This window comes from Pholcus phalangioides, unplaced genomic scaffold (genome assembly GCF_987345545.1).
Source record: "Pholcus phalangioides strain wild (caught in Gottingen) unplaced genomic scaffold, Ppha-v1.0 ptg000007l_1, whole genome shotgun sequence".
In the NCBI taxonomy this organism is placed as follows: Eukaryota; Metazoa; Arthropoda; class Arachnida; order Araneae; family Pholcidae; genus Pholcus; species Pholcus phalangioides.
The window spans coordinates 10,415,494-10,559,672 of NW_028301600.1; the positions used below are offsets into that span (position 1 = coordinate 10,415,494).

At 35.6% G+C, this 144,179-nt stretch overlaps 2 protein-coding genes across 4 annotated transcripts; one reads left to right on the forward strand and one right to left on the reverse strand.

The window, feature by feature from the left end:
• Nucleotides 1-3,545: 3,545 nt before the first annotated feature.
• Nucleotides 3,546-80,611, reverse strand: jhamt (juvenile hormone acid methyltransferase). 3 transcript variants are annotated; one of them, XM_089232638.1, is made up of 5 exons: nt 80,496-80,611; nt 46,687-46,786; nt 13,641-14,152; nt 9,475-9,622; nt 3,546-6,033 (listed from the first exon to the last, which is right to left on the reverse strand). In XM_089232638.1, the coding sequence occupies exons 3-5, from the start codon at nt 14,142-14,144 to the stop codon at nt 5,840-5,842; spliced, it is 846 nt and encodes a 281-aa protein (XP_089088764.1). In that variant the 5' UTR covers nt 14,145-14,152; nt 46,687-46,786; nt 80,496-80,611; the 3' UTR covers nt 3,546-5,839. The 3 variants fall into 3 exon arrangements, with proteins under 3 accessions (XP_089088764.1, XP_089088763.1, XP_089088765.1); XM_089232637.1 differs by lacking the exons at nt 46,687-46,786; nt 80,496-80,611 and adding an exon at nt 15,702-15,808; XM_089232639.1 differs by lacking the exons at nt 46,687-46,786; nt 80,496-80,611 and adding an exon at nt 15,042-15,103.
• Nucleotides 48,080-61,861, forward strand: LOC149084906 (homeobox protein XHOX-7.1-like). Its single transcript, XM_089233864.1, has 2 exons — nt 48,080-48,723; nt 61,389-61,861. Exons 1-2 carry the CDS (start codon nt 48,363-48,365, stop codon nt 61,826-61,828), a joined length of 801 nt encoding a protein of 266 aa, XP_089089990.1. The 5' UTR covers nt 48,080-48,362; the 3' UTR covers nt 61,829-61,861.
• Nucleotides 80,612-144,179: the final 63,568 nt, after the last annotated feature.

Genomic DNA, 144,179 nt, shown 5'->3' on the forward strand with positions numbered 1-144,179 from the left:
CTGGGGTAGGCCAATCAAACTCGCGGCACCTCTGAATATACTTTGATACAGATTATATAAATTGCATTTTAATACTCAGTACATTCAACATGGTATTTTGTACAAGAACTTGGATAATCGAAATTGAACAATAAGAAAATATATATAGGGTGCAAAGTAGAAAAGTTATACATTATTTAACTTTTAAAAACCGATGGTCATAAAAATATACTTCCGAACAGAAAAAATTATCCCAAGGCCGGGATACACTATAAAAGTTTGATAAAAGTTCTTTTATAAAACTTGAAAAATGCAACCAATAAACGTTCGGTTACATTCGAGCAAACGTAACCAACAGTTGTTTTTTTCAAGTTTGTAAAAGATCTGTTATCAAACTTTTATAGTGTAATCCCGGCCTTTGGCCGAGAATAACAAAATTAATGACGTATGTAAAATTTGTGGATTTGTTTAATTGCTACAATTTGTTTGAATACCTCTTCTAATTTAAAGAAAGTAAAGAGTGTACAAGAACTTTATTTTGCATCCTGTAAGCAGGGCTGCAACCAGGGCCGAATTAACCATTAAGCAAAATGAGCACGTGCTTAGGGCATCATCCGAAAAGGTAAAAATTTTTAATGTACATTCTTTCAGGTTTAACCATAGGAGAAGATCCTAAAATTTTGACAACACTTGATTGTACACTTGAAGTTTCAAAGTTTTAAATTTCCTAATGTGCTCATCCTTCGGGAACGCTTCGATATTTCCCCGAGATGTGAAACGGAGGGTGTGCCCGGTCCTTCAATGTTCAATGTGTAGTTGATTATTATCAGATCATTATAATAAGGATGACACAAAAGAAGAGAAACTAATAATATTGCCAACTGCACTTCACATTATTGCTGAGTTTTTCGATTAGATTTTGCACGATTTTCATAAAGCACGGCTAGGACTGTCTTAACATTATCATAGGCCCCACAGACAAAGTGATTTTTCTGAGGCACACTAAAAACACCTACTTACGAATTTGCATACTTACTCTTGAAAATCGGTACCAGATCTAATTGTCATGAGGTTGAAATGTCGGCACACTTGATTTCCCGGAGGAGATGTCTGGATTGGGCCCATGCATAAAACGACAGTGAGTAAACCAAGTTCTACAGAATAAGGACATGATTTTTTGTGAGTCATTAGCGGAGCAACTGTGTAGTTTGATCCATAGAAGTAAAAAATAAATGATACCCCAGGTGTAAATTAAAATCAAACTCGGAAAAGAAAGGGTACCCAATAACCGTGATTCATCAGAAATAAGGTACCTATTGGCAATATTATGGCCATTCTAAGATTCAATGGTTTCTCATAAATCTGTTTAGTAGAAATTTAGTTTCAGAAATTCTTAAAAGCAGTCAATGGGAGAAAAAACCTTGAAATGTTGTTAAAGGATTTAAAAATACATATACATGGTGTTCTGTTAATGGAACGACAAACTCATAGGGTTGTTAGTAGGCATCAAGAGGAACAAAAACTGCAATGGAACATGGTGTCGCAAACCACGTTGAGAGGGTGAAAATAGCGAAAAACGCAAGCAGGCTCTGAGTTCAGAGGAAACGAAAGGTGGTGGTCTCAATCCGTGTGACTTTTTCCTATGGGGTCACCCTAAATCACTCGTTTATGCGACGCCTGTGGACACACCGGACGATCTCATAGCGCGGATTTTCGTCGCTGCGGCAGACATCAAAAGCATACATTGTATCTTCGAGCGTATCCGGAAATCGTTTTTACGTCGTTGTAGACTGTGCAATGACGTCAGCGGGCACCACTTCCAACAACTCTTGTAATAATTAATCAAATAAATCTTTTTGTAGTTATTATTGTACTTTTAGTCGTTCCAGCGTGACGTCGAAAACTGCATGCGTTTTTCGCGATTTTCAACCTCGTAACGTGGTTTGCGACACCATGTTTCATTGCAATTTTTGTTCCTCTTGATGTCTACTAATAACCCTCTGAGTTTGTCGGTCCATTAACAGAACACCTTGTATAATAATCTATGATGTGTCTAAAAGGAAAATATGGAAAAATTATAAATAGTACAATTTGTGGCAACTCAAAAAAAAGTGATGATAAAACTGACATGCTCTGGCTTGCATAATTTTAAACCTTGAAATGTTTTAATATTAAAACCTGTATCTTTTAATAAATTTTTCATAAGAATTTTAAGAAAAATATAGTATCAAGCAGAATTTGGGGGCGGAAAAACAACCAAAATTTAACATTTCAATTTTAAAACACTGAAACAAAAGTTTAAGATGCAAAGATAAGAAGCAAATACGGAGGAAAAAACATTTTTAACTGTGCGTCCATTTTCTCGATTTACTAGGACCTTCAAACGTCTTAATCCAGCCCTTGCCGCAACTACTTTGTCAACCGGGACAAGCACTCATTTTGGTGCTCCCGTGCAATGTAGAATGAGCAGTTAAAGGGTGATTTCAGCGCCCCTTCTAGTCCAGCACCTGGGGAACCAGACCCACCTATAAGGTACACCGGGGTAAGTGGATCCCAAAATGATTTGAAAATTCTCTTAGCTTCTGGGAATGATTCCCTCGAGGGATTTTTCTCTTTCGTATTTACTCTATTTTTAATAAAAATGTACTTGCTACGCTATCTGCTCAAGGAAGGTTACAAGATTTCATTTGGCAAGGTTAGGTGTGTGATCATGTTGCTACCTGTTGTGCTGTTTCCTGAGAGTGTGAGTCGACTTAATATTGCTTTTTCAGAAGGCATGTCCATTTTTTCATTTTTAATTATTTCATTATAATATGATATGATATTTCTGAAGGGAAAGTGGGAATGAAGTGGGTTCCACTTTTTCTACGCACATTTCTTGACTTGAACTGAAGCAAAGTAAGTGGGACTCAATTAATTAACACCAACTCCGTACCTACTTACATTGACTTTATAAACTGTGGTACGCAACTGAACTGAAGAAAGATATAAAGCTTCCGCGTCAGCACTAGCCGCTTCAATAGAATTAAAATATGAGTATCGAGAAAGAGAGGAAGAGGGAATTTCATAGATACTAGTATAGTGTGAAATTTTTTTTTAGAAGCAAAGGTTTATAACTGAGTTCTCGTGAAGCTCTCAAATAAAAAGCCAGTATGTTCATTTGGTAAACAGCTAAAGTTAAGACTTGTGTGGAAGTAAAATTTGGAAGAAGAATTGCTATTCTCTTCCAAATATCTACCTTTCAATGGCTCAACATTGAAAACAAAAGTATCATTACGGGTGATGAAATTTTGACATTTTTATCACCTCTCAAGTTGAACAAAATACAAAAATTCCCATTTTCCTTATATAATGTCGGCTAATATTTAGGGGGGGGGGGGAGGATCATTACATCGAGAGTTTCTACATAATAAGGTTGTTAATTTTAGCTTTGTACTTTACAATAACGAAAAGTTTGAGCTTTCTATGGGGTTCAGATAAATGTTTCTCTTTGTTTATACTTCCTTCATATATGAATCTCATTCATGATCCTCATTTTATTAATAATTTTAAAGCACGAACAGTCATAGGTTCCACTTGCTCTACTCATCAAAGCAAGTTTAATGCATGGTCAACAAAAATAAAAACTAACCTTGAAAATGGGGACATCGAAAAAATAAGTTCAAAACATTAGCCCTAAAAAAAGAGCATGATTTAACAAACCCACTCCCATATTTTCAAAAAGTTTGTTTAATTTTCCAATGTAGACGCTAAGAGTTGAAGTTGCAGCAATGAAATTAGCGTTTCCACTTACCCCGGTGTACCTTATATATTATACAAATACAAGGCCACATCAGGCAAAATGGCCAACGAGGTGGCTGAGAAAAAGATGCCAACAAATATGGATGTCATATATTTCTAAAGCACAGCAACCCAATTAAAAATGCAATTATAAAAACTAAAGACTACATATACAATGCTCATAAAAATATTTATGGCTGTCTTAAAAAAATACCTGTTGCGGTGAATGCGATAAATCAGGTTATTATATATAATAACCCATTATTATGCATAATCGCCGAGCATTTCTGTAAGTTTCATAAGTTTCCATAAATTTATCACTTTTACCGGCGATTATGCATAGTACCCAAGCATCATTGGTAAATTTGATAAATTTCCCTGAATTAATCACTTTTACCGGCGATAACGCACAGTACCCAATCGTCGCGTCGTTGGTAAACATGATGAATCGTACTATATGATATACTATGATAATTCATACATATATTGTATCATTATATTGGGGTACGATCGTAAAATTTGTTATCATTATATTGGGGTACGATCGTAAAATTTGTTATCATTATATTGGGGTACGATCGTAAAATTTGTTATCATTATATCGAAGTACAATTATAAAATTTGCTGTCATTGTATCGGGGTCCGACTATATTCATCGCACATACTAGATTCATTTGGAATTTTTTTTTCATATTTATAAAATTCACCAATTACCCTAGGGAATTATGTATAATCACAGGTAAAGGCGATAAATTTCAAATATTTATCAAATTTACCAACGACGCTTGGGTATTAGACATATTCGCCAGTAAAAGTGCTAAATTTATCAAACTTACCAAGACGATTGGTAAGTATGCATAATAACCGATTTATCTCATTTACCGTAACGTATATACTGTGTGTGAGTGTGTGTATATATATGTAGAATTAATCTTGCCGAAAAACTTAAAATAAATCATACGTAGCTATTTTTTCTATACATGTATTTCATTACACTACATTACATTGTCCAGTCTCTAAGCAAAATAAACTAATTTAAAAATTGTTATTGAAAAAATGAAAGAAAATTAGCAATAAGCTTTCCAAATACTCAAAAGCATAACGGTAATTTTTGCCTCTAAAAATATCCAGTGGTTAAGGATTTAAAGTTCAAATTCTCGTTTGATGCAATTGAATTTAAAGCTTTTTACTGCATTCATTTTGTTGTACTTCACTACGGCAATTCTGTGCCCACGAAGGCAAATTAAACTGGCACTTAGAGATTAGAACAGATTCTGGCAGTGAGTGTATAAGGTCTATTTTTTGCTATTATACGTACATCGATGACAGATTTTCAATTTTCCATTATGGGGCTTGATTCCTGTCGTAACAGAAAATTATTTTGCCTGGACTGTTTTCCCGGATATGATGAACCTGACGACATTCACGCAATGTTTTCTTGCTAACTTTGTACAAATACTTTCGTAATTATGAACCTGTTCAAGGGGTGTTGCACTTTGAATTTGAAATATCTCATATCGTCAACGAAAGACAAATTCTTGTGCGTGCAAATTAATCTATTTTTTACTACTTATTCCAGAAAATCATTTCTTGAGCGTGAAAAGTAATTTCACCAATTCATTGTCCTAATCACAACTACAGATCAAATTGCTATGAACTTATTTAAATCAAAAGAATTCAAAAATTTATACTGAAAATTTCGTCAGAAAATACAGTCAAACCTCGTTAGTGCGTCACCAGGTTAACACGTCACTCCACTTACCGGGTCACTTTTTGGAAGTCACAATTGTCCTCGGGTAGGAATTGGCACAGCTATGGCTTACTCCGTTTAACGAGTCACTCCGCTTACTAAGTCATATATTCCCAAGAGTGACTCATTAACGAGGTTTGACTGTAGTTTTGATTGAAGCATCTGGTAAACAATATACAAAATCTATAAGTCTTTACTCTAGATGTTATACAATGTTAATGGTTCAGTGTAAAAAAATGTATGATTTGCATTTACGTATTACACTTGTAGAAAAATATTGATACACCAAATCTACAAAATAACTACAGAATATGAAAACTTGTAAAGTTCTCAGATTTTTCGGCCATGCGCAACAAGAAGCTTGTAAGTGAAGGAATGGCCAGAATTTTCATTGCTGTTCATGTTGTGGTTGCTTTCGCTCGAGGCTTTCAAGCTGGCTAGAGTTTTAAGGCAATCCATTACGTAGTTGTTTCTCTTTTCTTCGGGGAGGCGTTGTAAAAATGGATTCACAGCACACATGCAATCTGAAATATGTCACAGTAAAAATATATTGAATGGCCGAATGATAAAAAAATGAAAGTTATAACATGAAAACGTACTATATTCAAAAAGTTCTGAATGAAATTGTAAGGTTTTCGCAGATATTATTCATAAGATATCAGAGTTTTTCGAGCTGTCATAACTTCTGAAGATGCTTGGCACTAATACGAGCGAAATGGTGAGTAAAATCTTAATCCTAGGCGGCATTACAGTCTGAAATAGAGTCGCCATTAGGGGTGTGCGACAGGTGTGGTCGCACCGGACCCCGCACTCATGGTAATGGAAATGAAAAAAATATGTATCAATTAAATTTTTTTAGTAAGTAAAACAAGGTGTCTGAGCTTCAACTGAGAAAATAAAAAATATATACATATTTTACGGAAAGTATTCATCTCGTGAAGGGGACACTATCACCCGTGGTCAATAAATGGATTTTCGTTTCTCGTTGTCAACTTCAAAGGGTCCTAAAGCCCCGGATCAAACAGGGAGGGACCAAAGTCAATTTTTCATCAATTCTTAAATTATTTTTATGAATCCTGAATTTCTATCAATTCTTGAATTATTTTTTTCATTAATTCTGGAATTATTCTTTCATTAATTCTGGAATTATTCTTTCATTAATTCTGGAATTATTCTTTCATTAATTCTGGAATTATTCTTTCATTAATTCTAGAATTATTTCTTTCATTAATTCTGGAATTATTCTTTCATTAATTCTAGAATTATTTCTTTCATTAATTATGAAAAGATTTCTGTCATTAATTATGAAAAGATTTCTGTCATTAATTATGAAAAGATTTCTGTCATTAATTATGAAAAGATTTCTTTCATTAGTTATGAAAAGATTTCTTTCAGTAATTATGAAAAGATTTCTTTCATTATTTCTGAAAATATTTCTCTCATTATTTCTGAAAATATTTCTCTCATTATTTCTGAAAATATTTCTCTCATTATTTCGGAAAATATTTCTTTAATTCTGGAAATATTTCTTTCATTCTGGAAATATTTCTTACATATTTTTACATTCATACATTTTTTTTATTTTGAATTCATGAATCCTAATTTTCATTAGCTGAGATTATTTTTCTTTCATTAGTTTATTTTCTTCTGTTCTGAATTTTCATTAATTTTTGTGTTAATTCATATTCAGATTGTGTGTTTATATTATTTGGTACTGATATTTTCAGCATTTCTATGTATTCAGAATTTTTGTATGGCCTGTTCTTCCCCCCGCCGAAACTGTCAAGACGTCCCTGATCCCGCAATTATTTTCACACCTACCCCTGCGACTGATAAGGGCAGCGATGGTCCGAAAAACCTGTGGTAACGTTCTGAATGAAATATTGCCAATTTTGCATACCAATACTGATTTTTCCGAGGACGATGTCACTCTCCGCCATCGATACAAAGGTTTTTAGCAACTGGCTGTGAGAAGATATATTTTGGAAAGAGAGAAAATTCAACTGTTAAAACCTGCGTATGGATATCGGAGAGTGACATCATCTTCGGATAAGTAGTCATCTGGTGGCATTGTCAGCAATTGTGAGCTTTGGCCCGAGTTAGGTCCGACCGTCCATGTACGGTCCCGTTGAGTGCACACGAGCTCCAAGGAAAGATTGAGATATTCGTTGTTTCTGTATTCTAGTGCGTTCACCTGTCAAGTGAAAGACGTGGGCCCGATTCCCCGCAGGTGCAGTTGAATTTTCTCTCTTTCCAAAATATGTCTTCGCATCAGCCAGCTGTTAAAAACCCTGATTTATTTCACAATTCCAATTGATTTTATTAAACTTAAATTTTTAATATCTGTTGTTTAATGAATTTAAAAAAAAAGGGATTATGTTTTAGTACAGGCAATATCTTTATTCAGAAGGCATTTTAAAGTGTTTTTGAATATTTTTTTCTCTTGAAATAATGCATTTCGTACTTCTGTATTATTTTGAATAGAAATAGAAAAAAAAAATCATTGAAATACGCATGAATCTTGTTTTTCTATATGTTCACTATGTGCAGCAAAATTCGAAAAAAACGAAAATGAATCAATGCTAAAAAAATTCTGGCATGTCGGGGAGAAAGTCATTGATATTTCACTTATTTTGAATGTTGTTGAAATGTTTCCGTTATTAAAGAAATAGTACTAGTTAACGTACTTGACTACTACTAACTACGGAATGTTCATAGTTTTCTACGGATTTCTACCATAAAATACGGAACTACGGCGAATCGTGAAAAACTACGGAATTCTGTTTTTTTTAGAATTTTTTTTTTTTCAAGGATTTTTTTGAATTTCATTATCCTATCGAGTACAAAATGCCGTCACGGAAAGACTGCATCTCCAAATAATAAATATCAAATTAATCACAAATCAACAAATTGACGTAAAAAGATGCGGTTTGCACTAAGATAACTTATCATGGCCTAGAGTTCTTTTTGATAAATAAAAGAAAGTTCAAATTTCGTTCAAAGATATCACCGTGAAACGTAAAACTCGACATCTATATTTAGGGTTACCAGGTTCGAAAACTGAGAAAGGAGGACGCCTGCGCACGCACCCTTAGTGACGTCCCTTATCCCAATTTCCCCAATAGGTGGCGCCACTATTCCGACCAATAAAACCGACCCACAACTCTAAACATAATCACTAAAAAAAGAAGAAACAGAAAAAATTCTGGAAATTTCGACGGCTATTGGTGGATGTGTGTGTGGGAAAAGAAATCACAAAAACACTCATATCAATGAAGAAATATGTTTCAAAATGCTTAAAAAATTTTCCACAGAAAAAGAAAGAAAAAGAATTCCGGAAACTTCCAAAAGGAGGACAAAAGGGCGAATTTTCCGAAACGTAGGAGGACGCCTGAAATGATATCAAAAAGAGGACATATCCTCTTAAAGAGGACGGTTGATAACCCTATCTATATACATGTATATAAAAATAATTTTCTGTGTGTGTGCATGTTCTCTGTACAAATTTATAATTTCATACCAATCATTGTCAAATTTTGTATGTGTACTAAAAAGGCAACTTTAAAAGGTAGTTAGAGTTGGGCAAATGCCCGATAGGGTCTAAAAACTACATCACAATGACTTTTGGAATATCTATTTTTATTACCTTGGTTCCCAAACAAAGGTTTGTCACTTTTTATTACTCCCAGTATATGAAAAGGCATTACTGCTGATGTAGAATGTCAGATTCACAGTTTTTTTATACAGCTTAAAAAATTGATTTGAATTTTAAAAAAAGTAATGGGGAAAAAAAGTTCGGGATACTCCCCCCTTCCCCCCTATTCCGGCGATTAGCACTGTCACTACGGAGAGACTTGATTCCAAGGTTGCATGTATGTCTATTAATTACTTTTCTGTACCTCGCCATTTCGGAGAAATGAAGTGAAGCAAAAAAAAAAAAAAAATATCCATGTTTTTCAACTTACCTTTGAGAACAGCAATTGAAGGGAATGTGAATTCTTTGTCAAGCAACTCGCATTTTTCGACATGTAGACCTTCTTCAATCATTATTTCTGAAAACATGAATGCCGGTTGACAAGAATGGTGAGTGATTGGGATAAAGTCGTCCGCATCCTGGAACAAATCAAGAAAATAATATTATACATTTGACTGTATATAAATTATACAGGGTATCCTGTAAGTCTTAAAGTAGCCTTTATCTCGTCAACCGTTAGTCATAAAGGTATGGTTCCAATTTAAAAAATGCTCAGAACGTGCTCAAAAATAACCCTGTACCACTTTTGAGAGTGAAAGTACAGTGTATCACCAAAAAAAAACCCCTAAATTTTCATATGGAGCCCTGCCCTCTAACTTCCAATTAGAAAATTGTTGCACTGTCTCTTCTGAGCCCAACAAAAAAATTTCATGTTTTTAACTTCAGTGCTCACTGAGATATTTGTTCGATTGCGTTGTCAATCAATAAATGCATCGCGTTGAACTTTTATCATGAAGTATTCCAGCTTTTTTAATGTGCATCATGTATTTGATCTTATTTAAATGCCCGAGATAAATCTTTAAAACATGAAATTGAAAAACTGTCAGAGGCTAGAATAGACTAAATGTTTTATTTTAAAGTCAGCCAATTATTTACATGAGTAAACACGTAAAATTTCGTTTAATAATGTTCAATCGATCGCTTACAGTGGGTTACTTTACAACCATTTAAAATACATGTAGTAGAATTCACAATAGTATGTAAATGTTTGCATAGTAAATGTCTCTGTGTTGCACTGGTAAGTAGTTTAAATATTTCAAAAATCGGGATAGACTAGCAGCAGGGTACCCGGGTGATTTGAATACATTTAAAGGAATGACTTAAATTTTTTGGTGTGTGTGAATTTCATTTCCGAAATATCCATAAAAAGCATTTTGTTTGAAGCAGGAAATCAAAAAAAAAAAAAATTCTATTTCAGAACAAGTATGCATACGGTGGAGAAAAAATATAATTTTTTTTTCGCTTTCGTGAATCTCTCAATATATTTTCCCATGAAGTTTTGGGCGCGGCAAATTTTGACTAGCAAGTCTAGACAGATGCGTGATATAGGGTCGTGACGGTGGAGTTCGAACTATTATGAATATAAGTATTATATTTCGGGGCCTTTTTTGAGGGTTCGAGTACTATGGGGGGAAAATATCCTTACTCGTACATATATGTATAGTTTATCATTGTTAGGTACACATCAATCCTTTTATATGCAAAGTGCAAAATCTTTCTCAGTGTTATAAAAGTAGGCCATACACACACAACACATATGTACCGTACACGGTTTGAAACCTAAATTTTGTGATTTTTTTTGTACGGAAATTTTCAAAAGATGTGATCAAAGAGTAACCTCGCATTCTAGGTCAAGGTATTATTTCATTGTTGAGGTTTTGTAAGGCTCGTGGTGACATAAGTTACATTGGGAGTTCTTGAGTTGTAATTTTACGTAACATTAACATGATTTCATTACTGCTTTATATATTTTTTAATCAATCATAATTTTGCGGGGAAACTCTGACTTAAACAGATATTCAACTTATCGCGAAATGACAGTAAACGCATGTATTTATTTCTCGTGCTTGACGTACAAGTGGGAAGGCAAAAAACAATGAAAACATCCCTTCTGATTAGAACGTGGCCCTTCATAGAGGTAAGCGGAATGTAAGAAAGTCAGTTTAATGGGGTAAATATTAAAATTCAATCTTTATAGAAGAAAAATTCCAAATCAGAAAACAATTGTTTCAAAGCAAACTGGTTCCGTCTTAAAAAGTGACCGTTCAGTGACGATTTATACAGTGTGATTTCATAATTTTCCCTTGCCGCATTGTACTGGCCAACCGTTGATCCTAGAGGAATACTTTCGATTAGAAAAATTATCCAAATAACGCGTATATAGAACTCCGATACGTCATTCATGTTGCAAGGGGTTATATAGTATAGTTATTAAAATAATAAAAAATGTAACTTTTTTCACGGGCGCCCTGTCCTAAAAACCTAATTAAAAAATTGTCGTCCTGTCTCTTCTGAGCACGTTTTACACGTTTCTAAGTGGAATATTCACTGAGATATTCGAATTCAAAAAACGGAACAAGATTGGGGGAAAAACAGCATAAACTAACGAAAAACGCTTCTTTCCTTCTCTTTGCTGTTCTATTCCCAACTTTTCTCCAATTTTCATATTCAAATATCTCAGCGAATATTACACTTAAAAACATGAAACTTTTTTGTTGGCCTCAGAAGAGACAGGGCAAAAATTTTCTAATTAGGTTTTTGAGAACAGGTGTCCGTATAAAAGTTACTTTTTATCTTAATAACTATACAAATTTAACTGTACTTTTAATAACTATAACCCTTGTAACATGAATGACGTATCTGAGGTCCACACGTTTTTTGGATACTTTTTGTAATTGGAAGTATCCCTCTAGGATCAACTAGTAAAATGCCGCAAAGGGAATTATGGAATCACCCTGTATGTAATTATGCAATAGTCAACAATTAGATTGACATAACTGAAAAATTTAAACCGAATAAGGAATGTTACGAATGTCAGAATAAAAAGGTTTATATTTTTCCCCAACGGCTTATAATTCCTCTGGCATTAGTTGATTGATAAACCTGCAATATTTTGCATCACAACATGGCTTCAAAAGCTGAGATTATATACGTCTGTGATTCTAATGTGAGATACATCAATCGGTAGTGGATATGAAGCCTCATATTCCAATCATTATAAGTTAACCATCACTTTTATTCGAATACGTGTTAAATAGATTTTTCATTTCTTCATTTTCAGAATTAATTAAATTTTAATGACAAGTTAAGTTTTCATCGCGAAAATTAAAAAAAGAAATAAGTATCTATTATTTATTATTGTATAACCGTATGTACACGACAAAAATTTCTACTATGCACAAAATATTTAATTCCTCTTCAAATTATATTGTGCGAACAGTTATACATGATCATTAATCGTCTCGGTAAGTTTGATACATTTTTTCACATTTATTAATTTTACCGGTGATGATGCGTAATTTCCGAATACAGTTCGTAAGTATGAAAAATAAGGAACAAATCATGTTGAAAAATACCACTTAAATTTCAAACACTTGTCAGTATCTCCAGTACGTGATGGATGCATTACATGTTTTTTGCCGTAAAAATGAAATGAAATGAAAATGAGTGTTATAAGGGTAAAAACGTATAAATTGTTATCAATCTTTGTGTAATGTTAGCTTTCTTTTTATATTTTTATCAACATTTTTTAAAATTAACATCACCGATCAAATCTACTATTCTGGACTGAAGGTTTGCTACTGATGAAGGAACTTTCTATAGTTCCACGCGTATAGCCGTCGTTCTTTTTTGCAATTTTGGGTTCAAATACGTCGTTCATTCAATTGTCTGATCCAACCCAAAAGGTAATTCATTTTCTATCCCTGTAAAGTAGTTTACTGCATTACACTTACATGTACTACACAGAAGTAGCTTCACTGCAAGTTCATTAACACTTATGGAGGGTACATAATGCAAAATTACCGATGTTATTAAACACCCTCGAAACAACACCTCCTGGCAACAGTTGTAAAACATATTGTAATTTTTTGAAATATATGACATTTATATTTTTATGGGCATCTTTTTCTCAGCCACCTCGTTGGGCATTTTGCCTGTTGTGGCGTTGTATTTGTATTTGTATATAGAAGGTGGTTTTGTGGTGAAATTATAAATAATATCGTTGAGGCAGTTTTAAATATTCTCAAAAATATCGTAATAGAGGGGTTTATCGTAGTAAATGATATCGTTGTATCGAGAGTTTAACTAAAGAAAATTCCAAACTAGATTCAAAAGAATATAGTTTTACAAGGGTTTATCGTTATATCGAGTATCTTTGTAGCGAAGTTCCACTGTAATTCACTAACGATTTATCATATTTACAAATACAAGCTGGGGCACCGGTATATGTGATGAATTCGCAGCATTTATCAAACTCACCAAAATGGTCGGTGATTATGCATAATTACTAGATTTATCGCATTTAGCGTCACATATGTATTTTTTAGATGTAAAAAAAAACCATTTTATATAATATTTTATAAAGACAGAACGAACCTGCATGTATTCTTCCCAGTTTGAGTTGTCTGCCAGTTTTTCATACATGTCAAACACCGGGCATTGCGCTACGAATACCAGAAGACATTCTCCTCCTATTATCATTAGGCTGGCGATGTTGCCGATGGCCTTTGGCAAATCTTTTACCCAGTGAAGGCAATAGAACGAGAAAACTTTTGAGAATCCCCCCCAAAAGCTACGGAAGTTGCGAACATCCCCAGCGATGTCAAGTACTTCGTAAAAGATATTGTTATCGGATTCTTGTTGTTGTTGGCGAGCAAACTCTATCATGAACTCCGAGATATCGACGGCGACAAACTTGCGGTAACGACGACAGAACGGTGCAAGGATATTGCGAGTGACGTTACCAGAACCACAACCGATATCCAGAACGTTGTCTGTATCGGCATCATGCAACAGATGGCCACGGTATTCTTTTAAGACGTGGTCGGCGTCCCGATATTGGAATGGATTCGCCTTGGTGTACAGAATTGGATCATTCATCTTTGCTCCTAAGTTAATGAATAAATAGAAATCAGCGAGAAAAATATACTAGTAGAATTGACATTAAAAAAATTAATTAGAAACATTTAGAAACTAAAAATTCGATACACTGAATAGACAATTTTATGGAAAAACGAACTCAAACTTTCCTCCTACCTCGTTTCTTAAATCGTATTTATACGAATGAAATTCATAATTTGTTTAATTTTCTCAAGAATCAAGCTCATTTTCATTTGGGCATACTAAGATGCAAGAGTTTAAATCCAACTCTAAAAAGTTAGAAAATTCTATGAACTGAAATTTGACAATATTTGTGTGTTAATTACCCAGAGATTATGATTCATAGTGAACTACAAGAAAAATTGAATAATTTCGAGTCAAATTTCAGCAAATCTGTTTTATGTGAAATTGGAGAGTCTTTTAGAATATTCACTATTTAATTTCTTGGAAGAATTTATATATATAATCTTCCAATGTCTCATTAGTTTGTTCAATTTCCGATATTATTCATTTATTTTTGTTATATCAGACTGGAGTTTTTTTCATGTTAAGCATGCTGCATCTTCATCATTATTTTTTATATAAATTTCTAAATTTTCATTATTTGATGTTTGAAAATACATTATATCACTGTTTTTTTGGACAATGTCACCAGAATGGACAATTGGACCAAACCGAAAATTCATACTCTAAGCGACTATGACCAAGTTAAAGAATTGGTCACATGTTTTTGAAGTGTCTTAAGAAACCGTCATTATCGATAACATGTCCTCAACTTATTACGCAAAATTTAATTTTGTCTTATTAGTATTTAATTTTTCTGTGGAGAAAAATCTTAATTTTTTTGGTGATAGAATATTGATGAAAACCTTGGAGGTTTAATTTATTATAAATTACCTTATGTGTCGAACAGTATGGTGACGTTAGAATTCAACTCCATCTTAGGGTTTTGCTATCTATGAACGATCTGCAAAAGCAATGCACGGAATAGATATACACACAATACAAGGAGCTGCTCGTGTTTGGAGGCAAGAAAAAAAACTCTCAGCCATGAGTTGAAATTAATTGGAAGTTACAAACCATGTGCATTGTCATCAATGAGTCATTATCATCATATTATTACGTCACATTATTTTTAAAACTGGCATTGACCTTCAGGTATGAAAACTGTGACCTTCTTTGTAAAAATAACACATACCAAAAATAGTCTTAGAATTCCGTTTCTAAATCACGCAAATTTTACATATTTGTATACTGTAGCCTCTCAAAAATCAGCGCAGTTCTATCAAATACCACGTTCTGACCGAATAAAGCAATTCTTTACTTGAGATTATCGCTTAACATGCATTAATCTCTACTATCTCAGCAATAATCCCGTGATTATGATTAAATTTCAGAAGAAATGTGCATTTTTCACCGAAAATTGCGTAACTCCGAAATCACGCAAATCGGGGTAGCGTAAGTCGGACTATTACTATAATTGTTTCACTTTTTGTTGTATGGCACAATGGAATGACAAAAGTTATTCGATAGCAATATTCAATATTTGGAGCTTACCTTATAACTTCACATAAGAAGCTGAATACGATGGATGATGGCTTTTGGAAAAGAGAAGATCTGGAAGAGCCCAAACTCTATTTTATATGACCTGCTTCTGTGGTAAGAGGAGGAGCTACGCTATGTTCTTGATTTCTACTCCTTGTAAACGTGGGGATATCGAAGCGGGGTGTGTTTTCTTTTCTTTAGTTTTCTTAAAAAAAACACACACACATTTCTCTCCTCACCCCCATTCAGGCTTGAAGCCCCATTTGCATTTTGCACACCACCTTTATTCTATTTATAAAAACGACACAGGACATCGGTTTCGCCAAGGATATCAATATTTCATTAATTTCTGGAATGCTTGATTTTGCAACAGGAATTTTTTTCTTATCTTATCTCAACGTGATTAGATCATTATAACGTTCAATTTCATGATATAGGAATGTTTTCTTGGAAAATTTCTCTAAAAATGAAAATTAATATGGAGAGAAGAAAAGGTTTCTACTATAGACTACTGTAGTTTGTCATTTTCTGATGGTTTGATTTCATGGAAATAAAGTAATTAAATGAGATTATCAATTAAGAGAAATAAATATACTTTTATTTCGTGGGTACTCGCGCGAAAATTACGCGATAAATATCCTTCGTGCATTCAAATGTTGCCAAACTTTTTGGAACCATCGGAAAATTCAGTTAAACACCGCAGGGATCGCTATCCAAGAAATGTTTATTCCGTGAAGATATAAAATAGCATCACACTCAGTCGGTGAATTAAATAACAATTTTCACATCTCCAAGTAACAATAAATAATTCATAACTTTATTTGAATAAAAGTGCTCAGTTATATTGGTTTAGAAGAGAGATTGCACAGAAGTACGTTGATAGTACAGTGATCAGTGTAAATATACAGGGTGTCCTATAATCCTAATTTGGCCATTATCTCATCAACCGTTCGTAGCAGAGGTATGGCCCTGTATCAAGTCACCCTATATCAGTTTTAACAATGAAAGTACAGTGTGTCACAAAATAAAAAAAAATCTAAATTTTTATATTTAGTCCCAGTCCTCTACCTTCCAATTAAAAAGTTGTTGCCCTGTCTCCCGTGAGCCCGACAAAAATTTTCACGTTTCTAAGTGCAGTATTCGCTCATATAGTTGAATTCAAAAATCCGAGAAAATGTGGGAAAGAATAATATAAACTAACGGGCAAGTTCATTATGCTATTTTTTTTCCAAATTTTCTCCGATATTTCAATTCATATATCTCAGCGAATCACCTGGAAACGTAAATTTTTTTACTGGCCACAGGAGAGACAAGGCAACAACTTTTTATTGGGTTTTTTTGGACAGGGTTTTTTTTTATTCTGTGACACACTGTATTTTCACTCTCAAAACTGGTACAGGGTTATTTCTGAACGCATTTCGAGCATTTTTTAAATTGGAACCATACCTTTACGACGAACGATTGATGATATAAAACCCGAATTAGGATTTACAGGACACCCTGTATAATCTTAAGTATAGCTAATTTTGTTAGTTCATTACGTTCATCGTTCTTGAAAAAATGCAGCACTTTCTACACGATATTTGTCTTGCATTTTGTGTTTTGCCATCTCTCATAATCGTTCTTACAATATTTGCCACATTATTTTTCCACTGTACAAAAGTGTTTCTCTCTCTTTCTTTCTTTCAGACCTGTTTCTATATCTCACTCTATCATGTCAAGAAATAAAATTTTGAACACAGTAAGGTTCTTTCGCGTGCCAATGGTAGATGCAACGACAAGATCGTACACGAGGTCTATGTTCAATTCAAAACATGAATTAGATGGAAAATTCTGATTTGAGGTCAACAAAGATGGTATATAGTGGCGCGCAAATTTTGTAGAAAGAGAAAAAAAATTAAAATGCGTAATATGGAGGTGTCTAACAACATTCCATCTCTATCACGTTTCCAATATAAAGATGATATCAAAAGCAGGATGCAATCTGATGAAAAGTAGCATCACATGTAAACAACGACATCACGTTGACCTAGCACTTTTCAAGTTTGTTTGGTTTTTTTTTGTCGTGAATACGTCTTTCGAGTCTCATTTGAGACGATACTGGGTATATTCGCAAAAAGTTGCGTGACGAAATAATTTAAACGATCATATATCTCAGGAAATACTCCGAAAATACCAGTGTTTTTAATGTCTGCGGGTAGATCTTGTTCAGTCAAATTGAATGATATCACTGGTTTTACGTACCTCTTCCAATCTGGGCACCAATCTCACGGCCCGCTTTCGTAACAAAATTGTTTTACGCTATATCTCAAGAGGTTCACAACGTAAAAAGACAACATTGGTATCGTTTTTTAGCTGTTCCAAAGACAGATTTTATTATGTCAGTACCTACCACAAAAAAGTGGGAGCAAAGAATGTATTTCCGTCAAAACTTGCGGCGTGTGTGTTTGTGACACATTCCTACCCCAATTTATTTTTCTAAATTTCGTATTTTCATATTGAAATCAGTGACACAGTAGTTTATTGAGTACTGAATACAGACAAACTCGGGTATAACGACATCGAAGATTCCACGAAACTTTGTCATTATAACCGAGGTTGACGTTGTCAAGACTTCTGTTTAACGAAAAATATATAATCAGAGAGAGAGGCAATCGAAACCATGTATGATGTTTTCATTTCTTTACGATTAGGGCAGTGTTTCTCAAAGTGTGCGTCACGGCTCCTAGGGGCGTCGCCAATATTTCTTGAAGGCGTAGTGAAGAGCTGGCGACAGTAATGTGTGCCTGTTCAGTGTTTCGAAAATGCCTTCTCCCTAGACCGCTCTGGAGAGTCTCGGATGAACGATGACTTTGTGAAGAAGCCAAGGGTCGAAAAATTTCAGAGCCGCTGGATTAGTAGTGACTAATTGGATCGAAAAAAATACGGGAAATTGAGATAATTATAATACGGAAACTCGTCGATTCTCACCAAACATGTTGCGAAACATCGGCGAAATTGCCAAATATTGCTTATAAATAATCCTGGTAAGAAATACAATGCAGCAAGAAGTCTGCTAAAATGTATTTCATGGGAAAAAAATTAACTTGGGAGATAAGTGAAATGAATATTTATGGTCATATTCATTGTAACACAATTTATTAATTATGTAAATCACCTTTATTCCTGATTCTAGTAAGAATTATGAATTGAAGCAAGATTGATTGAAAAAAAATGGGACATATTTTAACAAAAGAAAGTCGGGAAGAGCAAAATACGGAAATGTTTCCTATAGTGGTCATTTCAATGAGCAAGTCAGAGAACGTAAAACATGCAATAAATCTTTCTTTCAACATTAAGTATAAATAAAACAACAGACGGCCAATCCTTGGATGTGATCAGTTCTATCTTAGGAATTTCTTGAGAAAATGTCATTGAAACAAAAACAAAAGTGACGAAAAATTTGCCGTTATATCCGAGGTGGTCTCTTTTCGTCGACGTTCTAAAAGCTTATAACGAAAACGACTCTCTTTCAATTTATTAATGATTCTTATACTGATTTGGTTTGTTTTTCTAGCTACGATAACTTTATTTTTCAATATGTTGAATGATGAAGTCAAACTTTTTAGTCACAATCTTTAAAAATTCCATTTTTACGGAAAAGAAGTAAAATTTTATTTGTAACAAAAATAGTTTCACGTGTGTCGTTGGTTATCACTTCTAATGATTAGTTGACATTGGGATGTTTAAAAAATCACTCTAGATCACATAATTTACCTGCGATTAATGTGTGTACTCATTATATATTTTTTTAAAGCAAGAGATTAATTATACTCAATAAAAAAAAATTCTTTCTGGAAGGACCGTAGTAAAAAACCTGATTCAAATTAGTCTTGAAACAAAACATATTTATTGTAATATATACATGGTGATTACTTAACACCATTTGCCTCATTTTACTGGCGAACCGTTGATCCTAGAGAGAGAGGCACGCTTCCAGTTTGAAAAACTATTCAAATAACAAGCGTCAATCATGTTGCAAGGAGTCGGAAAATTATTGAAATAAAAATAAAATAACTTTTTATACCGACACCCTGTCCTGAAGACCCAATTACAAAGTAGTTGCCCAGTCCAGTCTATCCTTAGGCCAACAAAAAAACTTTCTCGTTTCTAAATGCAATATTCGGAGAGATATTAGAATTCAAAAATCGGAAGAAAGTTGGGGGAAAACAGCATAAGAAAAAACCTAACTGACAACGCTTCTTTCCCTGATTTATGCTGTTCTTCTCCAACTTTCCTCCAATTTTTAAATTCAAATATCTCTGCGAATATTGCACTTAGAAACGTAGAATTTTTTTTACCTCAGGAAAGACAGGGCAGAAACTTTCTAATTGGGTCTTTGAGGACAGGGCGTCCGTATAAATGTTTTCATTTTATTTTAATAACATATAACTATAGATTCCCTTGCAACATGAATGACGTATCTGAGGTCCACACGTTATTTGAATACTTTTTCTAATTAGAAGTATGTCTCTAGAGAATCAACGTTTCTAAAAAAATTCAAATGTCTAGTGTGCAAAACACTGAAATGAAAAACTTCCCTTATAAAACAGTGCAGATAAATGCGACGTGAATCGATCCAAACGGCATGTATTTTTCGGTGCGTAGTAGGATAAGGATATTTTCTTCGATGAAAAGCAATTTGGACGGACTCGATGGTTTTAAATAATACTGACCTATGCAATGATAGAGCCATATCTTGGGAATGTAGGCATATAGAGACAGTTTTGGCAGAATTTCTATTTTCTTAGGTACCTCTCATAACCTTAAGACAGTTTTTGTTTCAAGAGCATAATGCTCCTGTACATGTTTTAAAGTCTTAAAGGTATTGGTTTGGAGCCAATTTAGTGGAATTCCTCGAGTGGTAATTGTGTGTGTGTGTGAGAGAGAGAGATAGAAGTCCTTTTCTTAGCCCTATAGAGCACTCTAGCGTGGCATTTTGAATCACGAAGCGTATAGAAATGGTACGCAGTACGAAAACAGACATGATGTTATTGCTTTGATCAAACCAAGCTTGTGGAAGACGATTACGCAACTAGTTATTAATGACCTGTATCTATCAATGGCATCTCGGAAGATAAAGCTTATAAAGAAAAAAAAAAGGTGTCTCTTCTGACTGAAACAAAATTTTTGCGCATAATTTTTAATTATAGTGTGTGTCCTTATACTTTTATTCAGGTTTTGACCTTTGCTATAATTTCAACAATTTTTTTCTGAAAAAGCGTAGCACTCATCAAAATTATTTTTAGTTTCTAATGTTTATTTCTACGTGTAGGTGTCGCTCTAAAATTTCCATGCACTCACAAGCACAAGTTTTCAAGACAGCAATTTTTCGGTTGCCCTTAAACTTTTTTCCAGTGCCTTATTTGAGTGTGATAGGTGGATAAAATATATACTTTCTACACATAGTTTGAAAAATTCTAACCCATTTGAGAAAAAAAAAATCATAAAAAAGGCCCCATATTTTTGGGGGCAAAAATACTGTTATTACAGTAATTGTACAGTTTTGTTTTGATTTTCCAAACTATTAAGATAAACATCAAGATTTTATAACGATAACAGAATTGTCATTGTCAATTAAGAGCTGGTATTTTTCTAAACGAAACTTAATTTTGATGAAATGAAAATTTGAATGAATACAGGAATAATGTGTAAATAATTCGCGTGAGATTTCGTTCGTTGTACGACAGAAACGTTTCATAAATTCCGCATGTAACAGAATTTTTAGTAATTCAAAAAACTATAAATCGTGAATAAAACGTCATAAAAATATTGAAATAATCTGCTCTACAAGAGATATATAATATCAATTAAATGCATTTATACGCGTTTCAAATATTTTTTTTACTATACCTTAAGCTTCTCCGGATTGACTTTTTGAACAGTTATTACAAAAATCACATCATTCAACGTAAAACAGTGGTAAATGAACATAAATTATGTAATTCACTTCACGTTTTTTGTACGGATTAGAAAAACCAAAAATAGTTCCATGTTAAAGACACCAAAAAAAAATGACTGTCTGCTCAAAGACTGCTCCAGAATTTGGGTCTTTTAACGGACTAGATTTCCATAAGAGATTTTTGTATACAATCATTTTTCGGCTTCATTTTTTTTTTGTGCGTATGTGCTCGTGTAGCAGCTGGTGAATCATGACCTCTCTCTTGAACTTCCCGGGAATGCTATAGGTGATTACCTGAGGGCAGAACCAAGAAATGTCTCTTCCCCTTAAAGATCCCCTTTGTGATCCTCCGCAATATTCACAGACTTTTTCCCAAAGTGTACCATTTTCCACCCCTCTTACTATATTATCCAGCCACCAGGGCACTATAAGATTTTTTTTTTTACATTTCTTTGCCTGGTAGTTGTAATAATGCTCATTGAAAACCTTTTGATCTATGATACATCTGCGCGTCAAAACTTGACCCGAGACCAGTTCTAACCTTGCGGTACTCTTAACGGTTTTTAAGTATAGTCTAGGTGCTTATACAATCGGTGTACTATAGGTATATCACACGTTTTTTTGTGTGCTCTGTACCAGGAAGAAGTGAAAGGCGGGGTGCGTCGACGTCGATTAATGCGGAAATAAAATCACTTGCTTTTTTTTATTATTATTATTGAGATCAAACATTCCTGATTTCTTTTTTTCGGAATGCATGGTTAAGAGATCTATTGGAATTGTTTTTCTGTTCTTAATTATTAATTAAAAACAGATTAAAAAGTTTAATTTTAAGCGGTATGAAAGAATTATTACTTTCTACTGCTAAATTTATGATGATTGTCACAAAGCGAGTATAAAAAACTTCAATTACGAATACAGAGTGTCCATAAATTCGTAAATAGATTAAAAATTCATGAAAATTGTAGGAATTGGTATATTTGAATGCGGTTTGCGAAAAAGTTATTCTCACAAAAGGGGATTTTTTTTAGTGCAGAAAAAAAGTTTATTTCAGATTTGAATGTCGATGGAAGAGAAAACTGAATGAAAGTTAATCAGAGAATTTCAGACCTGAGGCTTTCTTTAATCTCTGTGTCCGAAACGTTCGTAAAGCTTCAGCCGCCGATTCGTGGCTCAGGTAAAACAACTTCACCAATAGTGCTTTAGACACCAATGCTTTTCATAATGAAAACGTTATGCAGGCGTCAGTGACGGGAAAATTCAGAAATGAACTGTTAATCCGTACCCTGCATTTTACAGGACTATTATCAGTATATTTGCAGTTATTTTCTTTCGCGCAGCGTCCTCTATCGACAAAAATTTGAACTCACCTTTTTTCTGTGCCAAATATGAATTCCCCTTCGTGAGAATAACTTTTTTGCAAAACGGCATTCAAATATACCAATTCGTTCAGTTTTATGAATTTTCAAACAACTTACGAATTTATGGGAAACCCTGTATAAAGGCAACAACAGACAAAATTCCCAATGAGGTGGCTGTAAAAAAGATTTCCATAAAAAATATGGATATCAAATATATCTGGAATACAATAGCCTAAAAAAAAGAATTTACCGCGAAAAAAACTAATTAACAATGACAAAATATAAAATACACTGCCCATAAAACAATTATGGTTGTCTTATCAAAGTACGGATAGCTTCTCGATTTATCCGAACATGATTATCGTATTTGTTTTTGAACATGTCTATTATGGTGTAATTCACGAGACCTGTGGGTAAGTGATTCCATTTATTCATAACCCTTAGTTGCAGAAAAATTCCCTCCGACACCACAACACAGAGTTGTCTCTTAGTAATTGATACTAGCGTGTCCTTGTCGAACCACTCGATTGACGGTTTATTAATAACTCATGATTCACCATATTCATACTATTCAAAATTTTATATAAACACCTCGATTATATCCCCCAAACACCTGCGTTCTTTCAATGTAAACTCATTCAGAAAAAAATCAAGTCTCTCTCTTGATTTTATAGAGCTTCACTATAAAATACAGCATAGCTTCACTTAAGCCTCGTGTGCCAACAAGAGCACGCGTAGCTCTTCTCTACACCCCTTCTACCAATTTTATGTCTGGTTTCGATAAGCGTACACTATACTACAAGCCACGACGAAATAACCCCCAAAAAATAGCTGTATTCACTAATACAAAGTTGTCCAAATACAATTAAATTCCAAGAGTCTCTTGTGAATTAGCTTTCATTCGCGGCTTCAGCCGCTTTAAAATAATTCTTTTTGTTATCCTTTCTCAAACATTTCTTATTCTTATTGAATGATATGAGTGAGTGATGATTTATATGAATGAATGATATGAATGTCTTATACTGAATAGTGGCAAGAACTGAAGAATGTCATCAGGCGAGAGATGTTACTTTTTCAAACAATAGCTAAGCTTTGACATAATTGTTTGACATAATTGACATAAGCTTTGACTCAGTATTGAAACCTATCTCCATGTTTTGTCTACATCTTCCATCACATGCATGTTGTAGCACGTCTTGTCAGTAGAAAAATTGTAGTGATAGATTTGATAGTTCGGTCGATAAATGACAATCTATCCGTGAGTTTTTTATGAGGAATTTCAACTATCCGACTGTTGATGAAATCGTGTTGGAAGGTTTTGCATTTAGTCACAGAGGTATTTTGTGGTATTTCGTCGTCTGATGCACTGGTCTCTATTTTTTGTTTCAACAGCTGAAGACTTTGTTTGAAGATGGAAAATACAGTTTCGATCAAGAATTCGGCCATGCTCATCGATACTCCTGTGGTTTTGTGACATCTGATGATGGTATCTGATGCTATCTGGTGATGCTATCTGATGCTATGATGGTATCTGACAATATCTTTATAGGATTATCCTATAAAGATATTGTAGCACACGAAATAAAATAAGCAATCCAAATGCAAGCTATTTAAAGTAGAACTTGGCTAATTGGAACTTTTACGAATTCCCTTGTGTTTTCTATCTAATTTAATGTTGTTCTTGTTTAATTTGAACTTTTTGGAATTTTTTTGGATAACTCGAAGTTAAAAACTCGGAAAAAATCGTGATTTTTTTGTATGAACAAATTTAGTTTACAAAAATTCTACAGGAGGACAGACAGCTTTTCTCGATCAAGTTGTTGAACAACAAACTTTTGACGACTGATAAATTTGAAAAATCAGTTTTTCTCTACATTTTTTTTTGATAATTTAATGGCCATTTCAACGTTGTACAGCTGGAGTGCATCGCAACTGTGTGGTGTATACCACTTAGTTTCAATTATGTTTTTAACCCTATAGATCAAGATTTAACATTCAAAATCTTAATCTTTTTGTCGTCATTAAGAGTATTTAAAGTATCGGAAAGTTTAGATTTTTTTGTTGTAATACGTTAATGGAAGTATATTTCCATTATAGCATAAAAATGATAAGCAAAATTTGGAAACAGTTTCATAATGAATGATCATGAACTGTTTCCGTAAATCAAGCTTTGAACATGGTCAAGAAGCAGTGTAATAATGTAGCAGATAACACACATCAGCCGTTTTACCCACATTTTAACGCTGCTTTTCCCCAACTTTCCTCCGTTTTTCAAAAATTCAAATATCTCAGCAAATACTGTACTTAGAAACGTGGATATTTTTTTTGGCACCAGGAAAGACAGGGCAACAGTTTTTTAATTGGGTTCTTGAGCACAGGGTGTCCGTATAAAAAGTTTACTTTTGTATTTTAATAACTATACAACCCCTTGCAACGTGAATGAGATATCTGAGTACTACACGTTATTTGGATACTTTTTCTAATTGGAAGTATGCCTTTAAGTCAACGGATCGCCAGTTAAATACTATACGCCCTGTTACCATGCACCCTGTTTATTTTAATTATAAAATATTAAAATTTGAGAGGCAGTTTCGAACTGATGATGAAATTTTAATAATTGATAATTTATTAACCTATGTAAATGTTGATGATTAAGTTGCAATTTGTGTGTAGTTATTTTACAGATCCACGATAGATTAATTAGATAATTCTAACTTTTTCCCAGTGTGAAGAGATGGTATTTTTTCGGCCTGAAATATACTGAGAAATTGAATTTTCTGGATGTTAAGCCGAAACTGATATTTGGAAAGAAAAGTGATTTGTCTCCTCCGGGAATCGAACCCGGGTCCCCTTGCATACCGGGCACGTGCGCTAACCAATACACCGTGTGTTATAAGGAATTGCGAAGTGTGTCTCTGGTGTATTGATTAGCGCGCTTGCCCGGTATGCAAGGGGACAAATCACTTTCCTTCCCAAATATCAGTTTCGGCATAACATCCAGAAAATTCAATTTCTCAGTATTTTTCCCAGTGATTTTGGATTTCGAATTAACCAAGTTCGACTGTATTATCCCTTGACAAAAAGACCATTGGATCCATGGTTAAGATCCAATCCAGATCTTTGCCGGAGACATATCGATTCAATGTGTCGATGCATAAATTCCAAAGTGAAAGATGGCTAGAGTACAATGTATTCTTACGATATCAGCACGCATGTTATATTGTCCAAGAAAATGCACACATAATTTTGCCGTTTGTAGAAATGTCCTCTTTTTGCATCTGTAGGCTTGAAGGGTTTTAGTTTTGCATACCTAACCAAGAAAGTCAATGTCGATTTTTGAGTGAATATGTTCGTGTTTTAAACAGTTTTTACTCAGATGTCCTAATTTAAAAAAAAAGTTTCAGGGCATTCGAATTTTTGAAACAAAGAAGAAAAAATAGTTAGTTATTTTGAGAGACATTCAATCAACTTTATGCAATTTTTTTTTTTTACCGCCGATATGTCAACGTCTTAGAAGATGAGAATACAAATCATTATAAAACTGTAAATTTGGGCTTTCCAACTTGAGCATTTCATGAACTACGGTCGCAAGTTTCAGGGATGTTCTAACTTTTTGAAAGAAACGTGTATTAGGGAGTGGAGAAAAGAGCTTCAAGGACCAAGTCTCCCCTGTCTTCATTTGCGAAATTATACATGGCTATTACATTACGGTGTTTCCCCTAAAACGGTTATCTCTTTGATAAATCTTCTGTCTACAACTTACTCATTAAAAACTTCAGTACTTCGATCTATTAACAGTTTTCAAATACATATATACAGAGTGATTCAAAACTGAACGTACAAACTTTTAGGGGAGGTAGAAAACACAAAACAGAATCACATAGGAATGTCTGACCGGAAACCCCAACCTGATCAGCTGGAGAATAAACGAAGATGCAGAAATGACAAGCCAATAATGGGTGGAAAAAATCTTTATTTAGCGATACTTTACACGAGGACAATACGTGTACACACACAGTTGAATTTTCTCTCTTTCCTAAATATGCCTTCGTATCAGCCAGTTGTTAAAACTTCGTATGAATATCGGAGAGGGACATCATCCTCGGATAAGTCGCCATTTTGGTGGCATTGTCAGCAATTGTCAGTTTTGGCCTGAGTTAGGTCCGACCGTTCGTGTACGGTCCCGTTTAGTGTACACGAGCTCCAAGGGAAGATCGAGATATTCGTTGCCTCTGTAGTCTAGGGCAGCGGTTCTCAACCGGTGCTCCGAGGAGCCCTTGGGGCTCCATGTGTACTTCCCAGGGGCTCCGCGGCCACTCGAGGATAATAAAATAAATCAATAAATTTGATAAACATAAAAAAAAGAGGCCTAAAGGGGTACCGCCATATAAATAATACACTAAAAAGGGCTCCTCGAGTTAAACAGGGCTCCGCCGTAGAAATTATACACTGAAAAGGGTTCCGCGAGTCAGAAAAGGTTGAGAACCGCTGGTCTAGGGCATTAACCCGGAAAATGAAAGGACATGAGTACGATTCTTCCCGTTGAATTTTCTCTCTTTTCTAAATATATCTTCGCCGTTAAAAACCTTCGTAAGTTAAGTTTCACAACAAGTGCTCAAAGTTCTTACCATCCACGTCGCAAGAATCTCCATCGCAGCTGCAAACGTCCGCGAAATGCCGGGTATTTTTGAAAGGGTTCGACATTGAATGCGTCGCCGTTGTGAAGCGTGCATAACTGTGGATGGTAAGAACTTTGAGCACTTGTTGTGGAACTCGACGTGTGCACATACTGTCTTCGTGGAAAAGCGACAGTACCCAGTTGTCCGAGGAAAAGATGTATGTTATATATATATATATATATTTTTTTTTTTTTTGACACAAAATAAAGTATTCCAGACTGCCACGAAGCTGGGCTAGAAGAGATCTCTGCAACCGGATAAGTCCAGTGGCAAAGTTCTGGCGTTCATGTCCTCGCGTAAAGTATCGCTAAATAAAGAGTTTTTTCACTCATTATTGTTTTATCATTTCTGCATCCTCCAGTTGATCAGGTTGGGATTTTCAGTCATACATTCCTGTGTGATTCTGTTTTGTTTTTATGTTTTCTACTTCAACTAAAAGTTTGTACGTTGAGTTTTGAGTCACCCTGTATATATAAGGAGCTTATTTTCAAAAGGGAACATTTCCATTTTTTTCCGAAATGCACTGTTTTAACTGTTTATGAATCTTTTTGTTAAGCTCTATCAGATTATGCAACCGGGTTTATCCAAACTGAAATATCTTTGGTAGAAATGACAATGTTTTAAAAAATACAAAATAAACATATCTACCTGTTTCATACACTTCGGTATTTTTCATCTCTCGGTAACGGACACCCATGGGACAAAAAATTTTGTCTGTTAACGAGGAGTGTTCATTAATGGATAGTAAGGTACATTCAATCCCGTCTATGTAATTCAAAATTGTGTCCATCAGTGGAGGTATCCGTTACAGGGGGTTCCACGGTAGAATGATCGTGTTTCTTAATGAAGAGAGGGCAGTAAGGGTACCTTCACGAGCTGGTTAAAACCTTCTGGAATCAAAAGGTGACGCAGAAATTTCTAATTTTTCAGACTCGACTAGCACAAATTTTAATCAAAAGGTAACATTTTTCGACTAATTTTCTTTTAAAACGAAACATTTCCAAAATTAAAATGTGGATAACTCTCTTGAATGTTGATCAAGAAACATGATATTTAAATATGTTTCTATCATTCCTATTGCTAACTCTTGGGCTATTTTCTACTTTTGTAAAGCAAACTTATTCCGGAGGAACACGTTATTTACTTCTACTGTAAATTTAGAAAAAGTGGAAATATTCCCTTTTGAAAATAAGCTCTTCATTGTGCATACTTTAAATTCGTATTAACCTTGCCCTTGAATTTTTTCGCTATTATATAAAGTTGATCTGCTTCATACTACCTTATGCATCACAGATCATACATCAGCAATTATTGGTGCTTTCCCTTCAGTCATAATCAAATAACGTGGTCGTCTTGAAAGATATATTTATTCTGAATTGTCGTTTCCCGCTGACTGGTTCGAGTACACCATGGGATTCCAAGCTCGTTTATTCAGCCTCCCCATAGAGCCTGTGCGTGAATTTTTCCTCTTTTTAGCCATTCTATCAAAGGGCCAGTACGTGTACACGTGACAAAGATGTTATATTTAGAATCAAGGTCACGGCCACTTTCCGAAACTTTATATATTGCTTTGAAAAATGAATATAAATGAGCTACAATATCATTGGTAATACTGCATCTGAAAAGTGTATTTTTGATTCTTGGATATAATCCATCCCTTTCCCATATTTAGCAGTGGAGCGTATTACATTTTAGACTATCTTATAATAATTAACATGATTTTAATGAAGATACGGTATTTCGAGACTCGCCGGCCGAGAAGAACGTTGGGCGCCTAAAAAGTTCAAAAAAACGATTTCAATGCCAAGTCTCGAAAATTTATGACTTTCTTATCCCATTAGTAATATTTAATGAATAGAGCCCGGTGGTTTAAGCACTAAAATTGGCCGAAATAGGCAGGCAAAAAGGTACTAAAAATTCTTAAAATAGGCACTAATAAAAGGCAGGCATTTATAATTTATGGAAGGAAGGAAATATATGGTGTGGAGCTCCTCAAAGTTTAAAATGACCCGTTAATCCATGGGATAGAAAACAGGAGTCATATTTGGGGGTGGGAGCTTTACTCTTATGAAATTTGATTATTCAACCAACTCTTCTGTCAAATAAAAAGAAACGACATGTTACTACATTCTTCTAAAACATGCTTTTTCGGGATTTTTGTATGTTGCATGTTTGTAAAGCTTACTTTTCACTGGTTTGTGTATTCGTAAACCAAATCATTCCATGTTGTTCGTTAACCAAATTATTCGCAAACATAGCCGTTCGTAAACTTAGGGTTGACTGTACATTGCAACAACTGCCGTGTTCCATAAATGCAAACGTTCTGTAATGATGAGTTTAAGTCCAGTCTGTGCGCTACTGGCAACCTACACGTGTCACAGCAAGCAACTAATTCCTTTCCCAAATTTTACTGGAAGTACTAGAACATAGTTTCCCAAACTTTTCATTCCATCGCCCCCTTCTTCAGAAATATTTTTCTCTCATCGCCCCCCAACTCAAGTGAACCCATAGGATCCTATGTTAAATCCGTAGCTTCTATCGCCCCCCCCTGGAACATTCCATCGCCCATCAGGGGGCGATATTGCCCACTTTGGGAAACACTGTACTAGAACATCATCTCCCCCCCCCCCCCCTCCACAAGTGCGGATCCAAGACGATGTGTCGTTAGGAGCCAATTGTAAGTTCGTTTGACCGTCGCGTATTTTACGGGCAGGCGAATTTTCCCATATTATTCGGCTCTTAGAAGGGGGTGGTAGTTCCTATTCTCCCCCCCCCCCCCGAATCCACACCTGAAGCCGAGTCCGGCATCTTCAGCTATGAATGAAGCCGAGGCAGACATCTTCAGCTGCGAATGGAGAGGAGGCAAGCGCATCCACACAGGGCGATGCGTCGGGGAAGCGACTTATTGTGTAAGTGCATCGGATAATTCCGTATTTCACGGGACAGATAAATTTTCACCATATTATTCGGCTCTTAGGAGGGGTGATCGCCTCCATCGCCCTTCCCCCTGATCCCCGTTCCCTACAATCCGGACATGCCAATCGACGACTTTCATTTGTTTATAAATGTTTCGTCACAGTATTTTGTAGCACAGGGTCGAGCAGCTATAGAATTAATTCAGAATTCAGTCTCTTCCCTAAAGCTCAAGTCAAGCACCCAATCTGCCTAAAACACTTCAGACACGACCCGGATTATCACATACTATTTCATAAATTCCGATGTTATATTTAATTTAAACCGAATGAGTAAATAAGTTTCATTTTAAAATAAAAGGCATGCTTTCACGGTCGGAATTTATAACAGTATACACACTTCTCGGCCTGTTATGCTGTGTTCGAAGCTTTTTATTAGCAGATGATTTCGCGGATTTAGCAGCGGATTTCGTCCACGTGATGTCCACCGCAGTAGTGGACAAAAAATTTGCTGATAAAAGGCATCGCTCGAACACGCGATACTCATATAAGTTTCTATTTCGATCAAATGCTAGTTAACAGCGGTCGATTTTGTTCTGTTTTACCAAGACCATTTTGCATGAGAGGTTGACTTATTAAGGTGCAAGATAACTTGATTGACCATAATAACTCGTATTTTGTTTTAATATTTCGGACTTATAATAGTTGTGTAAAAGTTAAATTGAAATATTGAATTGTTTAAGATGACTCGCACTATCAAAAACAAAAGCAAACTTTTTGATTATTTTAAGTCTTATTACTATGGAATGAGGGTTGGAAAGCTTTTATTTCGATATTGTTGGTTCACATTTTGCAATACAGTCGAATTCTGTTATAACGAACTCCAAGAGACCAGAGAAATCACTTCGTTATAACAAAATTTCGTTACAAATGAATTCCAGGTTTTTGCATTATTCCTATGTTAACTTATCTGAGAGATTAGAAAAGTGTTCGTTAAAACGAGATTTTTGCTATAACGGTATTTTCGTTAGAACGGGATTCGGCTGTATTTGCGATATAACTATAACTTTTTTTTTTATTTACGGCTAATGTGTATGTTACGTATTTGTCTCGATGAGATATGGTCACTATATCATCTCCGAATTCTTCCAAATGATACTGAAAATGAGACCACATTTGTTTTTTATCCTCATATTGTTTTTAATTCTAATTTTTTTCTAATAATGAGTTTGGTTATCTTCTTAATAAAAACAGAAATTTCTCACCGCATTCTTAAATCCCATTTTCATATCATTGATTGTTTTTGTGCACCGAGAAAAAACTTGCGGTATTTCTTGATATTCAATAGGCTTTTGAATCTTAATCATAAAATATTTCCCTACAAATTTGAAGCTTGTGGTTTGGGAAACACAATACGTTTGACCATTTTTAAATTTTATCTGCGCTATAGAATATCAACTGCTAGGTGTGCTTCGTCTATTATTAATTCCACACAAAAAGTGTTCCCCGAAGCCAGAGCCACCCTTACTAGACGTCTGGACCGGGAAAAAATAGTGAGGTCGGGGCAGGGCCGTCTTAAGAGCATCATGGGCCCTCGGGCCAAGTGGTTTTTCTGAGGCTCTACCTGGTAAATCCTAGAAAATTTCAACCAATCTCATTTTTGTGAGGCCCCTGTTCTCTTGAGACTCCCGGGCCGTGCCCGGGTGGACCCATGCGTTAAGACGGCACTGGGTCGAGGGCGTCTCTTAGCAACTTCGGTGCCTCAAAAATGTTTAGAATCCTTTTTGTCCGGATTTTATACGTTTTACGAGGGTGGAAAATCGGCATCCAAAGATTGCATAATATTATTAAAAAATATACAGGAATGGGGAAAATACCCATGCAAAATAAATTTAAACAAACAATTAGGCATAATTTAATGCAAAAATTAATGAGGATTTCGAATTGATGAAAATTCAGAACTGAAGATAACTTTATATTATAACCTAAGAAAGTTTTTTAAAAATAAAAAAAAATTAGAATTGGTGAATTAAAAATAAGAAAAAGTAATTGAAAAATAATTCTAGAGCAATATGAAAATTTAGATTTAATCGCAGAATTAATTTAAGAATTGGTGAAAGCCTTCTATAATTTGGGGCGTCCTGTTTGGTTTGGAGGACTGGGTTTCTGGCCCACAACGAGAAACAAGAACGCTTTTAATGATGCTCTTCCGAAAATTCAAAAGATGGGTTTTATGCAAATAACGTCTAAACTAACGCACATATTTACACTAAAACCAAGCTCATGGATCTTCTCTGTCACCGAAAATTCAATCTAACATGAATCCAATTTTTATCATGGGGGAGGGGGGCGTTGTCAATTTATGGGCCCTCCCCAGTGATTTTGAACGGAAAAAGAGTAAACTCAGAACCCCTCTTGGTCTAGCACCCGGGGCATGGCCCCCACATAATGGAGCAGGGCCATTCCGACTTTTCACGGGCCCTTCTATAGTTGATTTATAGCGTGAAAAAGCAAAAAAGTGACGAGAATTGTCCCGGGCCTGTCAGCCCCGCCCTTGTGAGGGCCATGATCCGGGGTACCAAACTCCCTGCCCTTCCCTAGTTACGGCCGGCCCTGGGACCCATGATAATATATCTTCGAATGCCATACAGAATAGAGAAAATATGATTATACAGTTTCGTTATTTTTGAGATAGATGGCAGCAGTTCGAGTGGCAATTCATATTCGATAGTTGAATATCTGGTTTGCTATGCGTCCCGTATATAGTTAATATGTCAAGTGTTTCAGGAAAATCGTAGTGATCCAAAAAAAATTTTTTTTTCTTGGCACTTGTTAGTCATTAATTTAATTTTTTAGTAATCGAAATGAAATTTTGAATCACACCGGCAATTAAAAGTATATTATCTTTCATGTAATAGTTGAATAATTACTTTAGATTTGATACCATGTGAAATCTGCGAAACATTTCGTTTGCCTGAAGAAAATTTTATTTTGCCACCCTTAAATGTTATATAACGCAATGTTTCTCAACCGGGGTTCCGCATAATCCCAAGAATACCCCGAGATATCAATATGGCAAACAATTTTGGTCAATAGTCTACAAAGTAATTTTAGTGTAGTTCAGAGGCATAGGCGGAGATAGACTTGGAAGTCTGGGGGGGGGGCCACGGTCATTATTACTTGGGGGGGGGGCACGATGATGATGATGCCAATTCATCTATACATATATGCATTAGATAAGTCGACTTCACCTTTGATGCTGTCAAAGGGGGCCCCCCCCGTTCTCCCCGTATCTCCGCCCATGTTCAGAGGGTTTCCAACAATTATCGCGGAACCCTTGTTGGCAACGGGACTGTGTTCCACGGAACCCATAGCTTTCACACCGATGCTTACGTTGCCAACGGTATTCAGACAGAACTTATATTTATACAAAAATTGCCACGTTTTTAAGACAAATTTGTCTTCAAAACGTGGCAATTTTTGTATAAATTAAAACCAGGCAAAGTTTCTCATTTTTGTGATAAAGAACTTATATTATTGATTTAAATTTTTATGTTATAAATTTATTGACTAAGGGCTGATAAAAAATGATGTCTCAAGACCAGGCCCGCCCTCAACAGACGCGGGGCCTGGTACGAAAACGATATCGGTGCCAGGTTCATCTTAACAATTTCAGGGCACCAAAAAATGTTAAGCATCCCCTTTGCCTCAATTTTCTATATTTTACGGGGTGGGGGTGAAAGGCATTCATTATTTCAGAATATGCAGGAATGCTGAGAAATATCCGTACAAAAAATTTTAAACGCACCGTTAAATATAAATTAACATAAAAACTAATGAAAATTTAGCACTGAAGGTAATTTTTAACTAATGAGAAAAAAATTTCCGAAACTAATGAAAATTTTAAACTTTATGAATTATAAATAGTTGAAGAAAAATAATCCCAGCACCAATAGAAATTCAGAATTAATGAAAGAAATAATTTCCGAATTGATTCAAATTCAAATTTAACGGAAGAAAAAATTCCAGTTTTTTTTTATCAACATTCAAATTTTTTGATGAAGATACAAAATTGACTAGAGAAAAAATTCCAGATTGGATGGAAAAATCCAGAATTGATAAAAATACATAATGAACGCGGGAGAAATAATTCCAGAATTGATGAAAGTCTCCAATAATTTACCGTGACTGCGGGCCCAACAAAGCGCGGAGCCCGGTGCAACCGCATCTGTCGCACATCCCTAAGGGAGGCTCTGCTCACGACCCATTCCAGGATTTAGAGGTGAATACGGAACCCCCTTTGTGGTGACGAAACTGTTCCAAATACCCTGAACAAACACACATATCATAAATATTAAAATAATAACATCATTTAAATGACACTCAGTAGATCAGAACAAAAAAAAATTAATTGAAAACTATTGCTATTATATATATTTTTTGGCAAAATAATCCAACTATGCGTCTTTGTAATCAATTTTATAAGCAATGACATATTTTCTAGATGAAATGTTAAGTTTGGCAATTGCTCCTGACTCGACTGTAGAAATGTTTAATAATTTTCATTTTTATAGGAATTGTCATTGTATTTCAGCAGGTAAGAATAACTCTTAAACATATATGATAATATTGCAATTGAACTGCCATATTTTAACGTGTATAAAGAACCACTTTTTGCCAAAAATTGCGTCCCAAAAATAGGAGTTTCTTATACATGGATAGTATCACAGGTATATCTTTTCAACTTTTTTACAAATTTTAAGCCCAAAAAATCAGAGGGTTTCTTATACACATTAAAATACGGCATTTTGTTAAATATTAATTAAAAAGCCGTTCTATATTTCAATGTGATTTGTCTGCTATACACCCCAATCAATATAAATACAAAGTATCTAAAAATTATCCATTTAACTACATTAATTTTACAATTTTTCGAATAATTTTACTTGCTCCGTATCATTGTTGTGTGTTGAAAAATTTCTTCTAAATTATTGTAAATTAAACGAGATCGAACTTATCTAAAGAGTTCTTCAATTCGGAGAAATTAGATCTTGTGGAGACTAATTCAGTGGTACCTTACTGCTACCGATATGACTTCCAGTTTGAGTAGCAGGTAATCGAAATTATTTTACACTATATATGAGGAAGAATGAAGAGATGAAGATAGATAGGCTGACCATATTTCATCGATAAAAATGCGGGAAATCGAATCCTCAAAACAAGAAAATACGAGATAACGCCAATAATAATCACTAAAAAAAGCGATAACGCATGGGAAAAATTGCTGAAAACTTGCCATGAGCGAGAAATGGAGCACTAATGCAAATCGCAAAGAATTAAAATGCTTTTCACAGAAAAAAAAGAAGAATAAAAACGTTGAGCATGACAAATATTCGAGAATATATATATTGACAGTCATAACTATCGTAATGTAATTTATGATTAACAAAAATTATCTTCGTTCATGATTTCCATATCAAGTTCATATAAATTATGAAATTTTTTTTTCATTGATTCTGAATTTTCATTAAATGTTAAATTATTTTTTCCATTGATTCTTAACTTTCATTGTGAATATGAAAGTATTTCTTTCAATTACGTAATTTTTTAAATCAATTCCGAATTTTCATTAGTTCTCAGATTATTTCGTTCATTAACTCAAAAATTTCTTTGGTTCTAAATTTTCAACAATTCGAAATTTCCCTTAGATTTTGTGTTTTAATATCTTAGGTTTAATTTAATTGCATGTTTGTATTTTTGTATGGATTTATCAGCATTCCTCTATATTCCGTAATAGTGCGGGATTTTCAAGATGCCAATTCTCCATCCCATACAACATATAAAATCATGGCTAAAGGGTGTCCCCCAAAGTATTTTTGACGCTCATGGCCCCGTTTCTGGTAAAGTCGTTGCTGTAGAGAACACGAAAATTCTTTTTTACGCGTAATGAAAATAAATACATCTCAAATATACAATGGATGAAAAGGTCGTTTCATGAAGTTATTTATCTCATTCTATTGGACCAGTAGATAGACAGGTAAAGGCTTTGTTTGGAGACACACTTATGTCGTCCGAAGAGGATGTCACTCTCCGCTATTACTAAGAAGGTTTCGACAGATGGTTGATGCGAAGACCAGAAAAGGAAACTCAACTGGCCTTGCGGGGAATCGAACCCACGTCCCCTCACTTGCCGGGTGAGCGCACTAGACTACAAAGCCAACGAATCCTCTTTCCTTAGAGCTCGTGTGCGCTGAACGGGGCCGTACATGGACAGTCAGACTTAACTCGGGCCAAAGCTCACAATTTCCGACACTGCCACCAGATACACTTATGTTGTCCCACTTTGTTTTCTTTGTTTTACGTGAATACGTCTATTTCGTATTCACTCTGTCTCCAATCAGGTCTTGAGAAATTTTCCGCAATTTAACCAGCCAGTTGCGGAAGTTTATAATTTCGATAATAGCAGAAGACTTCTCCAATATTATGATTTTTTGCATCACGCGTGTGATCGATAGTTCTTTGTCTATTACAGCGTATGGATTACCGGTGGACTTGTCTCTACAAGAGCTATTTGCCGAATCACATTTAGATAGATGGTGAAATACTTGAATGTTTTTGGCTATCCGTTGGCACTTTTGCTTATTTCTGTTTGCTGTTGTCAGTGAAATGCTCCGATATGGATGAGATATGGTGGATTTCATTTTTTGCAGTAAAAAATAAATCTGAAAAATCCTGCGTACGCTACTGTTTGGGAAACCTTGGTCTAGACAAGACTCGCCTGTCTTCATGTCACTCGGTTTTCTGTTTCCTACGTCATCTTGGTTGAAAAATTTGAACGAACTGAATTATTTCTTCACAAAAAAATTGAAAATTAAAAGGAAATAAAGATTTGCTGACATTTATGTTTTTAATGAATTTTTTGAGTAACAAAAATGCACACTCAAAAACCTTTTGAAAATTCCAAAAAATGAATGATCGGGTTTAAAAAGGCAAAAAGGAGCTTCGTTATAGAAATTTATACCTTTTTTTTTTAGATGCATGTATATACAGTCCCGTAATAAACTCCAAGGGATTTACATTTACCAAATTCTCTCATATTTATGTGCATGTCTTACTCCCTGAAACTGAAGAACTGACATAACTTAAGCCTTTCCGCTGTCAACGTAGAAATCACAAAATCTTTTTAAAATGATATGTATTTTTTGATGAGGTAGATTTTCTTCCGATTTTCAGCAAGTGAAAACTATGGGGTATAGAAAAAGTGTTCCATTGAGAAATAAACTTTACAAAATATCTGGGTTCGTCAATTCTAATTGAAATAACAGGCTTTTGAGGAGGCGAGATACCTTATCATTGTCGTTTAAACTGTTAAGAGCTACTCTTGTTGGCACACAAGTCTTGAGCTATGCAAACACCAAACATGGGCCCCCGCTTTGTCGCTTTGTCCCTTGTGGGATATAAGCAGGTTACCTTGCGGCTGGGCCATGCTAGAAAGAAAGAAAAAGTCCCGCCAGCCACCAAGACCACGTGCCGAACGCCGGCCGGCATAGCGCCACCGGACCTCCGACCCACGTAAAGGACTACAAACACTAACACCAAACATGGCTCCCGCTCCGCTCTGAAGCAGATTACCTAGCGGCTGGGCCATGCTGGAAAAACTCTCTTGATGTCCGGGCCCGGCAGGCATCCCCGGCCCTTAAGCCACAAGACCCAACCCCGCCGGGGCCCCCATCGTCTCCGATTCGTGACAATCACACCCCCAAAGTCCCCTGAAACCCTCGCCGGCCGCCAAGGAGTCCGGGCGGATTGCCCGCAAGAGACCAACGAAAACATCCCGAGCCATCCGCTTTCATCAACTCTGTCCCCGACCATCAGCCGATCTGCAACATCAACTCCTCTCATCTTGTCCGCTGTTGGAAGGGTTTTTTCATAGGCCCGAATCTGAAAATATAACATGAAAAAAAAAACAGGATACGTGTAAAAATTCAGGTTCAATGAATTATAAAGGTGTAAGTGGAAATTATCCATATTGGCCAATTGCTGGTATATAAGCCCCGTTCACATGTACAATAAAACATCCCGGGAAGTTCCCGGTAACGGGGATTTTCGCTACAAACCGTTCACATGACGTTAAGTTTATGCCGGTAATCCCACCTCTTCTTTCCGGAAGTCGTCACTGGTTACGTAGGTTGAACGGAAGTGATTGATTCAAGATGGTTGACGAAGGAGCTTATAGCAGTTTTCGCGGCGCAAAGGATTATGGGAGAGAAGGTCGGTGTCGACCTCCAATCCACCCCAAGAAAGATGGGCTTTTTTTGATGAGCTTCTCTCCCACCTTTTTCTTCCCTACGAGGGGAAAAAGTTGTCATGCCGGTAATTATCACCAAAGCGACCCCCAAACTTGCACATGTGAACGGGGCTTAAGTCTTGAGCTATGAAGAAAGACTTGATTTCCTGAATATGTATACTCTGGAGGAACGCAGGTGTCAAAGGGATATGATCCAAGTGTTCAAAATTTTCAACGGGATGGATAAGATGGACCATGAGATATTAATACATCGTCAATCAACTGCTTCGACAAGGACACACCAGTATCGTTTAGTAAGGGACAACTCCAGGTTGTGGTGTGGCAGCAAATTTTTCTCTAATAGGGTTGTTAATAAATAGAATAGCTTACCTCCGGGGGTCATGAATTCTATCACAATCAACACGTTTAAAAAACAAGTACGATAAACATAGTGGGATAAATCGATTAGCTATCTATACTTAAAATAAGGCAACCATAATCTTTTTATGAGCAGTGCATTATATGGTATTAATTATAAGTTTTTCTTTCGTGATATATGCTTCTCATATTGGATTGTTTCTATATTTTGGCAAAATTTGACATCCATTTTCTTATTTGTACTTTTTTTCAGCCACTTCTTTGAGCAATTTGCCTGTTGTGGCCTTTGTATTTGTATTTTATTTCTATTTAAAACTCCAGTTTATTTATGTACGCATGAAATACTTTGTTTCAAGGTCATGCCGATAGAATGTTGAATAATATGTTGAGCTGTTTTGATCGGAAACTTTGTTATGTAATACACCTACAATTCAATGGTTCTTTAGCGGGACAAGACTTGTTTTCAAATACATTTCCTAGAAAAGAAATCACAGACAAGCATCCGAGATTACAAGAACGAGATGGTAGGAAAAAAAGAAACGGTGGTATTGTTGGCGTTGTTGGTGCCATTAAAAAAGTATGTTAGCCAGTAAGTGGATGTTTCGACGATTTCATATCGTCTCTTTCATGGTATTTCTCTATCGCTCGGAACATGATGGGGAAATAAAAACGAGCCAAAAAAAGAAGCAGGGTGGAGAAATAAGAAAGGATCACACATTTCTGTTCGAATGACCGTCTCTGGATTGGCAGAAATCAACGACCTGCTTCGCTTTTTCCTTATACATTCACTCCCTATACTGTATACTTATATCCAGAGTAAGCAACATTTTTATTTGATTTTTTTTTTCTCTTCTCCCCTTGCCATCACGCTCTCGTTTATTTCTGAGATTTTCCGAGTTTTCACCAAAAAGACTCGACTTTCCAAGCATTATCTCGGTCATTAGGGGCTCAGGAAGTGATTCGACGACCGGTACCGACTAAAGCGGGGCGCGGACTAACTTCAGTGGCGATAGCCACTAGTAAACTGATAACCGCAGCTTTGGCGCTCTCCAGAAAACCACGGTTTTTCCTAACGTGTCGAAGTTACTCGTGGCCGGGGGCGAATCCCAGGTCACGCTCATAACGCTAGACTATTGATCGGCCTAATCAGCCGGAAGCCTTCACTCCGTCAGAGCCTCTGTTGGAGACGAGAAAAAAGCCAAAGAAAACATGACGCCGAAATCTCTAAACTGCCTTCCAGATGCTTTCCGGTTAAGGCGCTCCTGAAACGTTTTACCTTGGGCAAACACTACGATTGCGGTTACGGCTTACCTACTACCTGCAGTAGTAGTGCATTTCATTTCTGCTTTTAACGTTCTTCTCCTTGTTATAACTCCAACAGGAGCGAAATGGATCTTTTCTAAACGCATTCTTAGCCAATCTTTGTATTCTTATTGGACACATAGTCGTATTTATTACTTCGAATGTTTTGTTTTTTGTTGTCTTATATGTACAGTAAGAGTCTGTTATAACGAGAATCTCGCTATAGCGAGTGATCTGCAAATGGTTGTCAAATAGTTAATGTTAAAGATACAAACCTATTCAGTTATAGCGAGTTGAAAATTATGAAGATTTCGCTATAACGTGAAAAGAATGGTCCAAAATGTCTCTAGTTTTTACCTTCTCTCTCTCTTAAAGAATTGAACACAGGGCTAGAACTAAAGGGGGGAGGGCGGGGGGACAACTTCCCCGGTCGGCAAAATTTAGGGGACGGAAATTTTAGGTGGAAACAAAGAAAACCATCATCAAATTGTCGAATTTTGAAGTTGCGGAGGGGGGGGGGGGTGCAAAACGTGACCGGGATATCCCAGAGATAAACTTTATAATTTTTCTAACACTATAAATTTACTTCAATATAAATTTAATAAGCAGAAAAATCCACACTTCTAGATGGTGGAATGGGGCTGGTTAAGACAGAGAGTGGAGGCATAAGAAGATAATGTGGTCAAGTGCCGCGGGAAAAAAAGTTATGATAAATAGGTCTGGAGGAGGGGTACGCAACATTTTTCAGACTGCGGCCAGATATGCCCGATGGCTACCGTGTGCAAGCTATATACTGGTGTGCTTATTGTGCTGTGGGAATAGATGCTTTTTACAAGCATCATTTGCAAGCCTATCAACGTACTAGAAAACCCTTAAAGTAATATCAATGCTTTCTGCACATTACTACAGTTATGTGCACTATTATTCAACTCGCCATTCATATAGAAATACCCATTATATTTCAGACAATAGTTTCACAACACATCGCAAGCGGGGAATTGAGATCTCAGTCCAACCTCATCTAACTGGAATCGAAAGCTCTTTCTTCAGCTATCCCGGTACTGGGCCGCGAGAATATATTAATTACCTTTTCATTCCTCAAAGCATTTCCAGACGAATAACTAATTGGTTTATTTCACAACTACGGAAAATATTATTCGAATTTTTCAGTCTAAAAATCATACAAGTATAAAGATGAAAAGCCTAAGTCTCATTTTTGTGAGGCCCCTTTTTTCTTGACGCCCCTGCCCGGGTGGGAGCATGCCTTAAGACGGCACTGGTAAAAACCTCTAGCAGTCCTACTATAACGATGGAGTATGTATTCACCTGTTGTCAGAAATGTATTTTACATATGCGTGGCAATTGTCAGTGACTAGTCAGTGAAGCATCTGCATGTATACCGAAAATATTGTGTTTTGAATCGTTTATCAAGGTGCACATAACTAGGGGTGTTGATATACAAATAAATGCTACTACAAATACAAGGACACAACAGGCAAAATGCCCAACGAGGTGGCTGAGAAAAAGATGCCCATAACAAGTATGGATGTCATATATTACTTATATCATATATACTACTCAACATATATATGATAAAGAATACTGTTTTATTTGCAAAAACACAGTGAATTACGTTAAGAAAGTATTCGTTTCGACTTTTTTCCAGTGTCATATTTTTCATTTTTGTTCAAATGATAGGTTCACAAATCTAAATTTTTGTTAAAAAATAGAGAAAATTTTTTAAATTTTGGAGTAGAAAAATCGCGTGCTCAAGGTTTCGACATTTATTAAGTTACACAATTTAACATAAGCCTCTATCGTGGATATACCGAAACGAGTGTTTCGGCCAAAATTGAACAATTTTCTGCTTTTTAGCTGACTTTTATGGTCAGTTACAATATACACAATTTTTTTTATATCATTACCTTCTTTCTAAGATTAAATACAAAATTTGATTGTAAAATATATTTTACACTTAATAATTAAAAAATTGTTAATCAATAAGTGTTGCGTCGACGTCAGCAAAAATAAATTTAATTGCCCACTGTGAATGAAAACTTCGTATTTCGAAAGCTTCGTATTACGAAAACTGAAATTATTTTATAAAATTGAATATTAAAACGTTTCGATTGATTTGCGATCAATTGCATTTTCTAATGAGGCAGAGGCGCCGAAATGAGAAAACATTGGGGGGGGGGGGCTGGAAGTTTCCATTTGTCCCGTATATACGGGCTCAAGCCCTTATGCAGGAGAGGTAGTGGTGCGTTGCATTGTATATTCATTAATTATTGGGGCTCAGCCCCCTTGTAAAATTTATTGGGACGCTCAAACAGCCTCAGTACCCAGGTTCCGGCACCTATGCAATGAGGATGTTCACTGCAGTTGCTGATGAAACGCTTCGTTTATGTTTTTACTTCTGCACTTTATTAATACCGTACCAAAAAGGAAAAAAATTGTTACATCAGAGTCCGTAAGATAATAATGAATTTAATTCATTAAAATAATTTTAATTAATTAAAATGGTTCAAATTAGTTATCAATTAATTAATAAACTTAATAGCTTAAATTAATAAATTAATTAAAAGTGTTTAATTAATTAACCAAATAAAGGGGTTTTAAATAATTAATCAAATAATTAGATCATAATTAAAAGGTAATTGGTTGTTTATCAATTATTATCTTATGAATGAGTAAACTATTCCAGACTGGGCCGTAGACTCGTAGAAATTTGTAGTTTTATACAGGGTGTCCTGTAAGTGCTAGCAGGCTTTTATCTCATCAATCATTCGTCGTAGAGGTGTGGTTTCAGTTTAAGAAATGCGCAACAGGAATTCAAAAGTTAACCTGTACCAAGAAGGATAACTTTCCACTTTTTTCCGAAACACACTTTTCAATGGTTTATGAATCCTTGGGATAAGCTCTCTCAGATTATGCAACCGGGATTATTCAAACGGGAATATTTTAGGTAGATACTACAATGTGAAGTTAGTCGTTTCTATCAAAAAGGAACATATCACCTTTTTCATACACTTCGGTATTTTTCATCCTCTTGATAATGGACATCCATGGGACCGAAATTTTTGTCCGCTAACGAAGAGTGTCGGTTAATGGACAGTAAGCTATATTGAGTTCCGTCGATGTAATTCAAAATTGTGTCTGTCAGTGGAGATGTCCGTTAATGGGAGTGTCCGTTATGGGAGGTTCCACTGTAGAATGATCGTGTTTCTTATGTTAATGACGAGAAGGCATTAAGGGTACCTTCCTGGGCTAGTGGCTAGTTAAAACCTTCAGGTGGCGAAGAAATTTCCACTTTTTCAGACTTGACCAGCTCAAATTTTAATCGAAGGGTAACATTTCAACTAATTTTCTTTCAAAACGGAACACTTCGAAAACTCAAATATTGATAGCAATTGCGTATAATTGATGTTGATCCCTTGAATGTTGATCAAGAAACATAGAATTTAGATATTCATCTACATTCTCCTATATGCTACCCCTGTTGGGCTATTTTATACTTTTGTAAAGCAAATGTTTTTACTTCTGCTGTAAATTTAACGAAACAAGGAAATGTTCCCTTTTGAAAATAAGCTCCTCATATATCATTAGTTAGAGAAAAAAAATTATATCTTCTATCTAAAATCTCTGCATTTAAGGCGTTATATCCATAAATAAGAAATGAATGGCGCATTTGTTTACAACTCCGTAATATGTTATCAAGCTGCAATACTAAAAATCGAACTTAATGCACGTAATCGCTTATTTATACAAAATATTAGGCTCTTTAAGGGAAAGTAACATAGACTACATAGACATCCGTCAAAATTGGGGTGAAAAACGGAAAAAGGAAACGGAAGCTACAAAAAAAAAAAAAAAAAAAAAGAAACCTCATACACTCAAGAGTTTATTCGGAAATTTATTTTATAATTACTAAAAAACAGAGTGATTTTTTTGTACCATTTTTTTTACACGAAAAAAATTAATCAATTTAGTATAAAAAAATATGCTTTGAGGTAACAGTTATAGGAAGTTTTTTAGGGCTATTCGAGCAATTTGAAAAAAAAAAATTGATAGTTTTTTTTTTTGTCTCCGGTGAAAAAAAAAAAATTCAAATTTTTTCTAAGTTGGTGTTGGAAGTGTACGTCCGGTGTCGGAGAAACTCAAAAAATAACGGATGTTCTGCTGGGTAATGGCTTATATGGAAAAACAACGCTAAGAGTTTTTTTCAGTCTTATCGTTTTTTTTTTAGAATGGGAGAAAATTTTTCCATAATATTGAATAACCATGGCCGGTTATTGAACTGTCCATCAATTTATTTGATCACGTAGCCTTCGTTGAAATATTTAAAAAAATAATTAAATTTATTGCTGTGTGTGAATATACAGGGTGATTCCGAATCCACCGCCCAGGATATGTCGCATTCTCTATTCTAGGCTTTTTTGAGATTTTACTATTTTTTTGATGTATTATGTGGATTGCGGCACTAAGCTCTATAACATACATGATCAACCCATGACCCACGGGGCAACTATGGTTCGGGTCATCTTATGTGTCCCGCGAACTAAAAATTAATCTTGTAAAAATGAACTAAGTGGCACATAAACAAATCTTAAGAAACCTGTGGCACATTTTCAGATCACTGAAGTGACCTGCGACGCTGTTCCAGATCACTCAAGCGACCCACGATATATTTATGGATCACTTGAATGACCCGTAGCATATTGTATTTACCTGCGATCAGGTTCCAGAGCATTTAAGTGGTCAGAGACACAGTTTCAGATAACTGAAGTAGACCATGGCACATTTCCAGATCACTTAAGTGACCTGCGGCACTGTCCCAGGTCAATTAATTAAATGTCCCGCGACCCGTTTTCAAAACTGTGTAGGACAGAAGTGGTCTACACTCTCTTAAGGCTACTACACACTACGGTTCGGCGGCTGCGGTTGATCTTATCAACAACAACGAAATTTTGTGTCGAACACACCCTACTGTTAGCAACCGGGGTTTTTTTTTAATGTCACGTGACATAGCGGGATTGGTTGGCTAAATTATTTTTCGCCAAGCAGAAATTGGCTACGATTAGCTTGCGTATTCGTGCTTATAAATTGCATTACAGTAAAACGCCTCTTAACGGACCCTCCGATGCGGTCCCCCCTCCCTCTTTTACTGCCAAATAATAATTTCCAGTTGTATAATAAAAGTATGTATTTCAAACCCGTGATTAACGATCACCCCTCTTTTACGGATGAATTTTTTTCGTCCCGTCGGTGTCCGCAGAGATTTTACTGTATATAATAATCAAAATGTTCAGGTAATGAGATTATTTAATTTTTTGATACAATATATGGCGTTTGAAATTATTTCGGAGTTGAAGAAAGACTTAGCATATAAGTTAACCCATTTTTGACCGTTCTTACAATTCGTGACCAAATCACACAATTTGTTTATATATGTTGACTGGCTATTCAAATAACATGTTTTTGAAGTTTCAAGTTCAGCTACTGTTTCAGATTGGCGTACTAATAACAAAACCTGTCTGAAGTTGGACACTTACGGTTCCATTGCAATTAAGACGTTCGGTATTGTCGACATTCTGTGTTGTAGGATTATGACGGTACCTTTCAAAGTTGTCCCATATAGGAGATGTCCGAGTTGACAGGTTCCACGGAATTTGTTTTAGATTTCACAAAGTACTTTTTTTTAACGCCCATAGGCCCCCAAGGACGTACATAGAAGGCTAGGTTGATTGTCCTCAAATGGAAGTACAGTATTTGAATTTTAAATGTATTTTCCCAACAGATCAATTGCCCTTAAGATAGATTTTTTTTTCTTATAATTCTTAGAAATCCGGATAAGAGCAAACGAATAGAGAAACGGTTACCGTCCTACACCCGTTTAAAACACCTAGGCAGGGCTTCTTGAAACTTTCGCCACTCACGGCTTTTTTGGCCTTGTCATCTTTAGGTTGAGCACCCTTGCTCTATCACAAAATTTATTATCTTGACATGTAGTATCACAGCTCTTGAGGCCGCTTCATTAACATCATGAGCCCCCCTTTACTTTTCCGAAAGTACCTACAACTTACATACTTACTCTTAAATATCATGGAATTGGATCTCATTACTTAAAGCCCCATACGTACCTGATGCCGTGGCCCGGTGGGATCATGCATCAAGACTTCTCTGCTCTTCTTATTTTTTCGGTAGAGTTCAGGAACAATCTTTGTATAAATGAAATTTACCCTACAAGAAAATCCAAAATTTATCAATTGATTAATTAATTTTATTCATAGCATGAGAAAATAATTGTAGTTTCTATTAATAAAACTTTATATCTTTTTTGCACTTACTTTTTTTAATTTCTAATTTCTGTGTAATGAGAGAACATACCTTCATCTCAATTTTAATTCTTGATATTTAGGGAAATCACTTCAATCGATACACAAGAAAATTATTTTAATTGCCATTTAAAAAAATGTTGTCATGATATTTCCCAATGAATAATTGGCTTTTCTCGTTTAATTCAGGCTCTCACTTGTTTCAAATACATCGTGACAGCCGTATAAATATGGTCATAATTTTCGAATAGCCAAAAAGTAGAAATTTTAGATCAATGGTTTTCTCTCTCTCTTAACCAAACTTCTCCAAGATCCCCCCCCCAAGGGGTCTTTGGAGAAGTTTCACAGAATCCGTAAAGTTGGAGGAAACAATTAATTTATTGTCTTTACATTATGTGCTCGATATTATTCTGCAAAAGGTACCGTGACCCTCAACCTATCTGGTACCTGGTCTTCATCCTATCGGCAGAGGAGGTCTCCGGCCTTCATCTTATTGGCAGAAAGAGTCCGTGAAACACAAAAGATTAAGAACCCCTACTCTAGACGCAAAAAACATATTGTGGGAAATTACGAAGTATTTTCTATAAATCACGAATGAATCATTGAATGAACATTATCAGTTTTATGTTAATTTAATATAGCTAATATTTTTTTAAAAATAATTTTCGTTAAAGTGTTTTAGAAAAACATTGTTTTCTTCTGTTATCTTGATAAAATTAATAAAGTAATTAAGTAATTTGTAATCAATAAATTCATCTTTTTTTAATTTCAGTATTCAAAAATTCAATATTCAATATTTCATAAAAAATGTCCATAGCAATATTTGTGCCTTTAGTGAGTGAAGAAAATGAGGGTAAAATTGAAAATCGGTTTTTGACGTAATATTCCATAAAAGTCTCAAAATCTATGTTTTGTCCAAAGATATGGGCATCATCTGATTTTGTTCGAATTCGATAAATTTCGTAACTTTTAATGTACTCCAACGTTCGTGATCCAGATGTTTGGTAAGGGATTGGTTGTTTCCGGATCATCGAGAGTATTAGATTTCCTAGAGATTGATCCAGAATCAAATGAACTCTTCATCCTGAAAAAAAAATATCTCTCCACGGAGAAATCTATCTCTAGAAAAGCCAAAACAAATTCTCCGCCCTCGAATTGGGCACCGCCCAGATCAGAGCGCGCGCCTAGACACCGCCCAAATGAGCTCGCTTCCAGTAGGAAGACATGTCTCTCGTGGACCTTCTCTCCTCGTGGCTAAGAAAAGTTGTGCTAAGAAGGGGGCCGAGGAGGTGGAAATCAAAGTTTAGATGGCAAACTTTCTTCAAGTCAACCTCTGCTCCACCATGTGCTGACAAATCACCGACAAATATTTTGGGATTCATCCACACCGTCTGGTTTGAGTGCGGATTCTACCCGAAGAATTACTACTACAGTTTTTACACAGTTCATTCAAAGTGTTGCCGGCATATGCAGATGGGATAATGAATCGGAGCGGAGATTTATCTCCCGCAACCTCAGAAACTGATTGTTCAAATCACTGTAGAGATCAACCTCCACTCGTGAAGGAGCGGATGCCATTTTCTGTCGATGCACTGCTGGGGTCTGATAATTTTTCTAAGAACTCTGTCCGCGATGTCACTAGGTTTACGGTTGATGACATCTTGGATGTGAAAGCTGAAGAACAAGCTGTAGAAGACGATGACGAAGATTATGGAAATATTCCTTTCCCTCCATCGGCAACAGAAGGAGAGCAGCTATTACCAATAGCATGGACACATCAGCATATACCTGGCTCTACAACGCAGTGGCCACAAGTTACCTGCCCAGGATCACCGAGCGCTAGTAAGTTGCTTTCATTGCATTTATCAATTACGTCAAGTAAAAAAGCAGAACCTTTTCCATCAAAAATTGTTTTTCACCTAATCTTTAATTTGCCCTTAAATGCTCATTTTTTTTTCGAGCTGATAAATTTTTTTATAGACACGTATTGGAAGGCGGAAAAATCATTTAAAAAATATATATTTCGAATTGTGCTGCTAAAACAGGGCCTTATTGAAGACGTTCAGAGCCTCAAAAATCGCACATAAAATAAATTTTATCGAAGTAATATTACTTTCCAAATATATAACTACCTTTGTGATTCAGACTAGAAACAAATTCGTATTGCAATTTGTGTGTAGGCGGGATAAAGAAGCTGTGCATATAGAAATGTCTTCTCTACTTGTCAATACAAGATTCATTGAAGATGCATCTTCATCTCCACAAATAACCAGTCTCTCAATGAATATTGTAAAGAAGCTGTGTTTAAAAAATTCAAGGAGATTCGAAAACACGATCCGGACAATCTCGGCAACATACGCGTGTCTGAGGACTTTGGACTCAATACCAGGAAGGTAAGATCTTTCCTTTACCCGTTTATGAAGGAGGCTTACGAATCCGGAAAACAAACTAAACTTGTTCGAGGCATTTTATACATTGATGGAATTTCTCATGTTTATGATGAAAGAGTGAAAAATGTCGTGAAATAAAATCTCAGACCCGGTAATCATTCGAACTCTACAAACGCGCTTCAAAACGATCAAGTTTTAATATAGATGGCCTCTGCCTGTCTAAATCAGATGAGAACATTGCATTAAACATTTTTATTACAAATGATCACACCAGCCTGTTTTTAATCATGATAGCTCTTAATTCTTGTCTAACATTCTCATTTCCAGTTCTTAATAATAATGTGATCTTCACATATTCCCAAGGGATCAGCATGATCCGTCCAGGGAATTTTTTAGTGTTAGTATACATCCATGTCCGAACCGGGATTCGAACCCAGACCTGCACAGTGAGAAGCTAGTTCCCTAACCACTCGACTGCCAGGCGACAAATAATCTTATAATACCGATTTGAATAACTGTCCCCCTAGTGCTGACCAGATCAATAATTTTTTGGAAAATTCAATCTTAATTTATAACTTATCCGGTTTGTCTAATAAATTTGTTTCCCCACTTCTCCAGATTATTGCTTGAACATATACTTATTTTGTTAGAAACGTCGTCTAAATAATTTTGTGTTCCCAGACACTCTTCGGGAGTATTCTATTATACAAATCGAGTCTCATAAACAGTTTTTTGTAGGTAGATCGAGTGGAGGCATTAGGTTATCGTAAAAAATGTTTTGGAGTGTTCATGTAATTGTGAAATCTAGATTTTACCTTGCCATTGAAGCCGATTTTCAAAACATCAAAACATGTTTAATTGTTGCCAATTATTTTCCATCAGATACAAATACAAATACAACGCCACAACAGGCAAAATGCCCAACGAGGTGGCTGAGAAACCATCTCGTAAGATATATGATGAATTCAATAAATTCCTTTTAAATTTTTCAGAATTATCAGCCGCATACAGATTTATAATTCTGGCGGGTGATATGAACACTCGTGTTGGGAAAAAACAGAATATTTTGAATTTGACCGACTATAACATTCTAGAATCTCCCGATTTGAGAAAATCGGTAGACAAAAATATCAACTCAAGAGGAAATGCCCTTTTCGATCGTGCTTAATATATGCAAATTTATTTTCTGCAATGAAATTAAGAACTTTGTGAATAACTCCTAACTGTAATTGATTTCTCATATGTTTTGTTTATATTTTTATCCCCATGTAATGTTTAAACTATTTTTTAGTTCTTTTGCCTCTTTTCTCCATCCTTTTCCCCCCTTAGTTATTCTTTTGTTTTATATATAATTTTGTGTTATGTAATATCTTTTTTTTGCCACCAATTGTTAAAGGCCAGCGGCCAAAACAATAAACTTGATTGATTGAAATTCGGATTGCAAACATAAAGGTAAAAAAGAAATGCGAACAAAACATTTTCACAAATTAGCGAAATCACAACCATACATGATCGAAAACAAAGAGTTGTCGTTGACTAAGAATTTACCAGTCAATTCAAAATATGAAATGGAAGAAATGACCTCACCTTATGTGCAAAGGCGATTCTGAATTTTTATCTTCAAACCGGCTGAAGTAATGAATGTTTAAAGAACCCTTTTTGCACATATAAAAAGCTACACATTTAAGGGTTAAGTCTTGAATAATGGCTCTGTAAAATAATCTCCTAATTTTCAATTTCAAATTATCAACCTAATCTTTAAATCTCATTCGTGTTGTGCGATACTTCATTATGAGCTAAACAGAATCAATATGCAATACATATGTGAGAGAATTTAGTGATTTCAATTTCGTTTAATCCGATTTTTTGTAATTCAGCTGATCCTCGGTCCCAATTAGGCCAGTTAAGGAAGATTCTTTCGTATTTTTGAATTGAAATCAAGACAGCAGAGTAATTAATTCAGACTCATTCATATCGAGCATTTGAATCTTATCGATACTTTATAACTTCGTCTCATCTGAAACTCGTTCTTGTGGATAGCATTTTACTGATATTAAAGATTTAAAAATAAATTTATACATAAAAATCAATTGATTTCACTAACATAACATACAAGAAAATACATTGCATGAGTTTTTCCTAAATATTCAACAGAAGAAAATGGTCCCCCTGTTATCTACACCCTATGATTAAGTTTTCTTAATTGAAATCAATCAAATGTAAACTCAAGCAAATATACTGATAGAATAGCAGCCTCCAGAATAGCAGGCAATTTTTATATGCATTAGGTCAAATGTTGATGTCTCGAAGATACTGAAATAGGAGAAAATTATTAGTTGAAATATGTTTAGTGTGTGTAGGTTACCAAAGAATAATTGAAATCAAGGGAACATCTGTGTAAATAAAAAAAATCAAAATTCATATGACAATATAGTTTTTGGACAGTGAAGAAATTATTCGCCTACCTTATTTTCAAGTTCGTAAGTTTTGATAATTCCCTAAATGTGTAAAAAAAGAATCTTCGAAGAAAAATAATTATCAATAAGATATAAGATAAGATATCAATAACATCAAGAAGAATTTATTAAAAACAGATTTATTAAATGTTTCAACAGATATTTCAACAATTAAAACATTTGATATTTTTGAATCAATATAACAATGGTTAAAACAACGCCAATCGAAACGATATTGGTTTTCTTTTATTCCCAAAACAGCATCAATAAAGGATTGTTGTTTTCATCGCAAGTACACTAATCATTCTAAAAAACCAACACTACATACTGCTTTATAAAAATTCAAAAAGTTAAAAATAATCGGAAGAATGTGTTCATTTCAACACATAAAAATAATTAAATGATAATCCTCAGCATTTTATGGACATAAGATTCTAGTTGAATCAAGTTCCAAATTATCCTTTTAGTGCATGAATTTTATTATTCAAAATTTACTATTTTAAACAATATTTTACCATGGTACAGTAATTTACCATAATTTTTTTAACCATATTTGTAATAAATTTGAAATTTAATTTGAAATTTCCAATAATTTTTTATAGATTGGAACAGAAGAAAACTATTCAATTTTTTTCTTTGGTGTTAAATAAATGGCATAATTTATTATCAATTGATTGCAGTTTATCAACTACACAATATATAGGAAGGAACACAATATATATTGAAGGGTTATGGAATAATTAGAGCCCGGAAGTTTAGGCACTAAAAATTGGTCAAAAAGGCATTTATAATTAATGGTAGAAATGAAAAATAACTAAAAGCTAAGATAAAAAATATATATATTGAGTCCGAAAACTGGCTAAGAAAATGATTGCACTTAACTCCATCTACTGTTTCAAATTGTAGCTTAAGTTGGATAAATATGCAGTTATTGTAAATTGATTTCATGCCGAAAACAGTGTTCGTGGTCCCTCAAGATCAGGTCGATTTCAGAACTACCGTTATCAGAACCCGTAGAAAAAATAATCGCGGGCATTTTCGTGTTACGAATAATTTTCGTTTATTTGTTGTGTATTAGTTTGGAATTTTCATCATAATTTCTTTTATATATAGTTGAAACACAGATGCTACACCTAGTTTACTTTTGTAAAAAAATTGTTAATTTTTTTTAAAATTTATATTACCACATATGCGGGACTCCTTCAAGCCCGGTGTAGCCGTACCTGTCACACATCTCTGAGGGCGGCTGTTAATTTAATCGAATACAGAATATGTATCTAAAATAAATAGTCATGGTTGTTTGCAGTGCAGTTAAGCTGTAAAAAAACCATCAAAACAACATGGGCTCCAGGGCCAGAGCCCAGCCCTGTGAGCTCCTACCCCGCCCTGTGGGAGTCCTGACTACTGATGACCTCTTGGGGCACTCATTGGTCAGTTATACATACACGACGCAGTTCAATGCGTGAACAAGACGTATTATGTGAAGCGTGGAAGAAACAAAGTTCTAACTTTTCTCTTACATAGGCTGCGTTCATCTGAAACAAAAATATCCATGTCTAACACTATCCAGCCAAAGCATAGCAACACCAAGTTATATCTCTGAGGTACTCACACCTATTCGCGTTTAAATGGGACTGGAATGAAAGGTGGGATCTTTCTGATAAATTAAGTTGGAGATTTTAAAAAAGAGCAATTCTCTCTCTCTTGTATGAAGTTTTCATTGCTCAAAGTATCCAAGTTCTACAGAATACGACCTCTGAAATTCAGAATAAACTTAAAACAATGTTAAAATAGGCATTTATGTCAAGAAAAATTCAAAAAAAGACATTTTTACAAAACAAATGGAAAATATTCAAAAAGGCATTTATGGCACTTTCCCTGAACTTCCTTGCTCAAGAAATAATAAATGGCCCATTGGTAGATTCTACAAATATTCTATCAAAATATGTAGTTTAAAATCAAGAATTAACTTCCAATTGAAGGTTTTATCCATAGATATTTTATAATTTGATTAATATATATATATATAGGATTTAATTTTTTGCATTGAGATATGAATGTACTATACGTAACTTGTTATTGCCGAGTCCTTACGATAAATTCCATCGAAATTCCGTACGATATGTCATACTATGAACTTAATCATTTAGATATGAACTAATCTACCCACTTTTTGTGCCCGAGGATCAATTTGATACTTATGGTTTTAACCCGCAAATGCTCTTTTTTATTAGAGCTGACAATTTTTTTCTTAGTTAATGGCACGTATTGAAGGCCGGAAAAATCGTTAAAAAGTCTATTGGAAATTATACTGCTTATACGGAACTTGACTGAAGACGTACAAATCCTCAAAAATTGCACATAAAATAAACGTATTGAAGTAATATTAATTTCTATATAACTACAAGGTCGAGTACACTTATAATATACCCTGGTTATACATACACTGTGGATATGACATACGGTTTTGCAATCCCCCGATTTTTGGCCCATTCACTTCCATATATTTTTACCTCTGTTATTATTATCCCGCTTAAAACATACACTGTGAATTTAACATACCAAAAACACTCTCGTAACCTACAAAATAATTCGGATATAGCATTCTCCTAATAAAAAAACTGGAAAAATGAAGCACAAAACTGAGGTATTTTGGAATTGGTTATATTTATTATAGTTTGTCATGCTCCCACACGGTGGGATAGGAGCTCACAGGGCTGGGCTCTGGGGCCCCATTTTGTTTTGAAGTTTTGTTACAGCGTAAATGCACTGCAAACAAAAATGGTTATTTATTTTAGATAAATATTCTGTATTCGATTAAATTAACAGCCGCCCTCAGAGATGTGTGACAGGTACGGCTACACCGGGCCCTGCGCTTGAAGGAGTCCCGCATATGTGGTAATATAAATTTTAAAAAAAATTAACAATTTTTTTACAAAAGTAAACTAGGTGTAGCACCTGTGTTTCAACTATACATAAAAGAAATTATGATGAATATTCCAAACTAATACAACAAATAAACGAGAATTATTCGTAACTCGAAAATGCCCGCGATTATTTTTTCTACGGCTTCTGATAACGGTAGTTCTGAAATCGACTTTATCTTGAGGGACCACGAACACTGTTTTCGGCATGAAATCAATTTACAATAACTGCATATTTATTCAACTTAAGCTACAATTTGAAACAGTAGACGGAGTGAGTGCAACCATTTTCTTAGCCAGTTTTCGGACTCAATATCTTAGTTTTTATTTGTCATTTCTACCATTAATTATAAATGCCTTTTTTAGTGCCTTTTTGTCTGTCTGTTTTGTCCAATTTTAGTGCATAAACTTCCGGCTCTAATTATTTCATAACCCTTCAATATATATTGTGTAGTTAATAAACTGCAATCAATTGATAATAAATGATTCCACGTATTTAACACCAGAGAAAAAATTGAATAGTTTTCTTTTGTTCCAATCTATAAAAAATTATTGGAAATTTCAAATTAAATTTTAAAAGTGAGCCAGTAGCAACATGCAGATGATATCTTGATGTTTTTTTCCACAAGAAGGCCGTATGGAATTTTTATTATAACGAAAAATTCATTATCGAAATAATTGCATTTAACTAAAAATAATTAAATTTGCACTGTGATGGTGTACAGCTAAAAGTGCCATCTGTTTGTAAAAAAATTAACTATTCTTACAATAATATTATGCATTATTTAAAGAGAGTTTACATCTTTCTGTATTTTTCTGTGAGACATTCATGGAATATACTCTTCAAATTATTGAATGTTTATTTTTCTGTAACTTTTGGACCACTTGGCAGTGATAAACGAATTTTGTGATAGGTGAAAGCAGAAAAATCCGTGCTGTTAATAGCATCAAAAATCTCTACCTATTGAGACTTTGCAAAAGCATGTTGATTGGTCACAAGTAGGATACATGAATATTAGTTGTTGTTTTTTTTATTTATTGTATTACTGCTGAATAAAAACCACTATCATAAACTCGAATAATATCAGTGAAACCAATTAAATTACAAAAGAAATAGATGAATGTTCTATCCTGTATGTACTGCAGGTATGTATGCCTTGTATGTACTTCACAGCTCGAATAAATTTTCGAAATTCCTCTGGAGATATCGACCAAAAACTATATTCATTCTATATTAAATTTAATTACGTGCTGCATAAGCTTATTTTGTTCGAGGCAATCTCAATAATGCACTTTATGCATGCATATAAGAATGACCTTACCTTATGTGCAAATGCAATTCTGAATTTCTATCTTCAAATTGGCTACAGTAATGGACGTTCGAAGAACCCTTTGCACATATGCAAAGCTACGTATTTAAGGGTTAAGAAGTACTAAACATTAGTAATTGCACTTAATGCGTACAGGCAAACGTTCAAAAAGTGGAAACACTAATTTCATGGATTTGTTTTTAATACCAGTTATTTAAAATCACGGATAAGTTAAGAAAAAGTAATGAATCAGGAAAAATATTTTTAATATCTTTAAGGTATAGTCAGTGTTTTTATACAGGGTAATTACTTAATGCCTTAATTAAATAATCATTTTTTTTCTATCATTGGGTTATTTCGTTCAGTTTATTTATTTTGACATCACATACACGTGTGTTTTGTTCAAGCGTTTCTCTTATATATAGCATCAGTCACATGTCTTCGCTCATTTGCATAAAGCTGTGGGCGTGTTTGTGAAATAATCAAATAACATAAAATAATCAAAACACCAATTTTTGGAAAATCCCTTATCCAGGTACCCTCAGTCAGTAACTTAAATTACAGCTCACAATATCACGTATATCTTTCTGAATTTTCACAACATTCAGCTGGAATTTTCATATAAGTTGCACTATATATCTGGCAACCAAATTATGAGAAAATAAAATAGATATTTTCTGTTCATGCGCGATTAAAAATCATTTACTAAAAATGTTCATATCTCACTAATGAATTGTCACATTCTAAATTCCTACGCAAGGTGTCTCATGCGTAGTGCTAAATTTTTGTAAATTTGTTAAAAATTGGTTGAAAACTCCGCATGTTATAAGCGAAACACATGCCATGAAAATTGGAATTTTTATAGAAACAATTGTCTTCGTGAATATATGTGTTATTCTTACGAAAATGCACACAAGTATTGCACAAAGTAATTACAATATTTTGTGAACGTTACAAATCATTTGCAGTTTTTTATCGGACAGGATCGATCAAAAACCGTTTTTTCTTATTTAATTTTTTTTGTCGGTCCCTTGAATACACTCGTGACTAAATTTTCACTGGAAATTGTGAGTACAAGCATAGAGTTCACGTGACCAAAATTTCAGAACGATTTTCCCAGCATTTTTCTAAAAATTCGAGAAAATGTCTAAACTCTAAAAAGGACATACTTTGGAAACATAGTGTATAACAAAACTTTTTTTAACAATAACAACACTTTCCGAGTAACTTATTTATTTTCAAACGAAATTCAGACATGACAATGAAAATCTCATACAAACATTTGTTAAAACCACAATTTAAATGTTAAACATTCAAAAATAAAGTCCAAAATAGATTAGGCGGTGTAAAAATACATTTTACAAAATGGTACGAAATTAGCATAATGTATGCAAGTTGCTTACATTACAAAGTTACATTACTTTTCTAAAGCATTACAAAGTAATGTAATGCTTTAGAAAAGTTCAATTTTATTTACTGTCTATCACCCACACAAATCTGCAGTCTATGTTGATAAGCATGATAAATCCCTTACAGGAGATTATCGTACTCGTATAACCTTATAAGGTCATATAGTCAAATTAAGACCTGTTTTTCAGAAATATATGCTAGATATTTTACAAGGTTTCCTAAATTTGATAAAGTACAAATAATTTATGTATTTAGTAGCTGTTACCCGTGGCTTTGCTCATGTGGATTTGGTAATCTGAAAATTACTCGGCGATGATTCCCCAAACATAACATTTGAAGGATTAATAACCCCCCCCCCCTAATTTGGTAATGTTACGTCTAATTCAAGACGTAAATATAACCAAAGTTGATTTCACACTGTAACAAGTTGTAACAAAAACTATTTTTGAAAATTTAAAGCGTAAATGAAGAGAGCAAAGTAACTGCGTCACTGCAAGTAGTCAACTGAATGGTTCTGAAGAGTTTCCTGGCACTTTCGCAAGATAGCAGTTTTGTACATGCAAATTAGAGAGAAGGGCGAATTTAGGGTAGGGCACGGGTTTCGGGCACTTTCCTCTAAGTATTTCATGCCAGATTAATTTTTTATAAGTAGTAAATTTGCAACGGCATTAAGTCAATTTGTGACACACCACAAAAATTTAGTCTTTTATGGAGTACTGTAGATATTTACCTATTACCATATCATTATGAAGGAGGTGACCGACTACCTTCAAGTGACAAATTTTGTGGAAGTTATCAAAGTATTTTTATTAGCTTATTTGACAGAGTTTTTTTTTTTGCAAATTAATGCCTTTAAAACAAGAAATTATTTTAGAAAGCATTTTCTGAAGATTTGTATTTTTTTGATATTTCATTGTATGTAAAACTTAATTTCTCAAATATTATGAAAGCTATGTACATGCGAAATGTATTTTTATTAAATTATCTCATAGATGAAATATATTATATTTAAAGATGAAGTATTGAAATCTTTTGTCAAAGTTCACGTGCTGTTTAAAAAAAATGAGAGATATTTAAAAAACCGCGTATACTGTGCAAGTTCCAGCTTATTGCACAGATATTTGTCACAGCAGCAGCAGTAGTTTCCAATGTGCAATATCTGGCGTAAATAATGGAAATAGACTAATTTCAAGGGCAAAATCACAATGAGATAAATAATTTACAATAGTCTGAAAATGTTACTGAAATATTGCCACAATTTACTGAATCTTTTCATTTTATACCATATTATAATTGAAAAAATGTTTTGTAAAAACTATTTTTACTATTTAAAAAACTTTGAAGGTAGTTATGTGCTTCAAGGGAAGTTATTTTTTGTATACGCAAAGTACCATGCATAACAATCCTGGACTTTTTTGTGGGATCATTTCCTGCGCTATCTATTGAGCATCGATTTTATTTATTTATATCAACAAAATGCTGGTTGCACTTAAATTGCGAAGAAAGAAAGAAAACCCCCCCCCCCAAGATAAAAATCAAAAGAAAAGGACTAAATAATGGCAAACTGCACACACATACATGGGGGGCGCGGTAGCCCGGTCGATAAGATACTCGCCTAAAGTACCGAAGGATGTGTAGAGGTGTCGCGAGTTCGATACCCGGTTCGTCCTTGTCAGGAAACTTTCCTGACACAGGGGTACAACAAAAAACGGCGACTTGACCGCAGAAAAAAATTGCTACCGCAGGGAGTTCCCCCATCGAGGGGTTAGCGCACCAACTTCTCGATGAGTATAAAAAAAAAAACAAGCCTGCCGTTCGGAATCGGTAATAAATTGTAGGTCCCGGTCTAATTAGCCCTTGTGTGCAGAAAATGACCGTGGTGCGACAAAAATGATCAAATGATCATACATGGGGGGCATTAAATTAAAATGGGTATCTGATCAAGAAACTCGAAAGGTCAAAGCTTGATAGTCTTTTGCAAAATAACGCGTACGTCGGTGTACAGACGAGTTCGGATGGAAGTAATTGATGGGACTAGATACTTATAAAATGTCTTCCAAGTCCCCCCCCAAAATTTTCATTGTCTTATTTGTGTTCCGTTTTAAGTTATTGCCGTTACTCCCCCTTGAAATTTTTTGCCTCGTCACATTTTTGATACGAGAAGAGATAGAAGTCCATTAAATTTTGTTTCGAAATGAGATGCCGGATTTTTAGGTGGTGAAGGTAACCTATGAGGAATCTGCCATAGACTCAATTATTCTGTACAAAGGTTTTTAACAACTGGCTGTTGTGAAGATGAATTTTTGGAAAGAGAAAATTCAACTGCCTTCGTGGAGAATCGAACCCACGTTCTTTCACTTTCCGGGTGAACGCACTAGACTACAAAGGCAACGAATCTCTCGATCTTTCCTTGGAGCCCGTGTACACTGAAAAGGACCGTACATGGACGGCCGGACCTGACTCAGGCCAAGCACGCAACTACTGACGATGCCACCAGATGGCGACTTATGAAAGGATGACGTCATCCTTTCATGAATTATTCTGGTCTTCACGTTTTCGATCCGGATGTGGAATGAAATTTGATGGCACTTCCTTTATCGCTGCTCATATCAAAAAAAGTGACCAAACAAAAAACTCAAGAGGTACGTCCTGTAACTTTTTTGTGCAGACAGCATATGCATGTAAATGACACATCTCTGGGACAGTTAAACTCCAATTGTCACACGAAAAATGAGTAGCACTTTATTCCTTCTTTCAAAGGGAATAAAAGCTCAACGGTTGATTTCAAAATTAAAATGAAATACGAAAAAACTTCAGGAAATAGTGATAAATTCATTTTTGATAGTGGCACTTCATGTCATAATTTAAAGAAATTTAAAAACTAAAATTTTCATAAAGCTTCATAAAACTATAATGTCTGTTAAAATAAAATTTGTGTCTCTCTCACCTACCTTGAACTACATTTGAATGAAAATTTGAAAAAATATTGGTGATTAAAATTCTTGATTTGTGCTTGTTTTTCTTGAAAAAATAACTGTCAAAGTTTAAAAAATTTAAAGACCTCAAAAAGGGAAAATAATCGAAAAATTTAATCACCGATGTTTCTTCAAATTTTCATCCAAAAGTTACGGGATGGAAATTTTTCCCGTAACAGTTAGCGGTGCCAATTTTATCATTTGACATTTTTTCGATAGTAAAATTTTTTTAAAATCAATAATTATAATAAAACCACTATCTCAGATGAATTTCCTTCCTTTTTTTTGCTCATGTTTCTCTATCTATATTTTACTTTAATATTAGTGGAATTTTACGGTTAAAATTTCATACCGAGTTATTCCATAATTCTCCTTTACTGGCTAACCGTTGATCCTAGAAGCGTACTGCCAATGCAAATTATCCAAATAACGCATAGTACTCAGATAGGTCATTCATGTTGCAAGGGGTTGTATAGTTATTAAAATAAATTTACTTTTCATACCGACACCCTGTCCTGAAAAACCCAATTAGAAAGTTGTTGCCCAGTCTATCCTTAGGCCAACAGAAAACCTTCTTCGTTTCTAAGTGATATATTCGCTGATATATTTAAATTCAAAATTGGAGAAAAGTTGGCATAAACTAACGAACAACGCTTCTTTACATCATTTATGCTACTTTTTCCCCCACTTTTCTCCGATTTTTGAATTCAAATATCTTAGCGAATAAATCACTTAGAAACGTGAATTTTTTTTGGACCTCAGAATAGACAGCGCTGCAACTTTCTAACTGGATTTTTGAGGACAGTGTCAGTATAAAAAAATTTTATATTTTGATAACGGTACAAACTCTTACAACATGAATGACGTATCTGAGATTTACATGTTATTTGGATACTTTTTCCTAATTCCTCTAGGATCAACAGTTCGACGGTAAAATTCGGCAAACCACCACATGTGATTGAATTAACAGATTTTTTGCTCATATATAATTTAAAATGACCTTAAGAATTCGCATTTATGACTTGATATGTTCTTGTTTCAGAATCTGTTGATAGTTCAAAACTCCAAGCCATGAAGTGCCAGCTGCGGAAACACAAAAGCAATAGAAAACCAAGAACACCTTTTACAACACAACAATTACTGTCTCTAGAAAGAAAGTTTCGATCTAAGCAGTATCTGTCAATAGCCGAAAGAGCCGAATTCTCCTCTTCACTGAATCTTACCGAAACTCAAGTCAAAATTTGGTTCCAGAACCGCAGAGCGAAAGAGAAACGACTGAAAGAAGCCGAACTGGAAAAACTTCGTATGGCATCAAGACCTCATTTATTGCCTCCAGCTTTTGGATTTGAATTTGGAGCTTCACCTTTCCTTCAGGGACTTCCAGCAGCACAGTTTGGTTCCATACCAAGGCCGATATTGGGGCCCTTTGTGGCTACTCCTTACCCGATTTATTCACTGTCGTCAACACCGTGTCCTCAGTAATGAAGTAGATTCCTATAGTGAATAAAAAAAAGATTAACGAGTTTTAAAAAATATGATCGTCATTTCATCGAGAAAAGCATACTGTTCAAATGAATCATTATTATAGAAAATAAAATGAATGCACATAATAATCATTGAGTTTGCGAGTTATCTTTATTATACGTATATGACAAACTTTTGGCATTCGTAATAGAATATACAGTCAAGTGCCCATACTTAAGTCAATTTTAAAATGTGCACTGAAAAATTGATCTTTCAATGAAACGTTAAAATTAAAAAAAATACCCACATTCTGAAGGATGTCAAAGTCCTTTGTACTGATAATTTGAAATTTTAGGTTTACATTTAGTGCCTAAAAATATAAAATGGCATTTGTACCATGTTATTCGCGGTTACCCTAAATTGAGACAGTATGGTTTTTGTGTGTCGTCTCATGTTTAAGTACCTTAATTTTAACTTGACACCATTTAAATCTTTTTAGAAAGTAGTCCTGAGCAAATACCAGTTCAGAAATAATTTTATTCATCAAAAATAACGTCTTTGTGACAAAATCACAGTAAGTTCTCTGATAAGAAAATATCACACAGCACACATTCGAAAGGAACAAATGAAATTAGGAAGTAGAAAAACTTAAAAAAAAACAAGAAAAACTTGAACTAGAACCACTTGAAGTAGAAAAACTTGAACAACATTAATGTGTGTAATGACTGGCTGGCACGAACGAACAAAGAACAAAACATTGAAATGTTTGAAAAGCTAGAGGACAAAAATGCAACAATCTCAACGGACGCTGAGGTTTCACGATTCCCTTTATCTTATTGAAACTTCATCAATGTCATCAACATCAAGGAGTGAGAACACATCAAATCTGTTTTACCCATGTAAGTTTTCATAAAACTGAACAGCTGCCCATCTGAACTAGTGTCTATGTCTATTTCTAAGTAATTAATTTGTAATTCCATGTAATGTGCCTAACATGGGGACAGTCCCAACTATAGACAAACTTGACTTTTTCCTACTCAAGCCGGGCTGTAGCTAACAATAGTGGTTATAAAAAAAAATAGAACCGACATTTTATATAGGGAATACATTACCTAATATTACCCTAAATCAGAAATCCCAGTGTCTATAAACGTAACTGTGTTGCACAAACCTTAGTAGTTCACTATAAAAATTTCGATTTTCGCGAAAACACATGAAAAACTTTTTCTCGACCGAAACACGTTCTATACACTACTGAAACTATCGTGAAATGGTAACACAACAAATATGATGACCTGTTTTAAACCTAAGCTGCGACAACCGTCAGGACTACCAACATATTAGAACAAAAAGCCCCAAATCGTCCCAAGTTAAGCCGTTGTCCCAAGTGTCCCTGTATATTTTTTATAGACTGCATTAAGTATTAAGTTTGGTTTAATTTTCGATAATTAATTGATTTTGACAACAATAATCAATGTGCAAAATTAATTTTAGATTGGTATCTGAAAAGCGAAATTATATCATGTAAGAGAATATTTCCTTTTGCAAAACTTAAGGGAATCAAGAATGCCTCTTGTTACATTCTAGCAAAATTCTAGCCAAAATTGCTGAATCAGCTAAAACTCATGTGCAAAACAATTTCAAAATCATCAAAGTCAATTTAAAATTAACGGCTATTTATGATAACAGTGTCTTAGGCCGGGATTACACTAAAAAAGTTTCATAAAAGTTCATTTATAAAACTTGAAAAATGCAACCAATAAGCTAATCGGTTGCATTTTCTCGAATGTAACCGGTAACGTTCTTGGTTGAATTTTTCAAGTTTCATAAAAGAACTTTTATGAAACTTTTATAGTGTAATTCCCGGCCTAAAATTTATTATATTCTGAACAATTTAGTCTGCAAAGACTCTTTAGAGGTAGTATCGACTCATGTAAAGAAATACTCGCATGTAACAACATTGTTATCATGTTGCGTTTAAGTTAATATAGCCATGTCAATGGAAAAACAAAGCGTAAGAATCTTGATGATACTTACCCAAAACGACTAAAAGTACTCGTGCTTCTGGATTATGTTCGAGTTATAGATGTAATTAAAATAACCGTATTTCATCGAAACAAATACGGCACATCACCAAAATATGTGCCAATTGTTTCTAAAACTGCTGAAATTAGATGGTCGTCTAAAAAAGCGTGAAACAATGTAAAATAAAGGGCTAAATTTCATCTGATCTCGGACATATTACTACAAAATCACGAATCAAATATGCCGTGATAAAATATTAACATTTTTTAACTAAGCTTTTTGTTGATAAGCGGAGAATTTTTATGTTTTGAGGACAAAAGAATTCGAAAGATTCAAGTTACATGAAATGAGAGTTATATGGTTGCCTTAAGTAGGCCTGCCATCCAAAGGTATTTATTACAATTTTTGTTATTCTGCAACCCGATAGATTTTCATTGCAACTGCTTACATTATGCGATATATATAAGAATAATATAATTTTCAATTCCAACCAAATATGGAATTTTCTTAAGAGGCTAATTTTTATTCAAACTTTCGATACATTTGCGTCATTTTCCGTCGAACGATGAAGGTCGTTATAACGAGCATCAACTTTATTCAGCTTTTAAACATAACGCACATAACTTTTTTGGCAAAGAAATATGCAAATTAAAAAATTAAAACAACCATTGCGTAATAGCTAGCAAACACCTCTAAACACAATAAAATTATTCCCCACTGTTAAGTCACATCCATTTTTAATTCTGATAAAGAAACGAAAATAAATGTGCGGTTTGTTTTGCACACTAATTTTCCAATGGAGTAGAAAAAGAATCAGTTGGTTCAAGCATATATATATAGAACATTTTTTTTATATTTGCATACTCATATATGACACTTAATCTATTATTTTCGTTGAATTCCTATCGTAGTAAAAGAATAAAAATCTGCCGAAATTTCACCGTGATTTCCAACAATGTGCTCATGCAGCAACTTTGGCCAGCCACATACCAGTATTTACCAATTAGAAAACTCTATTCTTACTCTCGTGCGACCATCTGAAACGCTCATTTAAACGTTTAACAAGCCTATTATTTTTTACGGTTTTCTGACGATGTCCAAGGGTATTTGATATTATGCCAGATAGTAACAAATATATCATGGACGTCGAAACAGCTTGTCTCTCACCACACACACACCGCATGAGCTTTTTGCTTCTCCACCATCGAAAAGTGTGCGTTTTTTTTCTTCTATATCTCCTTGCCTTCATTTCTATTTCTCTTCCTACATTGGCTTATGACGATATAAACGAACTAAGTGCTCTCCATCAAGAAAAAAAAAAATTGAAAATATAAAATTTAATAAAAAAAACCTTTTTTTTTTTCTCGTGGAAGACTAACGTTTTTGGTGGGACTTTTATCTGTAGGTGGTGAGGTTTTAACGGCTTCTTGGACGGCCGTTGACGACCTGAATAATAATTATAGCCTCCAGTTCGGAAAAGGAGCGGTAGGAAGAACAGCAGAGAGACGAACCTACTGCAAGGCGAACAAGGCGCAGAAAAAGCGCCTAGTAGCGCTGCTTATCTCAATGTACTTATCGTTGGTATCCATTAAGGGCTCGTTTGATAATGTTCCATCTCCCATTTCCAGTTAATTACCGCGACAAACGGTTTTCTAAAGTTCTTAATGACTTATTTCTCTAAGTATTTTAAGTCAATAATTTGTCGCTGTTTTTGCGATCGGTTGCCTCCCGTTTTTGGAACAAAAAGGACGTTTCCCTCCTCTCGCTTAGGCTCTGGCGGTATTCATCAAATCGGTGATAACATATACCCCATCGCAAAATGAAAAAAAAAAGAAAAAGAATACCACAAGGTAAGGGGTGGAAAAAATGGTATTTGATCGCGATTCGTAATAATTACGTTTTTACCGGTAGATCCTCTTCCACCCTCTTCCTTTTACAGTCTGTGTAGGTGCTAATGGCCGAGGAGGATAGGCTAGGCTACATCAGTTTCGTTCACTCGAGGGTATGTATGGGTATCGTATGCGAGAAAAGTTGAGCGTGTGTAGGATCGCAGTCAACAAAAAGCTCTTTAGTCCTTCATTGGAGAAGTCTATTGTGTGTGTGTCTCTCTCTCAGTTCCAAATTTCGAAGATAATGTTTGTTCAGAACCAGAATAAGGCTAAGGATGAATAAAAAATTAAATACATTAGTGTTTATATATATATAAAGAGAGAATAAAGAAAAACTTTTTCAAATTTTTCTACAAAAATACCACTTAAATTTGAATAAAATTTAGTATGGATATACACGCAATTCGTATCATAAAACAGTGAAAGTACCCACTCATATTATGAGTAATGCTCATGGGGCAAGAGTATCTTGAACTGATGTCGTAAGATGGCACCTGAAATGAGGACAATAAATTTATGATCATCTCTGACAGACGCTTATTTCCATTATATAATAGAAATATGTTCCAATGGAAATAAGGGACCATATACTCTTGGTCCCTTATTTCCATTGGAAACATCCGTCAACGCCATCGCCTACCTACACATCGTTGCTGACCACGTGCACCCGTTTACGGCCATAATTTTTCCTGATGATGATGATGGCTATATATATTTCCAGAAGGACAATATACACTCATTGCCATAAAAATTTGCGCACCAAGAAATAACTGTGGGATCAAAACGAAAGTTGGCCTGAAGGTGCATGTCGGGCAGATATGCAAATGATTAGAAATGCAGCGTGATTGCGCATTGCGTAATGCCACTAGAGGGCGTTGAACTTCGTTCTCCTTGGGGTATAAAACAGGTAAGCAGAGCTTGCTGGAGTGTATTTAATCGTTTGCAAAGGAAATGCTGAGGTAGGCATGCCGTTACGCCGCCGTCGAAGACCATATGAGCAGTTGTCAGAGTTCGATAGGGGAAGAATCATCGGGATGATGGAAGCTGGGTGGTCAGCTCGGCGAGTAGCTCGTCAACTAGGCCGTTTTGATTTTACTGTGAGGAGGTGTTGGGACCAGTGGACAGAAGAGACGTCATTTACACGGTGACCAGGTTCAGGACGCCCTCAACAGACCAGTCGTCGAGAAGACCGTCACATCATCCGAAACGCACGCGTAGAGCCAACTGCCTCATTCGCCGCTATCCAGACACAGGCAGCAGCTTCACTACGGGCCTCTGTGTCTTCCCGAACCATCGCAAGGCGCCTGGCTGAAGGACATCTGGTATCGCGGCGCCCATTACGTGTGCTGCCAATGACACCCACCCACCAACGCCTCCGTTTGGAATGGTGTCGAGCACGACGGGATTGGACTGCAACGGAATGGAACCAGGCCGTCTTCAGCGACGAATCATCAGTGATGACAACAGTGATGACAATCGTGTTCGTGTGTGGAGGCCCCGTGGTGAACGCTTCAATCCTGCCTTCGCTTTACAGCGACACACCGCTCCCACAGCTGGTGTCATGGTATGGTGTGCCATTGCTTACGATACACGGTCACCCCTAATATTGATCCATGGCACAATGACAGCCCAGCGGTACGTCCATAACATCCTTCAGCCACATGTGTTGCCACTCATGGCAGGGCTCCCAGGAGCCATTTTGCAACAAGACAATGCTAGGCCACAAACAGCAAGGATTTGCACCCCAGATTTGTCACCAATCGAGCATATCTGGGATCATTTGGGACGGCAAGTTGGACACCCTACGAGGTTGGTCGAACTAGAGGCGCATTTACAGCAACTGTGGAACGAGATGTGTCGGGACATCATACGGAACTTGTATGCCTCAATGCCCGCTCGTATCGCATCGTGCATTCGCGCTAGAGGGGGTCCAACAGAGTACTAAAACTTCTGTTCATCTGTACTTTTTTCTGCAATAAATGATCCTTTTTCTTGGATTTTCTAATTACTTACTTATTTTAATTCATGACCTACACCAGAATCGGGGATGAAGATAATTTGCATAATTCATAAAATATACAAATACAAATACAAATACAAATGCAACGCCACAACAGGCAAATTGCCCAACGAGGTGGCTGACTTAAGAACATCATGGATCCCCGAGCCCCTACCTACTACTGCTACACCACACATGCACCTCCCCCCCCCCCGCGGAACCCCCCAACGAATCGGTACATGCGGGAATGTGCGTGTACGTGGAGTGCAACCTGACGTAAAGTTTGTTTCTGTGTAATGCTTGTTATGTGTAGTGCTGTCATCTGCCCCCAGTTTTACTAACTATAAGTGAAGTGTTATGGTTGAATGATTTACCGTTGTAGGACTGTTGCTCTCTGTGGCGAGACTTTTTAACGGGGAGATCGGCTCGCATTTGCGCCTTGAAGGTGGGAACCACAGAAAACCAACTTCAGCCGACCACCACTGTGGGGTTCGAACCCGGATCCTCGCATCACGAGTCCGGCACTATAGTCCGGCATTGACAATTATATTGTTTTTTGTGAAATACATTTTAAATCGCTACAGACTTGCTGAAGCACCGTTTCTCTCCAACGGTTACTTTATAAGCAGGGTACGGATGTTGATAACATTTGCATTTTTTTTGCAGTTTTTGCATTTTTTTCCTTTTGTCGCTGTTAGGGCATTTTTTGAGTTATGGGACATTTTTTGGCATTTTCCGAATATTTTTTCACTTTTTAAATTTTTTGTCAATGGAAAGGATTCAAAAAATTTTATGAATACTGATTACATTCAGCACTTATGAAAAAATGTTTGAATTTGTTTGGAAATAAAATAAAAGATGCTTTTTGGCTTCCTAACCATAGACATACACAGGATTTTCTGAGGGGGAGCGGTTGATTTTCCGTTTTTTACTGCAAAAAACCCTACCGCCCCACCCCCAGTATGCCAGTCATGGCGCCCACATCTAGTAACAGGGCCCCCGGTCAGATATTTCACTGGCCTTTAATAGTGAATTTCTCGTGAAAAAACGAAAAATGATAAGAGTCGTCTCCGAGCCGGAGTCCTGTCAGCCCCACCCTTGGGGGGGGGGGCTAACCAATGTGTTCTTAACCGATTCATGAATATCACTCGTTTATTAGAAATGTTATTTTTGATGAAATCTATATAAACGAGAGAAACGAAAAAAACTTGAGGAAAAAAAATTTAGGTATGATTTTGATTCTATCAAAATTTTTTTCCTTCGACTTATACATATTTACACATTATTACACATTACAAATTATATTACATATTTTTCAAAAGAACTTTTTTTTATTATTTGATGGCATTTTTTCACAATTTTCAGGGTATTTTCTTCAAGTTTTTAGGGCATTTTTTTTTCAAGCTTTTAGGGCATTTTTTTTCAAGCTTTTAGGGCATTTTTTTTCAAGCTTTTAGGACATTTTAAAGTGATTTTTCAAGATTTTTTATTGACGACAACATCCGGGTGTGGCATATAAGCAATATTTTGTGATTTCGTCTACAACTCCCGACATTGTTGGCGATGATTGGTGATGTCCCGTTGGCGATGATTGGTGATGTCCCGTATGCATGATGAAATTATCCCACATTTTTATCGATCAGTTATTGCAACCCCTAATCATAATATAATAAAAACTTCATGCACATTACTTTAGTTGAATTCCCAGTATTTGAGCTGATCACATGCGGGGTTTGTTTTTACGGGTCATATCAATGAGCAAGTTTTTGCGTCAAACATGTAATAAATCTGTTTTGCATCGCGGAGCATCAATAAAATAAAAGACGAACAAACCCCGCATGTGATCGGCTCAAATACTGGGAATTCAACTAAAGTAATGTGCATGAAGTTTTTATTATATTATGACGGTTATGATATTATTTTTTATTACGGGCCATATCAATCCTGCATTTTTCTCTAATTTTTTCCTAATATACTTATGTCCAATTTCTTTCTTTTTTTCCAGTGAAACTTATTTTAATTTATAATCTTGACTAAAATCAAGATAAGCATAATTCGAATGATTTAGGAATTATATTATTATGCATATAACTATGTAAAAATATGAAAATACGGTATTCATCATATTCCATGTGCAACTTTTTTTGAATACATTTTATATCTCTGCAGAATTGTTGTAGTACTTTTACTTCTCGTCAAGGTTCTGTTTATAAGCAATAATAATTGGCTATTTCGCGCTGACGATAAGCAACATTTATTTGGTGAGAATTGGCAACAGCCTGTGCTTATCCCAATTTCCCTCAATAAAATATGGTCATCCTGATCGTTATGAAAATTCAACTTCATGCATAATACTTTTTATTGCACCTGATTATATTTTTCATACAGGGTGGGCAAAAAGTCTGTAGAAACTTTAAAAATGAATAAAAACCGGAAAATAACCGAAATAAAAAACGGTTCGCGGGGTTAGCATCGTTAGATCACGGGAATTTTTTTAAGACAGGAAAAAAACCCCTCAAAAAACAGCCGACAGATGGCACTGACGTTCACAAGTCAAAGAAAAGATATGCAAATAACGAACAGAATGCCTCCAAATCGTTTATTACAGCAGTATATATTCCACGGGACCACCACCACAGGGGATAGATAACACATTGTAGGCGAGTCACAAATCCAGCAACGGCAGAGTGCAGCAGGTCCACATACACGGTTTACAACTGTGAACTGGCTGTGGATTAGGAGCACAAATACAAATACCACGCCACAACAGGCAAATTGCCCAACGAGGTGGCTGACTTAAGAACATCATGGATCCCCGAACCATTTTTTGGAGGCCCTACCTACTACTGCTACACCACACATGCAACCCCCCCCCCCCGCGGACCCAAGTAACCCCCCCAACGAACCCCCAACGAATCGGTCCATGCGGGAATGTGCGTGTACGCGTAGTGCAACCTAACGTAAAGTTTGTTTCTGTGTAATGCTTGTTATATGTAGTGCTGTCATCTGCCCCCAGTTTTTCTAACTATGAGTGAAGTGTTATGGTTGAATGATTTACCGTTGTAGGACTGTTGCTCTCTGTGGCGAGACTTTTTAACGGGGAGATCGGCTCGCATTTGCGCCTTGAAGTTGGGAACCACAGAAAACCAACTTCAGCCGACCACCACTGTGGGGTTCGAACCCGGATCCTCGCATCACGAGTCCGGCACTATAACCACTCGACCACCACAGCGGCAACAAGTTCTTATAACCGTCTTATTTGCATATTTCCACCGAAGTCGATCGACAAGTGCTATCTATAGGCTGTTATTTCCTGTCTTAAAAAAATCCCCTTGACCTAGCGATGCTAACCCTGCAAACCGTTTTTATTTCGGTTTTTATTCATTTTTAAAGTTTCTACGGACTTTTTGTCCACCCTGTATTTAAAAGGTTCCTTAAAACATCAACCCGGTTGTAACGACACCTCGGTTTAACGACAATTTTTCTCGAATCTTCGAGGTCAATGTAACGAAGTTTCGCTGAACAGTCAACCTCGGTTGCAATGACATTTCGGTTATAAAGTCAGTAATTGGCGGTCTGGGCTGAGCTCCATAGAAAATAATATTAATGAACCTTGCATATAAAATGCCATGAACTCGGTTTTTTACACCACATTTTTTGTCGTTTTATGGTGTTTTTGATATCCAACGATGAAAAAAAGTATGTTTGCGAAGTTTGGTGCTCCGACGTGCTCCTAATTAACACGAGACATAATTTCGCTGTTTCCAACTTTTTTTGTTACAAAAATGTTCCGTTTTCTCCGGTATTCAGACGAAATTTACTATAATCATTTATCTATATTAGAATTAGACCTGAAGGTATTTTGCATAACTTACAAATTGTGTAAAAATGAATATGACTAAATATTCATCTCACTTATTTGCTATGTTGAATATTTTCACGTGAAATAAATTTTAAATCACTGCATATATTTCCTAGTACTGTATTTATACAAATGCAATGGCCACAACAGCTAAAATGCCCAACGAGGTGGTGGAAAAAGATGCCCTTGAAAAATATAGATGTGAAATTATGTATCAAAACTATAATAAAAAATGAAGCAACCTTATGAGAGCAATAAAAAACCAATAATTATGATAAAATACAGGGTGTCCCATCACGACCGCCAAAACTCTGCACAACCAGATTCGTCGCTTGGAATACATATAAAATGCCCATAGAACTGTTATCTGCACGACCCATAGTTTTCGAGAAAAATGCGAAAGAAAAGTATGACGTCATATCCGGTGCTATATCAAACGACGGCTTGACGTCATTCCACGACGCGCATGCATGCCTCGATATGCGAGGTGGACATTTTGAACATCTTCCTATGTAAACATATGCAAATACCGATGTTCATGTTTCCAATAAAGTTTTTTCCCACCGGATATGACGTCATACTTTTCTTTCGCATTTTTCTCGAAAACTGGGTCGTAAAGGTACAGTTCTTTGGGCATTTTTTATGTATTCTAAGCGAGGAATCTGGCTGTGCAGAGTTTAAGTGGTCTTGATGGGACACCCTGTATAATACACTGCCCATAAAAAAAATTATGGTTGTCTTATCTATATGTGGATAGCTTCTTGATTTATCCCAACATGTTTATCATATTTCTTTTTAAATGTGTCGATTGTGTCAGAATTCACGCGACCCCCGAGAATAAGCTATTGTATTTATTCACAACCTTATTAGAGAAAAATTCCCTGCGACACCACAATCTGGAATTGTTCCTTACCAATCGAGAGAGAGATATTGGGGTCCCCTTTTGTGTCGAAGCAGTTGATTGATGGTGTATTAATAACTCATGGTCCATCCCATCCATCCCGTTGAAAATTTTAAATACTTCGATCATGTCCCCCTTACACCTGCGTCCATCCAAAAAAATAAACATATTAAAAAAAATGGTCTCTCTTCATAACACAAGCCGCGTGTGCCATCGAGGGCACGCGTAGCTTTTCTCTGCACCCCTTCAATCAAGTTTATGTCCCTCCGTAGGTATGGTCTCCAAAACCTTAAGGCATACTCCAATCCAGAACGAACTAAGTCCCGAAAATGTGGAAGGATCACTTTATGAGAATGCGTAGAGATATTTTTGAGAATTAAACCAAGTATTCTGTACGCGTTAACAACAAACCATCGACAAAGATACCAGTGAGGTAATTCATTAGCCATATTAGGCAATTTTTCTGACAGTAATATTTTTTGGCAAAAAATGATTGATATCTTGTATTTATGACTTCCCAATTTACCGTTTTGTCTGGATCAAATATGGTCACCCTAATTATAATGTAACAACAGCTTTTTTGCATAGCATTTGATTGCATCTGCTTACATTTTTCGTCAAAAAAAGTTCTCAAAAACGGCAACAACACCCGTGTCGTTACAACTTGCTCGGTTATAACAACAAATTTTCACGATATTTTCAATGCCGTTATAACCGAATTTTACTACGTTTGATTCCCTCTGATTATATTTTTCATCAAATAATGTCTTTAAAACGTCAACCCCGTTTATAACGACAAATTTTCATGAAATCTTCGATATCGTTATAACCGAGTTTGACTGAACTTGGTATAATAATGTAGAAGATTATAAGTGACTTTTGAGATTTGTTGCGGAAATAAAAAGGAATCGAAGGCCACCTGCCGATTCGGTTTTTAATGGTTGTTTGGGGCTTTTGAGGAAAAGGCAACGACAGTTCACTTCATCCAACTTCATTAGTGAAAGGAAATTGCCGTGTAAAGGCTTATCATTGCAAGCCTCCGCTCTTTTCATTGCCTTCTCCTTTTTTTTGCCATCGGGCTCCGTTACTTATCTGTTCTCCGGCAAAAAAAAAAAACCAATCCGGAGGGAAAAAGAGGAAAGAATGACTCATACTGGATCCAGAATTGCTCTGTGAGAGCCAGAACGGTCTCAACACTGTCAACAATAGCTTTTCTAATGGCGACACCAAAGTATTAGTATCCGTACAAAATAGTACTTGGAATCAAATCTTGAAAAATGGTTCGTAACGCTACCGATCGATTATATATAAGTTATTTTTTTATTTTATTTTTTGGTTATCATTGTCCTCCTAATAAAATCGATCGCCTAATATGCACACTACAGTACAACGGAACGTTCTATTGTGCATCTACCGGGTGAGGGGAATCATAAAATGCTTTTTTTCCTGATAAGGGTGATTTATTTATTATGAATTAATTAGACTAGTAGATGTTTTTATTATTATGTCGAATTTCTTTTACTTAGACTGACTATTATTTTATCGGGACGAAAATGGGATGTTAAAATGGGATCTTATGAGACACCGCCAATGGTCATCCAATTTATGTCAAATAAATGCCAATATTGCCGGAAAATATAGGGTTTTACTTCATTTAGACTCAAGCCCCTACTACAAAGTTGTCACTACATCAAATAAAGGAATGAATATGCAGTGAATCAGAACTTAAATTAAAGAATAATGTATAATTTCCCTTTTTATTTCATGGAAAAAGTTTAAAACGAAAAATAAGTATATGAGCTAGATACGTATTTATAATTTTTGTTACGAAAATTATCCATGTCCACGAATTCAGTAAAAATAAGTAATTTACTTCATTGGAAATAAACAAAATTACACAAAATTTCATATTTTTTCAAAAAAAAGTAAAAATACGAGTAGTATATATATATATATATATATATATATATATATACTACTCGTATACTACTCGTACTCACTGATTATATAATCAGTGATATTTATATATATATATATATATATACGAGTAGTTATATATATATATATATATATATATATATATATATATACTACTCGTATACTACTCGTACTCACTGATTATATAATCAGTGATATTTATATATATATATATATATATATATCACTGATTATATAACATATATATCACTGATTTACTAACGTTGAATTAAAAACACATCATGTTTACTATTTATAATCAACGTTACTTTATAATTCATCGCATTTCCAACAAAATAAATATTTTTATAACTATTTCATATGCTCATTTAAGTTTTTAAATGGAAGGATATGTTGGATATACTTGAAAGTGGCTATCAAGACTTTTATTATTTACAGATAGTGAAAAAGAAACCATATAGTCGTATAAATAGTCATATCAAATACAAACCATAGGAGACATAAACCAAATAGAAGCGACAGGTATATCTCAAATAAGCACAAATCTTATACATGCAACTAACAAAGCACATACTTAAACCAAATAAAAACACAAGCACACGAATTTAATACAAACCACCGTCATAAATTAAATACAAACCTCAGAAAAAAATCAGTAAGCCTCTATTTGAATGTAGATAAAAAGTGATGTTCACTCTATACCAAGTCACTCATCCACATACTTATTACATTGATGTGAATGAAGTAACGAGGCATAAGTGCACATCCTCACACATAAATAGAAAACAGCGATTTCTCCCAAGAAATTAACACGCATCACGGCTCTTCATTAAACATATGTTTGAAGGAAAAAATGGTATATTATAACACAAAATATACACAAATATAATAACATAATATATATATATGTTGCTGCCAAATCCCGAATCGTGGCCAATTCGCGAAATGGACGGCCACTTCACGAATTGACCGAGAATTTTGTTCGATTTTCAGAAATGATTCGGGCTTTGGAAGGCCAATACGCGGAGTGGCTGGAGATTCCTGGCTAAAGTTAGATGTGCTGATGCAAGATCGGTCCGGTAGGTGCCAAATGCAGTTTTTCCTTCGCCATAGGGAGATACATGGCTATACATAGTAGCTGTAATGGATTAACTCCATGTGACGAGAGAAAAAACTATAAAATTAATAATATAGACATATAGTTTTTTCTGTCAAGTTTTGAAAAAAACAAACGATAACCGCATTGTGACTGCGGTTTGATGGGTTGCCAACGCAAATTTTGACATAGTTATCACGAAAAACTACACCAACTTGTCGCTGATCTCGAATCATGCCTTTTGTTATTGGACTTTGGCCAGGGAACCAAGGTCATGTTAGTCTACGGGCCCATGCGAGCATGAACGGCGGGGGGGGGGGCGGCTTTCATATGCATTGGGGGGACTTACAGAATGAGATCTGGTGCTATAATTTTCAAATATAAGCATGTAAGCTTTTTCTTCCAGGTAATTATGAGATCCCAGGACATCGATTTGAACGGGGTCCCCGATGTTGAAACGGTCATGGACGGAGTCGAGAGGTTCGATTTATTAGTGTAGGTTCATTGTATCGTTCCGTACTTTACGCACAACTATTTTTTCTATATAATTCGGCTCTTGAGAGGGATGATCACCCACTTTCTGGATTCGCGCCTGTCCCAGGGTTCCAGAAATAAATCTTATTTATTAATTTTTCATTACAAATTTAGTTATAATTATATTCAGTTTGGTAAGTATAAAGGGCCTGGCTCTAAAATGGGGGGGGGGGGGGCTGGATAACACGGAGGAGCCACGAGAAGAAAATATGGTCCAAAGTGGGCCATGGACTGAAAAAGGTTTACAAACACTTTTAAATCACACAGACTTGCTCTAGCACTATATTTCTCGCCAAGGGTCACTTATAGGCAGGGCCCTGATGTTGATGATATTTGCATTTTTTTGCATCTTTTGCATTTTTCTGCTTTTTCCCAGTTAGGGTATTTTTGAGTTTTGGTGCATTTTCTTTTGGCATTTTCAAGATATTTTTCCCCTTTTTAAATTTTTTGACAATATAGAAAGGATTCAAAAAATTATATAAATACTGATTGCGTTCAGCACTTATGAAAAAATTAGGCCTGAGAGAATCGATTAAAATTTGTAACTGGTTAAGCAAATAAATTTTAATCGATTAATTTTAACACTAGCAAACGTAGTGTTGGTAACTATATTGTTACGAAAATTATGTAAATAGTCATTACATATCATTTATTATGTCATCTTTCACCTGCAAATAGTCATTAACGCATTTCTCGGTAAATCTTCGGAAATAAACAAAATGTGGTATACAAAATTTCACATTTTTTTCAAAAAAATGTAAAAGTACGAGTAGTATTGCCGCTTTACTTATATCACTAATTTATTATCGTTGAATTAAAAGCACGCCATTTTTATTATTTATCAACATATACATGTCATTTATTTTACATGCTTATTTAACAGTTTTTGATGAAATGATATGTTTTAACACGCACTTGAAAGTGGCTATCAGGACTTTTATTATGTACAGATAGTGATAAAGAAACCAGGATATATATATGTATATAAATAGTCATATCAATACAAACCGTAGGGGACATAAACCAAATAGAAACGACAGGTATATCTTTCTCAAACAAGCACAAATCCCATACAAGTACTAACAAAGCACATTGTTAAACAAAATAAAAATACAAGCACACAAATTTAATATAAACCACTGTTATAAAAAATACAAACCTCAGAAAAAAAATCAGTAAGCCTCTATTTGAATGTAGATATAAAGTGATATTCACTCTATACCAAGTCACTCATCCACATACATATTACATTGATGTGGATGAAGTAACGAGGCATAAGTGCACATCCTCACACAATAGAATCCTCACAAATAGAAAACAGCGACCTTAATTAACACACATCATAGCTGTTCATTAAACATGTCTGAAGGAAAAAATTGTATATAACACAAAAATACACAAAAATATTACAACATAAAATATATGTTACTGCTAAAATCCGAAGAGTGGCCAATCCGCGAAATGGCCGGCCACTTCACGTTCGAGTGTTTTGTCAAAGTCCGATTTTCAGAAATGATTCGGGCTTTGGAAGGCCAGGAGTGGCTGGAGGTCCCTGGCTAAAGTTAGATGTGCTGATGCAAGACCGGTCCGGTAGGTGCCAAATGCATTTTATAGTTTTTTCTCTGTTAAATTAAAAAAAAAAAAAGATTACCGCATTGTGACTGTTGTTTGATTGGTTGCCATAGATAATTTGGGCATAATTATCACGAAAAACTACGCCAACTTTGCATTGATCCCGAATCATTCCTTTTGTTATCGGACTTTGGCTAGGGATCTCTAGCCACTTCGCGAGCTGGTTGGGTGAAGGCTGAAACTCGGGCATTGGTCGAGTCAATTTACAAAGAAGTTGGCCAATTCGCAAAGTGGCCATTTTCAGGCTTTGGCATTAATATACGGGGTGTTCCGTTAATGGACCGACAAACTCAGAGGGTTGTTAGTAGACATCAAGAGGAACAAAAATTGCAATGGAACATGCTGTCGTAAACCACGCTGAGAGGGTGAAAATCGCGAAAAACGCCAGCAAAAAGTACAATAATAACTACAAAAAGATTTATTTGGTTAATTATTACAAAAGTTGTTGGAGTGGTGGCCGCTGACATCATCGCGCCGTCTACAACGACGTAAAAACGATTCCCGGACGCGCTCGAAGATACCCCAGGTATGATTTGATGTCTGCCGCAGTGACGACAATCTGCGCTATGAGATCCTCCGGTGTGTCCACTGGCGTCGCATAAATGAGTGATTTAAGGTGACTCCGTAGGAAAAAGTTGCACGGATTGAGATCCGGCGAACGTGGAGGCCAAGCAAATGGTCCCGCGCGTCCAATCTAATTGCTACACGTGCTTAATATCGCAATAGCGCTAATTTACGCTGTCCGCAGCGCGTGATTCCACCCCAGCGCATGCGTTTCGCGACGCTTATGGTGAGTGAACCCACGAACGCGTTCAGCGATCAACGGACATCCACCTTTCGTCTCCTCTGGACTCTTGATGTCTACTAACAACCCTCTGAGTTTGTCGGCCCATTAACAGAACACCCTGTTTACACTGATATTAAACTACTATAAAAATGTACTTAGAAAGACGTTGGACTATTGGGTCTGAAGTGGATCACTTAAGGTTACTTTTACGAGATGAAGTGTTAGGAATAATTTAAAACTATTAAATTTCGAGTGATCAATTTGGGTTTTTCGATTTCTGCCTTAATATCTCATCACAGACTGCAGTAGGTCACATATTCCGATGCTGATTTTCTAGACTGAAATTGTCGGGTTTGAAACTTTACTAATCTGTCGATTTACGTCAAGAATAATCCCAACAAACTTCATAAATATTAATAAAAACATTACCTTAATTTCTAAGAAATAACGAAGAAGTATCCAACGTAGGAAAGCTCAAAATACATGTATAGCCCTTTCTTTAGTGGAAGGAGCTTTATTGTTTCGAGGCTAATATAGCCGTTTCTTCAGTAAAGAAGAGCATCATAACATGATTAAGAGACTATATTAGCCTCGAAGGGAGGTGTATGGTGTTTTTATTTGTGTATTTTGAACTTCGCAATCAGTAATCAAGAATTTGTATACTTTGAGCTCCCAAATCAAAACACAATACGGTTGTTTCGAGGCTTATATAGTCCCTACTTGAGTGGAAAGGCCTTCATACTACTGAAGAAGTGGTGTGAAGGATATAGTACCATCAAAGCAGCTGTATGGTGGTTTCATATGTATATTTTAAGAATTCCTATACTTTAGATATTTCTTCTTCTATCTCCAAAAAAATGTGTTTTCTTTTAAATGATAAAGCGCTTAAGTGGTGTCACGACCCTTGAAGTCGAATTTTCAAAAATGACTTCAAAAATATCTCATTCAATTGCACATAAAATACCAAATATTTCGTGCGAAAACAGTTAACTTGTTCTTTCAAAATAATAGAAAGAACTAATGAATTATAGTGTAAATGCATACTAAAAAAGAACACTTTGTGAACGTGCTTTTCTCAGATTGCAGTTTTTAAGTTCATCCATAAGATTAAAGCAAGACTACTGCACCAAAAATTCTGATTTTTTTTTTCCACAGTCACTAACTTTATTCAATCAAATTCATTCAAAAACACAATAGGCTACAATATAATGTATAATGCGATATATCTAAACATATGCAAGTGTATTGATATATATGAGTGTCAAGGGTTTTGCAGAAATGTTTATATTTGACATGTGTTACTAAAATAGATCTTGAACTTGGATATCTGACCATTCATTAGAATTTTACGAATTTTTAAAATTTGAAGAAAAACCCCATAAATTTCAAAACTCTAAATTCAACATTTTTTGTAAATACTTCCCATTAGTCCATTGCTAAATCCGAGGTCCATTTTACTAATACGTATCGAATAAACATTTCTACAAAATTCTCAGAATATTTGTTGCTGTAGCTGTTTTTCAATCTTAAGGATGAACTTAAAAACAGAAATCTGAGAAAACCACGTTCAAAGTGTTTTTTCTTGTATACATTTACTTTTTTCATTTATTTTGAAAGAACAAATTAACCGATTCACACGAAATACTTAGTATTTTATTTGAAATCGAATGAAATATTTTTTGAAGTCATTTTTGAAATTTTGACTTCACGGGTCGTGACACCCCTCAAGTTCGACTTTTAATCGGCCATATGGTACACCCTGTAAAAAAATATACAAAATACATCGATTCCGATATAAAAGTCAGAGAATAGCCATTTTTTTGTATACCTACTTTGAACTTTCCGTGGTTACCACAAAATGTTTGTTTTAGCATATAAAAATTTCATAAGAACAGTCTATAACATATGCCAACCAAAAACGCTGAAAACTTTCTGGCAGATGTTTTACAATAGATATTGCACAGTACATGAATATTTTATATAATATATAAGTATGAGGAATACTGTTATATATGTACTCACGTCAAGTTGTTAAAACATTAGTTTCCAGGGCAATGATTTTCAGGCAAATCGAGACACAAGCTGTTTTTTTCCATACAATTCAGAAGTTGTTGAACACACACACTAGCAAATGGCACATGTTTTGGTATTTCACGTAAAACAAATCACACAAATCACAGAAATGGTCGCGTCAGAACCGCAGGAGGATATTTATAGGAATTTCTATTGTGTAATGGAATGTTTGTGCGTATAAATTCTGTGAAAATCTCTTTTAACGTGTATTGTTTCATCATGGCTGCAATTAAATAATTCCCACGGCCTTGTAAACCCCGTTTGTTTTTAAAAACTTCCTATTCCTTTTTCTTTCATAATCATCACTTTCTATTTGGAAAAATCGGATAATTAAATTCTTATGATAAGAATAATGGACAGGTGTGTCTTGCAACTTTTCTGGGAAACAAATTTGAATCGATTGTTAACCCTTCAAATTTCAAACTCCGGTGTAATATTATAAACCCAGTTTTAATTATATAATAATCATAGCCGCCTATAGAGGTATGAAACAGGTGCGATCGCACCGGGCCCCGTGCTCTGAGGGGGGCCTCGTACTCATGGTAATAGAAGTGAAGAAAATACATACAAGGTGTCCTGCAAGTCCTAATGCGGCCTTTATCTCATCAACCATCAGTAGTAAAGGTATGGTTCTAATTTTAAAAATGTGCAAAAATGTGTTCAAAAATCACCCTGCTCCAGCTTTGAGAGTGAAAATACAGTGTGTTACAAAATAAAAAAGTCTAAATTTTTATATCGATACCAGTGCCGTCTTAAGACATGGGCCCACCCGGGCGCGGCCTGGGGGCCCCAAGAGAAAAGGGGCCTCACAAAAATGAGATCTGGTTGAAATTTCCGAGAATTTGCCTGGTAGGGCCTCAAAAAGATCACTTGGCCCGGGGGCCCATGATGCTCTTAAGACGGCCCTGATCGATACCCTGTCCTAAAAAGCCTAATTAGAGAGGAAACTGTTGCCCTATTTCTTCTGAAGCTAACAAAAAAATCCTGTTTCTAAGTACAATATTCACTGAGATATTTGAATTAAAAAAACAGAGAAAAGCTGAAAAAATGGCATAAATGAAATAAGCGTTCAGTTTATGTTGTTCTTTCCCACATTTCCTCCGATTTTTGAATTCAAATATATAAGCGAATATTGCACTTAGAATCATGAATTTTTTTTGTTGGCCACAAAAGAGGCAGCCAACAACTTTATAACTGAGTTTTTCAAGACCGGGTGTCCATATTTAAAAATTTAGATTTTTTTTCATTTTGTGACATACTGCATTTTAACTCTCGAAACTACTTCACGGCACACCAACTCGGGGGTCATATATCACCATACGGTAATTTCCAACCAGTGGGGTGAAGGCGCCATCTATCGGTGGTCACCCCAGGCTCGGCAGGCAAAGAACTTGTTCCTGATGTTCTTGCCAGGATTCGAGACCGTGGACCTTTTGACGGTAACCTTCGTCGTGGAAGACGAGCATCATACCACGGCATCACTCGGGCACTAACTCTCGAAACGGGTACAGAGTGATTCCTGAACATATTTTGAGCATTTTTTGAATTGGGAACCATACCTCTACGTCGTAGAGTCTACGACGCAAAGACCACATTTGAACTTACAGGCTCCCTGTATATATAAATTAAATTTTTTTGCAGTTTATTACTTGTTAAACAAGGTGTATTTGAGCATCAACTAAGAAAAGAAAAAAATAATATATAATGTCATGGAAACCTATTCTTCTCATGAAGGGACTCCACCACCTTGTGTGATAAAATTCATTTCTAGTTGTAGACCAAAGGGACCCAAAGCCCCGAATCAAACAGGGGCCCCTAAATTATTGAAGGTTTATTAGGCTAAATTATTAAATAAAGTCCCTAAATTTTTATATTTTTTCTATAGCGTCAGAAGTTCGATTTTGACCATTCTCTCTCTCCCCATAAAATCCCATAATGTATTGTTTTTTTATAATTTGCATTACATTAAAAATTGAATAAATTGCAATTTCACAGCACAAAATAAGAAATTTCTGCAATTTAGTAGTAAATGAAACGGACCCCTACTAAGTACAGTAAAAGTCTGTTATAACGACAGTTCACAATCACGAGAAAGAATGACGTTATAACGGACTCCTCGTTATAAGTGAATTTACAGTTTTTTTCTTTTGCTCTGTTAGGTTATGAAATTGTAGAAAATTACAGCTTTTACCTGCATTAAAACACCGAAAAATAGGGAACATTTCTTGAAACAATTTGACTTTTCGGTGTCCATTCTTTGTTAGAAGCACCACAGAGTCATTTTTACGAGGAGCATGCGCCACGATACATGTTAAATTCTTGAAAAAAAGAGAATAAAAATCTGGCATTTTTTTGAGAATTTTTCCTACGTTATAGCGGATACTTCCTAATTTTCAATTCGCTATAACCGAATATTTTTTTTTGTATATAGGTATTTGAAAATCATTTGCAAATCAATCGTTATATCGGGATTCTCGTTATAAGTCATACTTGTTATAACGGAGCTTTACTGTACTCACGGACCCCCGAGGGTCTACGGACCACAGGTTGAAAAATACTGTGATATAGCCTACAATTAATACAATATTTTTTAAGCTATGCTTTGTGTGCTAAGCAGTTTAAAGATGCCAAAATGAAGTATGAAATCATTGTATTTTGGATCCCGTCCTGTTTTTGCGGTTCTTAATTTTTTAAGGCCTAAGTTCATGGCCTTCCACAAGGGCGGGGCTGGCAGTGCTCTAGCCTGAGGGCCCGGGACAATTTACTATTTTTAGTTTTTCGCGTTATAAATAAATTCTCAAATACGGTCAGTTTACCGTGTGAATATGCATGATCCGAAATTTCGAATGTATTGTAGGCCCTCAGGCAGAGTGGTTTTCTGAGCACCCCCCCCCCTTCCCGGGGGAGACATCTATTTCGAAAATTTTAACTGGATCTCATTTCTGTGCCCGGGTGGACCAATGCGTTAAGACAGCACTGCGCAGGCCCCCACATCAGAGTTCTTTAACTTTTTCCAGTTGTGAGCACAGCCCGTACCTATAATCAAAAGAAGAGCACCCATACGGCAAGTAACATACGTATGGACCCGGGGCGTAGCGTGCTTTTTCGGACCCCCTCTAACTGCTCCTTCTACATTACACAAGAGCACCAAAATATATGCTTGCCCCTGATGACGAAGTACGGCCCTGGCCGGGCCCCTAGATTCCGCCTCCATCTTGGAACCGGGTCCATAAGGCGTTGATCTTTGACGTGCCCCCTGAGCTAAGGTCTTTGGGGAGCCCCTCCATAGTAAATTTATAGTGTAAAAATACAAAAATAATAAGATCTGTGTCGGGACACCGGGGTGGAGTCCTGCCAGCCCCAGGGCATAGATGGGGATAGACTTGGAAGTCTGGTGGGGGCGGTCATAGCCCCCCCCGTATCTCCGCCCATGCCCCAGGGCCGTGTTAACGTCATCATGGGCCCCTGGCCAAGTGATTATTCTGAGGCCCTACCTGACCAATTCTCGAAAAAAATTCAACTATTTCTCGTTTTTCTGAGCCCACTCTTATCTTGTGGCCCCGGGCCGTGCCCGGGTGGACCCATTCGTTAAGACGGCACTGGCCAGCAACACCCTTGTAGAGGCCATGTAAATACAGCAGGTATTTGTATTAATAACCAATATTAAATAGAGGCCGAAAATTTTCCCGATAAATATATTTTCTAGTGCTGCCATCTGTAATCATTCTTAAGAAACTAGAAAGCATTAGCTTTTATCGTAAAAAGTTTCACGTCTAGAACCATCTATTGGCTGAAATTGTAACTATGATAGCCCCAGCTGTGATGTGGGCTTAGCGGGCTATATCCGGGGGGGGGGGGGGGGTGGCTGCAAATCATAGGAGGCCAGGGGCGGCTTGAGAAAAAATATTTACCTGTGTTGGACCTAATTCTGGCGTCCCCTGATCAGAGAGATTAACATTACCCAAGGGGGCACAAGGTAGGCGCATTAGCCAAAACGGTTGGAGAGAAATGAGTAAGTCGGGCCGGAAGGCTCGGATGTCGAACCCCCTGGTCCAGCGCACCCAGCCCTCGATCCTTATGATTGGGGCTCCAGGCGTGAGGCTCGGGCACCCTAACCGCCATCGTCCAGAGGAACTTGTGGCCCCCTTATCTCGGGGCAAGCCCAGGAGCCCACGAGTTGTATGCATACAGATCAAAATTTCTGTTCGTTGCTTCTTGCGGGGCGCGACAATTGCCTCTACGGGTCGCGGCTTTCGAATTGTTGTGACTACATTGCGACATTTGCCATTTCTGGGTATACATTTACAATTTGCTATTTTATTTTTATTGTCTTTGTTGCGGCCAGCCCAGGTGCTGGGCCACTGCTGTTGCGACTGGATGACTCGGGTGAGCCCTCGGAGTCGGTGTGGTGGCCAGCCCAGGTGCTAGGCCATTGCCTTTGGGGCTGGATGGCTCTGGTGAGCCCTCGGTGCCTCTATGGTGACCAGTCCAGGTGCTGGACCACTACTGTTGCAGCTGATTGGCTCTGATGAGCCCTCGGAGTACGAAATATACTGACATTAATTTTTCGTTTGGCATGAGAAATTTACTTTAATGCATCTCAATGACTGAAAAACACTAAATGCGTAATGGAGATAAACAAGATCTGCTTCCCTCCGAAATGTGACATCCTGGTTTTTCAGTCAATTTTTTTTTGAGTATAGGCAAAATTTGTGAATTTTATTTTTCATTCATTCATCTTTAGGACGTTCATTCATCATGGTTCATTCATTGATCCTTTTTTCATTCGTTTATCACTTCTCAAGCACAATACGGCAGAACCTCAATCATAAATCCGATGTAATTTGAAAACTGTACGTCAGAAAATCAAATATCATTTTAATTCAACGCAAAGCATAATTGATGCCAGTATTTCTTACCCCCCCTCCCCACCCTCCCCCGTAACCCTATTCGGACGATGTTTCCTTCTCACCTCTTTCTTTCTTGGCCATACGACTTTGCCTGGGCACCCAACCTCATCCATCAGAGAAACCGTTTCTAAATATTCAAAAATTGTTTTGTTTTTGAATAAATTTATAGTGAACGCGAAAATTTCATAAACAAAGATTGTCACACCCCTGAAGTCCAGTGAGCTTCCCTCTTGTGAAGGTTAGCCTATGCAGGGTCGTGTCAAAATCACTCCCACCCCCCCCCCCCCCGGGGGCAAACTGATATTCTGCGGCCCAGTACTTGGATGGACGCCCGAGTAGCGTGGTGGTAAGATGCTCTCACGATACTCGGTTCGAACCCGAGAGACGATATATATAAGATATTTTCCCTAATGAGCTTAAGGCGACCACTGATAGACAACACCTTCATTTCCAACCCATCTCATTAATAGCAGTAAATTGCAATATAGCGATATGGCCGGAGTTGGCGCTTGGTGCAGTAGTACTTGGATGGAAGTAACAGCTTACATATTTTCATACTTTTGAAACTCATAGTGTGCCAGAAGTTTATCATGTAGTCCCCATAAAGACATGAGGTCCCCGGACTCTTCCCGGATCAGCCCATACTTGTGAACAGAGTCTGGTGAGCGTACACATACAGAGAGCATACGACCACGTACGCGCATAAACAATTTTTAGCTGAAGTTCAGAATTCTGGCTGTTTTTGCAGTGCAATGCACTTGAACACGTTCATAGCAACTGATTTTGCATTGAATAGGTAATGAACAGGCAATAATGGAAGAAAAAACAAAAAAACGGTTATTTAACAATGCAATTTTCTAATTGGTTATTTAAAAAAATGCCCCACATAGCTGGAATAATCACACCTAGTCCATGGGATTGCAGATAAAACTTGAAATTTTAACCACCACTTTTGTTGGAACAAGCCATTTTCTCACAGCAGTTTTCATTTCTTCCTCCGCCAATTCTTTAATGAGATCCTCCATTTGGCTGAGAAATTATATGAACTGCAATTCCTTTGACAAGGTTTGACTCCTCCAACGAATTTCCGTCTCGTCCAAACATACTTACTCCACCTTGTCCCGACATTTCACCGGAAGCGAATTCATTGGCCATTCCTTCGAACACATTTCCACCGTGGCCTGTCATTTCTCTGAAAACATTTCCACCTCGTTCCATCATTCATCTGAGAGCATTTCCACCTAGATCAGTCATTCCTCCGAACTCACTATTGCTTCATTCGGCCATTCCTCCAAGAGTACTTGAGCCTTCTGTGATCATTCTCTTTAGAGCACTTTTGTGCCTTCTTTGGTCATTCTCTTTAGAGCACTTTTTTGTGCCTTCTTTGGTCATTCTCTTTAGAGCACTTTTTTGTGTCTTCTTTGGTCATTCTCTTTAGAGCACTTTTTTGTGCCTTCTTTGGTCATTCTTTCTAAAGCACTTTTTTGTGCCTTCTTTGGTCATTCTTTCTAAAGCACTTTTTTGTGCTTTCTTTGGTCATTCTTTCTAAAACACTTTTTTGTGCCTTCTTCGGTCATTCTTTCTAAAGCACTTTTTTGTGCCTTCTTTAGTCATTCTTTCTAAAACACTTTTTTGTGCCTTCTTTGGTCATTCTCTTTAGAGCACTTTTTTGTGCCTTCTTTGGTCATTCTCTTTAGAGCACTTTTTTGTGCCTTCTTTGGTCATTCTTTCTAAAGCACTTTTTTGTGCCTTCTTTGGTCATTCTCTTTAGAGCACTTTTGTGCCTTCTTTGGTCATTCTCTTTAGAGCACTTTTTTGTGCCTTCTTTGGTCATTCTTTCTTTCTTTGGTCATTCTTTCTAAAACACTTTTTTGTGCCTTCTTTGGTCATTCTTTCTAAAGCACTTTTTTGTGCTTTCTTTGGTCATTCTTTTTAAAGCACTTTTTTGTGCTTTCTTTGGTCATTCTTTTTAAAGCACTTTTTTGTGCCTTCTTTGGTCATTCTTTCTAAAGCACTTTTTTGTGCTTTCTTTGGTCATTCTTTTTAAAGCACTTTTTTGTGCCTTCTTTGGTCATTCTTTCTAAAGCACTTTTTTGTGTCTTCTTTGGTCATTCTCTTTAGAGCACTTTTTTGTGCCTTCTTTGGTCATTCTCTTTAGAGCACTTTTTTGTGCCTTCTTTGGTCATTCTTTCTAAAGCACTTTTTTGTGCCTTCTTTGGTCATTCTTTCTAAAGCACTTTTTTGTGCTTTCTTTGGTCATTCTTTTTAAAGCACTTTTTTGTGCCTTCTTTGGTCATTCTTTTTAAAGCACTTTTTTGTGCCTTCTTCGGTCATTCTTTCTAAAGCACTTTTTTGTGCCTTCTTTGGTCATTCTTTCTAAAGCACTTTTTTGTGCTTTCTTTGGTCATTCTTTTTAAAGCACTTTTGTGCCTTCTTTGGTCATTCTCTTTAGAGCACTTTTTTGTGCCTTCTTTGGTCATTCTTTCTAAAGCACTTTTTTGTGCTTTCTTTGGTCATTCTTTTTAAAGCACTTTTTTGTGCCTTCTTTGGTCATTCTTTCTAAAGCACTTTTTTGTGCTTTCTTTGGTCATTCTTTTTAAAGCACTTTTTTGTGCCTTCTTTGGTCATTCTTTCTAAAGCACTTTTTTGTGCCTTCTTTGGTCATTCTCTTTAGAGCACTTTTTTGTGCCTTCTTTGGTCATTCTCTTTAGAGCACTTTTTTGTGCCTTCTTTGGTCATTCTTTCTAAAGCACTTTTTTGTGCCTTCTTTGGTCATTCTCTTTAGAGCACTTTTGTGCCTTCTTTGGTCATTCTCTTTAGAGCACTTTTTTGTGCCTTCTTTGGTCATTCTTTCTAAAGCACTTTTTTGTGCCTTCTTTGGTCATTCTTTCTAAAGCACTTTTTTGTGCTTTCTTTGGTCATTCTTTCTAAAACACTTTTTTGTGCCTTCTTTGGTCATTCTTTTTAAAGCACTTTTTTGTGCCTTCTTCGGTCATTCTTTCTAAAGCACTTTTTTGTGCCTTCTTTAGTCATTCTTTCTAAAACACTTTTTTGTGCCTTCTTTGGTCATTCTTTCTAAAGCACTTTTTTGTGCTTTCTTTGGTCATTCTTTTTAAAGCACTTTTTTGTGCCTTCTTTGGTCATTCTTTCTAAAGCACTTGCACTTTGTTCAGCCACTCCTTCTAGAGTACTTGCGGCTTGTTTGGCCATTCCTCCAGACAACTTTGCACCTTCTTCGTTCTTCGCTCATTCCTTTGAACGCCTTTGCACCTTTCCCGGGTAGTTCTGTAAGTGCAGAGGCAGGCACATTGTTGAGGCAAGCAATCATCGTAACGGACAGAGCTGAAGTTGAGAACACACTTTTCCCTGCCATAATTCTCGTCTTTCAAATCTCGATCACTATAACGGCAACCAGACTATGATGATGATCATACTTACAAACGACGCTTTCTTTTTCTTTCTTTTGTTGTAAGTTAAGTTGTGATGGTTGTAACTTACTTATATAATTTGTAGAGGTGTTTTTTTAGAAATGGCACAGATGTTTTCGCGGATACGAGAATTTTCGAAACAAAAGAATTGGCACATAATCACAGGAATTCGTCGGAAATACTATTTTGTCAATTATATTACTTTCAGCAGGTGGAGATGTATCTCGCTATGGGTTTTTGCTTTCAGATTTTTTTAATTGCATTTTCGTAATACTGCTATTGTCGCATGGTTTGACTCAATCCTTTTACCTCATAGATGTGGAAAGACCAAGGCTCAGGAGAAAGTTCTCGAAAACAAAATAATACTGCGTTGATTACTGATATGAAGTGATGATGACCGTGACTTCGGATCCAGCAAAGAGGGTCAAATCATTTACCCTTGATACGGTACACACACGCGCGCCCACACATTTTTTTCTAATACAGTCAAACAGTCAAACTCGGTTATAACGATTTCGGTTGAAAGACACCTCGTCTATAATTGGTGGTACCAGCTGATTCCTATAAAAAATATTGTTGAAGAACCTCGCTTTTAACGTCAATGAAAATGTAATATCCTTAGATACAACTACAAGTTCTCTCTCTCTCTCTCTCGTTTATTTTGTATTATTTTTATTTATTATAATTAGGGTGATCGCATGACCTGTGTGTGTGTGTAACATTTTTGTATTTTGCCCTCCTCGACTTATGAGTGAGAGAAAGCGTCCTGTTTTCAAAAGAACTATTCGAAAGAAACTATGAGTAAACTAAGACTGCATTTGACATCACAAATCTAATACTTAGGAAGAAAGGCATCTTGCATGGTTAAGCGCAATATGCTTCATATCATACTTATCAGAACTGTTAAACGGAAATATAACCTTCCTTGGAGTTCAGCTGTTTTCGACCATGTTTCCGTTCACTGATTTGGAGACCAGTGACTAAGATTTGTGTATGTAAAGACGAACTTGATTTTGCCTACCTTTTTCACAGTAAAATTCCATAGTTCTATAATAAAGATTTTTTTTAATTGCATTAAGCGTAGGCCTGTGTTTGTAAATTTTTTTTTCAATTCCCCTCCCCCCTTAAACTTTTAGCACCAACAAGGCTGCTACCACTTGTAGCAGTTTCCGTCCCCCGTTTAGCCATGCTGCTTTTCATACGGTGTTTCAGAATGAACTTCCTAAGTTTGAAATGACATTAATTGGAAACAGCGACAGATAGGAAGATGAAACAAATAGTTCGTTTAAATGGACCAGCCTTGAATTTCAAATACAGTCGGCCCCGCTTGATCGTATAACGGATAAAGTGGATACTCCGCTTAAACGGATAAATCCTCTTGCACCAAAATTTCTCCCATTGATACAATGATTAATATGATCCTCGATTAATATGATAATTTCAACTATTTTTCCCCGCTTAATTAAATATTGCGCTTTACACGTCAACTGCTAATGCACATCAACCACTATACACATAATGTTTTTATTGAATAAAACATTTTTGAAATCGGCGTAAATATGTTACACACACTAGGTTAAGATAAATGAATTTGAGAGTAGGTACTGGCCCCTACAAATCTTCAATATATACATTTAATTATTTTATTTTTGTTCTCTGTTGAGCCAATAGAGAGCGCTATCTTCCCTAATGAAAAGTTAAAAAAATCTTAGGTATTGAGATCATTTTTATTAAATATAATTTTCATTTCATTTTTGGTGTCTGATTCATTCGAGAAGCACCAGTCGAGTGGTTAGGGAACTAGCTTCTCACTGTGCAGGTCTGGGTTCGAATCCCAGTTCGGGCATGGATGTGTACTAACATAACACTAACAAATTCCCTGGACGGATTACGCTGATCCCTTTACGTGAAGATCGTGTTGTTAAAAAAAAAAGACTTCTAATGCTAATCCTTCATCAGTTTTCAAGTACAAAACTATACTAACGCTGTAAAATGTCAATTGAATTGTTCCCCACATAATGGGATATTGTTAATGTCCGATATAAAGCGAGGCCGACCGTACTCCGATTCATGAAATTAGTTGCAATTTTGGCTTATGGATGGCACCACAATTCTTTGAACTGTGGGTGATATTTTCCTTCGCGAATATGAGTCAAATCACATTAAGAAGGATTCGAAATGGTTGCCTTGAGTAGCCAGGGCATGACGAAAGTGAAAATTTTTGTAGTCACTTTCCTGCAATGCCTCTATTGCAATGGATGCGGATACCTCACAGATGTCAACTAAAACAACGTTTGAAGACTCTTTAAACAATGACCTTCAAATGACCCCACAGACAAGGGTTACCATTCGTCCTTCTTTTTGTTGTCATTTCAAGCGTCCTCCGACGTTTTAGAAAATTCTCTCTTTCGTCCTCCTTTTTTTTCAGGTTTTTCCGCGCGGAATCACTTTTTTTTTTTAAGATGAATTTTTTTTTTCACTCAATATATTTTTTCATTGGCATGAATGTTTGCACGTTTTGTTTCCCACTCATTTTTACACGCTTTGAGCAACGCACCGAGATTCCCAGACGAATTCAAGCAGTATAGATGGCAGTCTAACCATAGCCCATAGAATGAGAAAAATTGGAATTGGCATTATTGTTATTTTTTCTGGATATAGGTGTCATGGAAACTAGTTTAAATGGGTTATAATTATTATTATATTCACATATCACATTAAATTTCCCCAGTCAACATTTGTGCCCCACACTCATACCAGTCATTAATATAATTTCCAAATACTGTTTCTTGCGGGTATAAAGGGGGTTTAAACTTGCATGTATAATAGTAATATACACCATCGTATATGGTGTTTTTCTCTCGCCTTCCGCTAAGTCATGCTAGACCTTCGTGGCCAGTGTACTCTTACAAAGGTTTTTAACAGCTGGCGGATGCGAAGACACATTTTGGAAAATTCAACTGCCTTTGTGGGGAATCGAACCCACGTCCTTTCACTTTTCATGTGAATGCCCTAGACCACTGGACTACAAAGGCAACGAATATCTCGATCTTTCCTTAGAGCTCGTGTGCACTGAACAGGACCGTACATGGACGGTTGAATTTAACTCGGAGAAAAGTTTACAATTGCTGACACCGCTACCAAAAGGCGGCTTTTGGATCAGTGTAATGCAATGGGAAATTAATATTTGGCCGTAAAAAAAGGGGCGACCGCATTTGAGGGGTGTCTTTTAAGAGGAGTGATCGTTTTACTGTAAAAATATTATAACAACACCAATTTACTTCCATTTTTGAAAAAAATAATTTTTTTCAATACGTATTTATAGGGGCGGACCATAAAGGGTTAAGAAGAAAATTAGTTTAAATGATAACCCTACGTATGTTCTGAGATAAATTCACAATATATGTATTAAATTATTTAGATTTTAATTTCGAAAAAGTGAAATATTTTTTGTAGTTTTTACAACGAAATATTAAAAGCTTTAAAAATATTTGTCTTTAGATAAAAAGAGATTAATTTTTATTATCCGAGGATCACGTCACTCTCCGCTATCCACACAAAGGTTTCTAGCACTGTGCACGGACGCTTTGTTTCTTCGTTTCCCGTCACAGTGGAGGCGCTGTATATATATTTTGTATACATTGTGTATTTTGACCATTCTCAAATCTCTCTCACTTCAACATGCCAACTTCCTTTTCTTCTTACTTGCCCCATAAGTCTTTTCTACACTTCTTTTACAACCCCAGTCTGCGGTCTCCGGCCCTTATGTGCCACTGGGCGCACGTGCAATTTTTCTCCCTAGTCATTGGGTTCAGCTATCCATTTTAGTCAAATGGCTTGTACGTTGTATCGAGTTGATGACTGTCTTCATGGGGAGAACGACGCGAATGATTCGATACTTGCGAGCACGGGGCAAGGGGAGCCATCAATATAAATCTTTGCTAACTTTTTCCGACACAACTCTGCCTCTTTTGAGGTAACGGAAATAAGATGTTTTGCATCAGTCCGGTGTTGTGAGTGGTTCTATCGATCTATCTATATAATCCAAAGGTTTTGAAAAAAAAATATACTAACCTTTCCACTTTGTTAAAATGTCCATCACATGATTGATTTGTTTATTTATTAGTTGTTTGCTTTATTTTTCTCTGTGTCAAAAGATTTCCGATCCAACATACAAGTGATTTAATTCTTTTCTGATTTAAAAAAATTTAGATACGCAATTTTTTGTTTATCCAATGATACCTCGGCTAACGACGATGATTCGTTCCGGAATCCGTTCGTTAGCCGAAATCTTCTCAAGTCGAAACGCGATTTCCCATTCGTTTCTATAAAAACTCGTTTGATTTGTTCCAGCTTCTGTCCAAAATTTAAAGATAAGTGGTTTTTAAAACACCAAGGAACGCTATGAAAAACACGAAAACTAGCCAAAGGCTACAAATGAACAGCTTCAAAATTGGATAAATAAGAATTAACAGGAAGATATGATATATTAAAGATCTCTTTATTTGACACTAATGTACACAACCAACACCAGCTGTTGACACAATCCAGTCCAGTTCGTACAGATGTCTCTATCCATTTGTGGTTTGGCCCGCTCATTTCTTTGTCTGATACATGTAGATGGAAAAGATGAGCCTCTAGTCTAGACTGTCCAGACGGTTCAGATCGATGCTAACAGTCTTGTACTGAAAGAACACTTGTTCTGAAAAAAACAACAACACATAGGCTCTTTTTTTATTGCATTTTTTATTAGCCGAATCTTTCATTTTACACGAAATGATTCAAACAAGTTTCAGAAAAAAAAGTGTAGGTACATCTGAAAAACATTTCAAGAGGTGGACATGAGTTCAATTGGGCTTTTGTAGCAGTAATTCTGATGATGATCGATACTGAAATTCAGCTCAAGAAGCGGTTGCTTCACGTCAGCGCATACATCCATACTAACTAAAATATTCGTCAGCCGAGGCAGAAATGTTACGAAAAAAATCTTCGTTAGCGAGAAATTCGTAAGCCGAGGTTATCACTCCAATGACAGTATAGAGCAGTGTTTCCCAAAGTGGGCAATATCGCCCCCTGGTGGGTGATGGAATTGTCCAAGGGGGCGATAGAACCTACTGCTTTAACATAGGATCCTATGGGTTTACTTGAGTTAGGGAGCGATGAGAGGAAAAATTTTCTGATGAAGGGGGCGATGGAACAAAAGGTTTGGGAGACTATGGTATAGAGGGTGCATAGCGAATAGTACGCACCGTCACCCGTTGATTCTAGACATGGGTGGAGATGCGGGGGGGGGGGGCGTGGGTGGCATTGCCCCCCCAGCGTCAAAGGTGGAGGCGACTGATCTAATGCATATATGTATATATGAATTGACATCATCATCATCGTGCCCCCAGCAATAATGTTCCCCCCCCCTCAGACTTCCAAGTCTATCTCCGCCTGTGATTCTAGAGACATTATTTCAGTTAAAAAAAGTATCAAAATAACGTGTAGCCCTCAGACAAGTCATTCATATTGCAAGAGGTTGTGTAGTTATTAAAATAAAATGTATTTATTTATTGCAACTTTATTTATATAATAAATAAAATTGCAATGTATTTACCAGTGTGTAACCCTTGGCCCCTTCTTGAACTAATGTAGAAATGAAATCAACAAAATGAATTGAATTGAGAAAGAAAACTTTCTATACGGATATCCTGTGCTTAACAAACCTATTAAAAAGTTGTTGCCCTGCCTTCTCTGAGAACAAAAAAAAAAAAAATCCACGTTTCTAAATGCTCAGCAATATTCGCTGAGATATTTGATTTCAAAAACGAAGAAAAGTTGAGAAAAAAAAAACCCAGCATAAACTCCTATAAAACGCAGTTTTTTCAATTGCTAACAGCAAACGTGCTGTTAGCTACGCACCCTGTACATTTATCACAATAGTACAGTCTGTTTCAAAAGTTTAGGCACTTTATGAAAATTTGATTTTCGTCGAAAACTACTGAATGTGTTTACCCTGTGCCAGTAATATAAATTCTGAGCCTGGAGAGAGATTGATTTTGAGTCTATCCAGTTACATAGATTCTGAGCCAAACTCTCACGATGTGGTATGTTACGTAGTACGACTACAGTGAGGTGAATTGTAAGAATGACATTTTTTAGTCAGAAGTCTCTCCCTCAGATAAAAAATGGTCGCAATCACAAAATTAGGTGTCAGCAATTCGTTTTTAAATCAAACATGTCGACTATATCGTTTTGAAGGAAATGGTTCACCCGCCCTGCCAAAAACCATCCTTTAAAACCAAAAGATTATGCTTGGCTCGAAAGTACATGCGTTTTTAGGGACAGATGGTCACACTGATGACAGTCTGGAATGGTTTATAGAGGATTTGCTTCAATGGACAAACTTTCCTGACAGTCTGAAAATTATGAAGAAACCCTTGAGCATAACCTGCTCGCATTTGATGAAATAATTAGACGAGGGGAGAATAAATGAGTATTTTTTGAAACAAGATAGTGCTCCAATACATCTTTCCACTTCTACAAAGCAGTCACTTTTATAGCGCAATTCGCCTTGTTTAGATTAGTCAGCCTTAAACCCGAATCTCAATTCAATAGAGAATATATGAGACTATCTTATACCAATCAGTGTCCAATAATGGGAATGATTACCGAACTGTTGCAGAGCTGAAAGCAGCCACGAAGACGTCACATAGTGTTCTTTGCGTCCAAAAAGTTTACAAAATTTTGTTCTGTTCATGGAAAAAAATGCACATGAAATAAATGTGAATTATTTCTGTGCGTAAATCTAGGAATTTGGAAACTTTTTCTTTATTTGAGCCTACATTTTTGACACCCTGTATGTATTTATTTACATTTTCAAAACGTGATACTATGTATTTGCAGCTCTGTGTATGCAAATAGAATTGCTGAGTTTGCTAGTTTTCTGTTTGCTACAATTTTCTTACTCCTAATCTTTTATACAAATACAAATACAACGCCGCAACAGGCAAAATGCCCAACGAGGTGGCTGAGAAAAAGATGCCCATAATAAATATGGATGTCATATATTTCAAAAATACAGCAACCCGGTTAAAAATGCAATTACAAACAATATTGTATACATGTGTATATACTTTTGAAACAAACTGTATATATTATCGGTATTTGCGTTCCATGGGATGGATTTCATCAAAAAAAATTCAAAAACGAATTTTGTATACACATTTATGTTAGTCAAAAGACTTTTGAGCGCTACTAAATGCGTACACATCTATATGCTCACTTGGGCGCGACGTACACTACAATAACCACCCATCACATCTTTTTTGAAAAGCCTAATTCTCTCTATGTGTAGACTCCTTACGAAGAGTAAAGTTGATTAAATTCGTTTCGGTTTGTAATAAAATAAAATGCTGGACATTTTGAATCGCTATCGAAAAAAAATATCCGGATTTTTTATGGCTGAAAAACATTTCGCATGTGGTGTTGCGAGTCCTTAAACACATTACATTTATCAGATTTATGTCAAAATGATACGAAACAGGTTTCAACCAGTTTCGAAGAAACAACATGAACAACAAAAAAAAAAATAAAACGTTCTTTTTATTATTTTTTTCAACAGAAAACGTTGTGTTTTTGATTGCACTAAAAGAGAGAGATCAAATCATGCCAAGTTATCATGTTTAGATTCTTCTTGACATCACTGTAAATGTTGTCGAACTGGAACTTTTTTTTTCAGTCGAAAAAGTTCACAATCATCAATACTTTAGGATATGTTTGTTAAATTGGTTCAATGGTTGGAAGGACATTTAAATATAAAAAAAAGTATATCTGTTAATCGTCACATAAATTCCACTAGAAACTGGAGGAAAATATTTCCAATATTTATTTAGTTTTCTTCTCCCGACGAAACTGTATCGAATGTTCTAGAAATTATATTCAATATGTTTGTGAATTCCAAATGCATCTATTTGTATCTCTCCAAGTGTGTTTGATGAATTCACGCGAAATTAATGGTGTTTATAGAGTGTGTTGTCGCAAGTGTTGTTGAACAAACTTGTATACCACTTATATACCCCGAATAGTGTTTATATATATATATATACACATGCATTTACATACATAGTTTGGCTACGAATGTCTGGCATTACCCAGACTTTTTTTCCATCTGGATATCATTAATTTTGGCAGATGGTCGGTGATTTGTTTTTAATTTTATCGATTGCATTCTGCTTAGATCATTATTGGATAGCGTTAAATAGCTATTCCGTCTATTCATTTTTAGATGTTAATTAATTCTTATTTAACCCGGTTCTGTGTGTATTTGAATATGCATGATAAATTCATGGTAAGAAAAAAGCCATTATACCAATTTCTTTTGTCAATTTTTTTGGTATTTTAGAAAGTACATCTTTTAGGGTCATTTCAAAACCAAATACGGCTATATAAGAATAATACATATACTTTTTGGAAATACATATACTATCTGGAAAAAGTTGATTTCTCTTGCCGGTTTCATTTTTTAAGAGCTGCTGAAATTTTATGTGTTCAGAGATTTTTAAAATCGCACCAAATTGAGGGAATTGGAAATAAAATTCAAGGAAACAACTATTCATCTTTGCTAAGCAAGATTTTATCCGTTTATACAGTAAAACCCCTCAAATGCGGCCACCCCTCTTTTACGGCCAAATAATAATTTCTCATTGTATTACAAACGTATGCATTTCGAAACCCTGATTAACGGTCCCTCCTCTTTTACGGACAAATTTTTTTGTCCCGTTGATGTCCGTAGAAGAGAGGTTTTACTGTATCAGTAAAATAAAGGTAAATCTTATATTTTACCCTTAATTAACCATTTTACCTAATTAAAAAAAAATCCACTCTATCTAAATAAAATGCTGTGTTGAGATATATTGTTTCAATTACAGTAAAACCTCTTTTCTACGGACATCAATGGGACAAAAAAATTCGTCCATAAAAGAGGAGTGACCTTTAATCAGGGGTTTGGAATGCATACTTTTGTAATACAATGGGAAATTAATATTTGGCCGTAAAAGAGGAGTGACCGTTAATCAGGGGTTTGGAATGCATATTTTTATAATACAATGGGAAATTAATATTTGGCCGTAAGAAAGGGTTGACCGCATTTGAGGGGTGTGTTTTAAGAGGGGGTTTTACTGTAAAAATATTATAACAACACCAATTTACTTTCATTTTTGAAAAAAAATAATTTTTTCAATACGTATTTATAATGGCGGACCATAAAAGATTTTAACTTCGAAAGAGTGAAATATTTTTTGTAGTTTTTACAACGAAATATTAAAAGCTTTAAAAATATTTGTCTTTAGATAAAAGAGATTAATTTTTAAAATTCGAGTGGAGATTCAGGGGGGGGGGGTGGGGTTCACAAATTGAACGGCAAAATAGTTAATTTGTATTTGGTTAACAATGAGATATGTGTTCCACAAATCATGTCTCTAATGTTAATAAATTATCGTTGATGTTCCATTGTGCTGAAAAAAAAAAATTATCTATACACAATTTTAAAAACTATTGGCTCGCAAACACACAATCAACTAATTTTATTCGTCAATTTCTTCATAAGAAATATGTAGCAAAATTAATGGAGAATTTTTCATTTACTAATAAATCACAAACGAGTAATATTAAGTGACATTAAAGCGAGAAAATCAACTTCTAATTACATTTTTTGCGCCGACTCCTCAATGACAGCTAAAAAGATGGCTTCCGAGCACCAAAAAAAAAATCACATTGAATATCTCACTCACTATTTTTTCGTAAGGTGATTTAACTTGTTTTTTCAAACATATTACTGCAAGGACAAACTGTTTTTACCCATGGTTAGGGGACCCTTAAGAAAATATCAAATCAAATTAATTCATCTTCATTGATACAGAAAGATTTATATTAATTTACGAGAAAAACATATTTACCACATCCATAGGTCAATGATGCCTGTATATGGGTGATTGCAAACTTACATGATAATTAAGGAGTAAAATATATAAAAAATACGACATGAACAGAAATATTAAGATAAGACACACATACAACATGAACAAGACAAATTTTTTATTGTCAAATAAAAAACATGATTATAAAAATAAACAACAAAAAATATACACATGTAACACAAAAAGGCAAAATTCGTAATGTACGGCGCGAAATGTAAAATAGATAAACATTAAAAATAAAAATATATTACAAAAAATTAAACTTGCACATACTATATGCAACGCAACACAAACAAGAGTAAATTTTTTTAATTAAAAAATATACATAATTAAAGTGTATTATTTATTAATTAAATTGATTTAATTTGTGTGAAATATAAAATATTTTGTATGTGCATACACGTGTGAATATACAGGGTGCATAGCAAACAGGGACTATGGCGTTTTACTGTGGAACCGTTGATCCTACAAGTGAGAAGTTAGAAAAAAAGTTTCCAAATAACGCAATACTCAGATATGTCATTCATGTTTCAAGGGATTGAACAGTTATTAAAATAAAAAAATAACTTTTTATACAGTTTACGTGTGCCCCAAAACCCAGTCAAAAATTGTTGGCCTGTCTCTTCTGATGCCAAAAAAAAAAATTCCATGATTATTCTGTCCTTATGTACTTTGTTCAATAATAATATAAAAAAAGTGGCAAAGCTATTTTGGTTATATTTGTCATCCATGTTTTTATGTGCATCTTTTTCGGTCACCTCGTTGGGCAAGTTGCCTGTTGGGCTTTTATGTTTGTTTTCGTATTTGTATTAAAAAGTTAAGTTTTGTAACTTTTTGAAAAACCAATTTGTTTACGTAAAAGTACCATAGTATGCCCTTAAATCACCCTGATAATTGCCATTTTTGGGTTGCTGTATTGCGGATATATTTGGCATCCATACTTTTCACGAGCATCTTTTTTCAACCACCTCATTGGGCCTTTTTCCTGTTGTGGCCTTTGTATCTGCATTTTATGAATATTTACTTCATTTAAAACATTTTCGTAATTGGAAGTTTTTGTGTACGCCCCACGTTGAGAAGAAAAAAGTCTGGATGAGGACTTTTTGAACACACTGTATATATTTAGAACGACCAATAATTATTCAGTTAATATATTTTCGCGAATACTTGTTTATAGACCGAAGGGAAACATACAATTTTTTTTGTATTGCGTAAAAATAAAAAATTCACCGTGCAAAAGTGCGACGCATTCGTCATTATTTGCGCAAAAATAATTTCTGGCGGTTTTTCTTACTGCGACGTTTATTCCGAGAGAAATGGTAATAAAAACACAGTCGCAATTAGCGTGCTTCAAGCCGTGGTGCCGTGAGATACACTTGACATATTAATCTCATTCTCAAGGGTGCCGAGAACGTAAAGAGTTAAAAAAAAAAACTCTTGTCAATCGTATCATCTGCCAATTCAATTTTATTTTTAGGAAATATCGGTAGAAAAAAATTTACTTTGATGAAAATTTTAAATTTTCTAGCTGAAGTTTTTTGGGTTTTTTGCTCGAATCAAATTAGTCATTTTGATGCGTTCGGTGGCTTATAAAATTGAATAACATATTTTGACAAAGTTTTTACGTCCGAAACAAAAATTATTATTTTTTTATGTAATTCCGTGTGCTGAACACGAATTTGACCGGACAGAATTTCACTGGATTGACTACGGATTTCTCTGAAATCGCACATTTAATACACATACAGGGTGCCCCGTAAGTCCTAACGCGGCCTTTATCTCATCAACCGTTCGTCGTAGAGGTAGGCTTTCAATTTAAAATATATTCAAAATTATATTTAAAGGAATCACTCTGTACCAGTTTCATGAGTGATAATAGTGTGTCACATAAAATAAAATATAAAAAAACTTTTTATACGGACACCCTGTCCTCAAAAACCCAATTAGAAAGTTGTTACCCTGTCTCTCTTGAGGCATTTCAAGTTTCTAAGTGGAATATTCGCTGAGATATTTTAATTCACAAAGAAGATTAAAGTTTGACAAGAACAGCATAAATGAAGTAAAGAGGCGTTGCCCGTTACTTAGCACTTGAATTAGAAACATGGAATTTTTCTGTTGACCTCATGAGATACAGGGCAACAACTTTCTAATTGAAAGTTAGAGGACAAGGGGACCGTATAAAAATGTAGATTTTTTTTATTATGGGACACACTGTATTTTCAATCTTAAAACTGGCACAAGGTTCGGAACACATTTTAAGTACTTTTTAAATTAAAACCATACATCTGCGACGGGCGGTTGATGAGATAAAGACCACATTAGTACTTACAGGACACCCTGTACAGAGGCCTAATATTAATATGCATAAAAATGCAACGCAAATTTTTTATGCGCATAATTTTTTCAGCCACCTCGTTGGGCGATTTGCCTGTTGTGGCCTTTGCATTTTTATTTCTATAAAAATATATAGAAACACATGTATATTACAGCACAGTAGTTCATTAGTCAGCGTTTGACACATAGCCTACTTCTTTTTGCATTGCTCTAGTATTGGATACATGATGCATCTCTCACAATTGTTCAACAGTAATCACACAGCATCGAGGTTGACTATTACCCCTGGTAACGTTGTTCTATTGGTCTTTACCACTTTTTACGTGGCTTAATGCCACGGTTAAAATGCTAAAATTGCTAAAGTGCTAAAAGTGACAGAGTCTGGCCACGTTCGGTAAGTAAGTATTTACCACGCGATTCTCAAAGTACAAAGAACGTATTCACGTCAAAACTTGCGGCCGTGTCTGTGACACAGCCGCATTCACCCGCCCGAATTTTTTCCACTATATAATAACACTAGTAAAGCATTTTTTAACTGCTGACATGGTAATATCTCAAAAACAAGAGCCAATAAAACTTTCTCACGGTGATATTCGTGTTCGGCAGGTCTAAATCATCCGGAATAGTATGTTTTCATGTCGGATTTAAATGTTGTCCAGTGAAATGGTGTCCAGGACACCAGCAGTTAGAATCCAATTAGCTTTTCACATAATAAAGCCTTCTCGGGGACCCGGGGCAGACATTTTCTTGGGGGCCCCTTAGAAAAGAAAAAATTATGCAAAATAGTTGTATGTACATTCATTGTGAGGGCCCATTTGACTCGGGGCCCCGTGGCAGTGCCCCGGTTGCCCCAGCCTAGTTAAGGGTCTGCTTTTTCGGAATTCAAAAAGCAGAAATGAATTTCGAACAGACCAAAGTCGTGCCAGATGTTAATCAAAAATCCACAAGAGAAGACAACAATCAACAAGTAATAAAATCTGATTTTCGAGCGAGAGAGAATTTGCAATTTTTTCTCTATATAGACACATTTTTCGGGTGCTTTATCTACAAAAAAAATGGAATATTATTACAAAACATACATTATATTTCCTAAATCAAGATTTTTGTTACAGCAAAATCCTTGAACTTACACACAGAAAAAAAAAGTTAATAGACGTAAATAAATGCATAGATAATTAACGTCTTTTCACAATAAGAAAAAAAAAGACAATCATCTGTACACATTCGATACCGAAAGAATTTCCTGTTCTGCGAAAAATGTTATCATATTTGCAGTTAAAACCGTCTGAAGGTCTTCCGCTATAAATACCACCGCGAGGAAAATCACCAAAAAATAATAAAATAATGGTAATAAATTACGCACGCTGTTCCGTTAGACGATAGCTTTTACATTGAGGAAGTTGCACGTTTTTATAATGTTATAATATATTTTCGAATAATATACCAGAACCACTTAAAAACAGTGTTGATAAGAATTAGAATTTCTCTTACTAATGCATCATGTCTCATTGCGGTTGCGATATTTTTCTGTATTTTGCTTACTGTTTATCAAATGAAGATGAAAGTAATCTCCAGAATTTCAAGGCCAAGGTTTGGGATTTGATAGTTTTCTCAGCAAAATGGATGAATATCTTTGTTATATATCTATGTTCCGTTCCTCTTATTATTTTTTTGTTTTCTATATAAATACCGTCTGGAGATAAAATGAAATGTATTCTTAGTTTTTATTTCTCATTGAAAATGTGTAAAGCCACGTGATTCTGACTAGTTTTTCTTCTCCAAACGGTTACTGGATTGATGAAAAAAATATTTTAATATATTTTTGGTTTATACCGTATTTTTTTTTGTGTTTTCGGTTTTTCCGTTAAAATAAATGGACTAAAATTATTAAATACTGATATTTAAGAACCATAATGTACTAATTCGTCCCAAAAGTTCTTGTATTTTAGTAGGGAAAAGGTGGAAAATTTCTTCCCATTGACTTACCACCCCAACTGATTCCAAGCGTTCTTTGAAAACGTCTGCTAACCTTTCTTTTAAAACATCGAAGTTAGTTCTCCGAAAGCAAAGAACCAGTCTTTTGTTATCAACCTTACCCGAAGAAAACTTACAGAGAAAACCGACGACACACGATGATAACTGGAAGAAAACTCGCCCCCCACTGAAACATGTTCAAATACAAATACAAATACAACGCCACAACAGGCAAAATGCCCAACGAGGTGGCTGAGAAAAAGATGCCCATAAAAATATGGATGTCATACATTTCAAAAATACAGCAACCCAATTAAAAATGCAATTAATAAAACTTATAAACAATATATACACGCAACAGGATCCTCGCAACTAGTGAGAACTAAATCCAAAATAGCAGTACCCCTAGTGAATACTACCCCTTCTGATACATGCTGATACAAAACATTATCGAGCACCAAATTAAAAAAGTTCCTTTCATATTGATCTCCAGCTGAACGATTCTCCCCGTCTATACCAGGGTAACTGAAATCCCATAGTATTACAACCCTCTTACGCTTACACCTGTAAGAAATTTCATCATGAAGTTTGACGATGTAGTTTGGATCCCTATTCGGTGGATTGTAACAAACCCCAACAATAAGTTTATGTCGAATTTTGTTTTCAAGCTCAACCCATATAGTTTCAATATCACTTCTCTGCACGTTACACTCTCTAGCCTTCAAACAGGATTTTACGTATATCAACACTCCACCCCCTTTCCTATCAGATCTATTTCTCAAAAAAGTATCGTATCCCGAGATGTGTAAGAAAGATTCATCCCCATCGTTTGCCCAAGATTCTGTAATGGCTATAAGATCCAGGCCCTCTCCACAACTATTATAGTTTCTAAAAAAATCTTTCTTATTACCCAAACTCCTGGCATTAACTAGCACACATTTTAATTTGCCCTGTGATTTAGCGTCAATCGAGAAGCCATCCAAGTCAGAGGTGGGTAATTCCCCGTCAATACTGATGTTTATACAAAAATTGCCACGTTTTCAAGACAAATAAATTCAATTGGTCGAATGGTCGACGCGTTTCGGACAGGACCTCGTGGTCAGAATTCACACGAATTTTCACGACTGAGGTCAGTCGTGACAAAACTTTCAACACTTTGCAACAGATGGCTCCCCAATTCGCATCCAAAGACCACTCGGACGCAGCAAATACAAAGGCGAACTCTTCGGACGACCAGACGTAAACATCACCCCTCCACGACTCATTCGTGTGAATTCTGACCACGAGGTCCTGATGACGGCTCTCCATTGAAGAGCCGAAACGCGTCGACCATTCGACCAGTTGAATTTATTTGTCTTGAAAACGTGGCAATTTTTGTATAAATTAAAACCAGGCAAAGTTTCTCATTTTTGTGAAAATACTGTTGTTATTATCATTAACTAACTCGCATTCCCAACTACGTGGTCTGGGAGTACAAAACCTGACCTAAGCCTATCGTAAACCTCCCAGACCCCCCTGTTATTCAGATAAATCCTATCCCAACGAAGCCACCTATCGGTAACTGCGGAAAGCTCCAAGAACGTCCCCAAGTGATGAGCAAATGTCCTTCAATGGAGCAAATGCCCAATTTTTGTTAGATAAGGAACATTTTTCGAACACCACTCATTCAGATGTCTTGAAGCTTTGTGTGTGTCTGAACACTATGGTGTTACATACTTGAACACGAGCTTTTAGGATTTTAATATTTCTGGTTATTTTTTTTTTATCTCCAACAACATGCAACTTTTTCAAAAATCACCAAAATGTACCCATATTTTGTGCCATAAAATTTTTTTAAAAATAATTTTAATAAAAAATCCTCGTGTTAAAGTATGTAACACCATAGTGTTGAGCGACACAAAGTTTCAAGACATTTGAATGAGTTACGTTCGAAAAAAATATTTCTTTTCTAACAAAAACTTAGTTTTGAGAAAAACGCATTTTAGTTAAAAACATTAGCATGTGTATAATGCCTGCCAGCAGTTTATATTAAAATACTTTAAAATTATTTTTAGTACAGGTAGAATAAAAACCTGAACACAGACGCTGAAAATTTCATAGTATTCAAAAATTGAAAAATTGGAAAAAGTGTTTTTTGGAAAATTTACGTGCACACAATCCTCCTTAAATAAGTGATATTTAAGGACCATAATGTATTGATTCCTCCCAAAAGTTCTTGTATCTGAGAGAAGAAAAAATTCAAAAAATTTTACATCTATTTATTTCTCACAAATTTAAGGTCAAAATTCCATTTCTTATAGAATTTTAGCTGGTGGGGCTTTTATTATGCATGCCTGTATATGAGAAATGATTTAACGTCATAAAGAATTTTAATGGAAACAAAAAAAAATTAAATGGTGTGGCGTCTGGTCAATTGGTACATGAGATAAAATTTACCATAATTTCCCGTGATATTGGTTTTAGGTGATCAAAGATAAATGGTGATTTGGAATTACGTTTCAAAAGTAAGTCACAAACGGCATATCGATCAGTTCAGTACTTATGGGTCATGTCATTTTACGGCTTCGATATTTTTCTCTATTTTGTTTCTATTTATCAAATAAAGATGAAAATAATCTCCTGAATTTCAATTCCAAGATTTGAGATTTGACCGTTTTCCCAGCGAAATGGCTGGACAGGACATCTTGGTTAATAATGCATCTACACAATCTCCATTCTTATTTTTTTCTAATTTTCCATAAAAAAACCGTCTGGAGATAAAATGAAATATATTCTTATTTTGTTTTTCATTGAAAATGGTGTGAAGAAGCGTGATTCTCTGACTTAGTTTTTCTTCTTCGAACGATATTGGATTGACGAAAAAAAAATTTTTCATTATATTTTTGCTCTTTTTTTGTTATTTTCAGTTTTTCCGAAATTGATTCGTCTCCAAAGTTCTTGTATTTTAGTAGAGAAAGAGTGCAAAATTTTACCCCTATTTATTTTAGACAAATTTAAGCAGTTTTTTCAGCTTTTATTCGAAATATCCTTTCTCGTAGAATTTGAGCTGGTGTATCTTTTGATTATTGCATAACTGTATATAGGAAAATGATTTGCTGTTGTAATTAATTTTGATGGAAGCAAAAAAAATACATTCATTAAATTAAATCGTGGGATGTCTGGTGAGTTGATAGATAGGATAAATTTAGCAGAATTTATCATGAATTCGGTTATGAAGAACCAAAGGAGAATGTGGCTTTGGAATCGCGTTTCAAAAGCAAGTCACAAACGGAATATCGATCTCTTAATTTTATTCCGACTGGACACGAAATGTCTGTGAATCATACTTCTATGAATGTTTAACGTCTAAGGTAAATTTTAAGTGGATTGGAGCCCATTTTAAGATTTCATTGCAAAAGGGATGAGCCTATGGCAAATCAGTACGAACTTTTTTTCTAGTTTTATTTCTGTGCTCAGATGGCAAAATGTCACAAGTCACTTTTCTATAGTCATTTTAACAGTCTTGGATTTTATCAATTTTTTTGAGGTATGTAATTTACTACCTTTTTCAAAGTAAGTAAAACCCCTCTTAACGGACACCCCCTCAGATGAGGTCACCTCTCTTTTACGACCAAATTCCCATTGTATAACAAAAGTATGCATTTCAAACCCCTGATTAACAGTCACCCCTCTTTTACAGACCAATTTTTTTCGTCCCGTTGGTGTTCATAAAAGAGTGGTTTTTACTGTATTTCTAACTATATTTATATTCGAATCATGATTACCACCCCATATCGATATACCACATTCTAAGCGTTCGAACAAATTTGCATTTATCCGGGAAGCATAATCATTAATCTACTGATACTTAATGCATAAATGCTTATGCTTACATTGCATTCCTAATGGCTTTACAATAAAAATAGTTTGTGGCCTGTTTTCTGAATTTTCTAGCAATAGGTCCTTATTTTAGTCCTTTATTACAAGAATTTTAATATGTGGGGATTTTCTTCAGAGCTATAGCTTATGCACTTACAATGAATTCTTGTCCATTTTTTGAAAAAAAAAACTTTTGCATTTTCCCGTTAGCCACTTTTTCCTCTCGGGAGATCCTTTTGCATTTTCTGAATGACACGCCAAGTACTTGTGAAAGATCTTGTTCATTTGGACACTCGAAATGTTCTCGTTCAATGCATTTTCATCATGCCTAAACATAGGGACTTTATCCAGGAAGGGCAGACTTGGTTTTGCCACCCGCACCCCGTTAACGTAAAATTCCAAAGTTCTGTAACAATGTTTTTTGAATCACGTTTTCAAGTAAAAATCATTTTTTCCAATCCCCCCCCCTTAAAATTGACACTTCCTCAAGTTTGGTAGTTGCCTCACCCCCTATATGTCCATTTCTCTAATTCTGGCACTGTCTTTAGTGTTGTTACGAATTTTTTTCTAAGATTTTGGGGGGAAACATCTTCAACACCGATAGTATCGCGCTGTGTGGTCATTTAGGCATCGTAAGGGATTCACATCACGAGAACCTGGGTTCGAATCCCACCAGTGGCGCAGTGGTGATTGGCTGAAGTTGGTTTTTCAAGTTTTCCAGCTTCAGGTGCAAATGTTGGTCGATCTACCGACTGAAAAGTCTTGCAACAGATCCTACAACCATGGCCGCAACCAAAAACAAAAGTTGACACTATCATTTGGGGCAAATACCCATTTTGGCACTCTTTCCTTTTTTCTTTCTTTTTTTTTTGAACGAGCAGAATTTAAATTTGGCGTTCTTCCTTGTCCAGCGCACGGAACACCAGCCCCCTAAGCCTGCCCTCCCTTAGTTGCAGCCCTGCCTACAACTGTTCAAATATTCAAGCATTATAGTTCACTCACAATTCGAAATACAGATGGAAAAACTAACTTCACGCACAAAACTAGATACGCACGCACGCAGACGGTTAAATATATCAGGTATGAGAACATATACACGCTTTCCGCACAACTCACATCTGAAAGCGGATAAAACAGTAGTAAATTGCCATCCCAATGATGATAGACTGGAGCTGTGCTCGATGTAAAAGAAGGACCGATGGTACCACACTGCATTTTATTTTGTTAAATATGTTAAAAGTTTCAGCACAAAACCAATTTGATGTACAGCAACATTGCAATTCAGCTGGAAAAACATCAACGAGATTGCAGAAAGTGAAGTCTCTCTCTACTTTATGACAAGCCTACTTCAAATATTGCTCCATGTAGTAATTTTTATGGAATTTTTAAGAAAACATGTGCAAAGTATATTCTCCGAAATATTTCTTAGGAAAAACTATGCAATAACAGTTTTTTTTAAACATTTGAAACTTCACACACACACGTCATAAAATTCAATGCAATTCTAAAACCTACTGAAGTATAGTTATTGAGCATAAGGTAGACGTGGTTTTCATTTGAATCTGATCAGAAAATTCCAATGCTGCTGAATTTTTTGTTTATTTTTCAACTTAATAAGATAGAAAAAAAAATAACTGAAAAAGAAGAGATGAAATAACGGGAATATGATATAATGTCATATTTTCATGTTTTTTAGGTCATAAAAATTCGAGCCCTTCTAATAAGTCTGTAACTATTTTAAAAATTTTAATTTAACTTAAGTAATCATAGAATAATTATGGAGCCACAGTTAACCACATTTATCAAGTCACAGAATTTTTTCTGCATTTCAAAATTTCATGCTTAGGAAAATGTTGTTGCGAATCATAGGAAATGTTGTTATGAAGTTCGAATAAATGTTTAATCTAAAATAACGAAAAATAACAATGAAGAAAGATATTTATCCAACCTGTTCACGTTCTATTTTGACTATTCATCACGGCATGAGCTCTATCCTTGTCTCTATTTATACCTTCAAAAGTTTCTAGTAATTGCAGTGAATATTACAATGCAATCAAGAGATTGAGGAAAAGAAATGGGCTGATATATAAATGTAAAAAAAAACTTACAAACGATTTTTGGTCAAAATTAGCTAGTTTGCTAGTTATCGAATGGTTTTATAATAGTTGTGCCGAATTTCACTTGTCATTTAAGATTGTGATGTTGTTTAGAACGCCATATTCCATATTTTATGACGTGCTCGGTTAAGTACAATGGTTTTGTTTATTAGGATTATATTATTGTTTAATAGTTTTTTAAGTGGCTACCAATTATATGATTATGTTCTCCTATCTACTGTTATTTTAGTTAAAATTTTCATCCTTTGAAACAAAGCCCATATTGTTTGGAAACGTCTTTAAGATCATCTGTAGTTTTTTAATGCATTCGGTTTCTATTCCTCGTTCAATTCTGCATTTGCCGAAAAATACTAGTTTGTTTAAATAGTTATACAAATACAAGGTCACAACAGGCAAAATGCCCTACGAGGTGGCTGAGAAAAGGATGCCCATAACAAATATATATTTTTTCAATATTATATAATTTGCTTAGTTAATATTAATAACTAATATTCAATATACAGTATTAATATTGAATATTAGTTATTAATCTATTTAGTTTTATCAGTGATGATTTCCAGTTTCATGATTGATAGTTAATATTTACAACTTTAATTGCTTTCCCATTTTAGAAACCAGTTTATTCTCACGTTCAGTTTGAGATTTTTCATTTTTTTAATTGTTCTATGGACTGTTTAAGTCTTTAACCTTTTTGATTCATGTGTACCGCCGCCTGTGATTACCAGCAGAAAAAAAGAGCACCTATACGGCATATATGACATGTATTTAATAAAATCATTATAATAGTAATTCTTGCAAATTTAAATGCATCTTCGTTGGGATTTTAATTGTTGAATCGATCGATAAATCGATCGAGAATACGAAATCGTGCACAAGCGTCGAGCACAATTGGGTGTTTCAGTGAGTAACACTGCTCGCGAGCAATAGGTCAAAGATGCTCTGGTCTGGATACTTAGAGTAAGTGAATGTAAGATTACGCCCATAGGCTCAAAATTTCAATGTCCATTTCTGTTACGAAATAAACAGGAGGTTTTTTAGTCAATGAAGTAGTAATATTTTGGAGTCTGGGTGACTTGACGTTTTCCGGAAAAAATTCATGGGATGTTTCTTTCAGTTGTCTTAGAAAAAGTTTTGGTAAGCATTTTGATTTATAACACTGTGGTATTTCCAACAAATAAAATATTTTAAAATTTTCGTATTTATCATTCAATTATTTTTTTCTGCAGAGAGTTAATTTATTCATTTCTTTGTACCATGCTTGTTTTATAACCATTGACAAGTTGGAATCAAATCAGAAATAAGCAATTTTAGGCCAATATCGATAGAGGAACCGAAAAGAAATCCTTGCCCTTTCATTGGGATTTGAACCCAAATTTCAGGATTGAAACCATCTAACTATCAGACGGAATATGAAGATAGCTATAAACACAACGTGTACTTTCTTCGCATTGTTGTCTTACAGTAATTCAAATTGTCTTGAACTATCTATCCTTCAGAAAAATATTGGTGAGCAGCATAAAATGAATTTATTTGTTGCTTTTGTAAACTTGTGACACTGTTTTCTTTGTAGCATTCACAAATCAGCGGTGAATCGTTGCAGTTTGATTTCGTATGGAGCAGTAAAAAAACAGGAAAATGTGTAGTAAAAAAATAGTGAAGTTAACTGATATGGAAATACTCATACACCCGTGAACATTAACGAATGGCCTTGACGTGTTCCTGTCATACAAAAAGCAACGTCAGGTCTGTTAAAAAACATGGTTCTAGTTATTCTACTGACATGGTAACACACTTCCAGCCTGTTCAAGGCCTTTCTTGATGAAAGATCGAAGAATAATGGAAAAACATGTATCCACCTTTCTCCAGGTGCGCGGTGCACACCATGAAATCAGGAAATGTAACCGAGGTTGTTGTACTGATGGGAAAAATCCATAAAGAACCCGGAACACTGAAGGTTCCATCAAAATTTTGTCAGTAGGGACTTCTTTTTTTAGGATTGGTGCCACCTCGTATCCTTGGAGATGTTGTCCATAATGCCCTTGGACAAACTACTTCGTCGTCTCCGAAACTCCCGAGTCAAAAGAAAGTAGAAGTGAATGACCCTAGAGAGAAGAACAGGCGGAACTTACAGGAAGTGAAAGAGGGCATCGGCCCTTATAATACTAAACCTTGGTAAACTGTAGAACAACATCTGGGAAACCCACTGCCCCACATACCTACTAGCAAAGGGTCCCCCAGTCTCCCACAATAAAGAGGGATGGATCTCGAGAGGAAACACTCGGTTTCGTTTCTTTCCCACACTACCCAAGTCCATTCACAGAATATACCGTGGAAAAACTAAAAACTGACCTTGGTGGTCCGTGAGATATTACGGTAAGACTATTCACCAAGATTCCCCCACCGGAATTGTCTGCTTTTAGTTCTTGCTCATGTTTGGTCAGATGAATAAAACCGAATTTCAAGGAGCAGGAAACAGAACATTAGCAATGTCCTGACCACCTGCTGACATTCTACAAGTCTTATACGGTATTTACAACGTATATATTCGATCACAATTTTTTTCTCATTAACTCATTAGTGCCGACGCATGCATTCTGTCAGTTATGGACATGATACATTCTGTGTCAAAACTGTTGGAGGCCCTATTATAAAATAAATGAATTCTGCATTATGCAGGGTGATTCTAAATTCATTGAACAAACTTTAAGAGATGATATAAGACACCTAAACAAGCATTTTTGATCATAGAATGTGCGGTCGAATCGCAGTAGCAAAAGTGATAAGGGGTGTTTTTAGAAAGTGCTCAACAACACTTCACCACAAACAATTATGTTTTTCCGACCGATTTGCTGCAATATGTACTATTAAACATTCGAGGGGCATCGCCGCTGTGGTGGTCGAGTGGTTATAGTGCGGACTCGTGATGCGAGGATCCGGGTTCGAACCCCACAGTGGTGGTCGGCTGAAGTTGGTTTTCTGTGGTTCCCAACTTCAAGGCGCAAATGCGAGCCGATCTCCCGTTAAAAAGTCTCGCCACAGAGAGCAACAGTCCTACAACGGTAAATCATTCAACCATAACACTTCACTCATAGTTAGAAAAACTGGGGGCAGATGACAGCACTACACATAACAAGCATTATACAGAAACAAAACTTTACGTCAGGTTGCACTACACGTACACGCACATTCCCGCATGTACCGATTCGTTGGGGGGTTCCGGGGGGGGTGCATTTGGGGTGTAGCAGTAGTAGGTAGGGCCTCCAAAAAATGGCTCGGGGATCCATGATGTTCTTAAGTCAGCCACCTCGTTGGGCAATTTGCCTGTTGTGGCGTCGTATTTGTATTTGTATTTGTATGTATATATGCATCTTCGGATTGGATTGAAGTTTGTTTTTTATTGGTGTACAAAGGACCATCAAGGTTATACTGCTCCAAACAATGATCAAGCGGTATAATGACTTGTGGTAGAATTTGCGTTATCAGGTTGCACCATGATGAAACACCACCCCTCGAATGCTTGATTGCACTTATTGCAGCAAATTCGTCAGGAAAATATTATGACATTTGTTTCGGTGATGTGCTGTTCTGCACTATAAAATCACCATATACCACCTTTACTATTGGAGTTCGACCACACATTCCATGACCAAAAATGCTTGTTTAGAAATCTTACACCACCCTTAAAGTTTGTTCCATGAATTTAGAATCATCCTGTATATAACTGTATACTACAAAACTATATGACATCTCGGCTGCTCAAGTGACACAACTCAAAATACTAGTGATATATGACACTGTTTTTAACACATATACTTTTGTTATCATCAAGTTATGACCCTTGGCACACATTAATTTGTTGTATATACAATATTATCTACAGCACAGCTATAGCTATGAAGTATAATTTTTGATGATAACAGAAATACACGTGTTAAAAACATGAATAGTGTCATATCACTAGTTGACTACTATTTCGAGCTGTGTCACTTTGGAAGCCCTTCGATGTATAAATATATGTAACACACGTATTTATTTTGTGTTTCTGATATTTGTGCAGGACGTCAATCTATTGATTTGAGTACTCAAGAGTCTCAAGTAATCAGGAGCTTCCAAATTACCGAAGGTTTAATTTACACGCATATACAAGATTTTTCATGCCTGAATTCAGCTCAAAGACCTTAGAAATTTCTTTGGTTCCAGGCCCTCAAACTCGATTAGACAGACGTCTTTGATATGATCAGAGTGCATGCATGCATGCATACAGAGGCACTTATATAAATATTATTATTTACCACACACACACATTTAATACTATGATTAACATCATCAACACACACACACATCAGCGTTTTTTTTTTGCTTTCGCAGAACTCTTACAATAGCATTCACGTTCTAGAAAGTCCTTTAAGCAATTATTCGTTTTTTAGAAAACCCTGGAATGAATATCCATCTTTAAGGAACTCTTACATTCAAAAGGTTAACTCTATTCTTCCTAATTTCTACCATATTTTTATTTGCTCCATATATATACTTGTATATTCAACACTTTTTTTTTACGAAACCCCTAGCAATGTCTTGGGTTAATCCGGAGATTCCCCGGAACACATACAGAAGAGAAAGGTGAGGTGCTTACGATAAATTTGAACAAGTCTTTTTATCATGATATGACTCTAAGGCCGGGATTACATTATAAAAGTTTGATAAAATCCCTTTTATAAAACGTGAAAAATCCAGCCAATAAAGCTCATAGGTTAACTACCGATAATCTTACTGGTTGATTTTTTCAAATTTTATAAATGAACTTTTATTGTGTAATCCCAGCCTTACGAGTTATAATTCATATTATATTCACACGTGATATCTAGGATAGCGTGTATGATCTGACCCTCTCAAAATTTTCGAATAACATATTTTTTTTTATGTATACATTGCAGTCTCCGCGTTAAAGTTTAGCGTCTTCGCCAAGTGATCGGTAACTTTGCAAAGTGGCCAGCCAATATGCACCCCCCCCCCATTCTGCATCAGTGCCTCTAAGTTGGGATCTTTGGCAGGCCCCTAACAAAACTTTCTACGGTTTCCTACATAGCGAATTTACAGTGTGAAAAATTAAAAAAAGTACAATAATCGTCCCGGGACCCCGGGCTGGAACCCTGTCAGCCCTACCCTTGTGGGGCCCATGCCGGCCACTTTGTGAAAACGATAGACTTCAGACTGGACCATGATATACATAAGAAATATACATCGCACTTGAAATTAAAATTCACGGTATCACTGAGAATTCATCAAACAAATCCACCTTTCAAATTGAAATTTATTTTGTCTTAATACTGATGATGAGAGAAAGAGACTGAGACCAATGCAGTAAAATTTCGACTGCAGCTGCTCTCGGAAGCATCTCTGAAAATCTTATAAAAGGTGAATGGAATGTCTGAAAGGCGCTTGAATGGATGAGATGAGGAAGTACAGCGAATGAAAAAATACATACAGCGAATATACTTTCTACCTGGTCTGGTGTCAATTGAATTGGGTTTCCTTTTGAGGAAAGCATTTGGTATATAAGAGGAGATGAAGAAGATTAAGTCATGATCACCAAGTTCCTTCCAGAAGGTGACAGAGCGAAAGGGGAACACGAAAAATCCTTTCCTGTGTGTTCAGTAGGATTAAGGAACGAAAGGTGAGAAATTGGATGCGAACCATGGGAGGGTTGAGTTTCAACCCTTTCTCTCGGCTTTATCCGTGTGATATCCTTCCCTGAAGTACGAAGTAAACAAGGCTATTGAAACTGAGAAAACGAGTGACAAGAAAACTGAGATTCATATATCGATAAAGTGGACAGTCCAGCTTAAAAAAAAAAATGTGTGTTTGCTCTTCCTGTCTTTTCAATAAAGAACGACAAGGCAAGGGATCCGTGACACCGTCGTATTTGGAGAATATACTTTGTACAAGAAACTGCAAATTGATTCTCTATTTCCGTTCCGTTCAACAATATCAGGTGTCTAAATGATTTTGTAAATTTGTAGATTCAAATTCATGACATTATCTTTCATAACGCGTTTTTAAATTTTTTAATAACCTATTTCATCACCTTGAACGCAATGACAATTGTATTGCATTGTTATGAATGAATATTCATACACTACTAACAGTTTCATTGTAAATTGATCCGGCTAATGTCCGAAATTCGGGCTTTTGTCAGCCAGCCAGCTCGCGAAGTGGCAGAAGAGCCCCGGCCAATGTCCGATAACAAAAGTCCTGATTCGGGGGTCATTGCCTAAATTTGGCATATTTTTTTCGTGATAATTATGTCCACGTTAGCTACGGCAACCCATCAAACCCCAGTCAAGATGCGGTAATCATTTTTTTTCTTCAAAATTTGACAGAAAAATCTATGTCTATATTATATTTTTGTAGTTCTTTTCTCAAATTTCTCTCTTTTTTACTCTCGTCACATGGAGCTAATCAGCTACTACATATAACTATCATATGTTGGCGATGAAAAAAATTTATTTGGCTCATACCGGACCGTCTTACATCAGCACATCCAACTTTTTCCTAGGATCACCGCCACTTCGCGAATTGGCCGCACTTCGAGCTTTGATAGTAACATATATATATATATATATATATATATATATCTTATATTTTCACATTATATTCCTAGTTCCGTCATAACCAAACGTTTTTATAAGAAGTACTAATATATCATCTTGTTCCTAAACTGGTACGATTTACAATACGTACGAGAGCGTACAGCCTTCTCGTCTTTCATGCGTTTCAAAGCCCTTAGTTAAGAACGGAAAATAAATTTTGATTGCCCTTCAATTGATCGTAACTTCAGACAAAACGCTCTCTAAGGATAAAGAGGTGGTACACCCCCAGAATATCAGATATGTCATTCATGTTGCAAGGGGTTATATAGTTATTAAAATAAAGAAATTGTCTTTTTATACGGACAACCTGTGCTCAAAAACCGAATTGAAAAGTTGTTGCCCTGTTTCTTCTCAGGTGAATAAAAAGAATTTTATGTTTCTGAATGCTATATTCACAGAGATATTAGAATTTGAAAATTAGAGAAAAGTTGGGAAAGAACCGAATAAACGAGGGGAAAAAGCGTAGCACGTTAGTTTATGCTGTTATTTCCCAACTTTTCTCTGCGTTTTAAATTCAGATATCTCACTGCATATTGTACTTAGAAACGGAATTTTTTTGTTAGCCTCAGGAAAGACAATGCAAAAACCTTATAATTAGATTTTGAGGACAGGGTGTTCGTATGAAAGTTAATTTTAATTTTTTAAAAAACTATACTCCTTTCAAAATGAATGACATATCTGAGTTTAGCACGTTATTGGGATACTTTTTCTAGTTGGGAGCATGGCTCTAGAATCAATGGTTTTCCAGTAAAATGTAGCAAGGTGAATCACACTGTATAATGCTTGCTGAATACTACTACTACTTGTCCGTAAATGCACCTCGTAAACATTCCTCTGGGGAATTTCTAACGAATTGGTACTTACAGGACCGTGTGTATATGCATGGCTCTAACTTATTTATGTTGTCTGAATTGCATGCTGAATACTCGGAACCAATTCTCAATAGTGAAAAAAAATTATTATTTTGAAGTTGAATGAAACACGATGATATTCATAGTTAATTTCTTTCGGATAGGATTTTTGAAACAAAATTTAACGTACACGCTGCATCAGTGTAAGAATTACGCGAATCTCCAAAATTATGTTTTTATAACTCAAGCGCTGCAGCGGACGGGCCAGAACTGCAGTACATCTTAATTGGATGCATTTTCAACATCATAACATTCACTACTGTTGTTATTGCTGAATTAAAATTTACCTCAATACTTATAAAGTTCAGTATATGCTCACAAGTACGTTTGTACCTACTAGAGATCTATTCACATACTATATGTGACCCGTGAGTGAGCTTAAAAATGAAACTCATAATCCTACGATGTCCTCGACCTAGCTCTCAGCTGGCCTTGCGGAATGTCCCGCTGCACGAACGTGTCCTCTTGAATTACTTCTATTTACCAGAATTCTCTTTTATTCCAGGCTATTAGCAACGGATTTCGGATATATCCTTTTTGGAAGCCTCCATGCTCTTCTTTATAACCCTGCCAGACCCATGCACCCTGAAGGGAGCGGCTTTCTGGGGTGCTTGCTTTATGGTGATATATTCTTTGCCCCCTTTGCCTTCGAACAATCCATAGAGCGGCGCATAAAATATCGGCTCTATTTTTGGACGATGGCATCAAAGCCGAATCTCTTCAGCTAAAGATGATGGCACACAGAGGGTGCATTTGTAAAGCCCCTCTTCTCCTCCCCCTCTCCATCGCACTATGACAGAGTTCTTTTAGAGGGTTTTTTTTGGTAAGATAGGTAATGTAAAATAGGAGGGAAGGGATCGAATATGAGCCCAAACCCCTCTCCCCCCGGTTCCATAGCCAGTAAAAAAAATATAAGAAAGGTTACCTGGGAGAGAAGAAGAGGTCAGCTCCGATCTACCAGAGGTCAGGGCCAAGGTCGGAGACGGTGCTACTAACCTGGAAAAACTTTCTCTCCTGCTATAGGAGGTAAACAAGACCAGGACACAATGAGAAAGACAGGAAGAAACAAGAACCCCGTTGGGGGTGCCTTAAGAAGACACAATGGTAGACTTTTTTTTTTTTTTTGGTGGGGAAAACTTCTGCTGAACCACTTGCCCAGTGCCCTACTTCCGCATGGAAAGCGAAAGCGCCTGCCGTAAACAAGTTCGGCAGATGCAACAGGAAAAGAAAAGTGCATTAGAAAACCTATGTAGAATAATGAACGCTCCTATATCAGGAAGATGGTGTCCTCCTTCGTGAATCTCGATGTAGGAAATGATTTCTTAAGAGAAGACCCTTTCCTACTATAGGGGCCCATTGTTTTTTCCCTCAAGGAAGCTTTTGCGCAGGTGACACAAATTCATTTCCTGAATCTGATGACTAATCGTCAACTATAATAGCCAATTTATTTCCGTCTTCTTTAAACATACGTGTAGAACAAAAAAAAAAAAAAAAACCACGAATTACGGCCCATGTCCGAAGTCTAGGCTCTTTGAGAAGTTGTTAAACTTCAAATTTTGACTGAAGAATGCGTGGATCCAGAGGGAGGTGATTTTAATGATCGCCCCTCCCAGAACCGCAAATAATATGGGAAAAATTGGTCGGTCCCGTAAAATACGAGATGATCCAATGAGCCTACGCAATCACCCATCCCGACACATTACCCTGGATCCGTGCCTGGACTGAAGCAGTAAAACTGATTGTGAGATAGATGTAAGACATTTGGTTTTGTTTCATTTTAATGTAAAATCAATATTTTTTGTCTGAATTGGATTGATTACGGATTTTTGTAAAAGGTATTGTTGTGAAAGGTACGGAAATATTACGGGTAGGTTGTGTGTTTGGAGACACATCCATGCGTTTTTTAACTGAATACCTACATTTTCTATTCGCCCTGTGTTTAATCAAATGTCTTGAGCTTCTCGAAGAGAATTTTTCAGATATTTAATAAATCTCTGCAGACATTCGATTTGCATAACATGAACAAAATTTCTTCGAAATTTCGAATTTACTATCTCAATCAGTTGTACTTTGATCCTTTGTCAGCATTATACAGTCAAACTCTGTTATAACGACCTCGGTTGTAATGATATCTCTGCTATAACATCAGCAGTTGGCTGTCCGTGCCGATTCTCATAGAGAATACTGTTAATGAACCTTGCCCTATAAAGTCGATGAAAGTCAACCAACTCGGATATATAACAACAAATTTTTCGTCCCTTTTATTCCCATTTTAATGACGTTTTCCTCAAGAAATTCCTGAGATTAGTGCTGATCACATGTAGGGATTGTTGGCGTCTCTTGTTCTATTTATTCCTAACGGTGCAGAAAAGTTTATTGCATGTTTGACGTTCCGACTTGCTCATTGACAGACCACTTTTTTATAAAAATGTCCCATTTCTTTTCAATAAAGCTTGCTTTAATTCCCAATCTTTACTAGAATCAGGAATGCGGGTAACTTGCATAATTTATAAATTATGTTGCAATGAATATGAATATAAATATTCATCTCACATATTTTCCAAGTTCATTTTTTCCCCGTGAAGTACATTTCAGCAGATTTGCCGTTTCAGCAGCATTTTTTTTCTCGCCAAGAGCTATTTATAAACAGTATTTGGTAATTTCATTGATATTTAGCATACATAACATGTTTGGTGAGAATCGGCAATGTCGAGTATTAATAATCTCAATTTCCGGTATTTTTCTCGATCAAATCGGTCATCCTAGAGCAGAGTTGGGATTTTGACGTCAAAAACCTGACAAGCTTCAAAAACAGGTTTAAACTGTCGAAAACCTAAATGAATGATTTTTGATAATGTTTTGAACACAATTAGGTATATAACATGATGAAAAACTTACTTTTTTGTATACTAAATGTTTTATTTTTAAACATTAATTTATTACAATAATTAAAACAAAATATTAATTTGCAATTTTGAATTTTTCAACATGAGAGTGTGAACATATATAGTTTTGTGGTTCATTTTATCTAAGCTACAGGTTATCTGTGTTCAATTTGCTAAGTGGAAACTATAAATCAGTATTAAAATAGTAAAAATTTATTATCAATGTTGTCAAATAGTTTTTTTAACCTGATAGATATGCTAAATAACAGGACACTTACTTTTATGTAGATTAAAGGGTTTTATATTCCAAATTATAATTACTGAGAATCTATTTTGATATTTTAAATTTTCTGATCTGCCCAAAATTTTATTCCAAGTAAAAAAATTCTCACACAGAATCTGTTAATACACTAATTAAACTCATTTATTTTCATCTAAAAATTTCTTAGAGCTCAGGGTGTATAAATTCACAGAGTTTTAAAGAGTATTTTCAACCAAAGCAGAGCCGACAGGACTTGATACCCTAAACACTTGTTTTGCACATTTAAAATTAAATACAGCTTCAATTGGAAAACCATTGCATTATAAATGCTAGTAAATATACCATATCATAGTGTAGAAGTAAGAATAACTAACTTTGACTAAGGATAAGTTACAGGAGTAACTTAAGCTTCATGTACATATACATTAACAAATTAAATGACATTTTAGTTCTACAATTTAGTATTTTGATCGGTAGATATATTTCAATGTTATGCACAATAAGTGTATCTCAGTGATTATCTAGATAATTTAATAATAACAGAAATCAACATTACACATATATGATGTAATAAACCTTTTTTTAAACACTTATCTATTATAAAAAGAGTACAGCAGATGGTTTATATCAATGCACACATCTATAAGCAGTTGAAGAAATTTTGGAAGGTCAAGAATCATCTTGAATCAGAGAGTGTCAAATCATTCCATAGTTTTCCCTTCAGTGTTTATGTTATGCTTTTTTAAAATTGTATATTTTATAAGAAAAAAAAAACCCTAATTTTTGTCCAAAATAATTCTGTAGAGAGTAGAAAATTATTTTAGAAGCATATTTTAAATATTTATTCTTTGTGTAACATAGTAACTTTAAACATTACATGCAATTAACGTGTGCATTTCTAATGGGAATTTTTGTATTGAAAAGCAATATTTTTGAGGTTTTTGACGTGACAGTATAACCGCGGTTTAAATCGTCAAAAACTGCATGTATCAAAAACCTGCCAACCCTGCCCTAGAGAAATAAAAATTTCATGCAAAGAAATTTGATTACCTCTGATTATATATTTCGTCATAAAAAGGTCTTGAAAACGGCAACCTCGGTGTAACGACACCTCGGTTTCAACAGCAAAGTTTTGTTAAACCTTCGATATCGTTATAACCGAGTTCGCCTGTAGTTGATGGGTTATCGTTGGATTTTCTGACACAAGTGCTATTTGTAAATTACTGTGACACCACGGCTAACGAACGCCCCGGCTTAGGAATTTTTCGGCTAACGAAGATCTTTTTCTGCCTCAGCTAACGAATACAGATTCGACTAACGAGCATTTTCGTTGATATGGATGCGCCAACATAAAACAGCCCCGTTATGAGCTGAATTTTAGCGCCAATCGTCATCAAAATTACTGTTGCGCAAGAACGGTTAACTCATGTTTACCTTAGAATCTTTTTCTCTCCACTTCTTCTTTCCCATTTCATATAAAATGAAACAAATAGAAAATGCATTAAAAAAAAAGGTTTTCAGAGCACGTGTTCTTTCGGTGGAAGACTCTTGGCACCAACCAAACAGTCTGTATATTGAAGAAGCTTAACTTTTCCATTTGCATGTATCAGACACAGAAAAGAGCTGACGAAATCACAAATGGATGGGGGACACTTACATATTCGACTGACTTGTGTTAACACCAGCTTTAAAAGACTAAAGCTGGCGTTGGTTTGTGTACATAGTGTAAAATAAAAAGATATTCAGAAAAATATCTACTAAACTCGAGGCACGTTTTGTTTTAAAATACCGCAGATTTTGCAAAACGTGTGGTTTTAATCAAAATACGGCAGAAAACAAGGAATTTAGTGAAATTTCTGAAATATTTTGCTAGTTTTTTGAGATATCGTATATTGTGTTCTCGAAATTGGATTATTTTCATATTTATGCCAGACATTCTACACGAAACTGCAGCATATATAATCAAACCGCTTTGATACTGTATGTCACTATGATGCAGAGGCGCCAACATGAAGAAAACGTTGGGGGTGGAGCTGAAAGTTTCTAGTCGTCCCGTATAACGGAACTCAAACGCCTACGCACTAGAGGGAAAGAGCATTGCATTGTTTATTCATTAATTATTGGGGTGGGGGCTCAGTCCCCACACAAAATTTATTGGGGGGGGGGGGGCTCAAATGACCCCAGCCCGTAGGATCCGGCGCCTATTATGATGGTTATCTGTAAAATGAACTAAAAGTTTTAAAAGTGCGCTAAATATTATCTGAAACATGTCAGTTTTCGTGAAACAACACATGAGTTTTGATAAAAAAAATTATTTTATTTTTAAACAGCTGTGAAATAATGAATTCTGAATATGAATATATAGACAAATTCTTATCATCACAGCTCATATCATTTGAAACATTGTTGAAAATTTTTATGAAAATATCTTGCATACATTACGAGAAATTATATTTTCATGACATAAAAAGTAAAAAAAAAATAACGAATCTTCATACGAGTTTGAAAATTGTTTGTTGATTTTGAAACCATTGTTCTAGATGATTTAACTCAGCAATAACTTTGTTTGACTTGTGGTATGTATAAGAATTGAACAGTTTTGGGTTATGTAAATGACACTCCAAATAAATTAAACAATTTTCATGAAATTCGTCGTTCGAAGGTAGTCAGTCGCCTTAATCCTTTGTCTATAAGCTTTGAAACGATGCTGAACGAGAAGGGGTGCCATGAACTCTGAGTCTTCAGAATGTCGATTTTTCCGAAAAGAGGCTGAAAAATATTTTGCTGAGAATTTTGGCATTGCAAATGAGAAATATTGTTACACCATCGTTTTGACTAGAAAAAAATCAGAATAAATCAGTCCAGATACAGTCTGGACTGTGCGTGCAGATCAGTCTTCAACAGATGAATGAAGCAATATATTTAAAAATTAGGGTTGGGAAGTAACGTTAGAAAGTAAAATACAGGTTTGCCACAAAATAACTGTCATTATTAGAATGTATCTGTAGCTAAACGCAGTAAAAGAAATAAGATGAAAATTTATATTGACACTTTAAAAATATTGATACGAAAATTCACCGTATTGGTGACTTTTGGTGCTGTCAAAGTCATAAACAGCTATATAATTAAACGCTGAAAAACTATTCACATTTTCGGCATAATTTCTCGTAATGAATTTGATTCAATTCAGGACGTTTCATTTTTATCCTTCAGGCTGGGAATGCCACCTACACAAATAATTTCAGACAGCCCTAAAACAAAATTATGTGATACACATATAATGATTTCCGAGGATCGAGGCGGCCATTCTGTTGGAAAATAATTTAGCTGATAACTCTTTTCAATAAGAAATGCTGGCGTAGGAAATTTAGTCTATTCAGACCATATGGAGAGAAGGAATTTCCAATTAAAAAAATAGTTAAAATTTTTATAATCTGATAGATTTTTCATAAAATATTTATACAAATTCGCAAAAAAACTGTTTTCAGACATGAAAAGTGACGAATAACAGTGTTGATAAATTTCGAAATTTTTATTGACATCTCTCATTTTTAAACTGTCAGTACCCCTAAACATCAATTTACAGAAAAATATAGCTAGACTGTCCTAAAAAGCCTTCAAAGTAGGTGTAGGGCAGGCCCGTAACTAGTCTACTACCAGGGCACTGCCCCAGGGCTCCGAGTGAAATAGCCCCCCACCCCTCAGAAAAATTTACATTTTTTATGCACAATTTTAACTCTTTCAAGAATAACCCAAACAAAAGTCTGCCCCGGGTCCCTATGAGGACTTAGTTTATACCAACTCTATACAAGAATAATTATTGGGAAATTCTAAATATGTAGTGTTAGGCCGGGATGACACTATAAAAGTTTTATAAAAGTTCGTTTATAAAACTCGAAAAATGCAACCAATAGGCGGATCAGTTAAGTTCGCTCGAATTTAATAGAGGTGTTAATTAGTTACATTTTTCAAGTTTTATAAAATAATTTTTATCAAAGTTTTATAGTGTAATACCAGCCTTATACAAAATTCTCAGTTTGACAAAAAATGGACGCCTACTGACGTATAAAAACCTACTCATTCATATGCCAGAAGGCTAAAGTTGAGACGTTTGAGTTTCACTGACTGCCCAGAATTGGATTATGGACATAAAAAAAAAATACTAGACATGGATTTTGAGAAAGCAACTATCATGCTAACGTAAAATTGCAACAAAAGAGTTGTACAGAGTGACTTTCCTTCTTCTTTTATCCTTCAAATACTCTTACCATCTGCCGTGTTATTTCAAAAGGTGAACGAGAGTACGTGTTGTGTTGAGCTTGATCAAAAGGCAAGGATTATGTTTACTTTAGCGAATGGTCAGGAAGAATGACCAAGTTTTCGAGATGCTCGAAATTTTTTTCGGTTCGTTCCCCATCAAAAGAAAAAGGTCACGAAGGGCTATAATAACTCTTTGGGTACAGACATACTTCTTATGTAGATTTACTGAGTAAACACAGGTGCGAAACTTCAAAGAAATTTTTGCTGGTATCTCAATTTTAAGGAACTAGAATATATTTGCTGGAGAACTTTCACATTGTAAATAATATCGAAATTATCATCTTTACATCAAAGAATACCGAAAAATACAGGATATTTTATCCTCTAAAAAGCAGATGCCGTGCTGATTCCGCAGCATAGTACTTATTCATAACACCTATAATATTTCAGCTATCTAGCTGTTTTCCACTGCATAAATTTATTCTTTAGGTAAAAATGAAATTTATGGGTGTTTTTTTGTCAGTAGGGAGCACCAAGATTCCTTTTAAAAAGTTATTTTTCGTGGTGTTATTTTCCGAACGATTAGTAAATTGATTTATACTCGATTCGAAAGTGATATACGTGATGTTTCACGCAAGTTAGGTAATAATAAAGGCAATAATAACAGTAATAATACCTTGGGGGTTGTATAGGGAGCAATGGACAGTGAAAACGGATACCCGTAGAAGAGGACAAGAGGGGGCTTCAAATTGCTTTTTTTTCTACCGAAAATGTTTTTTTACAACTGGAAACGACGAGTGGGGCGTAACACATCTCAGGGTCCCCGCTTTTTCTTACAAGGAGGTAAAAAAACGTTCGAATAATAAGAATAACGATAATAGTCACGCCGACGCTTACGAAACAGAAGTCACCTGTGACTAAACCCCGTACAACGCCATCTGTTGTAGAGTTATGGTATCATCGAACGAAAATCGTCGTTCTCTTCAACCAATCAGGTAACTAGTACATACGTTACATCTGCTCGCTCCATATCTTTTTTCATGAAAAAAGGATAGTGAAAGTCCAATTCCCGAAAAATTCTTCTGAAAGAGGATCTGCTTTTCCTCAGAAGATACCGTGTAATTATATTTCACTAGGTCAGGGGAGTCTTCTTTTAAAAAGAAAGCTGGTGCATAGGCCTACATATATCGATACAATCATGGGAGGGGGGTTCCTCGCCTAATTTTTTACCCAGCTGGGGTTTTTTTTGAGCCCACCAATTTCAAGGGTTCTGAGTTTCTTTTTTTGATCATTTTTTCCCCTCATGCATTTATTGCTAATCCGCCTCCTCTTTTGCAATGCACTACTGTGTATCGTATTAAATATGGGGAAGAAAAGCATAAGTGGGCAGAAATATTATTGAACACATTGTACTTACAATGTAGCAGCAGCAGCAAGTTTTTTGCTTCATACCATCATGCAATATGAGAAGGCTACTGTACAAAATAGAAAGTGCTCAGATAACAAAATATCAATATGTAAGGGGAATCCATCCTGTGAATTTCGACCCTCTATAGAAATATCAAAATAATACGCGTTAGATGCTCGTTCTTTACTGAAGTAAACCTCACGTACTTTTTCTAAAATAACAAAGAGCATAAGGTCTGAGTATGTGAATGGAATTGTGAAACGTGATGAGCTTTTTCAAATAGTTCCCTATCGATCGCATGTTTCATGGAAGAATTATTGGACCCTATTAATATTGTCTCGATGTTCGGAAATGACCAAAAAAAAGTTGGAATAGAACAAAATATTCACATAAATTTAGAAGCATTCAATCCCGGTTTGCGCATGGATGTCTACTAACACTAACAAATTCCCTGGACAGATCCTACAGATCTATTGGAAATACGCGAGGACCACATTATTATTTTCGTATCGTGAGCACCGTGTATGTTCATCATCGTTAGAAGAGCACCAATGTGGTAACTCTGACATGTGTTGAAACTAAAATCACTTTCTGCTTAATCCATGAATATAACTGAAATTGAACGTTCAATCGGGATTGTCGATCGATAACTCGCAAGTGCGAAATCGAACACACTTAGGTGCTACACTGAGCACCATGGGGCTATGACCAACAGGTTGAGAAGATGCTTGATGTAAATCTGCGTTTAGCATGTAAAAATTATAACTTATTGAAATACCTGCAGAACTTTATAGTACTAAGCATAGGCGGAGATAGACTTGGAAGTCTGGGGGGGGGCACGGTCGTTATTGCTGGGGGGGCAAGATGATGATGTCAATTCATCTATACATATATGCATTAGATCAGTCGACATCACCTTTGATTCTGGGGGGGCCGTGCCCCCCACGCCCCCCCCCCCCCCGTATCTCCGCCCATGGTACTAAGTCTAAAAGTCATTCGATGTTATTCTACAGGTTTAAATTTTTAAGTGGGTTTGTTTTTTGAAAATTGACCAAAAAATGCCATGCTTAATCAATTTTTGTAGTTTTCAATAGGGTGCCTTGAATTTTTTTCAGCTTCTAACTGCGTTTAAATTTTTACTCTATCGGAATTAGAAATATTCAAAAAATATAGTGTTTCGCAGGTTTTTCATTAAAATACTCTTTCCTCAAAAAACTAAAGATATGTTTTTTTTGTCAAATGAAGAATATTTTTCAAAAAATATTTGTTAAAATTTCTATCGAAATGATTCCAAGTATTTTAATGGCATAAAATATGGGCGATTTTTAAAAGAATTGTGTGTATCGCTGAAGTTGGTATTTAAAAAACAAAAAAAAAATTAAATTCATGAAAAACTTGTGTAATTCTGTAGAAAATTTTACAAAATGCAAGAAAAAAAAATAAAAATGTGTGATCCTTTTTAAATGTTAATAATTTTTCTCATAGAAAATCACGTGAAACCAAGTTCGTGCACCTAAAGTGTCAAACTCGTGTATAAGGTCTGAAATGATCATGCGCTTTTCTGACATCCTGACACATTTATGTAAATTGTGTTCTATGAAATTTGTGTTAACCTTAAAACGCTGGTTTCGAATTTAGGAGAGAAAAACTGTATATTTCAATATGCAAATGGTGGTTTATTTTGTTGAAAGCAAACAGTTTCATGAATTTAAACACGTATTTTACTGCATTTGGGTCATTTCACGGTTTCAGTGAGGACAAACTCTTATAATACGTGTTTCCAGGCCTTTAGGTGTCCCGGTATTCTCTCATAACTTTCCGAAAATTTAGTCTAAGATGCAACAACAAAATGGTAAATGGAGGCGTTGCGTTAAATAAATGTTCTGTAGGTGTTTCGAAACGACATCGTAGGAAGTTTTTTTTTTAGAAAAAAAAATAAAAACATGTAAAAAAATATATTAGGGCTTATGCGAATTTGAACTTTACGGTTTTGGGTGGTTCATAAAAAACATCAGAGCAACAATTACCACGTACCAAAAAAAAAACACTTTCTCTTCTTTATTTTTTAATCATCGTCATTATCATTATTTTTGTTGTTGGAAGCTATAACGCTCTGTTACATTTGTTATCATCACCAGTTAATGCAAATTTCTAGGTTCAACCCAGTCACGAAGGCTTGTAATTAATGAGATCAGTTGAGTTGTTAATCACCTGCAGGAAAACTGCTACCTGCGACGGCATCGTTCCAGTAAAAAGGTGTCAAACGAAAAACCACTCGATTTTTTTTAATTACCATTTCTAGCAGATGATTTGTCGTTTTTAAATTCGATCCATATATAGTTATTATAATTTGAAGTACAAATAAATATTTTTAATTCATTAAGATTCCTAATTTTCTAGTTGATTGTGGCCATAGAAACTGATAATATTAATGAAAAAAACATGCTACGAGTATATTTTCTGTCGAGATAATACTATGCTTAATATCAATGATGAAAACAGCCGTGCGTTTCGCTGAACTGTTTACCCCTAAAATCAGTTTGAAACAGGAAAAAGACAGACGAATTATAAGTTTCGGATTTTTTCAGTACTGAGCATTAAATTTAATCCTTATACTGGCATAGCAGAAATCACCAAACTTTCTGTAAAATTCTACATCATTTTTTATGAAGTAGGGCTTCTTCCGATTTTCAACAGGTGCAAAGTAAGAAGAATCGAAAAACGTGTTCCACTGAGAAATCAGCTTTGCAAAATATCTGGGGTTGTCATTGCTAAAATAAAAGGATTTTAAGAAGGCGAGATACCTCGTCAATGCCGATGAGTGAGTTAAAATGGTTTTCATCTTATTAAAACAGTAATGCATAGCGGGTTGGCTGACCTTCGACCTTTGAAGACCGAATACACCCCGCTTCCCATCTCAGAGAGATATCGAAGTGTATGGGTTGGCTGACCGTATTTCATCGAGGCAAATGAACGACAATGAGATAGTCAATACTGAAAAAAACGGGACATCGCAAATTACTGTTGAAAAGATTGTTAGCTGCAACCAAACCTATAAGATACAGTTTAGTGTCCGGACTAAAGGTATCCAAAAGTAATGGCTTATATAGTGAGAGAAATACCCATGATTGGTTATAAATTTTTAATTGCGTTTAAAAGAACAACTCTCAAGTTTATTTTCGCAGGTTAATGAAGTTCAATATCAGTGACTCTGCAAGTGACGAAATGGTACTAGATCTCTTTCCCAGGGTTTGGTAGCATTTGAGGTGTTATTAAATCAACTGCTGCAAAGATATGCTATTGATATGATGTGGACGGCTCCATATTCAACTCAGTTCGCATATACGGTGTTCAGCACGCGCACTTGATTTATAAATTCAGTTAACCAAAGCACACACTAAACCTCGAGTTGTGAAGTTCATATGGTGACTTGCAGTCAGTGTGCGATTGCTGCTGCTTTACCGCACACCAACTCCGATCATATATCGCCAAATGGCAATTTCCAACCAGTTAAGTGGGAAATGAAGGTACCATCTATCGGTGGTCTCCCCAGGCTTAATAAGTAAAGAACTTTCTCCTAATGTTCTTGCCTGGATTCGAACCCGTGGACTTTAACGTGGTAACCTTAATAGTGGAAGACGAACATCCTACCACTGCGCCAGTGTGCGATTGCCGTGACAAGCATCAGTGCACAAGCGTGACTTAGAGAATTTGAGCAAAAATCTCTAAGACCAATAACGTCAATCTTCTAAGACGGCGCAGTACTTTCATAACTAAGCATGTGTCGTTCTCTTAGTATAAGCCTTACTTTTGGATACCTTTAGCTCGGACACCCTGTATGCTAACCATCCTCAAAGTCTCTCACCAATAACTCCACTTAGATTTAAACTAAGTAATACGTAGTATATCAGAGGACTATAACTGATATGACACAACACAGTCACATCACACATTTCACTGAATTAAGGAGGGAGTCTCCTACCTTTTAACATAGTAGAAAACTTTCTTATATAGAAATATTATTAAAAATATATATTATTTATATATATATATCTATTGATTTATTTCAAATTTTTACCACATATATTTGATTGCTTATGCTATTCTTTGCCAGTAAAAAATTTTACATATTTTGAATACTTATTTTTTTTTTACAAATTTTCAAAAACATTCATTAAAAACAACTTGTACGCATGATAAAATTGCATGAAATCAATGTAATTGAATAAGAAAATGATTCAAAATAAAGAAAACTGTTCATTTCATAAAATGATGAAAAACATTGAGATTTTATCGACTCAATCTTATTCAAAATTAAATTTTAAATTTTAAAAATTGAAAAAAAAATTATAACCCCAGTATTTATAAATAGATCTGAAATCGTTTTCATGATTTTATGAACTTAATTTTGAACTTAACTTTCCTTTATTTTGAATCAATTTTTTTTTCAATTTGATTGATGTCATGGTATTTTATCAAGCTTGCAAGACATTTTTAATACGTTTTTCTATTTAAATTTGTAAAAAGTTAAATATTAGAGATGTGTAAAATTTTGTACTCGCATAGGTCAGACGCAATCAAATGTGTGTGGTAGAAATTTGAAATAAATCAGTGAATAAATAATATTTTTAACAATATTTCTACATAAGAACGATTTTCAATATGTTAAAAAAGGTAGGAGAGCCCCCCCCCCCTTAAACGCTCTTGGTTTTTGATGTAAAACTTGAATCAATTTGATAACGATGTGGTTTTAGGCTTATCTAATTGAATTTCATACAAGTATTGGTATTTTGGGTGTGTGGAAAGTATGACCATAGCATCTCCATTATTTTATACAAATTACTTTTAATTCGAGATATTGCTTGTCAAGATGCAAGTAATTTTCAAGAATGAATTAATTTCTTCTTTTTCCTTCAAATTGAAAACATGCAATGACCTCGAGTCAATAAATTTTAATTTTTAACTATAGTTCCGTGGATGGTATAAAAGGGAATGGAAAGTTGGTTCCGAAACATCTGCCGTTGTATCAGTAGTACCGGGGAAAAAAACAAGGCTCCATAGAAGGCGGGGTTCCTTGTATAACGTGTCGAGATGCGTCTTCCAGCCCTCTGGACCTAAAAGGGAGGGTCTCGAAGTATTTTTCCACAAGAGATGACAAATGCTGATAGATTCGACCTTTCAGTATGACAACCATTGCATAGGAAGAAGGATCAGAGGACAGTCTTGTACAGCTTTCATAGTACATACATTGATAGGACTTTTCACCTGGAACTACATGTAAGAGGGAAAACCCGTTTTATGCGTATGATAGAGAATGGACGCACAGTTACATCTTCCGTATTCGATTTCTATTCGGAAAAACATTTTCCTCTTCGTGACATCTTTTTAGTAATTTATTTGTTTGGACTGCACTACAGTAGAACTTGGTTAATTCGAACTTGGTAATTTGAAATTGGAATAATTCGAACTTTCACGAATTTCCCTTGAGTTTTCTATCTAATTTAATGTTGAAATTTCTTGTTTAATTCGAACTTTTTCCGAAATTTTTGGGTAATTCGAAGTTGGAGGGCAAAAATTATAATTTTTGTATCAGCAAATTTAGTTCAGGAAGAGTTCTACACGAAGACAGACTTTGCTTTTCTCGACCAAGTTGTTAAACAACAAATTTTTGAAAACTAATAAAAGTTTTATTAGTAAATTATTTAGTAAATTTTATTTAGTAAATGATAAGTCATTTACAAAAAATTGCATATTTTTAAATGCAATAATAACGGAGATATTTTACTTTGAAGTTCTCAGCATTTGTCGTCAATGATTGAGGGCGTGGTTTAGAAATTGCGAAACGTAAATTAAATTTAAAGTTGCAAAAATTCGGTAATTGTCAAAAAATTTGATTGTTATTCATTGTGAATAAAAAAATAAAATGGTTGAATTAATTTTATTTGTGTACAGTCCCTAAAAATGGTAATTTTTGAGCCGATGAAAATTTGTCAGCACAGTGATAATTTCCAGACATAGTGATTTCATTTTTATTTAATACTCTCGCTTCGCGGTACATATTGCATTCAAAAATATGAATTTTTTTGGCAAATGACTTTTCAAAATGGGATCTACATTTCAATAATTAGAAGCTTTAGTACACAGGGACTGTATAAAAAGCGACTGTATTTTTTGTGCATACGATCCCTCAGACAAATTTTGAGTAACTGCACGTCAGTTGAAAACATTTTGTAACTGGAAATATGTTTCCAAAGTCAACGTGTGCAGGATATCTGCTGTGCAAGCAATTTGGGACAATTTGTAGTTATTTTTTGCACCTTGAAGACGGTTCAGACTTCAATTTTTGACACGCATGTAGATTTACTGTATTTGAATTTGAAAAAGCGGCTTCTCACATTTTCTATAACACGTACTGAATGCTTGAGAAGAGTCCCGATATTTTGTGAGCTGTTTGATTGAACTCTTTTCAATTATCAAAACGCCAAGAAGCAATGTAGCATGCATGGGTCAATTCGACAGCTTTGTATGAGTTGCTTTCATCGCTTCTCTTGTCAGAATGATGTTGACCAATGGGTCTTGGGCGTCAAAGGTTTGAAGTTTTGACTTCGTCTACTGTACTCTTTTCCATTAGGAAAGGATGGGCGTGAATTCGTATTGAAAGACGTACTATTTGGTACTGGGTTCGAGCTCTATGCCGAGCACATTATTATGCACCCAAACACGCTTTTCAATTCGCGCTACCTCACCCTGCTGGATATTTTTTTCCGTTGTTATTATTATTGTTGTTGTGAGCGATCTTTTCGCTCCCGTTAACAAATCGCTTGGACACGATGTTCCATTCTACTAGAATTTACCCTTCGACTTTTCCCATTGAATTCATCTCAACGTGCATTGGGAGAAACTTCTTATTTTTAGCTTAGATTTGCAAAAAAAAGTAGTAAAACTTCAACACCTGCGTTACTCTGCAGACATTTTCATGGATGAAAAAAACTTTTCATAGGAAAATTTTTTTGACTAGATATCGAAGCTCTACTAATGCATGTCTGCCGTTTAATTAACGCCGCAGAAAACGTAAATGTTACATGAAATGTAACATTTACGTTTCACATTGATTTACGTTCATTCCAAACATCTTGCCAACAATGAACAAACTTGACTGGACATTGTAATAAACCGGAATTATCAGAAGTCTTGATTCAACGGCTTGAAACTATAAAGAAATTAATTATGTATTTTCAACAAGTTGGCGAAAGAATTAACAATCTCCTAGCCTTATTCATGATGATTCACACTGATTTACTAAATCAACTTCTTGGGAGTAAGCGAGTATTCTACGCATTTCTATTTAGGGCGATGCCAAATTTCCAGAATGTTTAGAATCTGCTAATTTTCGGGTAGTCAATTTTTGGGGTTTCTGTCAATTCTGTCTGAAAAATTGTCATCTACTCAGATTTAGGGAGAGGTGATTTTCGCTCTCTCCCCAAAAGCCCACAATACATTAATCTTTTCTTTCCGAGTTTCACTTCGCTATAATAATATCTAGAAAGTGTCTCTTGCCAAGATCAGATTTATTCAATCTTTCTTATATGACTGAGGTTCTACTCGAATCTTAACGGATCGACCACACGGCATTTATTTTAATGCCACTTCTAATCATGGGCGGAGATACGGGGGGGGAGGTCGTGGGGGCATTGCCCCCCCCCCAGCGTCAAAGGTGGGGTCGTCTGATCTAATGTATATGTGTATACATGACTTGACATCATCATCATCATCATGCCCCCGCAATAATGACCGTGCCCCCCCAGACTTTCAAGTCTATCGCCGCCTATGCTTCTAATCACATTATCATTATCACTTCCTATTTTTCACATCAACTGCATGTAACCAATGAGATTAGGCAAAAGTCACGAGCTGGCTTGATGCAAATATAAATTGAGATGTAAGCATTCTGTCGTTAAATTTCGTTACTAAGAGACACACGTTGAAAACGCTATCTATCAGATATTTAAAAAAAGGATGAATTTCGGCTTTTCAGTCACAGTGCGTCTGATAATGGGCAGGTAACGAGAAATATTCATTTTCTTGGTGTCATTTATGTATACAGTATATACAGGATGCATAGGTAACAGCACCTAAGGCATTTGACAGGCGAATAGTTGATCCTAGAGGCATATTTCCAGTTAGAAAAAGTTTCCAAATAACGTGTAGTACACAGATATGTCACTCATGGTGCAAGGGGTTGTATAGTTATTAAAATAAGTAAGGAGTGGCAGCGTAGACTTTAGTTTGGACTCGAAAAATTTTAAAAATTCCCATGACATCACTCTGTTGAGTCACCTCGATAATGGAGATTTTGAGAAAACTTTAGGTAATAGACGGGGGTCTTAATACCAGAAACAAGAATAAACAATCCTGATAGCCTAAGCTATCAGGGCCGGCTCGTGACAAAATCTCCACCCGTACGGAACTTATTTTTTTGCACCTCTTGCCTATTACCCTCCATATCCCTACATCCTGAATAAGGACCCCTAGGCTGAAATCTTTCGTTGGTCCCCAAACCAAAATTTTCATGGGGGGGGGGCCCCTTCTACAGTTAATTTATAGTGTGAAAAAAATTATACGGATAGATTGCCGGGCCCTCGGCTGGAGCCCTGTCAGCCCTACCCTTGCGGGTCATGTTCCTCCCTCACAACTCATCCCAATAATTCCTAACAAAAACAAACAACTTTTTTTCAATTTTTTCCACTTTTCATCTCAGATTTGGCTTCTCCTTAGAGCGGACAAAAATATTTTTCTTTGATTTTTTATGCCCAATTAAGCTCTTTTTTCTTCTATTCACTCCCGATTTAGCACCCCTCTTGAGCGGCTCCCCGTGCGTCCACAATGGGTCGCATGGTCCAAGAGCCGCCTCGTTTCTCTATCAAAATTGGCAAGTGTGCATTTTGTGGCTCCCTCACCTGGTGTTTTTTTTCCAGATTTGACAAATGAGAACAATGGAAAATTTCGGCTTTTTACATGTCCGGTCGGTTTCTGGAGTACCAGAAACACATTTAAAATAACTTTCTTAGTAAAAAATAAACCTCGTTTTCCATCATCATTGTTGATGGCTTACCAGATAAATGCTGTTTATAGAATTAAATTATTTGGCATTATTATAACGGTAAAATAATTCTGGCTCAAAAAGCAGAAAAAAAATCAGTTTCAGAAACCGGACTTATGGCCATGAGCATTTTGCTAGGTAAACAATGGTGTGCGGCTTTCTTCTGAAAAAAATCAGGTTTATCTCGAGATTCCCTTGACCGAAGCCCTGTCAGCTTTCCGCCAGGGTCGCCTTCAGGGGCGGCATATGAGGCTTCGCACCCGGGCGGCAGGTAAGTTCGAGCAGCCTTTGCAAATAACACAGTTAAGATTTAACTGAAGTAAAGATGGTGTGTATGATGCTCCAAAGCATAAGTCATTGCACCGATGAAAACGAAGGTGCTTCGCGGCTAACAATTTGCAAAGTGTTTTTGAAAAAGTGACCTTTGATCGGCCTTCTTGGAAGAGAGTCACATTCACCGTTACATGGAATGTATGGCTACAATCCTATCCATCCTATCCAGCACAAATCTCGAACTCTGTAACCATTGCTGGGAGATTACAAACTGGTGAAAGCAGTGCTATTTTCCGAGAAAATGTTATTACGGCATCGTCTAGGTTTAGTGATATTTCTAGATTCCATTTTAAACAATGTTTATAAATTCATCATGCGCATTAATAAATGTTTATGGTCTTTCCTCGGAACTTCAAGAATGGTAATACGGCGTATCATTGCACCTTGGAAGGACTTAAAATTGTAAAAAGACTATGTGATTTAAATTTCCGAATACTTTAATCCTCCTATTCTCCAGCCATGATGCTAATCGTGAACATCTGAACCAACTCAATCAACATCATTCTATACATAGGTGTTTTGCCACTTGCTTTTCGGCAGCTACATGATCGCAATCCACTTGGGTCTAGATAAACGTAACAGCCGTTTGGCATCTCATTATGCAAATTCCAGACTATCACGCTGATGCCCAAACTTCCTATAATCGTTTTGTAGATATAAGCCGGTGGTCACATTTATGTCATTCGACCCTATATCATAGATAATAATAAGGGATGTCTGCTCCTGTATCCGGGAAAATATCTGATAGAACAAGACTAATCATTCCTAGGAAATTGAAAGTTAGTGATAGCTGTATATTTGCTTGAGACATGTTATTGTGACATTGTTTAGGTCTACTGATATTTTTTGAAGACACTTTCAACCACTATGATTATGAACTCATCGTTATAGATCATGTGTATCGATAAATATTTATTGTATTTCCTGGGCAACATGGGATCTTCAAGAACGGTAGTATGATATCCTATTTCACCCTGAAAAGACTTAAAATTGTAGAAAGACCATGACCCAAGATTCCTAAATACTTTTCTAGTCCACTAATTCACCCGAAGCCTGGCTTGAAGACTCCAATTCTCCTGACTTAGCGCACATTTAAAACAATTCAATCAAGATCATTTTTATATGTATAGATCTTTTACCACTAATTTTTCAGCAGTTATTGAATGTTCTGCAGTTTAATTGGATCTAAGTAAACGTAACAACCTTCTACCATCCTAATATGCCACTTCCAGACCATCTCGATGCTACCCGGACACTTCCCAAAATCATTTTTATGCCAGTGTTCACAATAATGTGATTCGATTGCATTTTTCATAGACACAATAAAAGGTCAACTATCATACAATAACAGCTGCCATTTTCTACCACAGATATCAGACATACCCAGAAACCAAAAAAAAAAACAAAAAAACTAGAAAATTCCACCCATAAAATTCATCAGCATTTTTAATCCTTGTTACTGTTTTAGTAATACCGACTTCACTTTAATATCACCTGCTCTCTTAGAGCACACACTCTTACTTGTCCCAGAACAACTCTTTCAAGAGAAAGTTCTTATTTTGTTGTTGTTGGCCCCTGAGGGAAATCACAAATGGAACTTAATGTGAGCTTGACATCTGCGCAACTATCACCAGGCCAGCACGTGCATTTAAGAAGGAAAGGGCTAGTCTTAATGAAGGATCTAAGAAAGGAATCAAACTGTCATTTAAAAACCTTTGAGGCCTACTCGTGAAATTCACAATAAACGATCATTTCACATTGGAATTCCGTTCACTGACTTTCTTCTGGTGGATTCAAAGTAAATAAAAAAACAGTTTTTTTTAAGGTAAAAACAGGTAAGGAGGGTAGCATAAGAAAAATTGGAGAAATACACGTAACGTGTTGCACCTGCCGTTCACATTGGGGCTCCTATTCCTTTTTTTTTTCTTGCAGGTGACGAATGTTTGGTAGCTACCTAACCAACCAACCTATCTCTGGTATCCACGGTGTTATAAGGAGGGCATTGTTACGATTTCTTTTTTGATCCACCTTAAAGGAACCTCTTGAAGGTCAAGATGAAGAAAAACAAGAGACTTTGATGAACATTCAATTTTTTGGTCGCGTGCAAGGTACTGACTCAAAGGGGAAAAACCGGGTCACAACAGTCTCTAAATAGAAAAAAAACTACCTGAAGGGGGACCGTAACATCTCTTACCGAAGGGGCCCCTCCTCCACTACCTAATTTTTTCCCCTCTACCTATCGTACGGTGGCTGGGGCCCCCGAAAAAAATTTTAGGTACGGAATATATAGCTCAGTCGGGCAGTAGCACCAAGTGAAAGTGAATTACTTCTGAGCGGTTTTTTTTTCCTCTTTCTCTCTCTTAAATAGAATTTATTTCAGCAGGTGAACAAGAAACCAGAATTTTTTTTTTTGTTTGGTTCTCCCTCTGTTACATAATTACATAAAGGTAAATACAGTGATCCCGCTTATAACGTTTTTAAAAAAAAAACCCGTCGTGAAGAAACATTGCAAGATGGAAAACGCTTTAAACCAGAGTTTCTTCAACCTTTCTGTAACCTCTTCACACCTTCAAAAATAAAAAATAAATAAATTAGTTAATTAATCAATTTGTGTCAATATCTTAACTAGGCCCATTTGAGTTGAATACACACACACATGCGTACTTCAGGTCTCAACTTGAAAAAATAATCATTAAAAACCATTAAAAATTTTTAAATAAAACCATTTTAAGAATTTCAACCGTTTGAAACGGTTAAAAAGTACACATTTCAGGGGGTTAAATAAAGTCAGAGTGTGTGTGTGTGTGGTGTAAGTTGATATCTCATTTTCAGGGAAAAAGGAGATTTCACTAGAATTGTTGTCATAGAGTCCCATGTTGAAAACTTTATAATTTCACAATCTAGTGGTGAACTATTGAAGCTAGACTAAGTTAATTTTTTCTTTCAACAGTTTAGCACTTCTAGATTGTATTTCTGGATACCTCTGGAGCGAAGAGGATACCCGAGGATAAGTAAAATGTTTGAAATAGTTCGACGGACCACTAATTTACAACATTAGCAGTGTGCCCACATGTCCCGTATTTCACGTTATATTCTTGCATTTTTACATATTCTTTTGGCCGTTTCTACTTACTTTAAACAATTGTCCCGTATTTTCCAATGAAGATTATTTGAATTTATAATCATTAACAAAACCTTAAATGAAGATAGTTTTAAATTATAAATTTATAAATATAAAATAGCAAGTTACAAACTGGCTATAATAATTTATAACTACTTATAAATTATATTGTGGTAATTATGGCTATAATTTATAAATTCTCATTTCATATATTTGACAATGTTCAAATTTTTTGTCGTTAACTACATATTTCAATTCACCGTGTGATTTCCAAAAGTCCTTTATTTCCAACGCATTGGACAGTCAACAGTTTGTGATTTTGACGACTTGTGGCAACGTTTTTGGAGACAATTGGTGATGTCACGTATTTCGAATTTTAATATTGAAATTTTCCGTATTTTTTCTCTCAAATGGTTAGCCATGATGAACGACTTTTTTCATGAAACACATTTTTGTTTACTGAGATTTTAAACAACTCTTTATTTCCTCGCAATCCAGTAATTTTATCAAATTCGTCCAAAAAACTGCATCTATCGACTATTAGCGATATCCCATATTTGCCCACGTCCAGTTCGCAAACTGTTCAAGAAAATGTGATGAAATCCAGCTTAGGAGAATATCGATAAAATTATGTATGGCATTCCACCGCCAATGTTTGGAGCCTCTATTCCAAAAATGATTAATCCACGAATCAGCCAAGTTTGAAATATGCCAGAGTTTATATAGATACTTCGACCAATTCATGACGCATCTGGCAGCCAATGGCCAGTTCCCGAACTGTACAAGAAAAAGTTACCAAAGCTGGTATAGTGAGATATATCAATAAAACTAAATGCATGCATTACGACAAATGTGTCCAGAATCTGGTTTTCAAATATAGTTGGATAATTCAGTGGATAGGCCAAGTCTAATATGCCAGAGTTTATAAATACTACTTTGACTATTTTGTGATGCGTCTGACAGCTCTAATTGCCCAATTTCCAAATTTTCCATCAAAAAGTGATCAAAAAGTTACGCATGCGTATAATAAATAAAATTATACGCATGCGTAAAGACCAAAATTTCAGGAACCTTGCTTCCAAAACATTTCTGATCACTACCCAAACCGACATAATTTATTAAGACAATTTCGAATATTTCTAGATGTTTCCGGCGGTCCGATTTGCAATTTGTCCAAGGAAAAATTGACCAAAGCAATAATCGATGAAGTACATTGGAGATAACATAAATTTGATAGGAAAATTTTGAATTTCATCTTCTTATGGAACCTCTGTTCAATTATTAAAGAATTTCAAAGACATTTCTGTATGTAATTTCTTATCCTGAAAATGTCGTATAGCTACAGAAAAAATACATTTTATCTCAATCTTTAAATTATTTCGGGCAATGGGCATGAAAAATGATAGAACGACGCGTTACGACGACGAAGCGCAGCAGCAGCAACAACAACAACAATAACAGTATAACTTTGTCTTTTTTACCCCATTACGTTACCGAGACCATCACATGATTAGTATTCATGGCGTACCATCATATCATCAGATCTTCTTCATATAAAGAGAAAGTTCTCTATATGCTCGACGCACAGCTGCGTACGTTGCACTCGTTTTAAGTTCAAGGTAGCTTACTGAACCGATCTCTGCACACCGAAAGAATCAACAAACTGTTGATTACGTGTTCTGTATTCTTCACTACACACATCACGTGAAAAAAGCGGCTTTTGGAGATATCCAAAGGTATTTTCTTTACCGAAAATGGAAAAGAAATTTCAGGAAAAATAACTCGTGTGTCAACGAAGTATTTATTTTACGAGATATTAAGAAAAATAAAATGTCGTAACAATGTTTCATTTCCCATGGAGTTATTTACATCCTGTTTGAATCTTTCGACGTGTCTTCAAGCCTCTATGGTCCGGTATATATTTGAATATACACGGTCAAAAAACCCCATTATACCTATTTGTTTCTCAATTATTTTTGGTGTTTTAGAAAGTATATCTTTTAGTGTCATTTGAGAACTAAATACAGCTATATAAATACAATTCATTTTTTATCTAGAAAGAGCTGATTCCTTGTCGGTGTAATTTTTTGAGAGCTGCTGAAATTTTACGTGTTCAGAGATTTATAAAATTACACCGAATTGAGGGTATTCGAAAAAAAAAATTCAAGGTAGCAACTATTCAAATTTGCTAAGCAAGATTTTATCTGTTTATAGATAAAAGTAAAATAAAGGATGTTTGTATATTTCTCCTCGCATTACATCTGTACGCATGCCTCCTGCAAATTTCTGAAGAGAAGGCGAGAAGAGAAAACACAAACCTTCTCTGAGCATTTTTAAGAATAAGCCCGCCTTCTACTCATCGGTACGCAAGCGTCCTCTGCACATTTCTAAGAGTACGCAACTTTCAAACGCATTTTTTAGCAAGCCTTCTATACATTCCTTCACTAAAAGTTTTGTATACGTTTTCAAGAAAACGCAAGGTTTCTGCAAATTTCCTTCTACTCATTTTTTAGAAAAATCACACCTACGCATTTCTAAGGTAACGCAAACTACGAATCTCTCACGACTTTCAAGGAAGTACGCGTGATTCCTACGCAATTTCTAGGGAATCACTGGAAGCAATGATCATTAGGGCATAGAAGATGTGCATTAATGATCACTAGGCCGATGGATATTACTAGTAAATAATCAATGGGGGCCCCCATTGATTTTTTACTAGTAATATCCATCGGACTAGGCATGCGTACTCTTAGCATTGCGTAGAAGAAGGCTCGCTTACTCTAAGGAAATGTGTATAAGACTTTTATACTCATTTACATGGGGGCAATTGATTGTTTACTAGTAATATCCATACTCTAATGATCATTAATACACGTCTTCTATGCCCTAATGGCCATTTATCCGCGACTTTCTTGCCTCTAACAACTCTACAAGGTGTCCTGTAAGTCCTAATTCGGCCTTTATCTCATCAACCGTTCATCGAGCAGGTATGATACCATTTTAAAAAAGGCTCAAAGTGCATTCAGAAATTACACTGTACCAGTTTTGAGAGTGAAAATGCAGTGTGTCACAAAATAAAAAATAATAATTTTTATATGAATGCCGTCCTAAAAAACTAAATTAGAGAAAGTTATTGCACTCTTTTTTCTGAGACCAATAACAAAAAAAAACCATAATTTCACGTGTTTAAGTGCAATATTCTTTGAGATATTTGAATTCGAAAATTGGGGGGAAGAACATCATAAACTAACAGAAAATGCTTCTTTCAATCATGTATGCTGTTCTTTCCCAACCTTTTCCAGTTTTTTAATGCGAATATCGCAGAGAATATTGCATTTAAGAATGTAAAATCTTTTTTCTTTTCCTCAGAAGAGACAGGGCAACAACTTTTTAATTGGGATTTTTAAGACAGGGTGTCCATATAAGATTTTAGATTTTTCATTTTGTGGCTGTATTTCTGTATTCTTAAAATTGATACAGGGTGATTTCTGAACACATTTTGAGCATTTTTCAAGTTGAGACCATATTTCTACAACGAACGGTTGATGAGATAAAAGCCGATTAAAGACTTACAGGACACCCTGTACACCAGTACCACTTTTATGACAGAAACCTCTGCCGAAAAGTCATATAAAATCTAATTCTTATGCATTAATCACTATTTGAGCGTGTATTAATATTTTCTCGCCGATGGCGACGGTTCCGGAGACCCGACGGTGAATTTCAGAATCACTATTTCACACACTTCACGCTACAGGGGTTCAAGTCACTATTTCCACGAGCAAAAACAAGAACATGGAATTAGTTGTGAAACATGTTCGTGGTTTCCCTTTCTTAGAAAAAATATATATAATATCGATTAAACCTTCCATTAACGATATGTTTTTTTTCAGACACAGTAACGGGTTATCCTTATTCTTCGTATATTGGAGGGCGCAACATGTCAATATCATCACCAAAATTACTTTCGAGTCTTAAATATAAGTTTTTTTAGTTTTCGTTTCATTTTTTTTGTAGAAACCTATCAATTAAATGATTGTTAGCAAAAATGGAAATAAATAAATGGACAGCTGAAACCGCAGGCACTAAAATATCATAAAGACGACGTTCCGAACGAAGACACGCGTCTTTTTTTTTTGCATCAACATGTCGTGTGCCGCGTGTAATAATAATAAGAAGCACGTGAATGAATAGGTAGCGTAGAAATTTAAGAGAAGATGGTGGTGATTTGGTTCAATAAAGTGGCGACCTTCTTACTCGGTCTGATAGTGAAAGTGATGGTGAAAAGGGTTGAAATCACGCACAACTCTTCCTGTGTTCCTTGCAGGTGTTTTGCGCACACTTTCGATTCGATTTGCATCTGCTTTTTCAGTTTTCGAATCGAAGGCCAAGGTTTTTCTGTATAATCAACTTGGCTTCCAATTTGGCTGATTTATCTCTTCGTCAATCGATAGATCAGTTTCACGTCACCTTTCTTTTGTGGAAAACTCACCGTATCAGGTTATAATCACTGCAGATAGTTTCCGATTAAATGAAAACTCTAAAAATTTTAAAATGGCAAAAAAATTGTCCGAATTTTGCTGTGAACCTTCCAGAAATGATTATCAGGAAAAAATACAGATATTTTAATTATTATGCTGGTTGCGATCCAAAAATTATCAATTAACAAATTTGCATCTCTCTCTTCATTCTGAAAAATCAGTTCTGTAATTATAGAATGAAAATTTATTGAGGTACTCATGATTTAAATTCTTAATTTATACCACATTTTTTGTCTTTTTGAAATCCTGAAATTTTGTAGACTCAGTTATTTTATCTCGTAAAATGATGGAAAAATCGAGAGTTTTAATCACCGATATCTCAGCGCATTTTTATTCAATTGTTTCGGGAAACATTTTTTTGGTAAAATAAACGTGGGTGCCATTTTTTTCTAATTGATATTTTTGATTGTCGGTCGTATTAAAATTTAAATTTTTGTATTATCTCCGATAACCATTTTTGGGAGTTCATTTATCACAGAAAACTGATTAAATTTCAATAGTTGCTACCTTGAATTTTTTTTTTTCGAATACCCTCAATTCGGTGCAATTTTATTGTGTGTAATTCGGTGTAAGTTTAGTTTCATAAATTTCAGTAACAAAAATTATTTAGAAATTTCAATTAGTTTAAGAATAATCGTAAAAGAGTTAACCATTAATTATTATCTCGAACTGATAAGTAAAAAAATTCATCCAAATTATTTTGAATTATTTATTAAATTTATATACAAAAGTTCGATTTTATTTATTTATTTGGCATAAAAAAATCGTCTGTAATTGTTTGGCGTGTATTTCTCCAATGTTTTTACGAAAATTCATCTTCAGTCAGGGCCGTCTTAACACATGGGCCCCTTCGGGCATGTCCCGTTGCTTTGAGTTCACTGGGAGTAAGTATGCAAATTGGTAGGCAAGAGGGTTCCATAACATCACTTTGCCCGAGGCTCAATGATGCTGTTAATACGGTCCTATCTTCAGCCTGTTATTCGCAAGCAAGGCGAAGCTCACCCAAGCACCCTAAAGTGCTGGACGCTTGGGCTCAATTTCTTATCCTCGAGGCGTCAATTAAACACCTCTATTCAAAGATTAGCAGTGTGCTGATATTACTTTATTTATATTGTTTACGGAAAGTCATCTCTATCACAAGCAGGTGTGGTGCTCACTGAAGTACCCAAGAGTGTGCTCCACGCGTGGGCTAAATTTTTATGTTAACGAAGGAATCACGGTAATCATCGATACCCCAATTAATCGATACCCATTCAAGGATGGGCAATGTGCTGATATTACATACATTATGTCTACTGTTAACGAAAGGCATCTTTATCACTAGCAGGGTTGGTACTCATTGAAGCACCAAAGAGTGCTCGAGCTTGGAATGAATATTTCAATCACAAGATTATAATCGACACCATAATTAAACATCCCATTCAAATGATTAACGTTTTAGTATTACATGGAGCAAGCGTCAAAATTGCCATATGGGTGCTCTTCTTTTGATTATGGGCTCAATTTTGATGCACCAAAAATGTTTAGAACCCACTTCTCCGAGATTTTATATCATTTGTGGGGAGGAGAATCGACATCTCTC

Excerpts from the sequence above, each read along its gene's own strand:
- jhamt (XM_089232638.1), bottom strand. The coding sequence starts at position 14,144 with ATGAATGATCCAATTCTGTACACCAAGGCGAATCCATTCCAATATCGG. Across the intron at positions 9,623-13,640 it reads ACTGGGAAGAATACATGCAG|GATGCGGACGACTTTATCCC; the intron begins GTTCGTTCTGTC and ends GATTTGTTCCAG. Across the intron at positions 6,034-9,474 it reads TTCAATTGCTGTTCTCAAAG|ATTGCATGTGTGCTGTGAAT; the intron begins GTAAGTTGAAAA and ends GACATATTTCAG.
- LOC149084906 (XM_089233864.1), top strand. The coding sequence starts at position 48,363 with ATGAATCGGAGCGGAGATTTATCTCCCGCAACCTCAGAAACTGATTGT. Across the intron at positions 48,724-61,388 it reads CCCAGGATCACCGAGCGCTA|AATCTGTTGATAGTTCAAAA; the intron begins GTAAGTTGCTTT and ends TTCTTGTTTCAG.